At 39.7% G+C, this 132002-nt stretch overlaps 3 protein-coding genes across 4 annotated transcripts; 2 read left to right on the top strand and 1 right to left on the bottom strand.

The window, feature by feature from the left end:
- Positions 1-1052: 1052 nt before the first annotated feature.
- Positions 1053-9419, top strand: tamm41 (TAM41 mitochondrial translocator assembly and maintenance homolog). Its single transcript, XM_022207557.2, has 8 exons — positions 1053-1447; positions 3302-3484; positions 3916-4008; positions 4144-4294; positions 4859-5004; positions 7481-7646; positions 7969-8031; positions 8590-9419. The coding sequence occupies exons 1-8, from the start codon at positions 1310-1312 to the stop codon at positions 8679-8681; spliced, it is 1032 nt and encodes a 343-aa protein (XP_022063249.1). The 5' UTR covers positions 1053-1309; the 3' UTR covers positions 8682-9419.
- A 2008-nt stretch (positions 9420-11427) lies between these two features.
- vgll4b (vestigial-like family member 4b) lies at positions 11428-54722 on the top strand. 2 transcript variants are annotated; one of them, XM_022207556.2, is made up of 6 exons: positions 11428-11680; positions 14605-14678; positions 37356-37587; positions 47944-48205; positions 48597-48714; positions 49434-54722. In XM_022207556.2, exons 2-6 carry the CDS (start codon positions 14615-14617, stop codon positions 49688-49690), a joined length of 933 nt encoding a protein of 310 aa, XP_022063248.1. In that variant the 5' UTR covers positions 11428-11680; positions 14605-14614; the 3' UTR covers positions 49691-54722. The 2 variants fall into 2 exon arrangements, with proteins under 2 accessions (XP_022063248.1, XP_022063247.1); XM_022207555.2 differs by lacking the exons at positions 11428-11680; positions 14605-14678 and adding an exon at positions 30873-31348.
- A 1880-nt stretch (positions 54723-56602) lies between these two features.
- On the bottom strand, positions 56603-128009 carry atg7 (ATG7 autophagy related 7 homolog (S. cerevisiae)). Its single transcript, XM_051948185.1, is given in 24 exon segments — positions 56603-57782; positions 89870-89992; positions 99989-100069; positions 103899-103974; positions 107658-107773; positions 109072-109170; positions 109172-109318; positions 110955-111004; positions 111007-111145; positions 115773-115913; positions 117451-117542; positions 117545-117591; positions 117853-117943; positions 118814-118828; positions 118831-118909; positions 118911-118935; positions 122588-122676; positions 122911-123057; positions 124151-124267; positions 124391-124468; positions 124626-124743; positions 125584-125638; positions 125753-125954; positions 127506-128009. Coding segments are annotated over 24 exon segments (2163 nt in total). The 5' UTR covers positions 127509-128009; the 3' UTR covers positions 56603-57749.
- Between the last annotated feature and the right edge of the window lie 3993 nt (positions 128010-132002).

Here is a 132002-nt window from a genome sequence, read left to right as displayed (position 1 = left end):
ATTTTGTCTCCTACTGCTGCAGATGAACTTGCAGGTCTTTAGTTGAAAAGATTGTCAAAACCTAGTAAATGCAGCCCCACGTTAAAGATTAAATCACAATATGTGCTTTGACTTGCTCACATATATGATTGAAGTTCTGCTCCATTTCACTCCGATGCCAAATTTGGTAGCATGGAAGTTGCTAGAAGCACTCATTACCGTCCTGTCAGTATGACTGCATTCCCTGATTTTGATTTTTTTTTTTTAATTTTTACAAGACATGTCATGTAATATTACATTTAAATACCACTCAAACTTGAAGGTAGCCAAAAACTAGCTAGATGATGAGTCCTGATATTTACCAAGTCTATTCAGGTCTTACATGACAGAGCTTTACTTCTTCTAGATAAAAACATTACATCAGAAGACACAAGGATTTATGCAGTCTAGTCAGAGTCCTGCAATAAAACCCTCATAAGGGTTCAAATTAAGGAGATATATATTGACAGGTGTTTCTGTCTACTTCATTTGTATGAACGCACAATACCAGAGACACCTCTTCAAAGCAGTACCAACAAAAGTTGAACATGAGAATCTCCATGTTGCAGATTTTTAAGAGAACTGTGGTATTGGGCGTCATTAGTTTTAGCTAGGTGTACCTAAGAAATTGGCAGCTAAGTTCACAAATACTACTTTTAAATTAATTCAAAGGACCGTGTGGCCCTCGTGAACTTTTTGTTTCCCCTTTAATACAGCTTCCACGCTGCATTAAGGCTGCTGAGCAGATACTTGGTGCCGCTGTTGCACAGATTAATAAATCTAAATTAGCATGACATCATTGCTCCTAGCTAAACTTGATGGAAAACCGCCCTCTGCTGGCTAAATTCGGAGCAGTTCAGAATTCCCCTAACTATTTTCCAAGTATTAAACGACAGGAATGTGTATATGTTTAAATATTACGTTAAATGTGCCCCCAAATTCATATTTAGTATGTTTGACTGCAGTTTAAGGGTTTCCGATTCTTACCAGCCATCCGAGACTTCATTTCCCGTCAGCCAACAGGCCGCGGCGCAATCTGTGACGCATTTTGTAGTCGACTGTAAACCACACAGCCGACCCAAACTGACCTGATGGACGGGGTTTTACGATAAAACAAGTCATTTTAGTCCTGTACAGTGGTCGTATTCGTCCTCAATGGTAGTGAAACCCTCCCTCTGAAATGTATCTTTTACTTTATACGGCCGATAGTTTGTTTTACGGCTTATGTAGTTGGTTATTCTGTCGCTAACCGGCTTGTGTTGTTGCTGGATAGTATCGTAGCTAGTTTAAAATGACTCTTCCAGCTTTGCACAACACCGGCGTGCTTTACAGGAGGATACTGTCACAGTTTCCGCAGGACATCAGTTTAGCTTTTGCCTACGGATCTGGCGTATTTAAACAGCATGGGACCAGCCAAGGTCAAATGGAGGTAAGACACACCTGTCCCTGTCCCAGTCCCAGTCGTTAAACTTTCGCGACCTTAAACATGAACTGCACGTCAAATGTACAACTTACATAGTTACAGAGAAGTCATTAACACCGAAGCAGTTCTGCTGGTTAGAGTGATGGCTTATTTTCCATTTAGGAACATTTAACCTGTTGTCTTTCCTGTACTTTATATCATGTTTTTATTTTTGCTGTGCCTAGCGTTGTATAGATTTTTATGTTTTTAGATTCAGACACAAACAGTGAAAAGTATGCAGAGTAGTTAGTCTCAAAGGTGTGTACAGTGAGCTTGAAATCAACATCACTATACTAATGCAACTATTTGAAATTGATCTTGCTGTGTCAATCTGAACATTTTTGTCAGATATACAGTCATGAACCAAAGTTTAGAAACACTTGTACAGGCTCGGTATGCAGTAGAAGTCTTTTTTAACCTAATGACTCATATCTGTTCTATGATGGAATCATTAAACATGTCTCTGTCGCACAAAACAATCATTCATTTAGTTTTATCATAAATTTATTATAGGTCTTCTGGAAAAATGACAAAAACTTTTGAGTCAAAATATACATAACAGTTCTAGTATTTGGCTGAATGTCCTTTTGCCATTTTCACCTCCATTAGGTGCTTTCTGTAGTGCCAGCCACAAACTTCTGGCTGTAACTTCTCTTGACAAATTTAGCGCAGTTCAACTAGATTTGTTGGCTTTTTCACAGAGACCTATCATAGACAGTTCTATGCTACTTTCTATACTTTTGATGTGTGTTTGGGGTCATTGTCTTGGCAGAACACTCAGCTGCATCCAAGATTAAACCTTCTGGCTGATGGGTTTAGCTTTTCATGAAGAATGTGGAGGCTGTTCCTTCATTATTCCGTTAACTTAAAGCACCAAACAAAGCACCAAGACAGCTTCAGAGCATATTACTGCTACCACCATGCGTAATGGTAGGTTTGGTGTTCCTGGGGTTAAGAGTCAAATTCTGTCCTCGTAACATATTTCTGTCATTGAGGCCAAACAATTCCATTTTTGTTTCATCTGACAGCAAGGACATTTCTAGGTGCATGTAATTTAGTTGGGCCTTGAGGTGCTGCTTCTGGAGGAAGAGCTTCCTCCTTGCATGGCAGGCTCTCAGCCCATGGTGATCTAAAACACACTTGACTGTGGACAGTGACACCAGCAGCTTCTCTTTACACGTGTGTAACAACTGCTCATTCAATAACTCTTTGTAGTATATTTTGTATTACAAACTATTTATTTGACCAAAAATAATAGAGGAATTACTCTTAATTCCTTTCAACAGAGATTTGCTAGTGTTTTTCTACCCTCCCTAGCCCTTCTCAAACACACCCATGCTGCTCACATGAACACGCCCACAGCTCTCTGAACTGAACTCATTCTACAGGACTGCAGACTGTTTACCTCACCTGAACACATTCCTTTCATGCCAGTCTCATTTATCATTTGTAGAACCACAATTATCTGAGGGCTTTCTCTTACGTGGTTAATTTATATCTGTATTTATAATGTACTGATTGGTGTGGGGTGTTTTTTTTCTTTGAACTTATGATTCTAATTTGTGTATGAAAGTATGTCACAGTGTTTGGATTTGAAGCAGTGATAGGTGGGGGATTTCCTTAATCCCCTTGTTTGGCACCCGACTCCTTTTTGCATGTTAGGGATACCCACTACGCTACACTGTAATCACATAATCCCATTATGGCTATTATAATTAACAATATTGAATATTTCCTCAATCACTGGATGTTAGAATTCGAAGTTGTGTCCAAATTTATTGTCTAAAATATGATGTTTTGTGTTGCTTTTATCTCATGTAGAAAAACATGCTGGACTTTGTGTTTGCGGTGGACGACCCAGTGACGTGGCACACCATGAACCTGCTGCAGAATCGCAAACACTACTCTATCCTGAAGCTGCTGGGTCCCACGATGATCAGCTCCATACAGAATGAACACGGGGCTTCTGTTTACTACAACACACTGGTGCCTGTGGATGGCAGGGTAAATCACTAGATTCTCATTAGTCTGAATATGTCTGGAACGGTTTTTCTTTTTTCTCTAAAGGTGCATACCAGCCCACTCAGTAATACAAATACTTTTAACTCACAAATAACAAAAGATAAATGTTTGCACTCAAATCTTCTTATATGACTTAAAATTTCTCATTTGTGTTCGAGGTTTTCACAGCAAGCCACCCACTTGTGTGTTCGATATATTTTTTGTCCTGGATTGATGTTTTGACTTACACTAAGTATGAAGAATCAGTGTCTTTAGCTATCATCAGCTGTACAAATCACTCACTCTGTTTGTTAATTTCTGTATCCAAGCTTATTGATTTTTCAGAGGTACTGCCAGCAATTTGATATTTCCACTTGTTTTAAGGGCTTTTCATGGCTTAATTATTAACTGCACATTTCTTCTCCTTTTCTCAGATAATCAAATACGGTGTGATCAGCACAGAGTCTCTGATTGACGACCTGACGCACTGGAAGACCATGTATGTTGCTGGACGCCTTCACAAACCAGTCAGTATCCTGATCAGACTGTAGCAGAAGCTGCCAGACAAACACAACTGAAGAAAACGTTTATTTTATTCTGCAGTTCTTTATTGGACTAACTATTGTCAGAGCACTCAGACATTTTTCCTGCATGCATTCCAGGTGAAAATGCTGGTGCAGGGTGAGAATGGGAAGCTCCGTGCCGCCCTGGTCGCCAATCTGAAGAGTGCTGTGACGGCTTCTTTCCTCATGCTGCCAGAGAGCTTCACTGAAGAAGATCTTTTCCTGCAGATAGCTGGTCTTTCTTATGCTGGTAAGAAGATTGTGAATCTGTACAAACCGGAAAGTTACACGCATTAATGTTTACACGGTTAATGCATTCATAACAGCTGTATGAATTGCAAACATAGCATTGGAAATTTAGATATTTTTGTAGTAACACTTTATCTTACGTGGTTCAGTGACTTTGAATACTTTATGGCCTACTCCCTGAATTGCAGTGGATGGCAGGACTGACAGAAGTTAGTTTATTTTTTTCGAAAGTAATTCAGTGAAATAGAAAGAGACAAATAACAGTTTTCTGTTGTTGACTTTATAAATGTTTAAATGCTGATAACAAGAGTAATGTTGTCAGATAATACACTGATGAGCAACATAGTGAATATTTGAACACTTCTGGGAATTTAGGACAAGAAACTGAACATGGAAAAGGGTTTAATAGCCGATCAATTTGCTTTGGGACTGCAAAGTGCAAGAAAACATGAAGTTAATATAAGAGCATAGAAACTACATTTGGCTTGGAAAGGATTTTGTGGACTTCGTTTTTTTTTTTTTTACTTTTGGAGTTTATGTATGCGTTTTGTCTGCTCCTCTGAAGGGGATTTCAGGATGGTGATTGGAGAGGATAAATCCAAGGTGGCCAACATCGTCCAGGACAACATTCAGCACTTCAGGATTCTGTACAGTAACATCCTGCGGGACTGTCCTCAAGTGGTCTACAAACCTCAGCAAGGCAAACTTGAGGTATGACATGGTAAAGAGACAACAAAAGGCATGCACAGAACACACAAATACTTTTTATCTCACTTGATATTAGAGTAACACTTAGACTTCAGTGCTGTGTGCTGTCTCTACAGTTTTGCCTTTTTTGCCCTGAGACCCTTGTTACATTAAAATGTGTAAGACGTAAATTGCAAAAGAATGTAAAAAAAATGTCAAGAAACGAGCTTCATTTCCCAGAAAGAGAGTTTGTGGTTCATATTGCTGCATAAACAGAGGCTCTGTTGTCTTGACCTAAATAGTCCTTTTTTGGCTTTACTGTCAAACAGGTACATAGATTTTCAATCTGTTAAAAAAGTGACGTAGCTTTGTCTGATTGAACTTGGCCCTGTTACTTTCTATACCGTCTGGACTAGCACACTGTGTCTTAAGTCAAAATTTATTTGTATAGCAAACTGAAAGTGACTACAGTTGATAGAAGTGCTGCATGGGCTTAAAATATCAATGCAAAACTAAATAAACAACAGAAAATAATAACAGATATCCATATAATTATAATGAGAGTGACAGTACAGCGTGTACCCCGCTAGCTCTGATGAATATATGTCATTGTTAATACGATATTAACGTACCATACACCCATCTCAAAAGACCGCCTAAAATGCGATCAGTGAGTAAAATCATTTGTTTACACGTGCCATGCTTTCACACTCAACATGCAAACATTCGATCTATCAGATGGAGCCCGTGAATCATGCTTTTGCATCGTTTGGCCAGTCAGATGAAGCTTAACTAGCGGTCAGTGACTCCTAGATAACTGGCAGGGTTTGTGAGGTTAGCTACCACAGTGGCTGACGAAAGAGATGTCTTTGTTGAGTTCAGATTTTTTTTTTTTTAAAGAAACAAGGGGAAAAATGAAGCTTAAATTTCTGTTTTTTTTCTGTTCTATTTAAAATAATCTTCTGCTTCCTGGAGTATCGCAGCACTTTCAAAATTGTTCATTTAAGTTCTGTATTCAGTGAGCACAGACTCCAGGCTAGGATGAAGCGGCTGTAGCTAATGGATGATGGATGGAGTTACTGTGTAATTAAAAGATATCAGGGTCTATTTGAGTCAAATGCCAATGAGACGATGTGTGTTTACAAATGGAATGACAAGAAGACACGTTCTTCTCCATTTTTCCCCGGTGTATTATTTAACCGCTGTCCGCACCCTCCGGTATAGTAAGGGATTACTCATCACCTCATTCTTCACATTGCGGTGGAATAACATGTTTAGTAGGTGAACAGCAGGTGCAGGTAAGAACAGAACACCTTGTATCCTTTTGTGCATGCGTTTGCAACACTCACATGAGCAGTGCCTCGGGGAATCGTGCTTGGCTTCAGAGAAATACAAGTACATTTAGACACACAAGTCAAGAATGCATGAGCTGTGTTTACTTTCTGGCAGTCTTCTGGTTACGTTGGCACATTTCTGCATTTCTTGGTGTGTTACTGCCACCTGGAGCTCAATGCCACGGTGAAGCCATTGGCAGGAATGTTGATCGTGTTGCCCATGTGTGCATGCAGAAGTTATATGTATTGCAGTCAAAACAGAAAACACATTTCAATCAAAAATGTCCAGAATATAAACATTAAATATGCTATTATTTTTAAACTGAAGCGTAAAAGACATTTAAGGATAGTGAGATATACTCGCATCAGTGCTTTGTTCCTCAGTACAGTAGGCAGCTGAGGATAAGCTGATACATTGGCTGATGCATTTCAAAAACACAAAAACTGTGTCACATGTCTGTTTGAGGTACTACAGTTTGCCCAGCAGAGAGCACAGACAAATAGACTTTTTTTCTTAGCTATAAAAGAAAGTTATTAAAAAAGAAAGATTTAAATGGATTTTACTGAGAAAATTTTAGAAATGAGTATTGCACAATTTATTGTTGTCAGATGTACTGCAATCAGACACAGTGTCAATGTTTGAGATATTACAATATGATAGTTGTTTGGATATTATAGTACTGTAGTTGTACTGGAAATGTAGCATCCAAAGGACCAACATTTGAATCCAGTTTGACATTTAGGTTTTGTCTGATAAGAGGACATCAGAAACAGCCCCTACATGGAATTAATATTGGCCACTTTTAATAAATATGTCTACAGGTAAGAGTAGATTTACATTTAATCTGGGTTCAAAAAGTTCAAAGTTCTTGTTGAGATTTTTTTTTTAAATTGTGCAAATTCCTGCTGTGTTTAAAATATTCCACATAATTTATTTAAATATTTGAAATTCTGGGTTGTGTGTTAGATTAGAAGGGTCAACACAAGCACATGCTAATCTGACAAAAATAGTGTTACAGTGCTACTATCTTTGTACAATTCATTCTGAAGACCAATCAATGCTTATTGGTCTACATTTGTGTCTGACTATATGAGCTGTCAGTGGGACCGTTATTCAGTTGTCTGGATGCATCTCAGTTCATTTATTCGTGTTTGTGTTCCTGCAGGTTGACAAAAGCCCAGAAGGCCAGTTCACCCAGCTGATGGCGTTACCTCGGACTCTTCAGCAGAGGATCACAAAACTGGTCGACCCTCCGGGGAAAAACCGGGACGTGGAGGAGATTCTGCTGCAGGTGGCTCAGGACCCCGACTGTGGAGCAGTTGTGCAACAAGGTGCGGAGGGAAAGATGACGAAGAGAAGAGAAGAGAATCTACTGTAGGAGCTGTTGTTTTTGATGCAAATAAACATTTGCATAAACACAGAAGTGGGGGGAAGGAGAGATGGATGATGATGGGGGGGGGGGGGCACCTAATGTTTTCAAGGTTCATTATTACTTCAGTTTTCTCTGAAATAATAACAAAGTCTCGGTCTTGCCAAGTTTCATTGTCCACAGTAAAATGCCCTTGATGCTCGGTTGTGCGGGCTCTAGCCAGTGGTGAGATAATGTTTGTGTGTTATAACTGAAGGTTTGACCATGTTTTTGTTACTCCTCAGGTATCTCATCTATTGTGAAATCCTCCAGTATAACCCAGAGTATTAAGGGCATTGCTACAGCTGGTAAGAACTCATTCATATATATGGGTTGATTGAGCGCTTCAGGTTCCATAAAGGAATAGTATAACACTTTGGGAAATGCCATTATCCACTTTTAAGTTGGGTGAGAAGATTATTACCACACCACTGATTGTATGCTGACTTAAAGCTAACTTTTAGAAGGCACCTTAGTTTAACTAAGCCTAAAGCTGGGAAATGGGGAAATGGTGAACCCAACTCTTTCCAGTGATAACAAAGTCTGTCTATAGCACCTCAGATGCTCACGAATGAACATATAATATATTGTGTGTTCAATCAGTACAAAAAGTTTAGTTTGAAAGGAATAATTAAGCAGATAGTCGAGTGCTACAGTATCTTTTCTCTCATCTCCCAGCAAGAACGTGACTAAGCTGATTTCCCAAAATGTCCGACTGTGTCTTTTATTATGGCCTTTCGGCACTTACTTTGATGGGAAATTAGTTTTTAAACCTTCCACTGTGTATTAGTGACTCTTTCAGTAAAAGGGTTTTTTGTAATGTGGTTGTTCATATTGTTAACTCTTTGCGTCCCTGTCCCTCTCAGGTTTGTGGAAGACAGTGTCGTACAGCTCTAAAAAAATGATGAAGATGTGGAAGGGCTGGAGGAGGAAGCCGTCTGTCTCACAGATGTCCTGATCCTCTTCGTTTACCAGGAACCTGTCTGTCCGACAATCCAACAATGTCCATCCTTTGATTTTTTTTCCCCTTGCCTCGTCAAACTGGCCAGAGCTATCGCTCTCTAACCTCTGGTTATATAACTCCACAGTGTCTGTGAATGCTGCCAATTACCAGGTGTAGGACTGTGTGTGAATAGCCTAGAACCATGTCTGCAGCTGCCCTTTCTCACTAAATTAATAAAAGTCATAGAATAAAAGGTGACATTTCCTGAGTTGGACTGAATACCGGCTGACATTTACTGTTACTACAGATCTGGGCCTTTCTGAATGATGACTCATGAGGAACTGTTGAATGGACTCACGTTTAATGAAGAAGTGAATTTGGTTTCATGTGTTAGGATGCCATCTTTTGAGTCATGTGAGTGCTACATATGTGCATATTTCTCTGTGAATGTTGCTGCTCAGTGATGAATGGTGGGCCACTGAGACGCATGAAATGGAGAATAGTATTTCTGTGTGGAGTTACGCTCAAATACAAACATTTCTTATTCCTCTACTCACCCTGCCAAAGATCTCTAAACTTTTATTGTCCTCCTCTTCCTGTTTTTTCAGTGTTATTTCACTTCAGCTCATTTTGGTTCACCTTGTTAATATGAGCTGATCATTCTGCCGTTCTTTGATGAGAAGATCCACTGACTGGCTGTTTAATTCAGCGCTAAAAAATGGGTTAAATAAACTTTTATTAACACACCATCAATTACTTTGGCTTCAGTGGCATGATTTTGTTTTAAATTATTTTGTAAATAGTTCTCCAAAAAAGTCCAAAATAATTTATTCCCAGATGTAGTTCTCTTCTTTCATCTGTTTCCATTGTTCTGTAGTCAGAGTACTTTAGTTTTTTTTATTTTATTTTTATGTTTATTAGCTGGCAAATTATGGTGTATTACTGCACACTGAAGGGAAGTAATGAGGAGTAAGCATCACTGTGACACAGTTAAGTGAAATGTATATTAGAAATATACAATACATTGCTCTTAGTATAGTGATTTTACTTGAGAAGAGTCGATGTTTTTATTAAAATGTATGACAGGACATTTTTACTGTTGGGATTTTGACATGCATGTAGAGTCTACATTGTCATTAATGGATGTCCATTTCAAAATAAAAAGATAAATCTTCTAATTTATAATCAAAACACCCATTAGAACATCTGTAAGGCAAAAAAAAGCATCAGATTTCATTGAGGTCCTTTGATCTATCATAGTAGTTGGCAGTGCAGTCCCAGTAAAAAGACCAGTTCCAGTAAATACCTGATACTGTCACTACTTTATTCACTGCATCGTGAGTCATACTTAAGGACACATGAATCATCTAAAACACACGTGTCAAACTCAAGGCTCACGGGCCATATCCGGCCCGTGAGATCATTTTACATTGACTTATTAGGGTCCAAGCACCGCGGTCTGCATTTTCGGAGGCCTTGACATACCCCAAAACTAATGAAATTTGGCATGCACATCAGGACTGCCGAAAAATGTAATATTTTATGAGAGTTGTGCATGTGTGTGCCATAATGGCTCCATAGCGCCCCCTGCAAAATTGAAAAAGTGGTCATTAGGCCAACTGCCACAACGTTTCATCTGCAGCAATAATATTTGGTGGGCATATGCAGCACATCAGGACACATGAAAAAGTCAATCACAGCCACACACAGTCAATCACAACCCAACAGAAAGTCGGCCATCATGCATTAACATGAATGAAAATGAAAATTTTTTTAATGAAAAATGTGTGATGAACTCCTCCTAGTGGGTAAGTCTGAGAGACCTGAAATTTGGCCAGTATATGCAGCAGACCTTCTTGATGAAAAGTCATCAAAATGTTGCACAGAAGCCAAAAGGTGTGGCCATGGCGGCCCCTCAAAATACTGATCCTTCGCCATGAAAAAGGAAGTGGTGTCTAATTCTTTTGAACATGCTCCAATCTGCCTGAAACTTTTGAAATGCAGTGGAGTTGATGTGCAAAGTGGCTTTAAATGGAAATACAAAAGTACAAGTACCTCTAAATTGTACTTATGCACAGTAATTGAGAAAATGTTATTAGTTACATTCCTACAGTGGTAAACACTTACAAAAACTTAGTGTCTTGTTTGGGCCCTTCGTCATGTGATGACTGTTTGCAGTTTCACCAAAGATATATTTTTCCTGTAAGCTTCTCAGGTGAAAACTGAAGTAAGAGGGAAGGGCAAAAAAAGGGAAAATTAAAAAAATCTTATTTGTTTATGGATTTATCCAGATGCTTTTGTTAAGTGACTTATGCCCTTTTAATTATCTCTATAATTATTTATTTGTAAATACATATCACACCATATTCTATAGATTAATCCACTATGTAAAGTAGGTCATACTTTTACCAGCTTGAACAGATACAACAGTAAAATCCTGCTCACAATATTAGCAGTAGGCAACAATGACTCAGTGTATTTTCGCATTAGACACTGCTCCTTCACTGTGCCAGTAAAGGTCTAAGTCCTTGTTCCAGCTCTGCCTGCTGCTCAGGTGAAGGTAAACTGCTTTGCTGAAAGGCACTTCACTGCTGCTGTTAAAGGACGGAGATCTCCTCGGTCCCACGCTGAGCTCAGAGTCCCTGCACGGTGACAGCAGACTAACCTTCAGAGGATGTGATGCAATGCGCCATTATCATAATGTATGCTGATATCACTGCTTCACAGCTCCGCCAATCAGTGCGCTTCACTTTCACCACCTGCTAGGAACTTAATTCCATCATTCCAGGCATTCCTGCTCCCTCCTCCTCCTCCCTCCCCCTCCTCCCCTTCTTCCTCGTTTACAACCAAGTTTGTCCCGACAGCTCTGCTACTATTGTCTCTCCTCTTACAGGAACCGCTCGGTTTTTCTACTTGTATCTCTCTGGGAATATATATTTTGTTTTAATTAATTAATTTTTCCCCTCCGTGTGTGGACGTTACACTGGAAGATACCAAAGTGGCGCTTGAAGGAGGTAAGCGCAGCAAAACATGAAGTTGTGACATCGTTTCGGGGTTTCACTCGGGTTAGGTTTTTTGTGTTTAATTTGAGAGTCACAGAACAAATTCGTTGCTGTTTTCTGAAATGCTCAACTTGTAAATGAAAACTGTGTGGCGGAAAACAGACGTTGGAAAAAGTATCCGCCTTCTTTACACGAATGTGAAATTTCATTCACGCTATGAAACAGGACTGGCGGGTTCCCAAACTTTCTCATGTCAAGAAACCCCCCCCGCCTCCAGCCACATGCTCTGCTCCACAGACTCCACTTGTTTCTCTGTTGTCACTTTTAAATGTGGAGAAAATATATACAGGAAAGTTTCACAAATCAAACTGCGGTGCGTTTCCACCTCAGCGCCAGTTTCAGTTCAGTGCAGGACCAGTCGTTTTTGCCCTAATCCTTCCTGGATCGGCCGCATTTTAAGGAAGCACTGAGTCAGACGGTTATAAATAATGCTTCTGGTGGGAATAAAAGTGGACGCACTTGCTACGAACGTAATCGCTTTCATTTGTTCCCGCACCCGTTTGGTTCTTTACTCGCACCACTGCTGTGCGTTGCTGTGACGCGCAAACGCAATAATCCTGGAATAATCGCATCGTGTAGTATGAAGTTACACGACTAGTTGTCAATGATATTGCTGCTCAAAACGCTTTTTCCCCAAGAAATGAGGGAAAGGTATCTTAGGAATGCAGAAAGAGGGAAGAGAGGCGCGCTGGAGACTTTTTTTTAATCCACAAATACCTTTCATAGCTCAGCAAACCGAAAGGCTCAACATTGTGGGAGAAACATCCTAAAAATCCCAAAATAAATTTTCCAAAGAATGTCACAGGAAGGTCACAAAATGTCACAAACTGTAGGTCCAATAACAGTCATACGACAGGGCAGTGTTTGCATGTAAAAATGTGAAAACTTGCAATAAAAGTAAAAGTTTTGCACTCTAAGCTTACAGAAATATTATAAGTTCAGCCTACTTTAGATAATAAAAGTACTTGAACCAGCCCCTGTTAGTCATATGATGCTACTGAATTAGATTGATGATGCATTCAAGTGCAAGCTATTTTATACTCAGACTGAACAATATAACAACAATTAATGGACAGCAAGAAGTATTTTTGAAATAAACCACAGCCTTTTCTTCATTTGCTTACTTTTGTTTTTCTATGTCTGCCTCACCCCAGCCTAAACTTTTAGTTGGTTGAACTCTTTGTGCACACACAACAAAATTATCCAGACTAGAATCCAGACAATATGATATGGATTTGTTTTGCTTCTTCTGAGTTGTTTTCAAATCCACCTGGAGCAACAAATCATTGACATTTAAAGTTGTGAGCTCATATTTTAGGGCTAAAATTAAATAATGTTGCTATAATTCAGATTTTGGATTGGAGTATGCAAGTTATTTAGAAATTATTATAGCCTTGTATGTAATTACATACCATTTAATCACATATACACAATAAAATATCACATAAATGAGTGCATGCTATAAAACATCAATCTTCACATGCTGTGGGCCAAAAGACATTAACCTGAGCTGAGAGACGTTGTTGTACGATCAGTGGTGCCAGAGCATACGGCATTTAATCTGTCATCTGAACATTAAATCTTATTAAATGGTTGCCTGCAAGAGCCACTATGTGGAAACTTGTTTATTCATTTAGAATATTTCAGGAATGTTTCCCTTTCAAAACAGACATATGCTTATGTCTGAAAGGTCTCCTGCATGTTTACTGGGGAAAACCTCGCTAGTAACGCATCAGCATCACTCCTGGTTGAAACATACTCACTGGGAATATCTCATTTCAGTGATGAGAGTCTGGAAACAGTGGAAATATTGTGCAGGAAAATGTAGAACAAAAATAACGGCAGTAAAATACTAAGTTCAATCACATAATCAGTCCTGCAGCTCTCTGCTCACTTTGTGTTTTTAATCAAATAAAATCAAAAAATCACTCCTTTCTGTCAAAGAACCACATTATTATTATTATTATTATTTTTTGGTCTGGCTCTATGTTATATAATGTTGGGGTAGTAATCTGCAGAAAGCATAATATTTGAGCATATAGAGAGTGTTGTGTTTTGTTATCAAATCCATTTCTGGAAAGTAACTATATGAAGTAAAAGATGCTGAAAGGTTTTTATTGGGGCAGGGTGTCAAACCTCGTAACTTGTTGAGTGACGACTGAATTGTTCCAGGCGGGTAGTAAAAGTTGACTTTGAATGTTTGGCTTCATGTTTAGTCTTTTGCGCTTGTTTTTTTCTGTCTAGTGTCATTGTTTGTTACCTTTCCAGCAATCTGTTTTACAACTAGTTGACGCTGTCTGCTCGGCTGTGATCTTACTCTGTTACATGTACTGCAGAAGGTGCCGAAAATGTCACAAACAATGAAGCGGTCGCTGCTCTTCAGGACAAACTAAATGATGACACCGTTTTTTGAATTACCCAATGAACCATTTTTCTTAATCATGATCTGCAAAGAAAATAAACAAATGTAAAGCTAATTTCAGTGCATATTGAACAGCATATACACAGACGCTGATATGTCTGTGATAGGTTGATAGAATGGACTGACTGACTCAGATAAAACTGTATTCCAATACAAAGGCAAAGTCTTAGACAGCTGCATATTTTAAGACAACACTTGAAGCAGTGAGTAGTCAAACTGTATTAAATGTGAAAAGTGTGATCTCGAAGCTAATTCATCCAGTTACCTCAGTTACTATATTCTCATTTCTGATCCCACTTGGTCTTGAATATTAATGACTTGTTTTGTAGACCCTGTGAAATGGTTTTGAAGCTCTTAAATAACTTGACAGCCATCAAATATTGACTTAGCTGTTGCATAAAATGGAACATAGAGACAAAAGCATTGACATTATGCCCTCCATTCTGTCCTGCAGGCATCCAAGCATGGAGACGCCACTGGATGTTCTGTCAAGAGCGGCATCATTTGTTCATGCGAACGAGGAGGAGAGTAAGTGTTGTCGGGTTCCCAGTTCCTCTTGTGTTTTTTTTTTTTTTGTGTCTGCAGAGGTGAAGTTTAGACACGTTTTATTGCTCCCTCTCTTTTTGTTTGCTGTTGAAAGGTTCACTGTGGTCAAACGTTTTGTATGATGAGCCTTGTGTTACATATAGATGAAGTGCAACATTATGTTCGGTCATAACCCCCGGCCTTGTTTTCTGCCAAAATACAATAGACGTCTTTGTGCCGTACACGCTTGCATTTGCAGATGCACATTCAAATAAGACCAACCGCCCTCAACTGCCATCACTGCTGCTTTTTACCCAGCTGCCTGCTTGTGTTAACCTGCTTTCATTGGAATCAGGGTGGGGTTTCTGTCTCTCTGTGTTACTGTTTGTCTCTGACTTTCTGTGTCAGTGCCTTGTTGATCTCCGTCCATTATCTTCACTCTTCCTGCCTCTGTCTTAATTTATCTTGCGTCTTCTGTCTAGACTTCTTCTGTCCTCCTTTCCTTTCTCTTCTCCTAATCATGTCTGAGGACTTCTGGCGTTGTTGAAAAAAATTCCTTCCGAGATTAAGGAGAAATGGCCAATCCTTCTCAGCAGGCCTCTGTGCAGCCAGCAGGCCCCAGAGCTGAGTGAAACCTACAAGGACACTTAACATTCAGTGGATACCACTGATAATTGATGTGCGCTGCTCAGAGGAGGCAGTTCAGTTTGGTATTTTTGGTATTCTGGACAGCAGCTTTGTATATTTGTTAGTTTGTTATGCTTAGTAATTGCTCTCTGGCAGAGACACATTTGAAATCAATCCACTGTTTTAGAGAGAAAAAAAAGCTTGGAGCAGAATTTAGTAATTTTGGGGAATTTATTTATTTTGAGGAGGAATTTAAAGCTCCTTAATCATCGGGGGACATTATGATTTGAATTTTTACAAGGAGCCAAGTGATAAATGGAATTCCATTAAAAACAAAAAGCATTTTAAATTGGAATGTGTGCAAGTTACCTGTAATGTCAGTTTCAGCACTGAGGGAAAACAGAGCTGCAACATATACTCTAGCAGATTATTTCAAGACCCTGATTTAGAGTTCACTGTCTGGAAATTGCATAATACTTGGAAAATAAATAAGCAGTAAAATATACTAAAAGTTAAAGAGAACAGGGAATATTGAGAAAGAGCTTCAGCTGTAACATCTCCCGTGCCACCAGCGACTTCTTGTAATGCTTCGGCTTAAATGAGCTGAATATCAGCTTCCTTGCACTTCTGAGTAGAATGGCCTGGGAGCTCTCCTCCCCTCCTCCTCTGCTCCCTCGCTCCCCTGCAGTGTTTTTGTTTTTTTCCTCTGCACTGATGTCACTTTATGTTGTGGGCTGTGCATGACCTCTTTGTCCAAATACAATGCACTCGACCTGTTTCCACAATAGCGCAGAGCGAAAAAGAAAAAAAAAGTCCAGCCAGCGAGCCAGTCAGCAAACTAAACTAGTCTACCAACCAGCTAGTCTGTCAAACTAGCTACAAGTTTTCCAGCCAACCAGGCCAACAAGTGGTTGAGTCAACAACGTCTGCCGACTTGTTTGCATTTATGACAAGCCTGTGTAACGACTGTGCAGCACCTGACACCGGAGCCTTCACAGCAGCCACTTTAACTCACAGGGACTTGTGGGGCTTCACGGGACTGCAGTTCAGAACATTTAAACCTCAAAATCAAAATTGTTCATTTTTTTTAAACCGCACTCCTACATTTGCAGATATCCAATCTCTGTTGATTTTTTTTTTCAAATAAATGCACAAATGCTATCTCAGGAGTTATTTGGTATTTGGCTTAGGTCACTCCAGTTGCCTCTAAACTGAAAAAGAGTCATGCCCATTTAAAGAATTGTTGTCTTGTGCCCAGGTACTGAGGCTGTTTAAATATGAATGCTTTTATAAAATAAAAATTACAATTAGGTCAGCCTTTACTGAGGACTTTGTTTAACCTTTTGCATTTTTTTCTGCTTGTAAATTTGACACTTTTGTACTTTGCACACATTATTTTAACACATGCAATATTTGCAATGGGTTGACAGTAGTCCTAGGTTTTACTGAGCCAAAAGGCATCAGACTACAGTTAGTAGTTTGAAATATCTTAACCACAGATCTGCATTTAATGCATCGCAGCTTTATGTTCAAGCAAAACTGGTTTTCTGCTAAATTGTAATTGTGTTTTTATTGAACAAATCCATTAAACATTCACATTGTTATTGATAAACATAAATTAACCCTTAAATAACCTAAAACAAGCATTTCTGGTTGCTCTGATCAGACCTAGACATACTTTTGGACCATTTTACCTTACACAACTGCTTCAGCTCAACCAAAGCCTCAGGCTGTCTTATGGCAGGTTGGTAGGTTTAGGATCATTGCTCTACTGCATTACCAAACTTCTGCAGAGCTTCAGCCGGACAGGCACAGTGACGTTATTCTCTACAATATCTTAGGAATTCCTTTTCTCTCAGTGATGGGGAGCTGTCCAGCCTCGGAAGCAGCAAAGCCCCAAATCATGATAGTCCCTTCACATCTTTGGAATGGTATTTTCATGCTTGGAGGCACTAGAGGACAGTCTGCATGCAGCACTAATCACAGGTCTCAAGTCAGATGCTCCTGACCTTGGATACACAGTAATTACACACTTGCTAAAAAAGCAGTGAAGTAAAGTATGCCTTATATTTAATGGTGAATGTGGGGAAATGCTTAATACTTGTCATCACCCCTCCATAGCAATTTTGGTGGCTACTTGGAAGATCTCGCAGCGTGCTCCACCCTTCCTGGAAGCAAACCTGTACTTGAAGTCAGTCTGTATTGCACTAGAGGCCCCGGTCCAAGGGAGATCCAAATATTTTTGTTTATAGCTCAGTGTTTTCTAGAATGTACCATATTTAACAAATTTTTCTGAGCATTTGTCCACTGTTATTGTGAATTTAGTGACACAGGATGTTAGTTAGAAGCCAGTCATTCCGAATGAGAGCCAGCGGTTTAGAGCCCCATTGAAGCGGTGGAATACGGACCTTTTGTTTTTGACAGGAACCACAACAAAAGGGAGACTGATGCCAAGAGAAGGTGGTTGGCTGCGATCTGTGCAGCGCCCTCTGTTCTACTTCAGTGCACTGAAATCCTGCTCATTTGTTTAGAGAATACACACGCAAAAACAGGCACACACGCTGACAGAATCTCCCCTTCATTGTTGTAGTTTCCATGGTTTGTTCCAGCAGTGACAGTCTATTCCTAAGTCTTCGTGAATGTTGGTTGTAAGGAAAACCATCCATTCAAACAGAACCTTGACTGTCTTGAGTGATTATTTGGTCTGTTGTTTTAAATGTGCCATACAAAAATGGCAACTAGACTTGACTTTATTCTTTCACCCAAATTATAATAGATGGATTGATAAAATAATAGAAAAATCCTTCCAGTAGAACATTCTGATATAACAACAGCCAGCCACAGTACTGTTGGATTTCATGACTTTGCCAGTTGTTTCTGTTGGTGTCTTCTTCACATGCTGTTGAGATTGTTTACTATAAATTTACCTAAAAAAAGTTTTCATTTTTACTGTAATTGCGTATTTTTTGTGATTACTTTCTGATTCAACTGCATACCTCCACACATATTGACAATTTATTCAACCTTATCTCAATGTTGTGTTTAGTGCTAATTAGCAACTGCTGTCTTCCTAACATATTTACCTAACATGAGAAACCTTTCCTGCTAATAGCGTTGTCACTGTAAACCTGTTAGCATGCTGATCTTAGCATTTAGCTCAAAGCACTACTTTACCTGACTAGAGAGTTACAGAGCTGCTAGCATGGCTGTGTAAACTCTTAATCTAGTTTTAACAGAAATACATAATCTTTTTAAGCATGTGACACATTTATAAAGTTGTTATCGGTAAGATCGAGCAACTTGGCAACATCACAGGATTACATTTTAGCTGAACTATGCTGGATTTTATTCCCTTTCATCTAAATTTTGTTGAACATGCACGTTAAGCTTGACTTCAGTGCTGTAGTGTATTTATAGTTTTTTTATATTCCTAAAATGGATATTATTTAAGCTGACCTGAGGTTAGTATTGAGGTGTATCACAATGGCAGAGGTAAGTATGTCATCCTATTCTCGTGTCTTCTCACTTAAGGTTACATATTTAAAGGAACTCGCTTCTAGATTGATTAATCAGACTCGGCACATTTGTCATCATTTAAAGTTTGGTGTGGTGTGGTAGTCCTCTCAGCAAATGAGTTTCAAAGACTAGTCCGAGCTTGTCGACTCTCATTTGTGTATTCTTGGATCAACGCTGAAAGTGAAATAGAAGATCTTGCATCACGGCGCTTTGTCTAAACCTATCCGGAGGTAAACAGTATTGTAGGTGGGTGGTAATTTGAGCAAAGAGTGGTGCCCTTGGGTGGGATGGGTTTGGTTTTTGGGTGTGTGTCGAGCTTCTTCAGCAATGACCAGACTTACCCTCCAGCTTGTCCAGATTTCTGACACTCTTTCCATGCAGCCTGTGTACCATGACACAGACATAAAACAACTGAGCATAATAGTTGAAGCATACAGATGATGATCAGTGTAGCTCCATTTTATAACCCATCTTTTGTGCAAGTTAAGAGTTCAGCACACAGTGTGTTTTTGGATGTATTAGTAACCCAGCTGGTCACACCATAAAGCAGGCAGGCTTTGATTCAGTTTTGGCAGCCAGGGATATCTTTTTGCAGGATCATAAAGCCAGTGTGACACTCGTTTTATACGATCAAAAATTGAACGCATGCAGCATTAATGTGTCTGTGTATCATTTAGGCCCCGTCCACACGAAGACGAAACGAAGTCTAAACGCATAAGTTTCTTGCCGAATCTGCGTATCATCCACACGAAGACGGCGTTTTGGGGGTCTGTAAACGATCATTTTTGAAAACGGGTTCCAGAGTGGAAAGATTTCGAAACGTTGTTTACGCAGCTCCGTGTGTATAGGCGATCCGCTGCTTTTCAGAAACGCTTGCGTCATAGTTTCGTATCTTCATTGACACACATGCGCAGTTTCATAACTTCACTGACACACATGCGCCACACGCGGCCACGACAACAACAATGGCGGCGTACAGTGTAGCAAATGTGCTGATGAAGCTGGTGACCCTATAATCCCTGTTGCAGCAAAATCTCCTTCTTCTCAATCACCACCGAGTTGAACAAACAATTATGGATACACCCCGGAAAAGGACCCGCAGTTGTCCACTCATGCTTCCTGGCTTTCTCTCTATTTACAACTTTTGCCGCAAGTGCGCATGCCCACAGTTTTTTTTTCTTCTGTTTGCGCGTTTGTCATATCGTTACAGCGCCCCTAGAGGTCTGGCATGTGTTTTACAGCGTTTCCATGCGTATCGAGTGCATTCGTATAGACGCACACAATTTCTGAGACGCCTTCGTCTTTATGGCGTTCGTCTTTGAAACTGTTCAGCGTTTTGTCTTCGTGTGGACGGGGCCTTAGCCTACCATCTGTGAAATGGTATTACAGGAATGCTCTGATATTTTCTGGAGGTTGTGGTTGGTTGACAAACTCAAAGTAACTAAAGGAAGCAAGTGGTGGGCAAAAGGTGTTATTCATGAGGTCAAGAGGTGTCAGTAGGTACTTTTTTTTTTAAACCGTTAAACAGAGCCAGCACCCTAAGCTAAGGAAATTATCACCTGCATGCAGTTTCATATCCTACAGACATGAGAGCAGTTTCAGTGTTCTCATCTAACCGTCTTCAGCACATCGAAGTCTCCTAAAATGTCAAGCAGCTCCTATTAACGAACATAATACCTTTTATCACCACAAATCATGAGCACTACCTAAATATTCAAATGTCATTTGACCTAATTTGACTTCTCTACCTAAGAAAGGCATCATTAGACACTCCTTCTCATTTAATGGTTTTTCTTGATTTTCATGACTACTTGACTATTTACATTGTAAATTCTCACTAAAGGCATCAAATCTATGAATGAACATATTTGACATTATGTAGTAAATATGTCAAAACATGTTTTATGTTTTAGTTTCTTCAAAATAGCCACCCTTTGCAAACTCTTGGCATTCTCTGGATGAGCTTCATGAGGTAGACTGATAGTGTAAATCTGTCCACAGAGTGTTTGAATAACCGCCTGGCTTTTAATTTATGACTAAAGGTTTATGGCACAAGGCTACAGCAAACAAATCTGTCATAAACACAACTGGACAATGTCGAGCATTCTGGCACATACCACAGTTGTGTGCGTTCATGTAGTAAAAATCCAAAAAATGACCTGTATTCATTGAAGACTGTATGCTCTTTTGTGTCTGACACCATGATTACTTTATTGCCCGTTGTCCTATATCAGTTCCCTAGCCGGTGTCTCTTGTCTTATATAAATGAGGCACTAAGATAACTGTTAGCACTGTTGGGTTATCAGTTATTGTTTATCAGTGCTTTAAAGATTTCATAGATGACTAGACCAAAGTAATGCACACACTATGTTGAGCACAAGTGTAACATTTTATAGTTATACTTGTGCTCTTGTTCTCTTGTACCTGTTTTATCTCTGCTTTTTCTCATTATAAAAGTCATTTCTAGCTTGTGAGATTTTAGGAATCCTGTCACTGCTCTTGGCCGAGGCATAACAACAGGTGGAGGTGAGCTGTGGGTCTGGTTGCTGCTGATACGTGGTTAGAATCAGGCAAAAGATAAAGTAGAACTGAGGTTGCGCTGTAATTAAATATAATCTTGCACTGCGATAGAGGTAACAAAAGTCTGTCAAAGTGTAATAAAAACAAAGGAGGACGCAGTATCAGGCTCTGACAGCCATTAAACACAAAGCATGAACTGATAATGTGCTGGAAGGTATTATAAAGGGATATGTTCCAGACCTCATTCAAAATCTCGCTGACATCTATCAACAAAAATCCACCGTTGGAACAAACATTATCTCAACAATACGCTGTGTGCTTATGGGTTTAGATAAGCATGGTAGCGCTGATGAGTGAATGCTGTTTATTCAATATTTACACTTTCAGCATCCTTGAACAAACCCCACTTCAACAAGTTCTTGTTTTTTGTCGTCTAAATGTCACTACCCAACAGAGGAGGTGAGGCAGTGAGCCAGTTGGAAGGTTACTGAATGCTGTAGTTGGTTTTCTAAACCCAAAATTACAGCTAGAAAGTAGCTAAAACATTATTCAACTGCTGTAATTTTCTTTCATTGTGATATTTTTCTCATGCATAGTAAGGAGATGTCATTTAAGTTGACAACAAATGTAGTAAAGGGAAATTTGTCTGAGAATTTGGGAAGTAAATCCTAGAATTACATTTAACAGTTTCACAAAATCACTAGGAAAAGATTGAAGAATATATAAAATGACAAATTGCACTGAGTTGCAGAAGCTGGGACAACTGAGGATAGCCTGAATGTGACATCATGGCTTCTTTGGTACACAAGAACTGAAACAGGTTTCCTCCGAAATCAAGGAATACTATTAAGAAGTGCAAAACCCTTTTTGTATTATGGCAGCATCAGTAAATGCAAGATTAGTATGTATCGACTAATCTTCCGTAGGGTCAAACTTTAACACCTAAAATATGTGCTGTATTTTTGATTTACTTTGGGACATCCTAGTCCTGTTCTTGTATTCTGTCACAGAGGCCTTTTCAACAGCAGCTTTCCAACCCTTAGCTGACACTGCAGTTGTCCTTTCAGTGCTTAATTGACAGCTCCCCGATAATTCCCCCTGACCATCCGTCAGTCTGTTGCTGTTGTCCCTTTGACCTGCATTCCTCTTTCTGCACCCTTACATACACTTCCTTGGGCGGTTCTACTTACTTATCTGTTTAGCGCTGCACATGGACTCATACGCACATGCCAGCGCGTAGGGATTACATCGCTGTCAGGCCTTTGTTAGTGTCACAGTTCAGCAGGCGGCCATTAAGACCAGAGGGGCAAGAGGCCGTCATGGTCTAAGGGTCAAAGGTCAAGTGTCACGGGGTCACGGGTGCAAGCCAAGGGGTTAAATACAATGTCCTCTTGTTTTGTCTCTACATGCAGAATTTCTTTGACTGAAACGTAAGATGTTTATTCTTGATTATTTTCCAAACTGCATGCTAGTAATCATGTTGCATTGCTCACTGTGAGAAAGCGTGTTTTCGACAGACAGGCTGGAAAACATTGTGTTTTTTCACTTGTAGAAGGACAGTTGTCTCATTTGTAAAATAACGATGCACAGTTAAGTTAGAAAAGATGTAATTTGAATGATTTAGGTTGACCAGGTGTTTATTGTTTCATTCATGTGTAGACATTTTTTTCACCCAAATTTGATATGTCACAATGTCTTGCAATATGATTTTGTCTCAGCAAACTCCTGTACTCATCTGGAGAGGTTGTGTACATAGTCACATGGATGTCTGGTACACATTTTACCACCTGGTGATGCAGCTCACCTGCCAGCAAGATGTTTGGCATTGAGGTGAATGTCTGGTTTCATAGACCAAAGCTGAGTGAAGGATGGAGAAGAATGAAAAGTTGTGAGTCCTTGTTTGTAGCCTCCGCACTTCAAACAAAGCTCCTCACTCTTTCCTGTACATCAAAATTTCATGAACAATGAGCTGAGTCAAACAGTCAGATGTTCAGTTTTTTGTGGGTGCTCACATGACTAGAGGGGCGCCTGGTCAAAGCAGCTTTTTCTTAACATTGCCAAACAGATTGAAACTGTTAAAGAATCCATGTCTTGCATTCGCTCTCAGTAAATGTCACGCTTGCTGGTCCCATACCAGCTCTGCTGTCTTAGCGAGCGAACCTTTTCTCAGAGCCATGCTGACCACACATACTTTACATTCCTCTCTTTTTGATAGCACTCGCCATAGTTACCCGGAATGAAATGAAACAGGATTGCAATGCCTGTCACAGAGAAAATGTTAACCTTTACAGTGCACAAAAAGTGTTTTGCTTGAGACGTACTGAATGTTGTTCTTAGTGAAGCCAGATGATTTAGTATGTGCAAGTATTTAAAAAGAAAAGTGCTCTCATCTTTAAGACGCAACAGATTTAGAGAGTTCATTAGCATATTATTTGGGGTCACCTAGACATGCGTTAAAAAGTAATAATCATCATCTCATTACTGCTTTTTAGCTTTGCACTAAATATTAACATTTAAAAGGGATTTTTAAAAGTTATTCTAAGATTATTATTGCATTTGAAGAGGATAGGAAGTGTCGTATATAGTAATGACAGTCTGTGAATTGAGGATCGACCAGTACGTTTGTTTTTTCTGGCTGATACCTGTTATTAGTGGTCAAACCAAAATATAAGAATTTAGCATGAAAACAAAAAATCCTGATGTCAGAATTTCAAATACACAGATTCCCCACAAAATTGTAAATTATTTTACTATATATGTTTATTTAAAAGACAACTTTTTCTTCAGTGTTGATAGGCTATTACACATGATGGGACATTGCTTGAAAGATGGTAACTGCAGATAGAAAGAGCCAGCTGCAAGTGCCAGTGTAGCACATTTTTAAATGAAGCTATTCAGTCGGAAATGCCAATGCCAATAATCAGAAAACTGCTCAATATCAAGTCCAATAATCAGCTAAGTCAATAATCCCTTCATCCCATCTGCATCCTGCCATCAGGTTCTGCAGCACATTGAGGCTGTGATCCAGGCACAGACCTGAGTGGAAGTAGTACAGAGCCTCCTGTCCCACATGGGAACTGTCTTGGCCAATAAATGATAAGCCCCCTGGGGTCAGTTTGCTACCAGCTAATTGTTAGCACGTCAGGAATGTTGTCATAGTTCCGACGGGCCGATGGGAGTAGCGATCATTTTCCATTACCAGAAATAGGACCTGTTTGGTGTGATGTATTTGAAATGCTTGATCGTTCTGTTATGAGCAACAAAACAGACACTGACCAACTTCAGAATCTGTATATCAGGACAGATCCTTTTTGTTTGTTTGTTTTTTTGTCTTAATCAGTAGATATCCTGTTGAAAATACTGCACACAATTTATAATTTATGCCCATTCTATTACTATTTGAGAGAGATGTGAACATACTAGTCAGAGAAAATATCAGATTTGAGTTGTGTTACCGTAGGACACTTGACAGTGACAGTCAGTATTTGCCACATTTTGGTTTTGTTAATCTTGTAAACGAAACATTATGCAGGCAAGCTGCAGGACAGGAGTGGAAGAGAGTACATATGATTACAGACAAAGGGTGGAGGAAGATTTGGAAGAAAGAAGAACTTTGCTAATTCAGTTGAGAGAAAGTGTGGGCAGCATGACAGGAAAAAACTCGAACAGAAGAAGGAAAAGAGCAGACTGACTGCAGGTCACTTTGACAGAGGAGTGAGACAGTTTCTGAAATGGTAAAAGCAAAGCAGGACAGATGGGCCATACGGAAGAGTAGGTCACAGATGACTTGGATGTCTTGGCTGTGAGAGAACACTTTGTACAGGACATAGCTGGCTTATCTTGATTTTGCACAGATCATATAACGCTACTCAGAAACACCATGATTGTTGATAATAGCACACAGCTGATGTGGGTCCCATTAACCAGCACTAATATGTGATATGAGAGGGCAAAAACTATCTTCCATACATAAACCATACACAAACTCTTGTACAATGCAAAAGGAGAATGAAATGACACAGGTGCTTTCACTTTCTATGAGACATGACGTGTAAGAAATACAAGTTCCCTGAAAGGTCTCCACATTACAGGACAGTGAATCCCTAATCTGAACGGTGTTCAGCCTCTTAATCAGAAATGCCAGTGTCCTCGTGGTCCACATTCCTGTTGTGGCTGAAAGCTACTGTGCATCGATCATAAAAAACTGGGACATGAGAGCTCAGAGGTTGTCATCAACACTAATCATTCTTTTGTGATGTTACAACAAGATATGACCTTAAGCTATTTCCTAAATAAAATTAAACCCTAATTCAGATCAAACTCTCACATAAAGAAAAAACGTCTCCGTGACCTATTGGTGAGGACATGGAACTCACCAAACTCAGTTTTTTTTTTTTTATCCCAACCAAGGATTTGTCTTTACTCCCTCTCATATCTCACTGTAAAAATATCCTGTTAAGATATACACAAGAATTGATTTTGAATATCTCCTGTTTAACAGAACTTGCACACAGGCTAAAAAGCGGTAGTGTTTCTAATGTTTAACAATGGGATACAACATAAAAATGTTCATATTTTGCACTCTGCAAATTGTCCATAAGTATTTTTGTAACGGATTGAACATGATGGGTTTAAATGGTCAGAAACTGATCATTCTTGTGTTTAACAGGTAAAAATCGGCACCTAGTTCCACAAGAAAGAAACCTTCTAGTGACCTAGTAGTTGAAGTTTGACCCTCCCACCTCAAGTGAGCTTAACCGAGTAGATTTGTTGGCCAGTCACAGGGTGTCTACTTATCCACACAAACACAAATGGAGAACACAAAGGTGGGAAATGACAGCAAAGCTGCGCTTCCACACAGTAACCTGTTGTTACCATTGTTTCAGAGCAGTAACCTGATATTTCCTCCTGTGTGTATTGAGGATCTGTTCATCCATGTACTCCCAGAAACCCTCTGTAAAAGTGTCTCGTTGCCCCAAATGCATTGTAACAGGATTCACAGAAAGCTGAACTTGTGTTTGTTTGCTAGTGTCCTCTTGAAAGCAGAGGTTTCATTTAAAAAAATTTGGAATAATTATCTAGAATAGACGGTTAATAACTGTGGCGTACCAACATACTGTATAACTGGTATAATAAGTTGAAAAACCGGTCTGTCAAGTGTTTGTAGACATTATACTTGTAATCCAACCCTTTATGGCCTTAAGGTTTGTAGAAAAGAGGCAGTAGGGAAACCACCCTGATACTAAAAGCTGAGTCAACAAATTTCAGAGGGGATCAATGTCTTCGAGCCATTATGTCACCGTGTAAACAAAGCCGGTAATCGTGTGGTGGTATTTCAACAGAGGCGCTGTAAAGCACTCAAAGATTCGACCTTTGATCCCTGCCGATGTGAGAGTTATTCCTCCTCTGTAGCCTATTAAGATCATATTTTCACTTTTGTTATGGAGACCTGTTTGGAAAGATCTCCAAGAAATCCATTTTAAACAAGGCATAAAAATGACTCTATAACGTGGGCAATTAAATACTCTGAAATTAGGAAAAGAACCAGGAAAGATTAGAAACGCAGAACCAGGTCAGTCTTTTTTTTAAAAGAAAAAAACACTTCCATCATCTCACTGTCTTTTATTCTGCCGGGTGTTTGTGTCACAACAGCAGAGTGTGTTAATGAAGCATTGGGATGAATCACCACCTGGGCTGTGCAGTGTTGTTATCCAGACACACCCTCTCCCCGGAGAAGCCCGAACCTGTTCAGAGACACCCAACACTGCAGGAGATTAAGTAGGTCTGGTAGTACCTTGTCTTCATAGATTAGATAAGTAAATAAGCAGCCAGGAAATAAAGGGGGAAAATGACACGAAAGCGGGAAAGGCTGTCTGTGTACTTGCATGATGAAATGAAAGATGGGTGTACTAATGGATCCTCTACCCACTTAAACTGCACACCTTTGTTAGTTATTACCAAGCATAATTCAGACCTGATTGCTGGAGTCTAACTCAAAGGGGAACGTAGAAGGACAGAGACTAATCTGTAAACCGGCTCACGTCTAGTAGTAGCTTGTTATTCATTGGTGAAATTATGCTGTCAGGCAATGCCTCACAGCGAGCTCCTGACACTTCTGACTCAAGCTGTGGAAATAGTGAGGAGAAAAGGTTATTTCCACAGTAGGCTAAGCTGTGTGTAACAACTTGTCCCTATGGAAGAAAGAGGTGGAATTTCACCAACTTGTTGTGTAACCATTAATCTCCTTAGTATACTTATTCATCGTACAGCGCGCCAGGCTGGAACAAAGACACTGTGTTCGAAAGGGTGTTTGTCTTAATAAGTAAATTCAATGTCAGACTTCTGTGATAACCGCAAGACAGGTGTGTATGTAAATGTAAACGGAGCAGCCACAGAGAAATAAAGCCAGCAGTAGCTACAGTTAGTGTAATAACCAGCAGCAATGAGATAGATTCATGAGCACAGGATGTACAGGCATTTCTCATATGTGGTTACTGTTAAAAATAAAATTAGTGTTTGCCCTCTAATTTAATTTTGTGGTAGCTTTGTTTGTATTTTGTCGGAGCGCGAGTACAACACAGAGTAAAACGTTGGCATAATCCTTGTTACAATACTGTGTTGTCTAATTCACTATAGTTGATACACAAATTCTGTGCAAAACTGAGACAGACAGTCAGCACCCAGAGCACTTGATGTGGCATTTTAGCAATCTTTGACAGTCTTAATAGTCCAAGAAGATTTTGGAGAGTTAGTAAGTCCTTTTCTGCCAGTGAATAGCTTCATTGAGCTGCCTCAGCACATTGTCAAGGACTCATTATAGTGTCTGATAGAGCTGCTGTATTGAATAGTTTAAATATTGCATCCTTTTGTTCTCTGTCTGACTCACCAGCTCCACCACCTGTGAGAGTTAATCAGGGATTTAAAGGCTGCTTTTACTTAATAATGTACATGTAGTCTAGATACAGGCAAATATACCTCTCCTCCTATTTGGCTGCTGCAGATTTTTTTATTTTTTCGTTTTATGTCTCAAAAAATATTTGAACCCTACAAATTAATTTACTAATTAAATCCTCAGTTGAAAGGTGAAGAGGTCACCTTTCTAAATAATTTAGATTCTTTTAATGTATGTGCGTGAAGAATCCAGAGTTTTAGCTGCTTGGTTGGTCCGCCACTTTGGTTCAGACTGAAGTATCTCAGGACTTTTAGTTAAATTGGTACAGACATAGACAGTCTCTGGAGGGTGAAGCCTACCTGAGTTTTCCTCCAATACGCCACATATTTGACTGTTCTGTTTTATAGTGAAATGCTGTGGAAATTGCTGGATAGGGTCATAAAAGCCCAGCAGCAGGCCACTGTTCTCAATTATTCAGTGAAATATTACCTTCATCTACTAGATGCAGATTCTCTTGTCTGAAATCTGTTGTTTCAATGAATCCAATATATACACTATCTCTTGGCCAAGGGGTCTCAAAGCCACAAGGGAGCACTAGCCTGTTACTGTCTGAGAGTTTGTATGCACAGATGCAACATTCCTAACTTTCCTATTCCAGCTTGGTAGCTTAAAACAGTGTGGTATTTTCTGAAAGGATCATGACATGGAAAAATCTTGAACTTACAGCCTTTGCCAGTTGAATTTTAAATTCATGCTACAACTTTTTGTACGTTGTCACACACTAGTGTGAGCTGACAGCAAAGCTCAACTCTAGGCCTCATACTTTCTGCCTTGAGTTGAAGCCTTTGAGTGAGATGTAACCTGCAGCAGCAGCTGTAGCACTGAATGGACTCTGTCTGAACTCAGCCTTTTTGTGTGTGAAGCTGGAAACAATGGCCGTCCGATGAGACAAGGACTGTGTTCCTTAGTCCTGAGCCACTGTTTTTTTTTTTTTTTTTTTTTTTTGGGGGGGGGGTGCTCAGAGGGAGGAGAGGAGATGTCTTTGTGTGCATGTGTGTGTACAAGAAACAATGGGGGTGGTGTTGGGACTGATGTGGGTTTGTGAAGCAGGATGGAGTGGGTGAATGAGTATGTTTATGTGGATGCACACAGTGTTTTTTGCAATTAGCTACGCATGTTTGAGAGCCGAGGGGTGGTGTATAGTTTTTCTGCTCGGTTAACCTAGTTCTGATCAGTGTTGCTAGAAGTTAGGAGAGACCTTTTTTTTTTTTTTTTTTTTTTTTAAGCAAGTTGGAGATTAGTGAACAAGCCATCATTTCCATGTTGAATAGTGTATTATAAATGTATATACTGGTGCTTTTCAACTGCACAAAGACATAGATGTAAAGCCAAATCCACTAGCATTAAAGATGTATTTCTTTCTTTGTTTATTTCTGCTTGACACTAAACTATGTCTTATTTGTTCTCTCTTATGCGCATTGCTTGTTTCTTTTTACACATTTTGTATTTCATTATCAATAGAAAACACTGTAAATTTCATTTTGACTTCTACGTGGCACCTTTTGAATTCACAATGACGTCTCACAGTTGCTCAGTATTTCGACTGAGCTCTAAATGAAGCATCTTTTTTTTTCCTGGCCAGTGTGTTTGCAGGTATGTGTCGCTCGAAAACACACACATGGCAAGTGTGTGCGTTTGTGTGTAAACTCATACCACCACACCCTGCCCATTGTGTTCCCCCTCAAATCCCCCCGAGGAAGTTGCTCTCTACTCTTTCCACACAAGCTGTATATTGTGTTGACAAGCATATTCATGTTCTATTCATCTATCACGACGAAATCTATTTTGTCTTTTCATCCTATTTGCCTCCTGCTTTTTTTCACGTTGATTTATTCACGAGGAGAAAAATAATGTGGGTGCAGCCCATGTCAGGCACCAGGGGGCAGGAGAGGACCTCTGTCAAAGTTAGGAGATTCTACTAGACCACAGTGAAGTTTGTTTTTCCTTCTCTTTGTAAAGCAGCCACAGAAAAACGACAAGCAGTTCACATATTGCATGTAGAATATGCTGACTATTGAATCTGTTCTAATAATATAATCCAAGTGTTCATTTTTCTTGTCTGTGTACCCTCTTGAAGGAAAAAAAGAAAAGTCTAAAAATTGGGATAGTATATTGTTACTAATACATTATAAATAGTTGTTAAAAACCATTTTAGATTGGTTGGAGACCACCATATTTGCTCATCGATAGAGGTTCACAAGCAGAATAACTTATTGTTTTACCCTTTCATTTTATGATTTTCTCCGAGTATTTCAGCAATTGTTTTTCCTTACAGACAGTTTATAAAGACCTATCGAATTTTATAGGTGACGATGATAAGGTTATAGCTATTTTTATGTACTTTTATAGCAACTTTCATTTCCTCAGTTATCACCTTTATGTTCCTTTTGGGACGTGATGTGAGTCGGCTGTGAGAAATCTTTGGCACGTTTAATATCCTTTGGCAAAACTGCAGCAAGGGGACTGGATATACTCTACTAACTGTATTGTGTCCTCCCTGCAGATTTAGTGAGGCATTGCTGCAGCTTATTGGGGTTTCTCTCTGCCCTCTCGTTCTCTCTGGACTCGTTTGTAGAGGCTGATCTTGCGCGTAAAACATCCCTGATATTTGAGGCGCTCCAGGGATTTAGCGAGCATGCCCAGTGCGCCCCTCTCAGCAGCAGAGGAAACCACTGGTGCAGCATAGGAGTCATACCAAGCATAGCCTGCGTGTCAGTGCAGTCGACTTACAGCTGGCTGTGAGGAGAACTGACGCTACTCTTTTTTTGTTTGCTCTTTATCACGGCTATACCCATATTTCAAAAAAAGTATCCAAACTAATTGTTAATAACCGAAAACTCTTTCCGGGATTGTTTAATTACCGGGGTTTTCTAGAAAACTAAAAGTTGGAGGCTGGGCCTTTAGCTTTTTGACCGTCGCTTGAGAGGAGAAGAAAAAAAAGCTGGTCTTTTTTGGGTGAAAATAAAAGCTCGATAAATGCTACTAACGAAAATGGACCTGTTGAACTACCAGTACCTGGACAAAATGAACAACAACATTGGCATCCTCTGCTACGAAGGTAACCGGGAGGGTTTGTGGGCGTTATTACGGTTGTTTTTAAAACTTCGAAGCGGCCGTGACCGTTACGCTGCCAGTCAACGTTAACGGCGTAGTTCGGTCTAAGTTTGCTCTTGAGTTAACGTTACATAGCTAGTTAGCTGCTGCTTCACAACAGCCCATCAGGCGAAAGTTGTGTATTTTAATTAATTTTCCATAGTTTCATGAACACACGACGCATGAGTGTCGACTTTAACATTTTTATGCTTTTTAGCGGATTAAACTGGATGCCAACGTACTTTACGTACCAACGTAGTTAGCGTTAGCGCTAGCTGTTTCTATGTGCTTGTTATCTGAAAGACTGGAAATGTATTTATTAGCATGTCTTATTATTTTCTATGCTATTGACAGCTACTCTTACAGAAAAAGTGACTTAAAAAGCTGTAATTACAGTCTGTGAGCCATGTGTTAATGTAATGTCTCTCCTATGGCTGACTCATTGTATTACTAGTTAGACAGCCATTCTGACTCTTCTCTCCATTATTTTGCATTCCTAACTTTGATATTTCTGAGTAAATGTCAGCTTTTTAGATGAGTCACATTATAATGGAGTCTTCAGCATTTGCAGCTGTCTTTTTGGTAAGGGTTGAGATTTGTCTTATGTTTTTCTTTTTGTGGACTATAAGTTACATCTGGCATTAGCAGTTTCAGATTTTAAAGTTGTGTCATGAAAGCAGAGTGTTAGTCTTCCATATCTTTGCACAGTGGCTGACTTTGTGGGCAGTGTTGCTCCCCTGCTCTGCTCGGCTGTTGTCCGGATTTGTAATATCACCCAGTCTGTCTGGGGGCTATATGCAAGTTCTTTCTCTGTCACTGGCCTCTTCTGCAAAATACAGGATCAACTCCAGCATGAGAAAAAGCAAATAATTTCACCAGCATGTTTCCAACCATCCAGTTATATTTTTCAGATTTTGACATGAACATCAACTAGTGATATCATTCACTAATATAGAACTGTGACACATGGCCTGGGAGAAAAAGTGTGGGATTGTAAGTAGTAGTCTAGGGCGGTAACTGTTTAGTAATCTTCATCTGATTTTGACTAATGCAAAATACTAACACTGCAGCAGCACAAAGACAAAGCATTTTCATAGAAACTGGTCAGCAGGCTCTTCTTCTTGAGGTTTTTGTCCCTCTTTGCTGTAAATTAGCCTATTTTTTTCTACTGTTACTGTACCACAGTCAGCAGCTCCCAACTTCATGTAGCATGTTATCAACTTGTAATAGTACTCCTATTAAAGCTGAGACTGAAAACCACTTTGAAGACTTGAAAAGAGGCACATGATTAAAACTGAAATTAGTTTCTGTGTTAAGGTTGTCTTTTACTCAAACTACCGGCAGCACAAAGAAAACATGTTTTTTGTGCGTGCTTTGGCATGTGATTAGGCCTCTGTCCACACAGTTGTATTTTTGTCTGTTTCTAATGCTTTGCTGGAAAAAGTTTGGGATTGCAAAAATTCTCTTTTGCCAAACTGCAGGCAATTGTGAAATTTTTGGGACAGGTTTTTCACTGTTCTGTGCAGTAAAGGTGTAGCAGATAAGTCTGCCACTGGCCTGGGACTGATGCCAGGCAGAATGGGGGTTGTCTTGTGTGACCACGGAGCTTCATCTTTCTCAGGTTTCATCTTGTCTATGTCTGTGAAGAAAATTACAGGAGTGAGGAGGGGAGGGAACAGCCTGTTAGTGGTATTTTTATAGTTGTATATCCACTGGCCATCCCTTTTACATGATGAATTTGGTTAAAAAAAATAAAATAAAATGCCTTTTTTTTCTGTCTCTGGAAACATCTCTCTGCAGGGTTGGTCAATCTATTTGTTTTTGCTGTGTTTTTTTTTTGTGTCTGTTGTTTTAGCTGACTGGGCTTAAATCTGACTCCATCATGTGCCTCATGATAAGAAGGCAAAGATAAAAGAACAGAAAAAAATAGCCTAACAGTAAAAAGAGTCAAAGAAAAGCCCCTCATGTTCAAACACGTTGAGACAAGAAAAGGGCTGGAAGAGCTTTGTGAAATTGTGGGTGTCCTGACTTGTTATTATATGCATGAGCACACCTCCTCGAATACACTTCCCGACAAACACACACACACACAAGCTCATGCTGGTATGCTTTTCTGAGAGATTTTGCACTGTTCAGACACTACTGTCATCATTGACATTTAATAGTAAGTGCATGTAAAATGGTAGGTCTGTTCATACGTAACTTATTGGGAAATGTCATGACATAATTGAACAAACATGCAGTTGGATGCTTTTGAATAATTATATCAATGTAATAATGGATTGAAGTGTTTGGATAGTGTGCATTATCCCAACTTCCCCAGTATCTGAGGTTTAATGATTTGCTTAGTAGATATTTTGAAGGGCACGAGGTAGCGGACAAGCATTTCATTGTTCCTGTTTAAAAAAAAAAAAAAAAAAAAAAAGCAAGTGGAAAAAACAATTTCTTTGATTTGACTTTGGTGTTTATGGACTTTAGTAAATTGAAAGATTGACATTATTCCAAATATTTTAATAAGGTTATGGAAAGGCAGATTCTGACCTTCACTTAATTTATTAGTCTGGTTCAAGTCCTTGTGAATGGAAGAGTTTTGAATTCCATGCAAAGTGATAAATTGAACTAAACTAAATGTATAATGACAGTTTTCAGTTCCTTACCAGCACTCATAAAATCATATATTGCAGTTGGCCTTGAAGTGATGGCAATTGGTGCTTAGAGTGCCAGGTGCCATAGCAACACAGGGTGATTGGAGTCAAACCATATTGTCATGCAAGGCTTTGAATCAGTTCCTATCAGGTCATTGAGGACATGTATATCATGACATGTGACATTATCAACAGATAATACTAAATTTCCTTGCAGCATTGTAAATGACTGCTAACTTTGGGCTGCAATTTGCAGTACTATTAAAGCCTAGTTGCTCCCATTTAATTTCACATCATTTTGTTTCCCAAAAATATTATTCTGTGCCATTGGTTGTGCCATTTAGGAGATGATTGTTTTTTTGGTTAGCTGTGTGAGTGATTTGCTTTCAGACTTCGTGGCAGGATGTGCATTATTAGACTGCCCTTTTAATGTTTTCGGGCTCCGTCCCTCTCTTTCCTGTTGGTTCATCTGTCTCTCTCTCTCCTGCTCTCGGTTGTAAGCCAGGCAGTGAGGGGTGCATGGGAATGCTGACCTTCTCTTTTTGCTGCTGAGCAGGAGAGAATAAACAAGGCTGAAAACCTCCTCAAAGCCATGTACTTTTGTCAACCTCTTTCTCTTTTTCTCTGTCTGTCTTGATCTCCCTTCAGAGATCAAACTACTCTAACATCGAGTTTAAAAGTTCAGCTCATACAGACAAGAACTTCTGTGGAGGAACTTTTCTGGTGCGTGTCCTTTTGAAAATATAAAATCTCTATGGACTTAGATAATAAAGGCGACCCAGAAGGCCAAGTTCAGGTTACCAGGAAACTCAGCCAAAAATAACTACTTTGCTGTTTTGCAGAGAGAGAAGACATGCTAGGGCTCATCTTTTTTAAGTATCAGAAGGGGGTAAGAGTGAAATGGAAATGGAGAGAGAGAGAGAGTGAAGTTCACCTCGGTTTGTAATCCAATCTCATCCTGATTCCAAGCTGTTTGAAGTTCTATCAAGAGAAATAGGCTTTGATCTGTGGACCTAATGAACTGAGAGAGCAGAGAGGGGAAAAGACAGCAGAGTTTTACCTCTGTAATACTGCACTCTTTCCACTGATTGTCTGCTGGTTTATTGGAAAACAAACTTATATTAATACAGTCGCTTTTTGCCTATAAACTTCTGTAGTCATTATTTTCTTAGATGTAGCATATAGGCTGCAACAAATTTCCTCATATAGCAGAGCATGCTGTCTTGTCAATGATCATGTCAGTACTTGCTTTGTTCTTATGTCTTTTGATTTGGGAGTAAATTGGAGAAAATTGCACAAATTGGCACTTTTTTAAAGCTTTGTTCTTCTGTCATTCTATCCATTTCTGGATTTTTATTTTGCCTGATGCTTTGCAAAAGTCCTGATAAGTAACATTTATATGACTTTAAAAAAATAAACACACCTTTAACATTTTTACTATTAAAAGTCTGTCATGGGGAAAGTGCCATGGCATGCTTAACACATGTTAGTTTCAGAAATAAAGCTGCACATTCAGTTGGCGGTTTATATGGTATTACTAATTAAGAAATAATAAAGTCTCACTGAATGTTTACTTTTCCTTGACACTGTGGTGCAAGTTGCTTTCTGCCAAATTAGTGTGGTTGAATGATGTATGACTGTTACATTTTAACCTTCTGAATTTAGAATTTTGCCCAGGGCCACATTTTCTTCTTCTTCTTTTTTTTTTAGATCACCGCATTTAACTGACAACTGAGTATAGTGTTGCTCAGGTTCAGTATTGAGTAGGGGTTAGGTCAACAGTGTTTGACTCCACACGGTCAAATGTCTTACTTGTTTGCAGGGGAAACACTCACAGATTCACCCTTTGCAGAGCGCTCCACTCACTGATAAGCTATTATGTGTCCTGGATCCTGATTGGACAGTGTAGTGTCACAGTCTCTCTTCTTTTATTGCCATCCCTCTGCCCTGCCAAAAACAATGATGTCACCCTTGTTACCATGGTACACGGTAGGGCGAGCAGGAACATGCCAGAGAGAGAGAGAGAGAGAGAGAGGGAGGAGGAGCTGCTGTTGTATTTCAGAAGCCCTACTAAAACTAAATATGCATAGAGGAATAGATATTTTGTTACACTACAAAGTCTTTTCACTGTGTGTGCGTGTGAGGTGCTACTTTTTGCATGACTTGAATGACATGCTTTTCAGATGAGTTTATACTAGTTTGCACTCAGATTTTTTTGACCTCATGCTACCAATAGTTGCACAGAATAAGAATAAACATTTCTAACATTTGTTTAAATGATATAATCTTTCATGCACTGCTGCTCAGCACTTGTGTTGGGTTCTGTTTGGTTCAACAACACAAATGCAGGCAAAATATAATTCTCCAAACTATAATCAATGCTTATTTTTAATATTGTTTGTAGCAGAGAATGATTTGAAATGAAGCAGCATCAATCAGTTAGTTCAGGGGTTTAGTGCCTAGTGTTGGTAACTAATTAGTTTTTTTTTTTTTTTTTAAATATTTGAGTAGTTATGGAGAAAGCTGCAAGTTAGAATGAGAGTTTTAGTCTAGGCTCCATGTTTTGTTTGGGAGAAGTCAGACAGATGCATGGGGCTAAAGCAGTGGAAAGTCCCCGTACTGAGACAGAGCCAACGGTAGTTTTCCTGATTCTCTCTTGCTTTCACTCCCACTCACTGACAACTCTGTAGGCCCTCTGTATATCAGGACAAGGCAGCAGAGAGAGAAATAGTTCACACCACACACACGTTTGCGGAATCCATCCCCAACTATTTCTTCCAAAACATTCCTAACCAGATACTCCCCTTCTTATGCCAGAGGTTTGTGCCTCTCTCAGCAAACTGTATAAGTCAACAAAATCCAAAGTTTGAGCTGAAACACAACCTGTACAGTAAAACACTGGCATAAAGTAGTTTTTGTGGTCAGCTTGTTTAAAGTGGCAATACAGTTCCCTTCTTAAAAGTGCTATAATTTTGACTAATCATCATAATTTATGTTTATTTTAAGGTAAGGCTAGAAGTGTATGCATGTGAGTGGACAGCAGCTGCACAACTGGTAGTTCATTCCCAGTGATTTCAGAAACTTCCAGAAGGATAGTCATTTAGCGACTTAGTTTGTATATTCCAGTTGTTTGATAACAGTTTCTTTTTTGTTGTGCTGGTGCTTAATGTAATCTTCTTTTACTCTGTCAGTTTCTGTAAAGGTGGAGTTCACCTGATTTCTGACTTGGATTGACTTCTTAATTCTCATGCTCTGCACTAGAGGTTCAACCTTGTTAATATCTCTGTCTCTTTGTTTTTTGTCTCCCTTCTTGTCTTTCCTCTTCAGGTGAAGCAGCTTTGAGAGGGGACCCCAGACTCCAGTCCCTGTCCCTATCCTCCTCCTCCTCCTCTTCCTCTTCATCGTCATCCTCCTCATCTTCCTCCTCCATTTCCAGCCACAGGACAGGTCCTCCTCCCATCAGCCCTACCAAGAGGAAGCTAAGTGGGGATCAGGGGGACAGCGACATGGACGAAAACGAGCATGTGGCAAAGATGAGTCGCCTGTTTGCTGCACAGCTGTGAGTAAAAGTAGAGTGACACGCTCATTTGGAGTTGTAGGAGTGACAAGCTTTTTCCACACGTCCTTATTAAAGACCATTATGGTTTACGTTGACATTGAATCAATTTTCAGACAACACATGCCTAATTTCCTCAGATGATCATAGAAAAGTATGAACTTCCAGTTTTCTTTCCTGTTCATCTGTCTTTCTCAGTCTGTTGGGCTTTCTTTCTCACATGAACATATATCAAATACATATTAATAAAACTCAGAATGTTTAAAAGAAGCAATTTTTTACATGTATTTCTGTTGGCCATGTGTGCAGCTGTGCACAGGCAGGCCTTCTCAGAAGTCCCAGTTTGGAGTTTTGCGGTTATACAGAGTGTGTAACTCCAGATCTTTGGAAGCTGAGAAACAGCGACTGTGCAACAGAGAGATTACTGACGTCGTTCCCACATTCCCACTTCCAGAGATTCCAGAGATTCTGGAGTGCTGGTTGGTGGTGAAAGACTGCTGAGGCTGGGGGCAGTGGAGTCAGACTCAGTCATGACTGAGTCAGTCATGGGACTAAAGCCATTGCTATTTATTGCAGACAGGGTCAGTGAGGTGTTAGGTAGGACTGTGCAGTTCTATGTACATGGCAATCCTTGCCAGTATGTTCAGATAGAGACATTACAAGTAATGTGAAATACTTTTATCCCACTTGATGCTTTGAGGTGACACAGTGTAACACTGTAGATGATACACTGGAGATATTGGAAGCTTGAAGAGTGGCCTAACTATGAGCAGTATTTATTTATTTATTTTGCAAAGCATGTACAAACACAAATCAATGTACACAGTCATGTATAGACACGAGCAGGGATACTCCACAAGCTTCTGCTGAGTGTTGAACACTTAACAGGGACTGACAAATCTGCAGCGGTAGTCTCCATTTTTTCATGTAAATTGCAGTGGATTGCAATGGTCAACCAGAACTGAAAGGTCTACATGTCCATGGGGGATTCTCAAATCCTTCCTATAGAATAATCCACTGCCCTGCCAATTATCAGCATGTTTCAGTTTACTTTGGTACTCTACATTGTGTCTAAACAGACTTCTCTGCAGTCACACTACTACCATCTTCACTGTTATGTGTTTAGTGATCTTCAGGGTAGTGACTGAGCAGCATACTGAAAATGTGAGAGGTTTTTCCAGAATGGGTCAAATGCTTTTACTCAGTTAGTCTCCACAAAATAAAAGTAATTTCAAATGCTGTATAATGTTCATGCGCCTCTGTGGCGCATGGCAGGGATGTCCTGGGTTACAGGTAGGCGTCTTTTGAATCAAGTTGTTCTGGGGCACCGGGGGAAGGGTCTTTGTTCCTTCATCTTGTGACCATCTGGGCTCACATAACAAAGGATTAGTTTGTGTGCCTTGACATTTATGTGGAGTCATCTTGTTTTTTGTTATGGATGTGTCAGTAGTGGGAGAATTAACATTATACTCTGCGGTGAAACCAGGCAGTAAATCCATCTTCCACTTGGAATATTATTCTGTTGTCTCAGTTGTTTTTCGCTGTCTGAGCCATTATATATGCACCATGCGGTTAACTTCTGCATGCACCGATAAGCAAATGCTCCCACTTGTGTATCACAAGTTGAATTTTATTTTGTAAGTTGTGTCTGCCAGAGTACAATAGGACTTATTGTCATATCAGCTTTCAGTTGATGTCGCAACTCCTTGCCACAGCTCCTACGCACAACCATTTAGTTTAGAGTTACATTCTAAAACTGATACAAAAGTCTGTGATGTTTAAGGCTTTTCAGCCTACTCATTGAACCGTGATTATTTCCTAGACATAAGCCATAATCCCTTTATTTAATCTTCATTAGAATTATGACCTTGAAGTCATTTGACTCTTGATGTTGTAGGTTAAACTTTACCCAACATAAGTCAATTGCTAGTTGACTGGCTACAACTTAAAGACAAATGCAGAGCTTACTAATTCACAAAAATATATTTTTTATCCTGGAAACCTAGTTATCTTACAGGCTGTCTAAAGTGTCTTTTTTTAGTAATTTAATTTGAGACTTCTCTGGGGGCATTCTCTTCCTGGCGAAGGTAACTGCTGAGCAACTTGTAGAAACCTGTAGTCAGTCAGCCTCTGAAGAGTTTACTCCTAGTTTTAGCTGTTCTGCCTGTTCAAACAACAGTGTTTACACTAAAATGGAGAATGATGGGTTGTTGTTACAGAAGAGGTTAAACTAAAAATAGCATGTAAGAACACCCTCCACTGAAAACAATGTAGAACACTTCAGTCATTAAATCTTTCTGTTTCTTTTAGCTCATTTGTCAATTTTAGGGACAACGATAAGGCTTGATTTTAAAGAGTTGGACTTGGTTCTTGGGAAACAGCTTGACAGAAAACCAGAAAATGGACCCATGCCACCCCCACTACATAAACACGCAGTTCAGATGTCCAGAGATGGTTATCAATCCATTCTAGCCGTGGCTTTTACTGGCTGCTTCTATCTGTGTAGCTTTGTCTGCACTGATTGCTCTGCTGAATGTGACTGTTCCTGCATGTGTAGAAGCCTTTGTGCTCATTCTCCCCTTTTCTAATTTTTTTTTCTTTTTTGCTCAAACTGCATTTTCCCTGTGTGTGTGTGTGTGTGTGTGCTGACTATATCAGTTGCCAAATATTGTTTGTTTTTGTCAAGCTGCTTGTATTTTGAGTTCTTTTGTCTTTAAGTTCAGTCATATTTTCTCTGAGTTTAGACACAGAAAGACACCTGACACCCCAGATTCTGGGCAGGGCTACGAAAGAGGACGCTCAGGTTTCCTCTGTTGTCCAATCACAACAAGCTACGTTTAGAGGGAGGGACAGGCTGGTGTCGGAGAAAGAAAGTTCTCTAAACCAACTCAACCTTTTCTGTGTCAGGATTTTGCTATTGTTAATAGCCTGTGTATTTAAGAATGCAGCTGTGTGCATATTTTCTCATTTAGTGTAAGGATGTCTTTTTCATTTTTTGCTCTGAAGTCAATTAAGATTCGTCTCTAATGCAGCACAGCAGAGTTTCTGGCATGGGGAATTCTGTTTAATACAACTCTGATTAAAACTGTTGGCAGGCTCATATGTGGATGTAGTCTGTATGCTTGAGCTGTGCCTGCATCTGTTTGTGCAGGTATGCACATGTGTCGTTCATACATACATGTGTGCTCTCCCATCTGTGATGGTCTGTGTGTGTGCCTTATGTGTCTGTGTGGGGTGAGGTCAGGCAGCAGGGGCTACTTTCTCATTTTCTCTGAGGAGTAGGAGGAGTCTTGAACAAAGAAGCCTTATCCCGTCCACTGGAGCCTGCGGGCTGGAAGCTTGCTGCTGCTTGCTCGCCTGCCTGCCACTCTACAGTTGCAGACCCGCCAGGATAAGAGTCCTCTTGCTCAGCTGTTTCATTCCTCCTTAAAAATAAGAGCCACAGACATAACAAGGAGAATTCAACTGCAGAAAAGCATATGTTGCATTTGACTCAATAGGTACTAGTTTTGTTAGTCTCCTTACATGTAAACCTGACAAATATCAACTCATATTAGGCGTTTCCCAAAATACTATTAATACTTTTGTTTTGTATATCGCCAGTAAAACATGATTATGAAGTCAGACTGTGATGAGATGAAGCTTACAAGTTCATTTGATGTAAGATTTACAGCAAATGATCAAACATCAAATGTTCCTTTCTTGTGTCTTTCTGATTCTTAGTCATGCTTTTTAGCCTGACAAAATTGTAACTTCTCATTATGACACATTATTTGAACCTCTGAAAACAATCAGACATTCGGACAATGAGGTCTGAGATCAGGATGCATTTAATCTGCAATAGCATTTATGCAGCGGGACTAAAAGAAAAAATAAAATGAGCAAAGTCGCTACACTAAGTACTGTAGCATGCAGAAACTGCAGCTGCTTTCTACTGGGAACTTCATCAGTAAGTTGTTCTCATGGAAGTTTCTCTAGAGGCCAAATGGGGAGAAAATAAGAGAGGAAGAGTCAGTGTGTGTGTGAATGTGGCCAAGGCTGGTGAAGTCATTGTTACCCTCTTGTTTTACATGAGACTATTTATGTAGTGAGCATGTGAGGAAAGGAGGGAGACATGTGGGTGCTTTTTTTCGATGTGTGTGTCTGTGTTTTTTAACATGTTGTTTTCTTTGCGTTCTTGTTGTGGTTGCTCCCATATCCGATCTGCCCCAGCTTTGATAACAAAGGATTTTCTTCAGTTCTCTTTCTCTACTGTCAGTTCACTGGCAAAAATGTGCCTGGTTTCTATCAGTATTTCTGCATGATTGAAAATCTAAAAGATTTAACACAACCGTGTCCAGAGTTGTGTTAAAGTTTCTTATTAGCTTTTGGTTTTATGCATAATATGTCATTTGATATGATATAGTTCATAGTGTTTATTTGTTGTTGTTTTGAATAACAGTCATAGTCATTTGCAAGAGACATCTGATGAGTTTTGATTTTTCTTCAAGGATGCAAATATTTCTGCTACTTTCTGCTTACAGAAGCTACTATACTGTGCTGAGAAACTTGCATGCTTCTTATAAATGGTCCAAATAAGCCCTGTGGCTCATTTTATGTGAGTATGTATGTGTATAAATTTATATACATACTATATATCTACTTTGTGGTTTTCTGTAGACCTTGCAGAGCTCGGTTCTGGTTGTAACCTGTGGTTGAGCCTTCATCCTCCTTCTCTGCTATTTTTTTTCTTTTTTGTCATCTTCTCTCTACGCCCTGATTCTTCCCAGATGTTTCCTGTGTGTATCTCTCTCTCTCTCTCTCTCTCTCTCTCTCTCTCTCTCTCTCTCTCTCTCTCTCTCTCTCTCTCTCTCTCTCTCTCTCTCTCTCTCTCTCTCTCTCTCTCTCTCTCTCTCTCTCTCTCTCTCTCTCTCTCTCCTTTCTCTCCTTTCTCTTTTAAAATGTATTTCTTAAAGGAGTAGGATATGAGCCCCAGCCCAACCAACGATTTGTAATGGAGGTCTGTCTCAAGGCTCTGGAGCACAATTGTGAGAAAAAGGCTCGACCTTTTATAGCTCTTTCGCATTTGCCTCAGAGCAAAATATAGCAAACTTACTTAACTTGCAGTCTCCTACAGAACAAACTCTGGCACTCTTTGAAAACTAACCCATATTTTAAAAATTCTTGGTTCACACATTTATATTTGTTTTATTTATTTTTCCATTGTATCAATTAGGGAAGTTGGCTCATACAAAGTTGCTTGTTAAACCCCTTCTCAGATTTTGTAAGAATGCAGGCCTACAACTGTTTTGTTCTCCCTTTAAAGTCATTCAAACTCATGATCACTGTAATGATCTTTAACTTGAGGTTAACTTGAAGACATGGTATCATGTGAATGGTTGCTTAAAAGGCTATACTTAATGACAGATCTGAGTAGTATAATATTGTTCAAGATATATGACTATATCATTTATGCATTGAGGGTTGGACTCTCTGGGTTTTAAATTAAGGGATCCTTCAGTCACTGCCTACCACAATGTGTACCACTAATGCCAGGCTGTACATAACCCAAACTCTAGTAAATAGATTCAAATCGATATCTGCCCTCTATTTCAGTGTGTCGAGCACTCACACGGTTCCCATTACCAGAGCAAAAAAAAAAAAAAAAAGAGATACAGTGCCACCCATCTTCTCTTACTACCAGAAATCACACACAACAGAGGAGCTCCACAATGTGTCTAAAATGTAAATAATCTCAGACAGTTTTTCTTAGTTGTAGTCATTTTAAGATGCAGTTGTTTGAATTTTCTTTCTCATTTTGACAGAAATCAGGCCAAAACTTGAGTGATTAAAAGAACTGCACTGAAAAGACCGCATCATGATCAGATACTTACTCAAATAAAATATATATTTGACTTCTCAGTTTTAATCATCTGTAGTTGAATATTGCACATTGCAGTACGCTTGCAAATTCTAACATTGAATTTATCTTAGACGCACACAATTATGGCTAAAATGATAATCAAAATTTTAAAATCACAGTTGAGATCACAATTGATTGTTAGGGACTAAATGATGCCCGTCCACTTTGCACTTTCACTTTGCTTAAAAATAAAACTTAAAATAGGGTTCTTATTCACTTGAATTAATTCTATTTTATTAGGGGCAAAATAGAGATTACACTCAGAATGCATCACTTGGTGAACATCTACTTATCAATAATAGTTTACTGAAGAATTTACCAATGCTGCCCAAACGCTTTGCCTACTGCAGTACTACAGTACACAACAACAGGTGTGTGATGGAAAATTGCTTTATTCGGAAGGCAAAAGAAATAGGTTTTGTAGTTTGGCTAATTTATGGAAGAAACATTATTTATTGGACAGTCATTTCAGCAGGCAGTTGCTGACTATGAAAGATAATCCTATAGTCAAAATGCTGCTAATAAGAACTCACTTTGAATGTATGTAATTGACTGTGTTCTCACATCTATGTATATGTTATTGAGTCTGAGCTTCTCTTTCTCTCTCTGCCCCACATCAGTGCAAGCCTGTGCACTGTCATCTGATGAAATAAGTTTAAACCTATCTCTTTCCCACAATCTTAAGTCCTTTTGACTTTTTTTTTAATGCCGTTAGTCTACCCATGACCACTGTAGGGAGCGAGTTACTGAGTTCTTTAATTTTCAAAGGCCATCTCCCCCTCTCTCCCACTTTTAGCTCTCATCCTCTCCTCTGTTCCCAGACCTGGCAGCCCTTCTCTCTCAGCTCTAGCCCTTGTTACCACCCCCATGCCCATGTTTCATGTGTAGCCCTCGCTGTTCGCCCTTTCCATCCTCTCCCTCTCTCCCCAGCTGCGACCTTAACTATAATTGAGAGGTGAGTAAGAGAGACAAAGACACAGGGTGGGTTTTGAATGCCTGATCCCTGGCATGAAATGTGGTCCGGGGTTTGGTGGGCAATCAGGCGAGGAGAAGGCGGGGGTGGCGGTGGATTCGACAGCTACACCATTCATTGGTCGGATTTGTTGATCCCATTCACTGGCTCCTGCGACGGCCCCTCTTGTATGAGGATGTGGGCATGCCTGCTCTTTGGCAATGATTAAAGTTTGGAACAACTTCTACAACCTAACTCAAGACCCAGCTGCTGGGAAGGGATGAAAGAGCTTTGTTATCTGCTTGCCTCTTAGCTAATCAAGGGATTGTTTATATTTGAAGATAATGTAAAAGTTACACTGGAGCACTTTTGTTTGTAGCATTTGATTAAACGATGTTTTCTGTGTTTGAAATAATTTAGACAATTCATTCACTTGAGCGAGCTTTTGTCATTAATTATTATAACCCAATGTGAAGGTGATTAAGCCCACAGTGCATTTAGTATTTTGACTATTTGATAAAGAATTAGACAGAAAATTGGTGCTACTATGGGAAAACATAAAAGCTTGCTGGTGAGCTCTCGGCCAGGGTTTATGCTCGTGCTGCCAAGTCTCTCTGTGTTTCACCCTCAGGAAGTTTGCTGCTGTTTGTAAGAGAAAGAGGGGAAAAAAGAAAGACAAAGAAAGAAAAAGGAGAGGGGGTCTCTGTTAATGTAAGCTCTCGGCACAAACGAAGGAAACTACCGACCTCACTCTTTCTTAAAGTAGAACTCCGGACCATTCACACACAGCTCCCCCTCCCTACTTCTCTGCAGCTCTTCCTCTCTCCCTTTCTGTATTCTGTGGAGACTGTTTATTTGTGTAGGACGGTGCTGTGGACTCCAGATGCTTGACCCGGCAGTCAGGTTGCCTGGTCACATGGATCTACAACTGTTTGCCTGAACTTGTTGTTTTGCATCCAAACAAACCTTAAAGGACTCCTGCAGCGTTTTCACTCCAAAGTCTGTTGCATATTCTCATTCACACTTTTTCACTTGGGTAAAGAAATGGCTCCACATGGTATCTAGTGAAGAATTAAAAAGTTATATTGTATCAGCTAGTGTGTGAGTACAGTTCATGTGAAGGAAAATGTAATTGTGCTTTTCCAATTGAATCTTCATTGTCTATATATTGTAAATGTCAGTGAAAAAATGAGACCATCAGTGTGTTTGTCTTGATTTGCGAATTGATAAATGTACTGATGTGATTACTGTGGTTGCAAGACAAGAAGAGATAGAGGCAAGTACAATATGTCTTGCTCCCTGCAACTGGGCCTCATTTTGCAAGGGAGTTGAGCTGCATGAATACACATGAAAACACACAGAAACAAAGAACCCACACCACATTTGATGCACTGACTGAAATAATTGCTACCTGTTAGAAGCAAGTGCGTAGTGTCAGGCACAAACACTTAAGTGCATATCAAACATATCAAAGTCACCATCATCAGAGCTGGAAGCTGGAAAAAAAAGGCCACATCTGTTCTGTGTTAAACTGTTGTTACTTTGATCCCTTCTCCTTATCTCTGCCTTTTTAAAGGGTGTTAGTAAGTATGTGTGGGTAAGTGAGTGGATGGATGGGGGTAGGCACATCATGGTTCGCTGTGAACAGTGTTTTTAATAGTCTGCCTGGGAGAAAAAGCTGTTTTGTAACCTTGTGCTTCCTAGTGCTGCCGATCATCCTGTAATTTTTTCCAGACTGGATTGGGGAGAAAAGAGACAGTAGGCTGGGTGGGAGGGATGTCTGGTAATGCTGGAGGCTCCATGAACACAGCAAAGATACAAGAGGGGCACGAGGAATCTTTTTTGTTTTTTTAGCTGTCCTCGCTACCGTGTTTAGTTGGTTGCATTCCTCCCTTCCGCTTTTACCAACTATACAGTAAAATGGTGCCTCTGTACAATGTGATTAAGGCAAGAGTAGGGGATGGTTACTCTCTTTAATCTGCTGAGGAGGTGGAGCTGCCTTTGGGCCGTTTTGATGATTGCTGTGGTGTTGCTGCTAGACATCACATTTTCTGTCAGAAATGCCTCCCGGAACTTGATGCCCTTTGCCCTCTTCATGACATAACCATCACTGGCCAATGAAGCATGATGGTGTGTGCTGGCCTTCCTGAACTTGACAGTCATCTCTTTGGTTTTGAGAGTGTTTGAGAGAAGGATTATGAATTTTGCATTAGGCTACTAATTGCTCCACCCCCATTCTGTACATTCATCACTATTGATGTTGAGAGCTTACACTGTGGTGTCACCGGCAAACTCTATGATGTAGCTGTTACTAAATCTGACAGAGCAGTAATGAGTTAGCAAAGTGATCAATGCATGACTTTGTACATCACCTTGATGCATTCCTTTGCTCATGAAGGTGCCTTTTGATGTGTTGCTGCCAGTTCTTCACTATCTGCCATCTCTGTGTCAAGAAATCCAAGATGAAGTTGCAAATGCCAGTTTCCACAGCTAACAGCCTCGGCTTTTCCACCGGCATAGGTGTTTAGGTTCACAGAGTGAGGTGCAATGTGGAGCATATCCCATCCTCTGTTGTAAACTATTTTCTGTATGCAAATGGTAATGCATATAGGTTGGAAGTGTGGTGGGTCATGATGATGTGATTCATAGCAAGCCACCCAAAACATTTCATTGCAATTATAGTGAGAGCAACAGCAGTCATTAATGCACTGGTGTGACATTGGTGCTCTTGGTGTAGATGGGTAGCATACCTTAACAAAATGCTAATAATATCTGCAAAGACATTGTCTGACAGCAGTAAGTACAACTGGTTTGATGGTCTGGACTGGAGAGATAAAGTTGATTCGCTGTACTGAGGAAACTACTTTAGAGTTTTGACCTTCATGCCCATTTGTCCCCTTTGTGAAGTGAGAAGTTTGGAGTTTATCCATATTAGATAAAGTTGGGAGTGTTCCTTCCTCCTTCCTAGCACAAAGAGTATTTGTGAGTATTTGTGGCAAATGGTCCATTGGGTCATTTGGTGGACCCTATTTACAGTTGCGCCTTTATTTATCTTTCCTTTCCCCCCTCACCTTATTCTCTCTCTATCTGAGCCACTTCTTACCTCTGTGTACTAATTTGTCTCTCCACTGCTCATCTTTTTTTCTGCTCATTTTTATTTCGACACTCCACTGGCCCCAGCTTTTCCTTACTTTATTTTTTTTTTTTCAAGCTCATCCCTTGTACCTGTTGTTGGGTTTTTAATAATCTTGGATCAGGTGCCATGTTTGTAAAATACAAAGATTTTAAACCTCCAGATTTCTTTCAAAATCTCAGCTTTTTTAGTAATGAAAAAGAAATGTGTTTTTACCATGCAAATCTTGAATGATACATTTATAAAAAATAGTTTTAAATTTGGCCTTGTTACTGTGTTCAGAGTCGGTGTAGAGCTAACAGACACATAAAATACAGACGCCACAAGATGTGCAGGGTAACTAACATGGCTTTGTTTCTGGTTATTCCTCAGAAAACCTAATGGAGACTATCGTAGCTCTGCCATCTCCAAGGACAGGAGCCGGAGCCCCATTGAGCGTGTGGTGGTGCCCAGTGCTATGGGCAACCACCTGTACAGTCACACCCATCACCATCACCACCACCACCTGGCCAGCTTAGCTGGCATGGACCAGCCACTGGCACTTACCAAAAACAGCATGGTGGAGTCGGCACGCAGTACCACAGCAACTATGGCCACAGTGCCGCACACAGTCAGTGCAGTGGAACGGCAGCAGGTAACGTGCACATCCTGTTTCTTTGACTTTAATATTGACCACATTTTTCTTAAATTATTGAGTAAAACCTCCACTCTGGTAGGCCCCCCCACATGATGCGACTAATTTGGTTTTTATTAGCCTAGCTTCTTGGTTGGTGAAGAGTAAAAAATTCCTGTTTGGCTTGTTAGGAAAATTTGTTAAAAAAACGTAGTAGTCTCTGAATCATTCTCTTTCTCTCAGACTTGAAACCACCCTTTGGTCTCTGGTCTTTCCGTATATAATGCCTGCTCTGTTCTGTTCTGTTTTTTTTTTTTGTATTTACACTTCTCAAGATGTCTTGTTAAATTGTGAAGTAATCACAAGACTGGAAAATGACATTTAATGTAGAATTTCTGTTGTTTCGTTTCAGAATCGTCCTTCAGTGATCACATGTGCCCCAGCCAACAACCGCAACTGCAACTTGTCTCACTGTCCAGTGTCCCACAATGGCTGCTCCAACCTCACTAACAACTACAGGAGAATCAATAGTGAGTGCACTATATCCAACACATTACATCCTAGTTGTTTTTTAAGGAGCAGTGGAGGATGAATGCCCAGTAATTAATTACTACTGGTTACTACTAAGTGACCTGTAGTGGATGCATACGTACCTAAAAATTGCTAAAGTTTTGGAAACAAGGTAATTTCCCATTTTGTGCAATATTTGGGAAAACTCTCTGCAGTTGAGTCCCTCCAGAGAAAACACAACGGCTCATTCTCTCCACATTTAGAGGAACTTGCTAAAAAATCAACCCAGTTTTCTGCCAGTGAGTCTCGTATTTTCGTCTTTATAGCACATCAGTTGTTATGATGGAGCCGCTACACAGTTAATTTACAACCATGTCTGTTATCTCTGTACTTAAAAAGTTACTTAAAGCCTCAGTCAAACACATGTCTGTTTTGTTCCGCCTGTCTGTGAATGCCATGTTTTCTGTGGGTTGATAACTTTACTGTGGCTGTTTTTATGATCCCAGTGAAATCTCTGTGATCTCATTGAGGTTAACAATGAAATTTAAAACGGTGATTTAATATAAGAAAAAACTGCAATGAAAAGTGAAGTCGATGTTGGAGTTAGTATTTTTCCATTGACTTAAAATGCACATTTGACCAATAAATTGCCCACTAACCATTATACTAGGGAGCTTGTGGGATGATTCTTTTTTCATTAACAAAATGGTAACTGAAAACTCTTTCTTTCTTGCATTAGCCAACACAGCCTGTGATCCTGTGATTGAGGAACATTTCCGCCGCAGCCTTGGGAAGAACTACAAGGAGCCAGAGCCCACTGCCACCAACTCGGTGTCCATCACAGGCTCGGTGGACGACCACTTCGCCAAGGCGCTAGGCGAAACCTGGCTGCAGATCAAAAACAAGGGGAGTCCCTCGTCGTCCGGCAGCAGCCCAAACTCCTCTCCCGACAGTCACATGGTCAATCACAACCACTCCCCTTCTGTCGTCTCCTGAAGGAGGAGGGAATTGCGCCCCGTTTCCCCAACCCCTCCAATCATCCCGGCTCCAACATCCATGGCTCCGTCACTTTGGTCTGTCACCAGCTTCCCAGAGGGAATGCCTGCCTGCTGGTCTGCTAAAAACATCCAAAACCCTCAAGCCTGTTCTCTCACTGTGCGCTCACAGAGGATCAATCAAGCAATAACGACATGGTCATTTTCCCCTTCTGTCCTCTGGTATGTTAATGCCAGACAATAATCAGCGATGAGTGATGAGGGTTCGACTTGGGACTTGACTGGAGCGTCAGCTTGCTCCTTCCAGTCATTCATCATCCCTGCATGTCAAGCTTGGAGCTGAGAGTCTGTAGTTTTATGTACATAAAGAGAGAGAGGAAAGGCGGTGTTTTAATTATTAATTTTCTTTTCTTTGTTTTTTGTGTATTTCTTTCTTTAACAGTAGTTTTGTGTACTGCTTTTGCATTATGAGATGCCTGACATTTGAAAGAACAGATAAATGAGAAACACTTAGGAGAAAATGATCACAAACCACCTGACTGTGCTACCAAAGAAACCTCAGACACTGATGTTTATCAATGCCCACCTTGAAAACAAAACAACTAAAAGCCATCTTGTAATCATGTCCTTCTGTTTTATCCTCTTCCACTCTCACCCTCCTCCTGTCTCATGTATGTGTTCTGGTGGTTTTGTTACTGTATGTTTATCTTTAGGCGATCGACTTAGTCTGATTTGCACTACTGCCGTAGAGGGTAAAGGGTGGCATGTCAATTTTGTAATCTGGCACTGAACTTAGAAAGCTGATTTTGACACAGTTAAATATTATTATCTACTTAATCTCCTATTAACTCCAAAGGTTTCACCTACATCGTTATGCATTATTTACTGAAGGCATTTCGGAAAAATGGGAAACACCCACCAGTGGAGTTGGGCAGTAAACACATTCTGCAAAATCTGTGTTTGGTTACCTTAAATCCTGCTACAAAATTACTATTAATTGTCACATCACTGCAACTTCATTAGTGCAGCTGTTATCTAAAAACAAATGCTTCCATGATATGAGACCATGAGTGAAAAATCGAGAAGTTCTTGCTATAGCGCTGTTGCCCAAACAGCTATTTCCAGCAAGTGGATGCAGGACAGTTTGTTTGGTTGCTATTAACCAAACTGATCCATCCCCAAGAGCACTTCAATATAGAGCATCAACCCATGTAGAGAGCTCTCTGTGTGAAGAGCATGGGTATAAATAAACAAATCAATGGCAGGAGGGACTGGCCATTCTTCAACTTCCATCACAGAAACATTTATCTCAATGGATACTGATAGAAGCATTAATCATTCAAGTGCTATGTTGTTCTGCTTTCTCAAAACAAATTGTACAAGTGAGGTGAATTAAGGATAAGCTTATGTTTCACCTTTTATTCTAACTTGTTTATTTGGTCTAGGTAAAGCAGGAGAAACAAGATGGAAGATCAGTTCACTCATTGTACTCGGAAAACATGGCCACCTTCGTCATTCATTTGCAGAGGAAATAAAATAGATAACACGACAACTATCGGAAGTACTCAGATTGTACTGGGATTGCAAATGCATCGTACTGCCCTCCATAGCAGCTCATGTTTAAATTAGCATTGTTGATTGGAATCAAACCAACAAAACTACTGCTCGTAAAATCGCTGCCGTTGGGTTTACAAGCACAGTCAGGTTATCACACGCGCTAACTGTGGTGCTGGTGGACTTCACAGAGAGGAGAGTAGGGCTGAAAACACAGCCGAACAACCTGCAGTGTGTTGAGGGTTGGGCTTTGCTGAACAATGTGCTTTGATGTGTTTCACAGGCTTAACTGCTGACAGAGTTGAGGGGATAGATGACGCTGCATGTCACTTTGTGGTTGGGGGAAAAAAAAAAAAGAGAGAGAAGTCTGGTTTCTCGACCGGGGGAGAGAAGATTATTCAGATCTCTTCAAACATGCCTTTGTTTTTGTAACTCTTTGAACACGGGTGTTGTAATTATATTTGGCTTACACCCTGGTATCCTTCCCTCCCTCTCCTACACACTGTGGTTTGGTAGAGTTCTACAAGGTTTTAAGGGTAAATTAATGCTTTTACAGATGCATGTGTTTTTTTTTTGTTTTGTTTTGTTTTTAATAGCTGGTATCTATTAGTGTTTTTAGCATTTCAAACTTACCTACCATTAGCCTTTTCATTCAGACGTTAGTTGTTACTTCTATCGTTGTCAGTAACAGACATAGACACTATACACTCACTGCTGGGTCAGTTGTACTCCATATTATTATTGTTATTGTTATTATTACAATTTTGTATTTTTGTTTTCCATTAATATCAGTATGGTAACAAACATCTGTAGTGGGGCAGCCTCCGGACAGGCTCTGTTAAATGATGCGAGCTGCGTTTCTCAAATCCATCTCAGCACAGTAAGCGGTTAGCTCATTCCTGCAGCAGAGCGATCGTTCTAGTGGTTAGTTGGCTTTGGGATGCGCAGCTCATGAAGGGTTTCTTAAGATGTTGATCCATCGGTGGTACAGGATGCTACAGCCTTCAGCGTGACTGAGCTGAGACACCAAATCGACACAATAGTCAGCTGTTTGTTTTCTCGAAAACGTCCTAGCCTGAAGCTGATTAGCCTATTTGTCTACCCTCTTAAAATCAGCGCTCTCACACCAGCCTTTATCCACGGGCTGTAACACAGTCATCTATCCTGAAATTGTTCCATTCAAGAGCAAAAAAATCACATCACAGAAATAATTTGTTCATCTAGCAGAGAGATGCTAGCTACAAAGAAACACTTAGCTGAAAAATGAGTTGATCTGAATTTACGGTGTGATTTTGCAGCTTTTTCAGCCTTCACCAGCTGACTTTTTGTGTTCTGATTGGTGTCCAGGTCTTTTTTGTATTTCAATGCTATCTTTTCTGAAGAACATTGTTTTATTTCTGCCGTTACACTAGACTATTACAGTCTAAGAAAATTAATTTCACTCCTGCACCAAGGTGGCATACATTCCTCCTGTAGGGAACTTTTTACAGGCCTCATACACACTCAGTATCTCCATATCAGCAGACAGAGCTAACACCCAGCCAGGGCCGCTAGTCCCAGAGTGCCAAGAGTCCCTTGTGTTTTTATCAGAATTTTGCATTATGTGAATTGGCCATCTTTTACAATAATGTGAACAGAACTTTGACGTCATAACATTTTCAGGACATTTAGAACATCGACATTAGAGGACCGGAGCTGTAATTGTAATAACGAGCAGCACAAAAAAAGTTTATCAAAATCATTTCAAATCTGTGAGCTGAAGTGAGCATGTGAGTATAGGTTTATATTTTCTTTGGGTAATTATGAGGAAGTATGGTGAGGACATCCTTACAGAGTTCTACATGTGGAACGTGTTCCACAATGTCCACACATTCCATCCTCAGCTACCAAAACAGATGTGACAGAATCAGGATTGATTACGTTCAAGAATTTCAGATACCCCAGATTTTCTAAATCCATTGTATCAAATAAGAACACTATAATCTACATGAGCTTTCTGTGAGGAGTTCAGAAGTGAGTGGCTTGGAAGGAGAGTTTTAGAAGACAGGTTTGTTCGGGGGGGGGGTGTCTGAGCTTCAGGAGCTGAGCTTTTGTAAGCCTGTGAGCCAGGAGACTTACACCTGCAACTGAAAGTCTTTTCGGGCATCACAGCGACGCCTTCCTCTCCTCTCTGATTCACTTGGCCCTGGTTAAGATCAGATGTAGTTAGCGCCACGCTAGAAAACACGAGGGAAAAAGGCTTGGTGTCTAGAAGATTTAGTTTTTCTATTATTATGCTTTCTCATTATCATTTCACTACCACCCTGTAGGTAGGAGGCTCTCTTTATGCTTCGGCACACACTCCCTACACACTGTAGGAAAATCACTTAATAAGAAATACTTTTTTATAATAGGTAACTATAAGACCATCATTACGCTGTGCGTAACGAATGTACAGAGAAAAAATCGTAGGTATTTTTTGAGGAACAATTAATTTGTTAATGATATGTAGCTATTTAATTGTTGTTTTTCCCTGTCCTCCTATTGTAATCATTGCATTTTTCTTTTTGTGAAAAAAGTTGATCTTTTTTGTTTATAGAGTTTGTCTTGTTAGAGTAAAGGTTCAAGTGCAGGAACACAGGAAACGTATGAAACCACAAAAAGCCACAGGTGTGTCGGTGACAATCGCTACTTCCATCAGTCCCATTTGTTCTGTAATCACTTAGCTTGTGTTCGATCATGTAACTTGTGAGACATTTGGACAAAATTTTTACTGATGAGCAAGAAGAGATTGTTTTTTTTTTTTTTTTTAGAGGCCTATTGAGCAACATGCATGTTTTACATTGATGGAACATAATGATTTTCCACTAGCCCAGTGCATCTTGCTGGCCATTTCCAAATCATTTCCATTAAAAAAATATGTATAGAAATATAAATACATTAAAAAAAAACATTAGTCATGGGCTAGTAGGTAGGTCAGATGTCCACCACTGATTAGTGGAAACTGGGATTTTGAAAGTGCTGGTGACTGTTTTTGGCCTACAGATGGGAACTGAGCCACAAGTAAAACCATGAGTCTGTTTGAGTTTGTTGTTGGAAAACATTGACCCTTCACCGATGAATATTTTGTGCTTAAAAGTTCATCTGGTGTCAGTCAGTGAGGCTGAGATGAGCTTTGGGGACGTTGCACCCCTAATCTGTTGTCACAGTTCCCATTTGTGGCGGCCGTTTTCTCATCTGTAATCAAGTTAACGTGAAAATTGAGCAGATAAATCAAAGAGGAGTTGGTCTTTACTGACTGTACCACATTTCCCAGGTCCTTTTTTGAAGTGGAAGTAGCATGTACTTAGTGGTAGTAATACTCTGAACTGTAAGAAAATTTCTATCAAGAAAACAGTCAATTTGTGGCTCTGTGTCTCCTCCTACTAAAAAGGTTTTGGCAGGCCACCTTTTTTGTACGTAAAGTAGCCTTGATGAACAATAAAGAGCTTTTAAACCACTGTCTGACTGTGTGGGCCTCTGTCTGGTTACTGTGCTAGCTGTGTAACAGTTAATGGCGATGCTAGAAAAAGGGGTGAATAAGTTTAGGAAAGATAGAGCCAAAATGAGTGTAATGTAATAAAAAGGCAGAGAAAAGTGCAAACATCTAAATTCCACATCAGTATTTCTCTTTTCCACTCAGTGGCAGATCTTCCGTGGGAGCAGTGGCCGCCCCTGTGATCTGATTCGCCACCCCTTGTGCCCCCCAAAAAAAATTCCATTGGAAATTTACATTACTGAAACTCCGATTTCCGACGCTCCTGAATTCAACTTCGCTGTCTGACTGCACCTGAATGCACCAATGACGTTAGTTTGATCTTCTGATTGTATTTAGTTTGGATTTGAAGAAGACGAAGTTTCCTGATGCCGGAGAAGGAGACTAGCAGCTTTGTACCTTTGCGGTAAGAAGACTGTGGCCGTTTCTCAGTACCTAACTGTCCGTACTTGTGTTCTCACGTACTCATGAAACGTCATCATGGAGACCAGACTAGTGTGCACAGATATGAATCAGTAGACAGATCTATATCCATGGTTGCAGTGAACAGGAGGATATTATTTGAGGAAGTCAGACAGAGTCACACAGAAAAACATTAGATCTCACTGAAACGGGGCTACAGCTCTGTGTCTTGGACAGGATTCATTTTAAAAGCTACATGTGTGACGGTAATAATTCCTGCCAGAGCAGACCTCATTAGCACTTCCGCTAGATCGGCTAACTTCCGGTCACTCCATGGATGCTGTTGTCCGTAATGTAGCCAGAATATGGATTAATTTTTCATTTGGACTTGACAGAAACGAGAACAAAAATATTCAGAGCAAGTGGAGCAGAATTGTAGTAATTGTGGGCTGACTGATTTACTGATTATCAGTATTTTAGTTTTTACCGTTTTATGTTAATAAATCAATTTAAAAATGGCGCTACTTTGGCTCTGAACCTTTTATCTACCTGTGGTCTCACTGTCTTATGAAATGATTTGAGTAAAACTCCTTTAACTTAACATCTGTAAACAAAACACAAATATATGAACAAAGTTTTCTGTTAGAGTTTGTGTTCTTCTAAGTTTAACTCCAAGATTTTAAATACTTTCATTTACTGCAAATGAATATCTCCTCTAAATGTCTCACTAATAATCATTATCAGCCTTAAAAACCCACAAAACGCCCCTCTATACTCGACCACACTTAGTACAGTCCGGTTCCCCCTTCTATAAATCTGATTAGAATCTTTCACCTTCCTGTTTGTCAAAGTGGCCTTCTACCTGGACAGGTTTTGTTGGAGCTCGTGCAGCAAACATTTTGGGTAACTGCACTTTAATGTGGATGGATGACAATGAATTAGAGTCTTTTTAAATGAGATTGAGTTCAGATGTGTAGCCCTGTCATTAAATAGGAAATTATTTCTCAGAATTCACAGAGAAAAGTCTGAAATGTTTGCTAGGTTAGCGTCCCACATGTTCTTTGGCTCACAAAAGCTAACTCTGCAACTTCTGGATCTTTTGAGTTGCTTGTTGTTCAAATATCTTGCTAGAGGTGCTGAAGCTCAGAAAGTCTGAGATGTTTGTTCAAAATAAGCTCATTCTCAAGTCTTTTCTGAACTGTCCTCTTTTGTTCGAACTTTCCCTAAACTTAGGAGTTAATCACAAAACTTAGACAAAGACAAGAAAGAAAAATGCCAGTGGTGGTGTTTCCACTGCAGACATTTTGACATCAGAAAGGAGAAAGCACAGAAGTATTGTCTTGCTTCTGTAGCTGCTGGTTCACTGCCATGACTAACTGCAACTGGAACTACATTACCCATAATTCCACCTGCTGAGAAAAGTGATAAAATGCTCCCAACATGTAAACAGAGAAATAATTGAATTTTATTCCAGTTTCTGGTTTCAGACATATAGAAGAGGATTAACTCAACAGTGTAAATTATGACAATAAAATCTGATTAATAGGGTTTAAGATTTTGCACTTTTATATTTTAGCTTTTATCTCAAATTGTGGAGAAAATCTCCAATCTATTTCCACATTGCAGTTAATTCTCTTCCATTAACATCCAAGTGATTGTTGAACTTTACACTGAAAATGTGGAACACGTTGTCAGATCAGACACACTGGAGTAAGAAAAGGAACACACATTGCACAAACACATGCATGCGTCAACACAAACCAGCCAACCGAGATGTGCAGTTTCTCGTTCAGCTCTTTTGGTTCATTTCCAGGTTGTCTCCAGAACCTGGGAGTCATTTCAGGAACGGTACAGGAACATCTGTGCAGGTTTCCGAAGCAACGAACCTGCTTTTAGCATCAGCTGTACTGTATGTATCGCAGTCTCCAGTAAACACACAAGAAGATGGATGGATTTGCTGAGTTTTCAACAGTGTTTTTTGTGTTTTCGTAACTTATCTGAAGCTCTTTTCCAAACTGAATATGCGAGCAGATGTTGTCCACATCTTGCCAAAGGACTCTTCAGTGACCACATTAAATGTGTTGATGGAGAGACTGTGGGGGGGCATTAAACCTGTGACCACTGAGTGAGGCTTCTTCAAGGTTTTTGGACCTAAAAAATAAAAGCCTGTTTGGACAAACATAGACAGTTTGGTTGTGATTTAAGGGATTACAGTGCGACTAGTTACACATCATCAGGTAATACAAGGTACATTCTCCTGTAAACACTTTTTATACACGTAATAAAAAAAATACTCGTTCGAGCTCTGCTCCTGTAACAATGAGAAACATTCACAGAATATTTTAGCGGTAAAAGAAATTTCATTTTTTCACTGTTTCATTTTATTTAATTACTGCTCATTTCTTAAAGGTCTATTAGGATCTCTACTGCTCCTTTTCTAAAGAGTTTTTGCAATGTGTTTAATCTTGTTTATGTGAACAAACACTCTTTTGTAAATGTGACATTCATTTAAAAAAACAAAAGAAACCAAGAGAGAACCGTGGATCGGAGTGTTGAGTCCTTTGGTGGCTCAGTTTGCTACTGCACTCCTTCAGATGCTCTCATCGTCACTCATGTCCCAAATCTGATGAGAAAAACACAGAAAGAGACAAAAATTGAAATACTTTAAGAATTCAAACTGTAGTCATGATTAAGTCTCCAAAACAACAGCAATGTCGGTTTGACCAAAGAGTGTTTGAGGGCTTCAGAACAGGCTTCAGCTGAGTTTGCTCAAGTAGGTGGATAAAAACATCTGACATAACAGACTTCACAGCGGCCCAGAGGACTTTTCTTGTTAACATACCAAAGTTACGGATATTTTCAGTGCTCTCACCACAAGATATTGTACCTATAGGGTCTTCAGGGCTTCCTGACAAAACAACAATAGCAAGATATATTCAGTCGCGTTTTGCTGACAACCACATTTGGCATTTTCTTCATTCCATCTGAAAGCACACTACAGAACTTCTCTGTACTTTACAACTCTACAGAAAGCCTTGAAAGTGAACTTATTCCACGATCGAGCTGCAGTTTCACATTTTTCACAACTTTTTCCCCTTGTTGCAAAACTCTGACATGACAGCTGGTTAGTGACAATCATGGTCGGAACACCAGATTGATCATATCATGTCAGATACACCATCTGATTGATCCCAAATTGATTCTGCATCTTGATCCCAAACATACAGTCCTGTTAGCTGCTAGAGATGGTCTGGCTTCCATAAAGTCCTGATTTGAACATCATGGAATCAGTCAGAGTGTGTTTGTTTGTGAGACAAAAGGCATCAACAGACTGAAATCTTTGTGCGGTACTGTGTGTAGTTTTTGCATTTCTCTGCACAATGCACCGAGCCATGGAGACAATAAGAGCTCTGTTTAAAGTTGTTTTGACACAGTTGGCTTTACTTAAAGATCTATGCAGACAGACATTGAAAGGAGGCAAGAATTATCCAGTATAAAACCCAAAGCACCGAATATTACAGAGCAACAGGACTGTGACTGTGTTCTAGCTGAACTACACTACACAGACTGAAGAGACTTTACCAATGTTTGATATAGTTTAAAACACCAATGGAGACAAAAGGCCTGCAGCTCTCTGCCACATGCACCAAGTGTATAACAGCTTTGAAAACAATCACTCACGATCACTGCTACACACACGCATGCACGCACGAACCTCCTTTGCGACAGTGTGTCAGTAAACAAGGGCAGTCTTTTCATGGCAGCAGATTCTTCACATTCTCCCTCCGTAAGACGTAATTCACATACCTCTAACGCTGTCTGGAATGTGACACACACACATGGCTCTGCACGCACACACACACAATTTTGACACATACACGCTGCATTCCTCTGAATGAACTGCTTCACAACTCAAAGAGCAGAAATGTGACGTTCAGAGCAGCAACTAGAAACCAAATACGCTGCCAGAGGTTTGGGCTAAAAGTCTATGGAGAGGTAGAGAGTGAATGCACAACCCAACAAAACAAACATCCAAAGTTGTGTTTATTTTAATTATGGATTAATATGCACTTGTTTTCTCAGGTGTTGTTTTTCTTTTTTGGACTATGAAATATCAAAAAATAGGGACATTTCCCTCCTTTTTTTGAAAGGCCCAAGGTGAAGGTTTCAAGTGTTTTGTTTTTCCCAGCCTTCCAAAAACAAGATATTCAATTAACAATGATAAATAGAGAGAAAATTCAGCCAGCTGTCATATTTGGGGACCTTGTGCCAGACAGTGTTTGGCATTTATACTCAATAATTGACTTGCATGAGCAATTATCAGCAATTATCAGAACAGTTTCATATTAAAACAGTCTTGTTTGGATGATCAACTTATGAAATAACAGAATCAGCCCTGAACCAAAGTGACCATTAAGTATAAAACTGCTAATCCAATTATCAAGTTTACAAGGTTGAACTTGTAAGTGTGCATACAAAAGCAATTTAACAGTTATAGAGGATGACAAATGATATTTTTCCAGGAAACTCACTGAGAAAACAATCGCCAAATAACAGATCTACAAAATATCTGATTTTTCTTCCTAAATATTGAAATATTTTGTTTACATTTGCTTTAAGAAGCTTTAATTACACACATTGTTGTAGTAAGTGCTGTATGCTGAGGGTAAATGACTCCAAAGGAACAGAACATGGAGCAGGGTTAAGGCAGTAATGTTTCTGTCACTTGGGTTCAAAATATGTCCTCGACTGCACACACAGAAACTCTGAGGTAAATATACTGCAGATCCACATTTGGCAGGTTCATGTGAAACAATCAGTGGAACACATTAATCAAACGCAAACAGGAACTAACCTCACTGCACGTCAGCCTCATTAAAACAGAGACTGACAGAGATTGTGCTCTGGGATGATCATGGGAAAACATCTTTCACAGAAACGGGAACAAAACTGTGGACCAAAATCTTCACCGATGCATTTTGACTAAACACCTGAACTGAAATTTGAAAAAAGGTGCCTGAGAAGTGCAGCTGAAGGACTTCTACTTTGGTAGTATGACGTCTGAAAACGAACAAGGCTATTTCTGCACAAAAAAATTAAAAAATAAATGAAAAATATCATAAGGAAGTTGGACAATGGTACATTTAATTATCGATTAAAACAATACAGTACTATTTAACTGTTGTTGTTGAAGGACAAGCTAGAAATGAAAAATAAATTTGCTAAGTAAAGTGAAATAAGAATGTTAGTTCACTGAGTAAAGGCCAGCGTCCGCAAGGGCTTTTGGGATGTCTGCATACAGCTCACAAAGTGTTCGCACTGCAGACATGCTGACTCCAGGAAAACAAATGATGCCTAAAACAAATGCTCGTTATGGAAAAACTGGACGAGGAGATGCTCCATCTCTAAGAGCTGTAATTGAAGTAGTTCCTTCCAGACTTTTGAGGTGCTTTGATTTGCACAAGCCTTCCATCAATGGAGCCCAAACACAGTGGGAAGTTCTAAGTTCTCCAGAAATCCTGTGCTGTCCGTCCAATCTGTACTTAGATGCTATCTCCCATGTATAAAAGTCATACCCAGCCTTCCAGAACTATCTATGGCAGCCCCGTGTTTTCCTGTGTTTAATATGACGGGCAATGTGGTCATATGTCAGCCTTGAATTGGCCTGAAGTAAAGAGGCATAGCCTAGCATAGCATTTGGAACTGGGGAAACAGACGGCCTCAGTCAGGCTCTAAAAGATATCTCTAAAGGTTCATTGTAACATTCCATCTTATTTGTTTAACCTGTAAAGAAACAGAAAAGGAAAAAATAAACTGCAGCTTGTGGTTTCAGGAGAACTTCTGTGCTGAAAATATATCTGGAAGTGTTTATCCTTCAGGCCTCTGAACTAAAAGACTCTTTGACGGTAGAAGTGTACAGCCTGATCATCTTCTACGAGAGACAACCCAAATTTAGCATATGATCTGCATCGTTACATAAATAAATAACAGGCCTGCCCAAACTTCCTTTCTCAACATCAACTATGTCACGACGCCTGGGACACTTCATATGCTGGAGATGAAACTTCTTTTGTAAACAAAAGCTTGGCCGCATGAAGAACAGAGCAAACCAACATCCTGTAGGAAGCATCAAAGCAGCAGAGATAGGGTTCACCTCTACCCAGCCAGTCAGAATTTTTGGAATAAAACAAGAAAACAGGATGAAGCAATTTGTGAGTTGACAGGTTTTGTATTCAGGCAGCCATATGCACAACTCATCACATGATCATCTGAGTTCAACTTAATCTGTGGGGAGAACTTGTGAATCTTGATTCTGCCCCAGGAGATCGGCCACCCTGATAACTGTTATTCACCGAGGAATTAATACAGAATGCAACTGCCATCAAATGCGAATTTTGACTTTCTGTTTAAGGATAAACCAAACCAGACACAACATGTTACGTAATGAGGTATGAAGGCACTGGTAGAAATGTTTCTTTTGTACTTCGGACGGAGTCAAGCCAGTGGTTTCCTCCTGTTTCCTACAAGTTAAGCTCGGCTTACCACATTTTGTCTCCAGCTCTTAACACACAAACATGAGATTAGCTCTGATTTGCTCACTTTACCCTCAGACAAAGAGACACATATAATAAAGAACTGTACTTACAGTGGTATTTAATACTAATTCCAAAATGTCCATGTCAATGTTCTATCCTTAAGCTCCTTAAGGCCTAAAGGATGCAATTCCTAAGGAGAATATTCCGATCTTAAATAAGCATAATAAACCAGTTGTAAATATGCAGAACATCATAACCCAATCCAAAATGACACCATGTATCAGAGGCAGAACTACTCACAAATCTAAGCTTAAAATTGTGATATTTAATTTAAAAAACCCATTTATTCTAGGTGTCTCAATTAAAAACCTGATAAATAATAACCATTCGCTGTAGCCAGATTCTGTAAAAAAAGAAAAATTCAAGTCATTCCAGACTCAGATGCAAGTCATGAATAGAATTATTTTACTGTAATTCTTGTCACTTAAATAAACCATTCATCCATTAAGTATAGAAACAAAATGTAGGTGGTAAAATATCTATAGTATGTAGAGCCGGCTTTTTTTCCAGTACTGCTTTGGAAAAATGCAAATAATCAAGAAATTCACCTCTCAATTTCTTTTTCTTTGTTCGTTTTTTTTTTTTTTAATCTCGGACACTAATATTGTGAAACTGCACCAAAGATATTTCTCAGTTTGCTCCACTTCTAGTCATGATGGTGCTGTTTCCATAAAAGGTGCAGGACTTCAAACTGCAGTGCTAACACAACAACAGCGAAAAATGGGACACTGCGATCAACGGTTAAAAATGAAAACATTGAATTAAAGTTTCCTCTGAGCCACATTCTTCCATTTGATTTTTTCCACCGTCCAACTGAATCTATTTCAGCGGGGACATTTCAGTGCTGCTTTTGCTTTTTGACATACCTGCGTCAACAGGGAGGTAGCGGTTCAGAGGAAGAGGGTTGGGGGCTCGAGTGGCCAAAAGTGATTCGTGCCAGTAAAAGAAGTGGTCTAAGTTGTTCTGCAGCAGGCTAAGCTTTATAACAGTCTACTGTGTACACACTCAAACTTCAGCCTTGTTCTGGTGCTGCGTCTCTCGTCTTCAGGAGGCTTTTTTTTTTTCTTCAATAACTGAGAGTAGTTTCAGGGCAGTGTGGAGAATCAGGGACAAATTCATATCAAAGCTGGACGTTCTGCATTTCTGCTCCACTGCTGTTGGGGAGCAGCCATCAAAAGGACAGCAAGCAAAGAGGCCTTTGAAACGGAGCGACACTGGAGCCCCTTTCTGGACAGCTGCCATGCTGCACTGATGGCGTGTGTGTGTGTGTGTGTCTGTGTGAAATCTTTTGTGCAAAATGGAAAGGGGGTGGATGTGGGGGGTGAACGGGGGGGAGATGTGAAGGAGGGGAGAAACCTTATGTAACATGAATGGTTCCAGCGCACTGAGGCCAACAACTTTACTACACTCTTTCAGGAACGGCTGAATACTTGGGATGTTTCTCAACCGTTTGCCTCTGTTGCTGCAACGCATAAGCAGATTTCTGAGAAGCCAAGATCAAAATAAATCAGCTCTGTCCAATTAGGGAGCTTATTGATTTCACTAAGTCCTTTTATTCCAAGGCAATGAATAAAATGGGTCTGCATGCCAATGAAAATCAACAAATCTAAATGAGTGCAGAAACAATACGTCATTGAGAACTTTCCTATTCTTTAGAGTTTAAGGATTTGCTGCTTTTATATGTCATTGTTTATCTGTTGTTGACATTTACTGTTCCTCGAAACAGTCATTGTCCAATCACAGCTTAACAACCTGTCAACCTTTGGATGTTTGGAACATTAGCATTGGAGCATAAACCAAACTTTTGTCTTGTTTGTACCGAATATATCAGCAAAGTTGTTGCACAGGGTGACCCTAAAATGAACTTAGATTTCCTGAAGTCTTCCACATCAATCACCAGTGGGTGAGCGTGCTATTTTTTTTAAATTTTCATTTTATCTATTGCAAGAGACATGCAGCTTTGTCTTCTGTGTGACCATCCAGTGTTCCTCTTTTGAAATGGAAACATTAAGAAGTCAGCTGAAGATGGTGTTTTCAATAAATCCATGGAGGTTATGCTGGTTTAATTGATAGACAACATCTGATGGTGTCTATTCATGAAAAAACAAAACTCAATGGCAGCTAAAAAAAGAGGCCTACTAATGGTCAGCTACCTCTGTCTGAAATATAGGACACAGTGCTAAGTCTGTTACTGTTATCACTGTAAACGGCATTGCTGTGTGAGAACAGAAATCTTGTACGTCATAGCAACAGTAACTATGGGCAGCAGGACTTAGCAGTCAATGTGAATGTGACCTTGGCTTTTGGGAAACTGAATTCAGAGACTAAATGAATCAGAAAAATCACAAAGCTAATCAACAGTGAAACTACTGGTAGATGCAGCTCTAGCTTGCATTATATATTTTCTGACTCGCTGACCTCCCCACGACACACACCAACACACCATGACAGCACCTCAAAGGGATTGGCAGGAACACAATCGACGACGCATCTTTAACTTTGAAGCAGCCTTATCACTTCAAGACCTTGAGTCAGTGCAGGTTGAAAAAAACGGGTTTGTTGGATGTTTCATAAAGTCCAGCAGTAAGCTGCATGTAATCATTGTGTGAATGTGTTTGTAATCAGTTGGACTCCGGCTGATATGACAAGTATAATCCAGGCTAGTTGTTGAAACAAGGCTGGGATCTGATCTGATAGAGGAGGTTTTAGCTGGAGGCCAACGTTGGCAGAACCAAAGCCAACTCTCTGCTGCTGCTGATTACTGCTCCCCCACAAATACAACAACCAGCCTCAGCATGGGGGTCTTTAGCACTATTTACCACTCCGCAGGCTCGGGTCAAAGCAATGCTTATAGAAATGCAATGCCAGAAGCACAGTATTTGCAGTTTATGAAGAAGCAACTCTTCAGATCACCGATTTCATGGGCATGACTATTTTCAAGCAGATGGCTCAGGATTAGGACTCTGAATAGCGGACCTACTTACAGGAATACATCCTAAGTGCGGGTGGCCCCAGTGGGACTCCAGCATCTAAAGCCATTCAGCCAGGCAATACTACACAGCCACTGATGGGCTTTGCTATTAAACACACATCTGCTTTACATATTAGAACTGACACCAAAGCACAAAGCGCAAAGTCAAGCTTTCATCATGGAGACTGGCTCCATCTGATATGCAATTAGAGGACCACACAGAGTGATGTGGTTTATGGCTGCTGGATACAACAGGGACTGTGTGTTCCTGGTGGAGGAGGAAAAGTTAGGAAATCCAGTCGAACTGAACTTCTGTTTCATCCTTGTAATCTTGGGAGGTTTGTGAGTTTTTAAGAAGCTAAAGAAAGTGATTTGTGTCATTCCACAGAGTGTAGAGTGTAGTTTAATGAAGAAATGATGCAACTTAAAGCAATTTTGTCAGACATGGAAATGTTTACTTTCCTGTTTATTAGCTTAATGGCTTTAAGTAAATGCTTGATAAAGTCCCTCTCTGTTCAGGTTGATCAAACTCCTAAAAACTAATCTCTGTGTATCAAAGCTATATATTACAAAGTTTTTTTCTATAACAAAGTCCTCACCTCTCTGTCCTTGCTGCAGTTGGAGCACACCAGCTCACCCATGACTCGGCTCACACACTGTTAAATTTCTGTGCTACATAACGCTGTAATATGGGATCAGCCCAAATATTATATAATCTGGACAAAATAAACTAATGTGGACAGCTGGAAATGGTTTCTTAGGTTTGCTATGTATGAAACTCTGTGATCTGAGTCTGTGTTTTTGAGACGCTGCAGTTTCAAAGTGGAAATGCTTGGCTGTGGCTATGACTGCTTTTTTGTTTACTAATGATGTGTCTTTCAGCATACAAAAAACACCAGATGGACATTGTAACAAAGAGTTTGAATAGCCACAATACTCAGGGACAATTTTGCACTTAATGCCAGGTAGTGAGTTGAAAACTGCTTTCGTGTACAAATTTATAAAATTAGTAGGAACTCAATCTCCACATTCTTTGACATTGATGACATATTGGTGTTGAGATGTTATTCACTCCTGGGGCATTTAATTTTTGCCCACTGGAGAAAAAATGATGTCTATCTATATTTTAATTGGCCTCAATATTTTCCTCCTACGACCTGTCCAGGGTGTCCCCTGCCTTCGCCCGAGTCAGCTGAGATAGGCTACAGCACCCCCCGCGACCCTAGTGAGGATAAAGCGGTGTATAGAGGATGGATGGATGGATGGATTTTCCTCCTATCTGCTCTGTGTAAACACAACCTGCAGTTCAGTCAAAAAGTCACAGAATTTTTGTCACATGAATGTTGGTCACAGCTGAGTCACTTATGACTTCACGGTGGCACTCAAGAGAATATATATATTTTTTTGTTTTTACAGGCTCTGGTTAGAGAGTTTCCTGACCTGACAGATGAGTAGTTCAACAATCGTTGAAAAGTTCAAAATCCGAACATTCTCTCTGTGTGTTTACAGTATCTGGCTGATAAATGATGTAAGTTTGGTTACAACATGTCTTTCAAACTCCCTGATGTGTTTTGTGGTTCAGAGAATTAAAGAATGAAAATCTGGCTCCAGCCAGTGTTTTTTTTTTTTAAACTTATTTTGCAGTTGTAGTCCTAATTGAAGATGACTGAAGCCAGGAGAGGCTTGACATTTTCTCATCATTATTTATGGGAGAATTCTGCTGCCTCTTTATAAAGCAACCAATGACCAAAGTTGAAGTTGGGGCATTTAATTTCTATTGGTTTTTATGCCGGTATCTAAAGTGTGTTTAGTTGCTTATTCATTAGATCAATGGGCACATTTGTAATCACATTTACAGTACATATACTAATAAATGTCTTACAGGGGATTGATTCAACACTTTACTGAATTAAAAGATCGAAACTGTGCATTCTTAATATCACAAATTGCAGGTTGAGAGTTGTTTCTTTAGTTACTCAGGATTAATAATTTCCAAGAAACAATGCAGATGCTAATTGTTGTTGTTAAACATAGATGCATGATGATGTGTTAGACTAATACAGCAGGGATTTCATCTAAGGAACACTTAAGATTTGCCGTCTTAGCCTTGGAAGCTGCAGAAGCCCCAAGCTTTGTTAATTGATCTGACCAATCCACCAGCCCAGGGCAGACAGTTCAAACATCAAAAAGGGGTGGCAGCCATGAAAATTCTTGTTTCCCCTAACAAATGATTTAATATGTGTGTGCTGGGGAGGGGGTGGAATAGGATAGTAGAGGGAGCATTTGATGATTTATGGTAATGAGTGGGGGTGATTCTTCTTTAATCCCTCTCATAAGCCCCCCTGAGGCCATGCTTCACATCCAGGCGGGGGGAGAAAAGACCCACACAGTGATTTCTATGGTCAGAGGACATATGAACTTGTTGGAAAACCAATAAGAGATGAATATACGAGTGCGGAAACTTTACTGCTCACACAAAACAAGATCCTTTCTCCACTTTTCCCCACAAAGCTTCCATATTTCTTTTTCCTCTCTCCTCCTCGTCATTGCTGTCCCCTCTGCCGGCTGACCACAACCCACTCACCATGGAAACAATCACAATACCTAGAAAACACACTGGAAATTACCTAAACATGGACAACAATAGCAGGTGTCTGTTTGTGCTGACTTCATAATGCTAAAATGGTTTTCATGTCCACTCAACCATATGTGCAAAACCACTCACACAATGACAAGACACACAAACACGCCTACTGATAATAACACACACTCACAAACAAATGAGCTGTGGGCTGAGGCCGGTTGGCGTAAATAAATAATGCAGTTTGGGCGTAGCCTCTCTGAGGATTCAGTTTCCGGTATGGAGGAGAAGTCAGCTGTGAAATGGCAGCACTTTGAAGTACAAAAGACATGATAAGGTTCACAGTCACCTGAGGGGAGGCTGAGGGAATTATCTGGTTTTATCTGGAACCTGAGCTTTCAACTGGAAAAAAGAAAGAGAAAAACTTTTTTCCATGGCCTTTATAGTGTGTGCTTTGATTGTGAACCACTACGGCTGTGCTGCTGGGGATGCAGTGTCCGTTGTTTTAACAACCTGGATGATTCATCGACTTTTCACCGCGTTCTTATGGGTTAGCATTCGTGTGTTCTTGTGAATTTTCATTATCCTCAGAGTTTTTTTTTTCTAGCACCATTATCAGGTGAACATTTTCACACGTCTAATATTTATTACGTATAATGCTTCTTACTAAGCTGCTGTAAATCCACTGACATTCCCATCTGCCTCGGCTGCCCAGCGCGTTAGGTGCTAATTAGTAAATGCTAGCATGCCGACACGCTAATTAAGAAGTCAGACATGGTTGAACGCTAAACCTCAGCATGCTAGCATCGCCATTATTATTCTGAGCACATAAACATGCTGATATTTGCTTTTATTCCAAGACTTATGTACAATACCGTTGCAAGTAAAGATGGACAAGGAGCACTTTTTGGCTTTGTCCTGCTAATAAGACTTCATGTTCATGGCTCACTGGTGTGAAACTGAAAGGTGAAGCAGGCATACGGTCTGCATTAGGTACCAAACTGTCTTCCATTTCCTTTGACTGCGCTAGAAGGGCAGCACTGACATTTTGAGAGCGAAACATACATATATTTTATGGTGTTCTGCTAATTACCAAGACTAACAGTGACAGGCAGCAGGACAGAGCTGCCCGAGATGTCACCCATCTTGTGACACCCTGTCCAGCTGAGGCAGCACCTGTCACCGGGGAAGGAAGTGCTGCCTGCTAGGTGGAGAAATGCGGGAGGCTCGTCAGGGAAACTGCATGTGGCTCCGCAAGACAGCTAATCTCAGTGGTCCATTTGTGTCCCAGTATGTGTGCAGATGCTAGCTGTGTTAGGCGTCAAAGCTCAGCAGATTTACCCAATTACATAAGGTCTTGGCATCCTCTGTGTGCCCTTGCACTGCCATCTCTAGTGAGGCCTTAAAATACCACATCGTGTCTCAGACGTCTTCTCGGTTATTATTAAAATGTCTACTTTTATATTCCATCACCTGAAGCATAAGCGTTGAGGTTGTATGCTGAAAGAGAGGGTTCTGTGCAAAAGCGTGTGCACATATGGACAAGATCGTACATTTTGGTTATTTCTGAGGGAATAGGAAACAAAAATTACCCCCTACAGTGAACAGATGTTAACCCTTGCGTTGTCCTGTGGGTCAAACTGACCCGTTTTAAAGTTTGAAAATGTGAAAACAAAATATATTTTCAAAGTGAAAATTCTGATGTCCACATTTTCAGCCTTTTTAGGAAAGCTTTGAACATTTTTTGGGCGGAAAAAAAGAAATTTTAAAAATGTTTCTTTAGAACATTCACAAAAAAAATCCAGCAGATTTCGCTGGATTTTGTTGATATTTGAAGATACATATAATAATTTTGTATGTTTTTAGGATTTTTTGGGAAGATTTTTACACATTTTTTTGAAAATATTTACAAGAATTTTCTTGCCACATTTGGGGGATTTTTTTTTTTAAATAATTTTTTTTAAGGGAAACTTTTAAGGAATTATTGAAATTTTCTTTCTGAAGGTTTTGGCAAATTTTCAGAAATTTGGGGAATTTTTTTGCTGAATTTTTGGATTTTTTTTCAGACAAGGAAACAATATTTTTTGGTGCCCGTAAATGAGGACTACAGGAGGGTTAAGACACGATCTTTCAAGTCTTAGAACTTCCTTCGCTCATCAGACCTTAATTGACTCCACAAGTCTCGTAAGGCAGGTCAAGAATTTCCATTATAATTGTCAGCTGATGATAATTGCAGTGCTGATAAATTTTCTGACTCTTCAAACTTTTATTTGGAGAGGGCTCATCTAAGCCACCGACTGAGGATCTGAAAATGAAGCTAATTGATGCCTACAAAACACGGGGAGGCTATAAAAAGATATCAAAGCGTTTCAAGCTTGCAATTTCCACTGTCTGAAATGTCATTAAGAAATGTCAGTTAGGGAACCGTAGAAGTCAAGAAAACATCTGGAAGACTGAGAAAACTTTAATATAAAACTGAACCCCTGCTGGGCAGAAGTGCAGGCTGAAGCTTTTGAAACGGCCTTTGCAGTCCATTGACTTTCACATCACTGACAATCTGTGGGTACATCTTAAGTAGCTGTGCATGAAAGACAGCCAAAAGAATGTCAGAACTCAAAATGATGTAGATGGGGTGAAAATTCATTAATCAAGAACTGAGGGACTGGCTGATGGAAAACAAAGAATCATAACAATCTGGGTCCTAAAAATAGAGAATAATCTTTGTGTGCACAACAGGCTGGCAACAAGTCTATTAAAGGCCTCTATTTATTCTGTACCCCATCTATTCTGATGTATTATGACTTTGGCACAATTTATAGGAAAACAAGGCTGGAAATATAATTTGCTTAAATAAATACTCAGACTTAATCTTGGTCTGAGGACACAATGTGTCATGTTCCAGTAAAAAAGATCAACTAGGATTAAGAGTGTTAAACCTTGTTTTGTCTGAGTCTCTTCTTCCAGTAACACACTTAAATGATCTCTCTCAAACACACACACACACGTGTGCACATGCAACAAATCTGTGCAGACACTGGCTGATGAATGCATGAGCATTCCCACTTTCAGCAGAGAAAATGACCTCATGCGGCCCAACGTAACACCAACTGTTGCTGCAGCATGCTGCATTCCCAGCTACATTCCTGAATTCCCCTCAGACATTCCTGCGCAATGTGGCGGGAATCTGCAATGTGGTGGTTTCACCGGTTGAGAGACAGTTTAAAGTGGAGGGTAAAAGGTCAGGGAGATTCAGGGAAATAGAAGAGGCCATGACCTAAGTCTCAAAATCCTTAATCTCTCTTTATTTCCCCTCAAAGGTGAGATAGAACCAAGTAGGACACAGCAGAATGAGAGCAAAAATAGAGTATTTAGCTGTGATTTACAGATAACTCAAACATTAAATGAAAAATGAAGAAAGTAGTGCTGCCTACCACAAGCCACTAGGATAACTTCAGTGCAACCATAACTGCAGCTGTACGCATTTTCTGTTTTTCCAATAATATATTCAGATTTTTCCTTTAATTGGTCACTTGTTTGCATCCAAGTTTAAAATAAAGGAACAGTATATAAAACATAATAGCTCCTGTACATTTACAACGTTTAAGTCAAAATATTGGTGGGAAAGTTTACCACCTTCACACTTGTCCTGTGCAGACATTTAACTCTAGGTTTCTGGCTGGCACATTCAAACAACTGAAATCTGCCGAATCCAGTCTGCGCCTCTGAGAGTGGGTAAGGCTGCCTTGAGTTAAGCTCTTTGAAATTTAAGTTGTAAATGTGTTCTCGAAAAAGAAAATGAGCCTTTAATCCAAAACAAATCAGGCGATGGAGAAGACAGATAGATAAAAGCAGCTAATCTCATGTAAAATAGTATTTCAAAAAGTATACAACAGGGCATGATGGAGTAAAATAAGCAAAGTATAAAAAAAGCACAGACTTTAAAATGTAAATCAGAGCTCAACAAAGCATATCAATGATAACATAAACTAGATTTATAAATACTGGCAGTTAGAACACTGCAACCCTTTGCTATGTGAGAACTTATGTTGCAATAACGTCAAAGTCACATTAAGAAACAGTAAGCTTTGTTCTACAACCAAAAAAAAAATCAACTTTACTGAGAGTACAATCTTCCCATCGTGACTCTCTGTGGTTGTTCTTTGTACACTGCCTTCTCAGTCTTTATTTTCTACTCATTACCACTTGAGGCTACCCACAGCCACAGTGAAAACACACTACTGGAGGACTCTAAAGCTCCTAATGCCTTCTGTTTAATAAAGCGATGTCTCCAGGCAGCATATACAAGTCCACACAATAACCAGAGCTTTGGCTAATATTGCTTGGCAGTAAAAACACTCATTTGATAAAGTAGTTCCAGATGCCTTGGTGGATATAAGATGTTGGGGCGGCTGTCTGATCCAGATTTGAGGCTGTAGGTGTGTCCGATTTGGAAGTAGATGTAGTTTCTTAAAACTGGGAAGAGACGTTAGGATTGTTCAAACCTAAAAAACGGAGACATCCCACACAAAACAGCTCTTTCCACAGAGACTTTTTATATGTCTGGCCATTTAGAATGGGGCAGATACTGAAGACAGACACAGAAAATGATTATCACAACTGAATTCTCATGTTCATGGACTAATATGGAAATCAAAAGCTTGAAATTTTGCGAAATACTCAAAATTTGCCCCAGACAGGAGAAAACTTTGAGCATCTCAAAGTGCAGCTACTATATAATGGGTTATTAATGTGTGTTATCCTTGAGGAACAGTGCATGGGGGTCCTCGATTTGCGTCAGAGTTCCATTCCTACAGATCTATGCAAGTCGATTTCCACTCTAAGTCAGACCTCCGACGAAAAGCCGTTACGTGCATCACGATATCAATCAGTTCTTCGGAAAAGCCATGAATACCAATGAGTTTCATGCATGTATCTGTCGTTTTACAATCAGACAACAGAATATTGTTATGGACTGATGTTGGGGTTTCAATGTTTATCATTCAGTTCAACATTTAGCTAATGCCAGTGAACATGTCGTGTTTAGTCACCTCTAATTGACTCAGAGTCAGCAGTAGTGTGTGTCGAGCGAGAGAGAGCTGGGAACAACGGCCAATTCTGCAGCTAAGTTATAGGGGTTTTGTAGTTATTTTGGCGTTGGCTATGGTCCACAGCAGCCTAGGTGAAGGTCAATAAACGACCAGAGAAGGAGATAAAGTCTCACTCATTCATCATAAAGGGTCGCTACAATATGTTGCACTGTTTCTACAACGTGACTGATGCTTGTCAGGGTTTCGCCCTGTTCCGAGTATTTTATTATATCTAATTTCACTTCCATGGAGACGGTTTTCCTTTTCTTGTAAGCACTGTATCAGAAGACTCTGACTTACGCTTGGGAAGTACAATGAAGGGCAAAAAGTTAGCAAATGTCATCTGCTCCACTCGCCAACTAGTTCCTTGTAACCAGTTCTGACGTATCGATAAAACACCACAGGTCAATGGTAAACCGAGAACCCCTTGTGCTTATTTTAGACACTATTAGTTTTATGCTCCTCTTCCTGCCTCTGATTTTTGGAGTGAACAAGTGAAAGCCTCGATATATTACAAACTCCACGTAATGCAGCAGCCACATGGCACCTCACTGTCCTCTCTACGTCGACTAAAACTAACGCCAGAAAACTTCCTTCACTTTTTATGCCTCCCTCTGCTGCCGAATGTCTGGACTGAGATCACTCAGTTTTAGGTAGCTTCCCCCCTTCCCTGAATTTGAAATGATCATTTTGTGCTCTTCCATTTCCTGCAGCTATCCTCTGTGTTCTCTCTGGTGTCCTCATTGTTCCAGGCCTGCAGCTCTCAAGGGGGAACACAGTGAGCACCGTGTGTTATTGTGTGTGCATTAGTACACGTTCTATTCTGTGAGACTGGAGGCAGGAAGAGGAAAAAGGGACGGGTGGAGACAGGAAAAGGAGCGGAACCTGCTAACTTAACTTGCCCTCTCTGTAACACATGTCCGGAGCAATGGGTTAGATAAAAAACCGACCCACACACCCACATATTGTGCTAAAGCCAAAAGCAATGACGTTATGTGAATCATGAAGTGAGCCTGATTCTACATTGACTCTACAACCTGTACTTGTGGGAGTAGTGTAGCAGCTTCCACATAAACCTTGACAGTCTGAATTGAAATAAAAACAAAAAATACTGAATTTCTTCCTCCTTTAAACCCAATCCAGTACCAGAGTACAGGTAATTAATTTGGTATTTCATAAAGCAGTATTAATGTAGTTGGGAAGTCAGACTACACTCATTTAGTGCTAATAAAAATGCTAATACAATTCTGACCCAAGACTCTGAAAAACAGCATCATCGTTTGGAACACAGCTGCTGTTATTATTTTTTACAATTGTCCAAAAACAATCCCATGGGAAGTCCAAAACAACTTATGCAATAGCAAATCTCTCAATATTTTTGAAATTTTCTACCCTGTGTGTGGCTCTAAAACCTGAGCACATGGGAAAAACGGGTCTAAAAATACACTTTCATTAAAAAGTCATTAGTTTAACAGATGGCCATTGTATTTTTTAGCAAATGGTACTCAAACTGGAGTAAACAGTTGCTGGAGACTGTTTTCCAGCAGTGGATTAATACATATTTTGTGCTCTGTGAGTATTCACAGCAGTGGGATGGCGTGCGTTTGGACTTACTCCAAATATATGAGAATGAATGGACATTGTAATGAGAGAAGGTGTCATCTGGTCACTGGATGACCTTTTTTCACCTGCCAAATGTTGTCCAAATCAGGAACATCCTATCTGACAGTGACACTGAAAAACCAGCCTTTGCATTTGTCACTTCTGGGCGGGACTACTATAATTCCTGATTATCAGGATGTCCCAATAGCTCTCTGAAAAACTTCAAATGCTGTAGCCAGAGAGGTCACAGGAACTGGCATGAGAGAGATTATTATATTTTCCCATATTGTTGTCTCTCCATTGGATGCACAATAACTTTGTGTCTTCTCTCTCCTGATGTTTGGGTTTTGTCCTCTCTGCAGGCATCCGTGGCTCCGAAGCTACACATTTCTGATTTGCAGCTACTGGCCTTACCAGCTTTCCAGTGTTTATTGTTCACTTATTCGTTGTTTGTCTGACTCTAATCCACCTTTTACACTTTCTCCAACTGGTTGAAGCAGATGACTGCCCCCTGTGAGCTGAATATACACAAGGTGAAAGGGGAGTTTTTTTCTTCCCACTATTGCAAAAGAGCTTGCCTAAAAGGGAATCTATGGATTTGCTGGGTTTCTCTATTATATAATATAGTCAGGTCTGCTCGTTTTACTATGTGAAATGCCTTGAGCTGTGAATTGACACTATATAAATAAATCATTTGGGTATTTTTAATAGCATTTAGCCATCCATGGAGTTCTATGGCACAGACAAGTAATCTGTATCAAGCGTTAGCAGACAATACTGGTTCCTAGATTGAGGTTACTGTTGACTTTTGTCTTCTTGACAGTAAGAAAACAATCAAACTTATTGGCCAGCAGATTTAAAGGATAATTCCACCAATTTAGCACTGCACCTTAACACTGTCAGACATGTTTCCAACAGATCATCACTGACTGTTTATTTTCCTACATTCGTTTTCATTGCCAAAGCTCGGCCCCCACATTACCCATGAAGCAACTTGACTGAGATGGGCAACAGCACCCTGTTATCTTCACTTCTCACTTCTAACTCTTTTGTTCTAACACCTTCAGACCCACCTGACGCTGACTCATGTGCCACTGCTTGAGGCAGTTTTCCAGACTTCACACAGCTTTCTCTTCATCCCCGAAGGCTCTTCTCAGTACTGCAGTCGCCCTCCCCAACACTGGTAATCACACTTTGATGTGTAAAGTTGGTGGAGTTCCCCTTTAACTCGCACTGCTGCACATACCTGTATGGCAGGTTGTACATAACACGCATGTTGTATCCGCTTACGTCTGAACTCGACAAAATAGTTCATCATGATTCTTCGTTAAACATAATTACCAAGCACATACTTGGTATTTATTGTACTATAAATTAAAACGCTATCAGCTTGGCTAAGCCGTCGCGATGGGCAAATGTGATTCATCAGCTGAGAAAGGGTTGAACTTGAGCTTTTAATTTTGTGACATGACAGCAGTGTCTTCTATGATAGATACAAGCGACAGAGACACAAGTTGACAGACTAAAAAGGCCATTAAAAAAAGCAACTTTTACATTTTGTAGGCAGAAGGAAGGCAAGCGCGTGACACAAGGGAAAGGGTGAACGGCATAGGAAAGGGAAGATGACGCCTGAGAAGGGCAAAAGGTTGAAGATGGGAAAAGAACATCAGAGGGAAAGTGCAGCGCAACATGGCTGGAAGTGAAACTGGTCTGAAACTGGTTAAAAAGGGAAAAGAGGTGGCTTAGAGGAGCTCTCGGTGGGAACTGAGTTAGTGTCCAGGTCCCAGCTGAGGTCACGTCCTCTGGCTATGTTTTCGTAAACTCCTGAGTCGTAGGGTAATCAAACAAAGCACTGGCATTCTCAACACTCAGCCTAGATAAATTTTGGACCCAAATCTCACAACAGAGAAATGGCAAAAACCAGGAAATGATGCAGCATCCTCTTGTCTTTTTCCCTATTTATATCATTAGCTAATGAATGCTGGACATTTACTCCTCTTCCCTGCTTTTTATAGTCATTGCTTTAAGTCGGTCAGACACCACTGCCACCACCCCCACCTCCCCTTTCTCTCTCTTTTCTCTCACTCGTAAAGGCCAGCTACAACAACAAACGAGAGTCTCTCTCGGCTGGGTGTGGTGGCCTGTGGAGCAGCAGCTGGGTCCTGTTGTTTCTCCTGAGACACTGACAGACTGCTCGCCCTCGTTTTCAGGACAACTTCTCGTCCATGTCCTTAAATTTTCACAGAAAGTTTGCCATTTTGATTTCACATTACCAGAATTTTCTAGGCTTTCTAGGAACCGTGTTTATCTGTCTTTCCTTTAACTGTTCACCTATTTTCTTCAAATCAAACTCTTTTGTCTTTTAAGTGCAGCACTTAAACTTCTTTAAAAAAAAAAAAAATCAAACAACTGACATGTTCTTTCTCCCGAATCCTCTTTGCTGTAAAACTTTTGACTATTCTCTTTTTTTCCATTTGCCTTGGTCTACTTTTCTGTTTATTCTCTCACTTAATCTGTCACTCCCCATCTCCCACTTCCCTTCCCTCTTCCACTCTCCCTGTGAATCTCCCCCTCCCTGGTCCCCATTTCCCTCTGACACATTTCCTGTACAACAGAGGCTATCAACACATTAGTGAGTCATAGAAGCGTTTCATAATATCACAGCTTTATCATTCTTTTAAAAAAAACACATCAAAATGAGACAAAATTAGTTACATACTGAAACCTATGGCAGGCATGTACTTCTGAAACAAAACTTTTGCGAGTTATATACAAATGGTAATAGATGTAAATGTTTTTTCTCAGTTTAGCTAGGGCCGTAATAAGGGTGACACTATGTTTTGTGTCACAATTGCAGTAAAATATTAAATAATCCTTAACTAGTTTGAAAGCGCCGTTTAGTTTAGTTGTTCTGACAAGGCATTAGCATGTGCGTGTGGGTGCACAACCACTATATGCTCTAACCCTACCTAATGAACCGTTCTGAGCCTGCAACTAACCAAATGGCAATAACAGATCAACTTCAGAGGCAGAGTGTATGTTTGTGTGCAGCCAGTCCAGACCTGCCCTAGGTTTAATTAGAACTATGAGTCAAAGCCAACTGACGTGTGGTCAGAGCAGCAATCACACACTAGCAGGGCCCCACGGGCACATGCACAGACACAGGCACGCACATAGGCATGCAAACACATTCAGACAGCCTCGCACACATCCATACGCATCAAACAGCCTTTAGAATAATAATAATGATGAAATCAGAGCAGCTTTTTTTTCTGCCTCCGTTATTTTTAAAAGATGTCAGTTTTCAAAGGGAGATCAAACATGCTTCGAGATAACCAATCTTTAGGAAGCAACAAGCCCTAACACACACACACACACACACACACACACACACACACACACACACACACACACACACACACACACACACACACACACACACACACACACACACACACACACACACACACACACACACACACACACACACACACACACACACACACACACACACACACACACACACACACACACACACACACACAGTTCACAAGAGAAAAGAAGGCAAAGTGCCTAGCAAACCACACTCAAGGCAATCTTTTGATGTGATGCTAAGCACACTAGACAGTCAGAGTCTTTCATTACAGAGACTTCTTCATTCTGTGAATCAATCACTGACAACTTCTTTTTGTACAGAATGAGCCAAGCTTGATATTTTTAAAACTCCACAGATAACTATGCCAAAAAGATTTGAAAATCAAAAGAAATTACTGTCTATAGATTGATCAAAAGTGCCTTGGATGGGGAATAGCATGCATCTCTGAGCTTTTGGGCTGCATATTGACCATACCGGGAACAATGAGGCTTTATTGGCTACAGACAAAGGTTCAATCTTTACACATTCACTATGGGATGACTTACTGAATTCAGAGCTGTTTTTTTTCTTTTTCAACTTAACTGAAGTGTATTTTGCAAACACTTTTTCACTGGCGATTTAGGTCAGAGAAAATGCTGCCAGTCAAGCATTAGCTGGAGTGTTTCTGTGAGTGTGAAACAAAGAAAGAGGGGCACGAACACACACTTCAAACATAAACACAAACCTACATATACATACACATACAGTATCTACGTTGTGCATTATTTATTAGGCATTATTTCTGTTTGTGTGCATGTGTGTAATTATCTGAACCAGAGGCTCGATGTTATCAGTCCTTTCCATGTGCTGGACAGAACAGCATCGGGAGAAAAGATAAGAACTAGCATTGTGGCCAGATGTATTTGTGTGTGTCTGTGTGTCTGTGTGTGTGTGTTTCCTTTTCAAACCAGAGCTCCAGGGCAGATTACCTGGGACCAGCAAGGCAGGCCAGAATCAGGCTCTACAAGAATCAGACATGCACATGCAGCCCACACACACTGAGAGGCAGGGCCAGCTCTTATCTCTGTTTCCGATGCTGCTGGGGAGGTTTTCTATATTCCCCAATCCAGAACAAAGGAATAAACAGTCCTGCACTTCAGATTTGAGTTGCTACGCACAAGCAGGAGCTGGGCATGCCTTTACAAATGCAATGATAATACTTTTCAATAATTTAACCATGATTAACTCAACCTTTACTAAAAGATGAGATGTAAGAGTTGAGATAAGCTACCTTAGAAAGATAAAAAAAAAACCTTTAAGACTGTCACAAATGTGTTAGAAAGACTTCATATTTAGGCTGCTGAGTTTGGTTCTTTAGTCATCTTTTATTGCATGCATCTGCTCAGCAGAAAGGCGTAAATACATCAAGTGAATGTGAGCTTGTGGAGTCTTAAACAGCAGAGCATTATCCAACACAATGTGTGCTTCATCTACTGGTAACATTCACTTCCCGAGGTTTCAGTGGAATGATTCATTACTTCCCCAGCAGTTTATAGAAGGATACAGGTGCCACACTTGACCTCTGAAAGAAAGTCCATCAGGTGACCGTCTATCAAATTCAGCACTGATCCCTATAAAGTTATAATTCTGGGAAAAGGCATTTTAATTTGTTTAAAATCTTCTTAACCACTCACCCTAAAAGACTAAATTGTCTAACAATGTTGTCTATTACCAGATGTAGCTGCCAGGAAGATGAGATTATTGTTTACTATGCTACCTTCAATACAATACTCTCTTCACTCGCAGTGCAACGCAGTGGTTTGTCCAAAAAAGCAGTTACATGGCAAAGAGTTGAAACAGACTTAACTTTTGCTGCGATGAGACATCATCGAGCCAAGATTGCAGCATTATAACTTTCTAGAGTTGTAAAACCCTACCTCATTGTAATCTGAACTCTTGCCCAGTGTTTTGGTGTCTGATCAGCAACACTTCTACAATTTCATTCAGCAGACATTTTATCCAAAGCGATGTACGTCTGAGAGTAGAAACAACACAAGCAAGGATCTAGTCAGGAGAAACATCCTGGATAAGAGCCACAAAACAAGTTCAAGTGTGAGCCTTTAAGCCTTGAAAATCACCTGTTTATCTAGCTACCAGTAGCTGTACCTGAAACAACACACCCCATCATCTAAGGTCTGGCCTGTTTTCTAACACAAAACTGTGCAGAACACACATGGTGAAAATTTCATCACTCGTAAATATACTACAAAAATAAGCGTCGTCTACCATGTTGTTTGCTCAATAAAAAACTAAAGACAGAATTCAGTTTTTCTTAATTCAAAAGGACTGTTTTTAGCAAGGTAAATATGAATTAATTTCAATGCATCACTTAAACAGGAAAATACTGGCAATAAAAATATTTGTAAAACTCAGTAAAATTAATTCAATCTACATTAAAGAAGGCATTTTAAAATCTGCATGCTTTACATATACTTAAAAGGACAGATATGAGTAGACCGTTGTGGAACATCACCTAAAACCCAGATGATTAAATCAAGTTACAGTAATTTCATTATTTGAACTGCAAGGTGAACCGTAGGGTATTTGCTTTTATGTAAAATTAGAAACTGTTGAGGGTTATGAGCCCCACAACAGAAACTCAATGCAACAAATGTCACATGTTTAATTTTAATGACAGACTCAATCCTCTTCAGCATGGAGGATGGAGGGATGTTCTGTCATTCCTTAGAGACATTATTCTTTAGCTGTTCTTTGTTGTAGGGGTCGTGTTGTTCTACCTTTCTCTTTCAAATACCTCAAATGCGCTATACTGGATTCAAGTCAGACGACTTACTTGGCCAGGTCCTAGTTTTACCTTTTTCTAATTTAGAAACTCTTGTGTGGTTTTGGCTTTGGATCATTGTCTGGCTCAAATATTCCCGCTTCTGCTTCCAGAGACTAGAATTCATCTTGTCAGCCAGTATTTAGGTAAATGAACAGGGATTCATTTATAAATGTCACCTCCCCAACTTCTTTTGCACTCTTGCAGCCCAATATCATCACACTCCCACTGCTATGCTTCACTGTCAGGATGATGCATTCACTGTAGTTCCGTTCACGCTCACAACAAGCATGCTAGACCCTGTTTGAACAGAAAAAACTGAACTCATTTGATCAAAGAATGAGCTCTTAACATTCATCAGGCTTCTTTTCATGTTTTTTTGTTGTGCAAAAGTTTAATCTGGCAGTTTTGTCCTAGAGAGCAAGCAAGGGTGTATTTCATGGTTACAAAGGGTGACATTATGAAATGTCTTTCACAGCTGTCACAGAAGCATCAGTTTCCACTGATAAAACCAAGTCTGAAGCATTTGCTGCTGCTTCACACTGTTTTCAGACCTACATTATGCATGTTTACAAATCCTCTGGCATTTCTTTTTGAGCTGTGCTCCAGACAAGCAGATAGACTCCGCCCATAGGTCCAAAACTAAGAAAGTTCTGATGTTTACAGGTCACTGTATAAACACAGTGGAAGTGTATATGGAATATGAAAAATATGGAAAATGGCAAGTGTACTCAGTTTTCTTTCAGTGATCACTTTTTCCATCTTGTGTGCAAGTGATCACAGGGTAATTCAGTCTCAATATACACCACTGTTCAAAAGTTTGGTGTCACCCAGACAATGTTTTGTTTTCCATGAAAACTCCCACTTTTATTCATGTGCTAACATAAATGCACAAGGGTTTTCTAATTATCAATGAGCCTTTCAACACCATTAGCTAACACAATGTAGCATTAGAACACAGGAGTGATGGTTTCTGGAAATGTTCCTCTGTACCCCTATGGAGATATTCCTTTAAAAATGAACTGCTTTCAGCTAGAACAGTCATTTACCACATTTATAATGTCTAGATTATTTTTCTGATTCATTTAATGCTACCTTCATTGAAAAACAAGTTTTTCTTTTAAAAATAAGGGCTCTTCTTTGTGAATAGATTTTCAAATTGTTGGTGATGCAACATACTTGTCAGTTTGGAAACAATTATTTGGAGGTCATTTCAGATTTAAGTAATATGGCATGACAGCGTACTCACTACTGTACACCATGCATCTCTGTAGCTCTGCAGCAAACTGATCCCCATGAAGTGTGAGTGAATGGGGATGCAGTGCTTTCAGAAGTGCGAGTCCATTCTAAAAGTGCAATGCTGACATAAATACAGAAATAGTTGTTTAAAGCTACCGAACAGGAAGAAGAGTAGGAGCTAAAGAGGGACGACTAGACTGCTGCTCAGTCTGCTGCAACCTAGTCATCCGTCAGTCTGTCTGTCCATGCATGCAGCCAGCTGTCAGGGTCTAAGAAGGCATCGCTCTGGACTGAGTGGCGCCGAAGAGGAGAAGCCATGTATAGGAGCGGGGTTGCTGTACGATTTCCCATGTAGTTAGGGAAAAGTTGGCATCATGGGTCCTATTTATGACTTATGAAAATATGTCTGCTATGATTGATGATTGGTAATTCTGTATGAGCTCTTTTGGGCTCTTGACATAGGACAGTTGTCCTAGGTGCCATGCATCCTCTACCCTCCACACAAAGTAAGCCTTTTCACCAGCTCCAGCCCTGTGCACAAGTGTATTAATACAGGCCACCAAAGAAGCATCCCAGCAGTGGAGTTTTGTCCTTGTCAAGGAAGCTGAGATCTTATCACCTGCTATTCTTCACAACATCCTCTTCATCTTTTAAATTCGCATATAACGCGGCAAAGCTTGTAAAAATATATATAAATATTAATAGTGCAAAAAAGTACAAGTAGCAAGTACTCGTGGACTACAAATCAGGACAGAAGTAAAAATTAAAATTACTTTTTTTTTCTCTTGTGTTTACAAACCGAGACAAATTAATCACTGACTGGGCATTTGTTCTTTTTAATACATACTGCACGCATCCTGGGTATTTATATTTGACTGGCATATTTGCTGAAGATAGCACCCTGTAATAAGGGAAACATTGAGCGGCTATGCAAAGAGTCAGATTACCTCAGCTACAGAGACAGAAGAGGAGCGGAGGCTGACTATTTGCTCTGACACAGAATGTGAGATATTAAATGCTGACAGAGTGGAGTGAAATAGACTGACTGTGAATATTGAGGCAACACATCTGGTCTCTGTTGTATTCATTAGTGATGCCAAAATGTAGGCTAATTACAACTTTTAGCATATTTTAAATTAGATTTTAATACAGCTAAACTCTATTTGGACTCTCCACTGCTGATGAAACAGCTTTTAGTCAATACTTGTCATGCTAATCGTTTTATAGTACTGTTTATTTTACAAGCTTACAACACACCAGTTCATCTGTACTTTCTTTGCGATAGCAATATTTGTCAAACATATTTTGTCTTTACTGTAGTACGTTTCTCCCCTGTTTGTATATGTTTGCCAGCGCCGTCATCAGAGCACTAGAATCAGTTATGCAGTTTGAGTACACAAACTGAAAAACAGGACTCTGGCCAGGAGATGTGTGGTAGTAACACAGAGTTAAAATAAAGAAATGTGTTCTAGAAAGACAGAAATGAGTAAAACACAAAAGCTATTTTTAAAAAAATGAAGAAAAATATATACACAGAGGAGGTTAACCTTCAAAAACTGAGGCAGGCGTTAGGAAGGTAAGTCAGTGAGGTCATAAGTCAAGCCACCGACTGACACAAAGCTTCTGAATTTAGCCTGTAAAGAACCAGGGAGATTTCGACTATGTATAGTACAGAGTGTCTATGTGAGTCTATGTGTGAGACAGAAACTATGTAAAGAAAGAAAGGATAGGAGGTGTGATGTGTCTGTACATAGCTGACATGCATCCAAGCAAGTAAAGCACACGTTTATAATTAGCAGTGCAATAGATGTCGAGCAGGCATAGCTGGCATACACGAGACATAAATACGCATGTGCTATGATGGCACTGGTGCATCTGTGCATCTATGTGTGCATGGAAATACAAAATCATGTGCAAAGAATGTGAGAAGGGGCAAGCATATGATAATATTAGGCATTTTACAAATCACATATTTTCCTAAAATTTTCCTAGAAGCTGCCTGGAATGAATAACGTAATTTAATACTATATTAGAGGAATATTTAGACATTGTTGTAAAATGATATAATGGAATTATACTGTTACAGGAAGTTACAAAGTATTTTAGTCATTGCAAGCAGAAAAGTTCACAAGGCAGCATATGATAAAAATATATATACTGAAACAACTTTCTAAGAATTTTGCCTCTATTTTAACTACAACTGCTACAAAATTACATGTTTTTTTTATCCCAAGAAATTGCAACATGTAAGCTGCCAGTTCATGTGCACTGAGCTGAATTTAAAATGCTTTATCGTCTTGCTGCGTCTTTATGACTCCAACATTGTAACTTGTGTGGTTTGACATTTTTCTGCTTGGAATGAGATGTTGAACCAAAACAGAGTACTGAGAGTGAGATCACTTGAGAATCAAGTTCAATTAAATTTCAATCACTGCAGCCCAAGATGACATGACACTGCTTGTGTAGCTGGGAATACATTTTTTTTTTTTACATCATTTGATAGGTAAAATAATCAAACATCTGATATATCTGTGACCCAGGAACCAGGGGAAATTAGGAATTTGGTTTTAATAAATGGCATCAATCTACTAACTCAATATTTAAATGACTATTATCACATAATCGACAATCATACTTCACTGCATGGATAACAAAAAGAAAAAGGCTGGACTTTGTGATAAACAGACATGCAACTGGATGTTTTGATAACCTAGCAACACACAAAAAAAAAATCCTTTTTGTTTCATGGGACCTTAAAAATTGGAAATGAATTGGAACTAGGCAGCAATTCAATTTGAAATTCTAAATCAATTAGACTTTTTAAAAACATCTCTCTCGCTCCCCATTTTATCTTTCTCTCCATCGCTCTGTCTCACAGGAGGGTGTGCAGTGTGCTAATGAAAAAGCAGACTTAATATGTTTTCCCCAAGTCCATCTGGTAATAATTGTAGTATGTAGCAACCGTAGTTGTGTTTGGATAAAGCTCTGACATACATGGGGCCCTCTGACGCTCACACAGCAAATGTGTGTGCGCGTGTGTGCGGCTGTGTGAGAGTGTGTTTTTGTGGGGGTGAGTAAAGGAGGAGAGTGCATGTGACTGGTGAGAGGAGAAAGTCTGCGTTACTGGGAGTTGATGTGTGTCCGTGCTCGCGCTTGTGCGTCTTCCAAGCTGCTGGGTGATGGGCCAACATAACTAAATCAACTTTATCGTCAGCGCACTGTTTTACGTAGAGAGGCACAGTCCAGAGCGGGGCCCAGCCTGGGTGGTTGAGTAACCAATGGTCCTTCGGTGCATTAGTATGACTCAAGGTGATGATTAGTGGCATCTGATGGCGTAAAGATTGTTATCAAAAAAAAAAAAAAAAAACCCACTTCGGGGCAAACACAGGTGTATATATAATACTGAATGCTGCCTGTGTGTACTACAGTCAGGACAAAAGGATTTTCATCAAGATTCAAGTTACTTCTTACTTGGAAGATGAGCATAGTTTAAACTCTGGTCATCATATAGAAAAACAAAAATAACTTAGCTAGCGATTGGCTGAGGGATTGTGCAGAAACTAAATTACAGTGTATGTGGCTGTCCTAAAAGTAGATGCATTTTGCTCTTGAGCAAGACACTGACGCACGATGAGTAACCCTGGATATCTAGAGCACTAGTGAAAACACAAATACCCCTTAAATCAGAGGCCCCAAACCCCAAGGACTCCTCCAACTTCCAGGATGGTCCGTTTTATTAAGAAGGGACTGAGGTCATTTCACGCTGATTTCATTTCAAAACACAACAATAAGATGACAATATTATGCAAACACAGGTTACACCCTCTGGAGTGTTTTTGCATAACTAAATCCACACAAACTGTACGTTGCCCAGCTCTGGACTAAAACCCCTGAGAGAAAAGCCTATCAAGTGCAGATTTGTTGCCTCATCTTTTCATAAAATTGTTACGAAGGCTCCTTTACTAAGATCAAGCAGCTGTCAGTGCGTTCGCTTGAGACTAATAAAAATTCATATCCTAAAATGAAACCAAAAAAGGAGAGACGTGCGACAAATGACACATTATTCTCTCGGCTCGATGCGGACGAGGCTGTCTTGTGACTTACTGGCATGGCCGGCTGTAGTAGGTGGGAGAGAGTGGGACGTAAGCTGCAGAAAGACCCTTTGTGCTGAGAGGGTCACATCCTCTGTTTGGGGCATTCATACTTCTGACAGATTAATATGTGCGGGAACAAACACACATGCTTGCTTACTGAAAATGACGATAGGAATATATATTGTATAAAGAATGACCAATGATAACGTGCTTCCTCGTCATAAAGTGCGGGGGCATTAGAATAAACATGAGTGACGCATCGTCCTTCAGTTTCACTATTAAGTTATATAACCCAAGTTACTTAATAGCATCATAGCAATTTAAGTCCTAAACAAAACTGGTGGGGCACTTCTGATATTTCACAGATGGATTCGGATTCCTTCCCCCTTGTTCGTAAAAGAACTGGGAAAAACAAATACAAAAACCGACAAAAGAGCATTCCACCACAGAAATTAGCAAATTTTACGAGAAATAATGCATAATTTCTATTATTATGAACAATTCTACAGGAAACAACTTTAAAGCAGAACATTCAAACTAAGCATAGACAGCACATGATCATTATATGTAGGACTCCAGCTTTATGTTGTTATGGCAACATAAAGCTGGAGAATATTCATCTCCTTTGTCCTCTTACATAATAAGGATTAGCCTGATCCTTGTATGCGGCTAAAGGATGGATGTACATACAGTATTTTATGTAACTTAATCTGTGAAGCCAAAGACAGTTGGTGGGAATCAGAGGAGAGGTACAGCATCCTGTACAGACACTCATTTCCTCTCCGGCTCTCTGAGTGTTTGTCTGATCAGCCCTCTACAGCCAGGCGACTCTCAGGAGGTCCAGTCAGCTAAGACACCACCTTCTGCTCCGGTTTAATGAGTTCAAACACTGAGGAAATTATTCTGAATTGAGAAGTAGCATGATTGGAATTCAGGTAACCTGGCCAAGATGGCTTCTATGGTAGATAAGCACAGTGGCACAGACTCAACATTTGCTGGTTTCAATTTGAGTACGTTGACCGACTCAGCTCTACTTTATCCGTTCTAGTTTAGATGATCACACACTGGTCACATCTCGAAGCTTTTGGCAAACATATTTCTGTCAGCAAAATTGGTATTTACCCCCATTTACCTTAACATTTGACATGTAAAAAGCGCAGGAAGCTACAGAAAACAAGTGTATCCATCAAAACTTGTGGCAGTGACAAGTGCTCGGTTTAAGTAGGCCATGTGATGTTATATCCCTGGTAAAAGAGTATTCTAAATGGCAACACTGCCCTTTCCTTTTTGTTTTCCCTTCTATATCACTTTGTTTTTCACTTTTGATTTAATCACATGTATAAGACACATGATAATCAAACAGATGATGCCCATATATTAGAACAAAACACATAACATCATGGCATCTGTGGCAGCCGTAATAACTGTCAGCTGTAGCACCCAATTATAAGAATACTAACTAAAAAATACTGCAGTAAAGATATCAATATCAAATAGCAATGTCAGTATGATTGATTGTGTTGATTAATAACTGATCTCTTCTGCAAATCTAACACTATGAATATAAGAATAGATTACAGCAGTGGCTCATTCTTTCGGATGGCCTTTTTCTAAATGCATCATTCATGATGCTCTGAGGAAAACTCATTAAAATGGACAAAGCGGTAACAAAGAACTGAAGTTTGAACTCTGGAACATGTGCACAATCACTGCATAAAAGCGGTGTGAGTGCTCAGAAAAGCATTCTGCTGCTAGACCATTTCAAACACCAAGTTAGACATGATGGACTTTGTATGAAAGCATACTGAAGCCTTCTATTCTGAGGAGTGACAATGGAGGTAACATTTGACTGCAGTACAGAAGGGAAACCGGCCATACAGACCGTGGAGGAACAGGGGGAGGGGTACAGTAAAAGTACAGATCAAGTCATAAAAATTAAAAATGGGTCAGGTTACATTTTCCTTGCCACATACGTGAGTGATCCCGTGAGGATATAGATACAGAGGGCTGCATACAGATGTTTCAAATACATGTAGCTAAATTGTCAGACGCCAGATTCATAGTAGATTTTCCACCCTGCCACGCTTGTACCACAGTTTGAAACCTCTGCAGGGCTGATCTCACAAAGAAGCCATTCACACTGATCTGTGCACGCACAAACTCACGCACTCGCATGCATGTACACACACAGCTTTCAGTCAGTCTAAACTTTTACCGAACTTGAACTCCCCCAAAACCCTGCAGTGACCGCATAAAAAGTAGTTCTCAGGTTACAAACTCACCCAAAATAGGCCTTAAGTACATAGTAGTGATATCTGGTGACGTAGATTATAGTTTAGAATGGTTACACACAGTTAAGTGTGCAACAACCCACACAGGCACACACTGGCTGTAATGAATTCAGTACCGTGCTTAAGGGAAAGATGAGAAGACGGCAAAAACTGCTTTTTATGCAGATAGAAGTCCTTTAGGTGCACTTCAGTGCTCGGCCCCAACCATCATAATATCATAATATATGAGTCACACAGCTATAGTGTGTATAATTTCCAAACAAGGATACAGGAAAAAACCCAAATACTGCTCGTGATGACCACGAGCTCTCTTCTCAAAGTTTAGGTAATTTAGGTTTTATAAAGAATTGAGTCGTTAAATAAGTCACTGGAAGTGATAATCGTCAACCTACGATGACTCATACGTGTATACGACTGCAAAACTTTCACAAAAAAAGGGATCCCATAAGGACCCTTTAAACCCCTAATTTTTACATTTAGATTTATCATTATTTCAGACCAGCACTTCTGAAAATACGGGTCAAGACCCAAAATGAACCACAACCCTGTTTCTAGTGGGTTTCCACATGAAATAAGTAATAATATGCTTTCACGATCAAGAAAAGAACTACTGTCCCTTCCTGGAATCGGGAAGAAAAAAAAAGAAACCCCAAAGGGACGTCCTCCAAGCACAGTAGTTTTCAGAATAAGTAATCTGTGTACAGGAAACAGGCGCTAAGACTTCTGGCGCTAGTGGGCTGAGCAATCAAAACAATCTCTCCATGTTCTGATTGAAGAGAAAGGGATCTACGCCAGACACTTCAACACACTTCATCAGGGAGAGGGGGGGATGGACAGAGAGGGAAGGAACAAACGTAAGAGATGGACAGAATGATAGGGGAGAATGTGGAGATTGATAGCAGAGATGTGAAAAAGACAGAAGCAGTATCTGGGGAATAGAGAAGAGATAAAACGCAAAGTATTTCTTCTTCACAAGTTTCTACTTCATATGACAATTTGCCTCTTTAATCTTCCATTCTTTCTTCCTGCTCTTTCTCTGTCCAGTGTTTCTTATCTTCACTCAGTTTTTTCCTCATTTCAGTCTTCATGCTTCTCTCTTCTCCCCTCCTCCATCTCTGTGTTATGAGTAGGAGCTGGGGTGAAAATACGTGGGATTTTCCCACAGCTCGGCAGGACCAGACCCAACCCCCACCACCCACGCACGCTCATTTTGTGTGTCTCTCCCTCGACTCCCTGTGTCTCATGTCAGAGGGGAGTCTTGAGGAAAACCACCCATATTCCACCACAAAGTATTCTGGATGTTTGCTGGAACCTTCATGCCGCTCGTTGTTCCATGGACATCAACTGTGAGCTGCTATGGCAACAGAATATTTAGAAGGTTAAAAACATGCCCACTTTTGAATTAAAACTGTATCTCCTCTTGAATATCATTTTGAGAAACCCATCTAGTGAAAATTTTAATTCCCAGAAGAGGAAAAACTGTTTTGAAGCTTGTATGAAAAACATTTGTAGGGATACACCAGGGTCATAAAACATACTCGGTTCTCGAGGGGCTGTGGTTAGCTCTATCTGGCCAGCAATTTTCTGTCCCTTTATTTGGGTTTTAGTCATGGTTCCAGCAGGCTAAGCAAGAATGCCCAGAAGTCTGACCAATCTTATCCTCAATGGCAAACAAGGCCTTAAAATACTTGAAGTCATTGACTTGAGGTGAAATTGAAGCAATCCACTCTTTTCGAGTAGAGTACGATTGTCTAATCCTTAAAAAAAACTGAGCAAATATCCCTGTATGCTCTAGAGGTCACAGTCCAGTGAGTCCAACAGAATCACATCATTAGGAAGAAGAAGAGATCCTGAGATCAGCTAACTCTTACCTCCTCAGTTCTCCCTAAAGATTCAGTCAGATTCCGACTGATGATGTGATGTGCAAATGTTTGTAGTTATGGAATCAGCACCTAAAGTTTTTACCGGAACCATCGCAAGAGGCATCAGAGCAGCAGGCTGGTGTGCGAGTCTCTACCTGTTAGTGTGGGTGTATCTGAGGGAGTGATTTACCTCTGCAGCCTGTGTCTCCTGGTGCAGCAGAGTCAGCCCTGTCAGGTCCTCCAGGAACGAGTGGGAAGAGTTAAAAACCTTGGACAGGAAACTGAAACCTTCCCTCTCGTAGTGATCCAGGACCTGGACAAAAGAAAAAAAAAAAAAACACGATCGAAAAACAATATCGAGTAAAACAACATGAAATGTGATGTCTGTTGCTGGGTTAATAAAACAGTAACATTTCAGGCTGGGTTGGTTCAAGATGTATATTAAGTATGTCAGGAGTCTCAACCCCAAAACCTGCCAGCAGGTTTGAAAGGCAAGTTTTTTTGCTGTTGTTTTTTGGCCCTTTGTGCCTTTATTATATAGGACAGCGGTGAGTGGAGTGGAGAGACAGGAAACATGGGGAGAAGAGTTGTGGAATGACATACTTTAAATGGTCATGGGCTAGAGACAATTGAAGACTCAATTGTTCAGAGAACACCTAGGCACTTAATCTGACTCCACCTTAGGAGTAGAATAAGTCAGGTGGTCCAAAACCCAGCATTTATTTAGCACTGACAAAGTATTTAAAAAAAAAAAAAAAGGGGTGGGGGGGTGGGGTGGTTGGCAATTCTTCTGCCACTTGATGGCAACACCTTTGACCAATCACACCTGAAGCACTTTTTGCACTTACTACAGGTTTTTCCTTATGTCTGAATTCTTGCTTGTGTTGTACGTCGCTTTGGACAAAAGCGTCTGCTAAATGAAATTGTAGAATTGTAGAATTGTAGAATTTGAACCCATGGCCGCTGCGTTGAGGACTGTAGCCCCTGTTTATGGGTCGCCCTCTCAACCTGTTAAGATACCATGACGGTCCTTGAAAGACATGTTTAAAAAAAATAATAATTTACACTACTTATCAGAGAATTGTCAGAACTTCCCAACAATTCTTGGACTACTCATCTGTGACACGCTGTTCCATCAGAAAACGCCACCAAATCTAAGCTTAAAATTGAGATATTTTACCAAAATCCCTTCATTCTGTGCTTCATTTACAAAATTTGCCAAAAATAAGCAGTTTGCACAAAACAGACTCTGTAAAAGCAAAAATACTCTACATTCCTGTCACAAGACAAGCACTGAGGAACTTCTAGGTTGTTTACACTGAGACAAGCTCTGTGGCTTCAGAATTCCCATACGTGCACATGTTTATATGCATCAACAATAACGCAAAACATTTCCACACACAAAGATTTACATTTAAATCAAAACTATTTCTAGATATTTCAGAGCAGCCCTATGATTAATAATAACTTGACAGATCATTCATAAACTGTAAGGAGGCTTGATGTGCGCTGACCGCAATCGGAAATAACAATGAAGCCTTTAGGTTGTAAATGCACTCTTCTGTGTATGCAGAAATCCAGCTGCTCAGAGAGAAGAGAATATTAACATTGATGAATGAATATGTATGGCCCAGTATTTTTAATAATCACATTAACCCTTAGATGCATGAGTGACTGGACCATACACACTTTCATAATTATACGAATCAATGCGTTTTATGTCATTTTGATTAAGAATAATCATTTGTATTATTGTTTTTATTCCATTTTGGTCCACACAAGAATTATTAGAATGGTTTGAAATATGTTTATTTTTCACTTTATAATAGATTTTGAACGTTTTCATAATTGAAAATGAATATTACACAGAACAGCAACAGAAGACTGTCAACATCCATTTCGTTGACATGTTTCCACTTTTTTCCTCCAGCTGTTGCTACTCTCCATATATAATAATCTTCCTGATTGATGACACTTCTGACATAGTGTGTGTGGTCCACAGTAAATATATTCCTGACAGCCACAATTGATAAGAATCGCAGGTTTCCGTGAGATTCTATGGGAAATTTTTGACTCACTTGTGGAAGCTTGGGGCAGTAATACAAATGTTCTAATTTCTTAAAAAATATAAAAGGTGCTTAAAAATTTAAATGGAATGATATCAAAAACATGTTTTAGGGAATACCTGGAATATGAAATGATAAAAGCTTTTCATTACAAAGATATTGCAAACAAGACGACATGGTCATCAATATTCCCCGCCACATGTGATGTCTATGAGTCTATATCCAAAATAGTGATCAAGGGCCATAAGTCTGTTAAATATTATCGCACAGGTCTCATTTTCAAACTTGATCAAGGTGTCCATGGTGTGAAGCTACACTCTAAATTTCATAATCCTCGGTGTAACAGTTTCCGAGAAAAGCTGTCCCCTTCATCTCGGACGGACGCACGGACGGACAGACGGACGGAGGCCAAACCTATATCCCCCTTTTCCACTTCGTGGAGGCGGGGGATAAAAAGCGACCTCACCGGGTCATTTTTGACCCACTTCTGCATCTAAGGGTTACAGTACCTAGCCATGGTGTAATTTGAGTTTCTCTAGCATTCTGCTCAAACCATGCTAGCTAGCTTAACAGTTTATTGTGAACTCGCCAACCATTTTAATGTAACAGTGATCTGGCTTATCTCAGGTGGGCCTACATCGTGTTAACTGTATTTAGTAAGAATCAACACGGATGTTGTTTATCAACCCTCACGCTACCAACTGAGGTACCCGCAGACCCTGATCTGTACTCTTTGTCATATCTTACAGGTTCTATCATTCCAGTTTTCCATGACTTTATCAGTCATTTAGTTTCAAATGACTCCATATCATTATTTTCTGTTTCAATGCATTGGAATCCCAAGAAAACCCAATCAAAAGCACCCAGCTGTAACCATGCAGGTCTAATAGATGGAAATATTTCCAGAGGTTCCTAATTTTAAGTATCACCCGCTACAAAGGAGGAAGGGACACTGTCAGTTAGTCTGAAGAGAGACAGATTTCCTCATGTGCTCTGTCAAAGGCAAACGTTGCTCATCCTAAAATAAGATTATGTCAGAAAAACAAAACATCATCAAAGCATCATAGTTTGTCATACATTTGAATGGCATGCAGTCAGAGCATGATCAGGGCATGGTGTGAGTGTGGACAAAGCACAAACAGAACTGTTTTTGAGGATGCAAAGGAGGCAAGAAGGAAGAGTGTGCCAGGAGAGAGATTTGAGGTCACATCAGTTTCTCAGGGTTCCAGGATGTATTATGCTGGAAAAAAACTTTACAATAAATACGTCTTTAAAGCATATTTTTGGGCAACATTAGTGTTCTTGTTCCTGTGCTGTCAAAACTATTTTCTCAGGTACAAGACCTGAAATTGCAGAGACTGGTTTTGGCTCACAAGGGCAAAAAAAAAAAAAAAAAAAAAAGAAGAAGAAAGAAAAAAGATCCTTACATAAATGCACTGGTTCACCTTTTACTGCACTTGTAAGTAAAATATTACATCTTGTACAAGACATTTGAGTGTTTTCACCACTGAACATTGCATTCAAGGTAAAAGTCCTGATTGAATCTGATGTGCATAGTTGAAGTGGAGGCCAGAGTTGTGCTAATGCATCGCAACTTCAGAAAAGGTATCCACTTGAGATAAAAGCATTATTACATAAAATCAGATAATTAAAGTCTTTGAAGAGGATAAAACAATAAAATCAAATCTCTGTTGCAGTAGCCGTTAGGCACAACCTCTTTACACCACAACTCGGCGCCTCTGCAGTCGCACTGCAGTGTTTTCCTTGATCTCCTACCAGTGCAGACTTCAAAAACCCACACCTTCACTCCAAAACACCTATGCACACACACATGAATCCTCTGCCCTCTCGACTACCTTCCTAAGCTTGGCCAAGCCTTTCATGGACGCCCACTGACCCTCCTCTGCAGGTGTAGAGTTACCTCTGCCTCAGACATCAACACGCTGTGTGCATCACTGCCTGTGTGTGTGTGTTCGCAGACTGACCTGGCGTCTCGTCTCGGAGCCAGACACACCGCACACAATACACACTGATGTGTCCCTCATTCATCTTTTCATCCTCTCTTTTCTTTCCTTCCTTCTCTTTTATTTCTTTGATTCTCCACTTCCATCCACAGCTTCTGTTACATGCGACGCCAACGGGCAAAACCCACTGTGCTGAAATATACCTGTTCATGACACAGAAAGCAACCTGATAACTGTGCTGAGATTGTGATAAAGTTAATAAAAGTCACTACACAGACACACACACAGACACACACACACACAGACACAGACACACACACACACAGACACACACACACACAGACACACACACACACACACACACACACACACACACACACACACACACACACACACACACACAATGGCAATGCCAATAGGAAAGATTCACAACTCTGAAAAGACAGAGAAATCTCAAAATATCATCCAATATAGTTCAGATTGGGTATTTCATTTTTTGTCAAATGTTGCAACTATGTTAAAAATGTAATTACATTTCTTTGATAAGAAGTCTAACAGCCTTTTTCTTAGGGAAAGCCAGAAAACTTTATAGCAAATGAGTAAACATGGTAATGTGTGACTAATTGAAACTGTACTGTGACAAATGTCTCAACATGGCAAAAGCATTATGGGAAATATGCAGTAAAAGATACAAGCATATGTAGACACAAGGAATACAAGAGACAAATAGGGAAAAAGTTTCAAAGCATTTAGCTGCCATTGATGGGATGATGCTGTTGCAAAAACTCACCAACAACCCAACATCTGGATTAGATTGTGTGCTACATATATGCATATAAACACACACACACACACACACACACACACATGAGGGAAACACATGTGCACATATGCACTTGTCCTAGAATTTCCTTCCGTGTGGAGCCACATATATCCTGAGGCTTTATTTGAGAGTTGTGATGTCTCCTTTTTTAAGTTGTTGGACATGAGCTGAAAGTATCACACATCATAGGTTGTGTATGTGACTGTGCTCGCATGTGTGTGTAGCATCTCTAAACATATCAAACACTGGGTGGTCCTGGTGGCTTTTAACTTTGCTTGTAAACATACAGAATATGGAGGAAGGATTACTTTTTAAAGTGTATACAGTAGATGTTTAGGACATTACTATTAGGACAAACTATCGCTGGTAATTATCTTGTAATTATCTGAGTGTACAGAATCTGTAGATTTATTGGTAGCAGAAGTGATCTAAAGGGGAAAAAATGCAATATAACATGTAATGGTTAATGCTATAGACAACTAGCTGAATAACTGATTTGTCCATCAGTGGACATTTTTTGTACAACAATCCTAACAATGCATTTTTCATTCATTACTGACTTTCTGAGCAAGGATTTCCCCAAAACTTTGGTTTCAACTTCTCATTTTTCAACATTTGCCAACTTCTGTGACAGCAAAGTGAACATATTTGAGTTTTTGTTTCAGTCAAAACTAGCTATCTGAATATGTCAACTTTGGTTCTGGAAATTATGGTTGGATATTTTTTCACTATCATTTTATACACAAAATATCCAACACATCAATTGATAATGAAAATAATGAGTAGCTGTAGCTCCTGTAAATACCAGTGAATCGCTGAATGTGTAACTGACGCACGGCTATGAATAAAATGTTTCCTTGAAACGACTCCCAGTTTGTGGTGTTCCCATTATGTGACACTTGGCGTATTCTGAGTAATATGAGTAAACAATTCCAGGTGACTCAGTGGCTTTGACTTCCTCTGTTAACATATACGGTCATCACGTCAGGTTAGAAACTTGCCTTCGAAATTCACCAACCCAATACTGACTCATGAGTGTCGCGCCTGAGGCCTTTTGGTATTTCAGAGAAACAGCACAATTCACAGAAGCACAGCCCACAAGGTATGTGTAGTTAATGTTCTGTGGTAGCTGTATAACACTTGCATGTCTACAGCATGCGTAAAAACAGAACAAAGGTGTTTTAACCCTTTAACGCTGATTGTCAGGAATTCCCATCACACCGCTTGCATTCAGACTGCAGCCGAGATAGCGTATGCATTCCCCCAATTCCAGTTTGTGCATACTCAATATGTATCTCGGAACCTTTTGCAAGTACTGGTTTCTTGTGGGACCGGTCCGAGTGATACCTACATTATTATATATCTGTTATTATTATTATTATTGTTACACCTCTATTCTATGTGCTGTAGACAAATGAACAATATCTACTTAATTTAGCATAAGCTTGAAATCAAAAACACAAATTATAATTTTTTTTTAGATAATTGTAAATAAATTCAGGCATCAAGGGGTTAATGTAAAAGTACAGCATACAACAGCCACTTAAAAATAATATGTTTCAGAATGGTATCACCTTTGAGTCAGTGCATTAAATCTGAGTTGATCCTCAGTCATTGCTCTTTTGTTAAATAAAAACTAATGGTTTGGATAAGCAAGGGCTGCACAGTGGATCGGTGGCTAGCACCGTTGACTTGTAGCTAGAAGATCACCAGTTCTCGGATCTCTGAATTGAGTTTGCATGTTCCCCCTGTGTCTGCATGGGTCTTCTCTGGGTAACTACATGTAACTATTTAAATCAGCATAAGGCTGACAGTTACATATGAAATATGGTAAAAAAAAAAAAAAAAACTGGATTTCAAGTATATATTATATATACACTACCAGTCAAAAGTTTGGACACACCTTCTCATTGTGTTTTTTTTTTTTATTTTTACTGTTTTCTACACTGTAGATACATACTGAGACATCATGATTATGACACAAATATATGGAATTATGTAGCAAACAAACAATTGTGAAAAAAACTCTTCGTCTTCTCTCAGTGAGCTTCATGAGGTAGTCACCTGAAATGGTTTTCTCTTGACAGGTGTGAATGTCAAGGTTCATTAGTGGAATTTCTTACGTTCTTAATGGGGTTGGGACCATCAGTTGTGTTGTGCAGAAGTCAGGTTGGTATACAGTTGAAAGCCCGATTTGACAACTGTTAGAATGTACATTATGGCAAGAACCAATCAGTTAAGTAAAGAGAAACGACATCATCATTACTTTAAGAACTGAAGGTCAGTCAATCCAGAAAACTGCAAAAACTGAATGCACCCTCAAGTGCAGTCTCCAAAACCATCAAGCACTACGGCAAAACTGGCTCACATGAGAACAGCCCCAGGAAAAGAAGACCAAGAGTCACCTCTGCTGCTGAGGATAAGTTCATCCAAGTCACCAGCCTCAGAAATCGCAGGTTAACAGGACCTCAGATTAGTCACTGTGGCTTCATGCCATCCCATCCGGTTTGTGTTTAGTTGGACCACCATTTATTTTTCAAAAGAACAATGACCCCAAACACACCTCCAGGCTGTGAAAGAGCTATTTAACCAGGAAGGAGAGTGATGGAGCGCTGCATCAGATGACCTGGGATCCACAGCCACTGACCTAAACCCAGTCCAGATGGTTTGGGATGAGATGGACCGCAGAGTGAAGGCAAAACAGCCGTGCTCAGCATCTCTGGGAACTCCTTCAAGACTGTCGGAAAACCATTTCAGGTGACTACCTCATGAAGATCATGGAGAGAATGCCAAGAATGTCCATCCATCCATTCTCTATACACCGCTTTATCCTCACTAGGGTCGCGGGGGGTGCTGGAGCCTATCCCAGCTGACTCGGGTGAAGGCAGGGGACACCCTGGACAGGTCGCCAGTCTGTCTCAGGGCTACATATACAGATAAACAATCACACTCACATTCACACCTACGGGCAATTTAGAGTTATCAATCAACCTCAGCATATTTTTGGACTGTGGGAGGAAGCCGGAGTACCCGGAGAAAACCCACGCATGCACAGGGAGAACATGCAAACTCCATGCAGAAAGATCCCAGGGCCACCCCGGGATTTGAACCAGGGATCTTCTGGCTGCAAGGCAAAAGTGCTAACCACTACAACCACTGTGCAACCCTGTCAAGAATGTGCAAAGCAGTATTCAAAGCAAAGGGTGGCTATTTTGAAGAATCTGAAATACACTACACTACATAATTCCACATGTGTTCATTCATAGTGTTGATGTCTCCAGTGAGAAGGCAAGGAAACTGCAGTTGTAATATTGAAGTAATTCATCCACACGTTTGATTCAGAAACCGATTCTGAAGAAGAATAATGACACTAAAAGCTGCACCCTGCGGATTGAAGGGGCTGGTTCCTTCAATTCATTATATATGAAACCCTAGAAGTCTGAATGTGTGTTTATAAAATGGATGGGTTCTCTGCAACTTTAAGATGGAAATACTCTGGCATTGAACTAACTGCTTGTGTCATTCATAACATGTATTTCAGGATATAAAAGAACACCATATGGACATGTTAACAAGGTAAAAACTTGATCTTGGTCTTCAAGTATAAACTAGTACAAGCTACTGAATGTTAGAAAGTAAGGAGCACCTTAATAGGGAAACATGGTGAGCTATGCAAGTGATCATTTCAATGTCTTTTCAAGAATTTGCACTGCAAATGTAGAAAAAAAAAGTTTGCTATTAATAGTGGTAGCATATTTGGTAGTGTGTACAAGTAGCTGTAGTAAGAGGTGTCTGGCACCGTTTTAGACAAAGCCACGTCAGCTGTGATTTACTCTTTGGCGTGCAGTTTTATTGGATTGTAGCCCCAAAAAGAGTTAGGAAACACACACACATACACACAGTGAAAAGCTCCAACTCTACAGGAACTGCTCCAGCCCAGACAGGGGCTGAATTGTTTTGTTTCCATAGTGACCTGGCAGCACACAGCTGACTGCGGCAGGAATACACACAGACAGACATGCACTTGCTCACACACACACACACACACACACACACACACACACACACACACACACACACACACACACACAGAAGACAAAGACAGACACACACATATTAAAGTGAACGCACATAGATGGACGGAGAGACTCACAAAAGGGGGAGAGATGTGGGGGAGGAAGAGCAGGAAGGAAGGGAGAGGAGGTAAGACAGAGGAGAGGAGTAGCGGGAGAAGTGAAATAGGAGTAGGCTGGAAAGAAAGGAGTAGAAGGCAGATAAGTAAATGCAAAACAGAGAAGGGAAAAGATGTGTGGGTGGGATTAAAACATATTCACCAGTTTCACTACATGACCTTTATCCTTGCCTCAGCGAAGAATCATCTTTCTCAACTCATGTTGTTCATTGTCCAACTACACAGCCTTTATACAATCCCTATCAAACCCTATGAAACCTCTGCGCAGACCGAATAATCTCATCAGTCACACAGACAGAAACATGACACCTTAAGATGGGGTGGAACGCCATACTTTTTTTTTTCTGTCAGAGCGTAGGTGGAGAAAACTTTTAGTGCACAAGCTAGCCAACTCCCTCCCTCCCCCCGCTGCCTTGGTCTCTCCCTCTGTCTTCACATGAAAGTGATAGATCTGGGGCTTTATGACCTCTTTATAGACACAAAGACTGCATTGAGATCAGGGGAGAATGAGAGAGCGAACCAGCCCTCCACTCATCACAACACCCTTTCTTCAGTGCTGCATTTCCTCTACTTATAACCCCCCTGACTACCACCCCCCAAACTCTCTCTTTAAAAAAAAAACAAAAAAAAAACTTTCTCTCTGTCTAAATTGTGGTTTTCTCTCCTTTCTCCCCCGGTCTTACACCAGTGTACACCAACCAATCACATCACCGGACGCTGCTAACCACATTGGCCAGTTGGCTAGGCACCAATGACAACGCAGTAAAAAAAAACAACACGAAGGGCAATTTCTCCCATCCCACTTGGCTGATTTAGGATTTGTGGACCCTTCAACAACCCATCTACACACACGCACAGACACACACATACAGCAGTGGTGGGAGCTAATTCCACTCATACGACAGTTACTGACATCAATGAGCAACTGCTGCCTGATTGTTACCATATGGTTTTTACCAGCTTTTCTGTGTGTGTGTGTCTCTTCAGTATTCCTCGAGGAACAACATTTCAACACAGCTCCACTGACTTAACAATGTGGAAAAGGGAGCGATGGGAATCCCCCTATTTCTGCTAAGGCTGCAATTTGTGTTTCAAAACAATGTTGTCACATAGTAACCAAGTATAATCTGACAAGTAATTCAGAACCTCCTTATCTGTGTTTGCATTTCCATTTTTCTAGCAAGCTGGAGTTTAACATTAAAACACCATTTTGGACTTGCCAATACATAATTTGAAGTAGACAGTTACAGTCTGAGCCACTTACAATGGGGGAGCAGGCGGTGCATTTGTCGAAGGCCAGGCTGGCAGGCAGGACGTTGTCGAACCTCGACAGAAAGCCTCGTATCTGTGGAGGAGAAATCAGCCCTATTGAAAAAACCACATCATTTATAGATACTTCATGTTTAAACAATGTAAAGACAAATAACTTCAACCACAATGACACATGTTGACAGAAACAGAAAACAACAAAGAACAAAAATCAGTATTTGGTGAGATGTGCTGTGTTAAGCAAGAGATCTCAAACAAACAGTCTTTAATATGTGAGAAATAGTACCAAAAGTAACTCTAGTACAGTAGTAAACATGGGAATGAAAAAGCAGCAAGACTTTCTGTGTTTTCTGTGTTTCAAAGTAAAGCACAGAGCGCCCTCTGGTGTCACAGAGGAAACAACCACCTCAGATAAACCTTTTCATCACCGCTGAAAACCTTCACTTCTAATTATAGCTAATTACCTTCATTACTGTCTAAAGAGCGCCTTCCAAACACACACATGTACACACACACACCAGCAACTCTTCAGTGACACGTGTTGAAACACCACTCATCACCAATATATTCCTTTCATCGCTTCCCTCCTCCCACATCCTCCTGTCTTTTAATAAAAGCTTCAGCATATTATGCTTTCTGGTGACGTACATAGACCAGAGCCTGAAATGACTTCCTGGCTGTAATTAACTGGTGGTGAAACCGTCAAATAAATCGAACATTTATGACCAATTATTGCACATGCACAGCAAGTGAACAAGGTGAAAATTAAAAGCTTCTGGGCTCTCAGCTGAGATAGTTGGATACAAACGCCATGACTTCTTCACGCACCCTGATGTCGCTGCTTGCTCGAGGGACAAACTGAAGCTATCGGGTTAAGATGTGCATCCCAAACTAAGTGCCTGATAATGAAGTATAATTGGTACAGTGCTTCAAAAGAAAAAAATCAGTTCATCACAGCTGCACAACTCATTTTATTTCGCAAATGTTTTCTTCATTCACTTCTTGTCTTTTATATCTTTTTAGCAGTTTGCTCATGATTTCAATTAAAATGGTGTAGTCAAGGACATGCAAAAAAACAATTAAACAGGAAATCCAACCACAAAAAAGAGACTTCGGATATAACATTAATGTGAGAAGAAAGCTGGGAGAGTAAATACGTCCAGTGAATGAAGTAACAAATGAACGGGTGAGTGGAAGAGTACTCCAAAGGGTGAGCGTGGGCAAGTGAGATGGACTTCAACAGACTCGCAGCTCCACATAAAACCCATGGCCTTTACAGAGAGCAGAGTAAAGGAGTCCAGATTTCCCTTTCAGCTAGCAATAGCATCGTTCTCATTTGTTGATCGTAAAAAACATGGAGCGTTAAGCACTGCTCATTAGACTGACTGTATGGCATCTAAGACAGTCTTGATTTTAAAATCATCCTACTGTTGCTTTTTATTTACGTCACAGGGATAAAGATGCATTATTTCCACTAATAATGATCATTTATAGCTTTGAAAGAAGAATATGAATATCTTTTTCTTATTCTTTTTTTTTTGATAAGCTGTTCCTTAAAACTCTGATATACAAACGCACCCAAAAACAAGCAGAGCAGATTTCCATAACTGACAATGGCAGCAACCATATATTTACAAGCCAAAAAAAATGTTTTAGTTGTAATATCACTTGCACTTCCTTTGCCAGTAATTTGGACATGAATAAGACATTGTGCAGTTTTTGCAAATCACCACCAGATGTCACTGTGGCACCACAGAAATAAGAACCTCTCTGACTGCAGTGTGCTGTAAAGGCATAGACTGCTGGGCCAACATGCATTCCAGGCATGATATACACAAGCTCACAGGACAAATAGATTCCCTCCCTCGAGCAATTTATTTACTTTGCATCTGTCTCTCCCTCTCTCTGCAGTCATCATTATCCCACCATCTCTCTGTGTGTGACTGCACATATAAGACGCCATTTTTGCGTGCCATTTTTCCAAGAGCTATTTGGCTGAAATGCCACGAGCAGCGGAGGTGTCAAGCAAATTACAGGAATTCAGATTCCCAGGATGATGAATACCGATGATGATGCAAATAGGGGTGGCGTGATGCAGCAGTCAGTCAGCCGAGAGCACAGTTCAAATGTACGCAAATGAATCTAGTTTCTGTATTTTTAATAACCCTCCCCAATACAATATACAATCATCATTTCAGTTACGTCTATTATGTTTTGAAAATGTTATGCATTGTCTGACTGTAAAATATTCTGTGGAAAAGTAAGGCTGTGTTATTTACTTGCATTTTCAGCAGAACCGCCTTCAGGTTTTGGATTAATAACGTTTTTGTTGATTTTTCATACACTGTTTATTTTGACTTTTTCTCTGTTTTTGGTTGTCATTGAAAAATCATTCACATCTCTGGCCTAGTATCAATACTACTTTTAGTAATTGATCTTAAAAGGCGACCGATCCAATCTCACCCCTTGCAGGGTTTTGGGGAAAGGATCCATAAAAACACATCCACACAATAGCCACTCCACAAAATTGTCTGTGTATTTGCAAGAAAATCTCGCAAATGCACAAAAACGATGATTCAGAGAAGCACACGTACACATGCACCCATTTCTACTTCTGAGCATTCAAATTTATAAAGGGCTGAATGGGATTCACTACTACAGCTAAAGAGCAAAGACATGCATATCTGCAACTACAGTTTGCATGTCATAAAATCTCTTTTTCTCGCAGTTAATGGGATGCATACGCTTAGTCAGAGTAAGATCTCTAATTATGATGGTTTAAAGGCATGAAGAGTCTCCTCATTAGGAACCATGAGTCATGTTTGATCTTTTAAATCAAAAACATTCACCGACCATTAAAGTGATCAATCAAAAAACCTATGTGCAGGTAATATATATATATATAAAAACACTTCTGTTCAAATGACGAGATATTCATTTTCAAATTTAACAATAATGAATCACTAAAAACAGCTTCAAACCATGCCACAGAGTTGCCACATAAACTACTAGAGTAGAAGTCTCATTTTAAATAATTTAGTATTAAAGTAAGCTGTTGTATTGCAGAACACTACATTATAATGATTTCTCTTTCTAGTTATTCAGCACATAATGAGAGATGGCAAAAAATGCCCCTTTTCACTTGCAGAATATAATTAACACATAAGCCTTTCTCGATGTGCTGAATGCTGAGACACTCATGAATACAGCTGCCTCTCTCGCCTTTTCAAAACTGCACTTACAGTGAAATGCAGCTTGTTCAGAACGTTAAAGTAACATCTCAGGCTCCTTCACCGAGATCTGGTTAAATCATTCAACACGTACCTTGTTGCCACTTGTTACCTTGTAAATATCACTGAGGGTTTTGCACTCTCAGGATGTAGACTCTTGGTTACTTTAAAGATTAATAAAAAAAAAAAGAAGAAGAAGGAAAAAAAGAAACAAGCACCAGTGTTTTCTTCACCATCTCTGTGCAACACTGCTTCCCCTGAAATTACCTTAGAAAGCAAGTGAAGAAAAATAACTCATTTTCTACTACAAAATGTAATTATGAGCTTGTTGATATATTCTCTGGGGATAAATTTCACCCTGTTTCAGACATTACTAGGGCATTTCCAAAAATTAGCACATGGTACAAACTTTTTTTTCCCCCTAATTTGATTCAAAAAAGTAACCTTTCATATATTCGACATCCATTACAAATGAAGCGTCATACTTCAAGCGTTTTTTGTTTTCATTCTGATAATTATCGCTCATAGCTCATGATTACGATTTTTTTTTTGTTTAGATGCACTGGTACTGTCATCATTTCATTCTTTTGGTAGTTCGCCTATTCACCACCACCCAGCTGTAGGTGAATAGGTGAACAGCAAACTAAAACACGTGAGACGGCCTGTGTGTGTTACCTGATGTGGCACAAGACCCAGAGAGGTGGGAGGTTCATTCATTCTGTCTTCACTGCTACTGGCAACCGCATAGCCTCTGTAGGTGGAGAGAAAGAGGGAAATATTCATATCCTTTTTGACAAAAATGGAACTGGAATTTGGGCAATTTTGGCAACATTTCTTCTTGTCATGGAAAATATAACCATTTAAAATTTCTGATTAAATTTGAGAGAAACAGAGAAGAAAAAGGCAGGAAACTTCCCTAAACAACATCCAGAATTTTTGCATATCAAATACGAATGTGAATTTTGCAACCTATAATGAGACCTGAGAGACTCTGTTCACTTCAACAGTAAGAGGTTTTGCATTTTACATGAGATCTGGAAGCTCCTGCTAAAGATTTTTACTCTCTGTGGACAATAATAATAATAACGAAACATCACATCTCACACCGAGCAGGCAGTGGTTTTGCAAAGTCAGAAAAGTCTGTCAAACTGCCGCAACATTAATCCCTATGTGCCGATTTTCTAAAGCTCATGATGGTTACAATGCAAGATTCCACGGGAAAGCTGATGTATGGGACTTAAGGGGATAAAGAGATGGAGGAGGAGGGTATAAAGAAAGGGGGAAAACACAGCTATGATGCGAAAACAAGGACACACAGAGGACCAATGCAAGACAGGGAGATCTTAGAGTATTGGAAGGAGCTACGCAACCACAGAAGTAAAGGGAACACATGAAAACTCTCCTTTGCTTTCTAAGCTTTTTATCCAGGACGGAAAGACCAGCTCTGTACAGCTCAGAATGTCTGCAAACATTCTGAAAAGAAATTGCTGTCTTATCAGGCCCAGCAAGCGGCCACTTCACTATGATTTTCCACAGTAAAAGACACACAGTTCCATTTCCACAAAGACACACCCATACACACAGAAACACACTTAACAGGTACTAAAACATCCACATCAGTGAAACACACATCTGAAGAGTCGGAATTAAGGAGCGAGCACAGGTGGTAAAGAGAACTTCAGAGCTGACTAAAACATAATGTTTGAGCTTTTGAAGCATGAAAACAAGAAAAGCCTGGCAGAGCTGCGCTACGGCCATTTTACCAACAATACCTGCAGCACCACGGGACCTCAGCTGTGGTGCTGCGACATCAAAAAACACAACATCTCTCTTAGTTTAAAGCCGGGAGTGAGGTTGAGTGAAGCTCCTGTGCGAGTACTTCAGACAGCTGCTGGTGATCTGTGTTGCTTACTGTGGTAGATGAGCACCTGACCCCTAAAAGTACTTGCAAGGATGTTTTTTTGCACTCAAGTTTTGAATGTGGAGTCGCAATATGAAGGAGTGGGCTTGTTTTTTTAACCCCAGGCAAGATGTACTAGTGAAGTAAACGTGTTACGCTGCACAAATAAACTCAAGCAGCTATCAGGGATTATCCAGAAGTACAGGTCAGAGACTTGAGTATGTGCTACCTTAGAATATTCGGGCATGAAGTCCGGGCAAAGACGGCACCGGTGGAGCTGCAGTCTGTTTTGTACAGCTGTGCTTATATCTATAAATTTGTGTTTCTTTCTGAGTCTTAAGCAGTTTATAATATTCCGTGAATAGTTTTTATGCCAGAAAAGTTAAAAGTTCAGTGTTACATGTGTTTCCCTGACTCTGATTCTACAATCAGTCAGGGATTCAGCAGCTGGAACAAAGTAATTTCCTGCAAAGACTCAAAGTATCTACACACGTGGACAAAATTGTTGGTACCCCTCAGTTAAAGAAGGAAAAACCCACAATTCTCACTGAAATAACTTGAAACTCACAAAAGTAACAATAAATAAAAATTTATTGAAAATTAAATAATCAAAATCAGCCATCACTTTTGAATTGTTGATTAACATAATTATTTAAAAAAACAAACTAATGAAATAGGGCTGGACAAAAATGATGGTACCCATAACTTAATATTTTGTTGCACAACCTTTTGAGGCAATCACTGCAATTAAACGATTTCTGTATTTGTCAATGAGCGTTCTGCAGCTGTCAACAGGTATTTTGGCCCACTCCTCATGAGCAAACAGCTCCAGTTGTCTCAGGTTTGATGGGTGTCTTCTCCAAATGGCATGTTTCAGCTCCTTCCACATATGTTCAATGGGATTCAGATCTGGGCTCATAGAAGGCCACTTTAGAATAGTCCAACGCTTTTCTCTCAGCCATTCTTGGGTGTTTTTGGCTGTGTGTTTTGGATCGTTGTCCTGTTGGAAGACCCATGACCTGCGACTGAGACCAAGCTTTCTGACACTAGGCAGCACATTTCTCTCCAGAATGCCTTCATAGTCTTCAGATTTCATCGTACCTTGCACACTTTCAAGACACCCTGTGCCAGATGCAGCAAAGCAGCCCCAAAACATTACTGAGCCTCCTCCATGTTTCACCGTAGGGACAGTGTTCTTTTCTTCGTATGCTTGCTTTTTGAGTCTATGAACATAGAGTTGATGTGCCTTACCAAAAAGCTCCAGTTTGGTCTCATCTGTCCAAAGGACATTCTCCCAGAAGCTTTGTGGCTTGTCAACATGCATTTTTGCAAATTCCAGTCTGGCTTTTTTATGAGTTTTTTTCAGCAGTGGTGTCCTCCTTGGTCGTCTCCCATGAAGTCCACTTTGGCTCAAACAACGACGAATGGTGCGATCTGACACTGATGTACCTTGGCCTTGGAGTTCACCTTTAATTTCTTTGGAGGTTGCTCTGGGCTCTTTGGATACAATTCCAACGATCCGTCTCTTCAATTTGTCATCAATTTTCCTCTTGCGGCCACGTCCAGGGAGGTTGGCTACTGTCCCGTGGGTCTTGAACTTCTGAATAATATGAGCCACTGTTGTCACAGGAACTTCAAGCTGTTTAGAGATGGTCTTATAGCCTTTACCTTTAAGATGTTTGTCTATATTTTTTTTCGGATGTCCTGGGACAATTCTCTCCTTCGCTTTCTCTTGTCCATGTTCAGTGTGGTACACACCTTTTCACCAAACAGCAGGGTGACTACTTGTCTCCCTTTAAATAGGCAGACTGACTGATTATGAGTTTGGAAACACCTGTGATGTCAATTAAATGACACACCTGAGTTAATCATGTCACTCTGGTCAAATAGTTTTCAATCTTTTATAGAGGTACCATCATTTTTGTCCAGGCCTGTTTCATTAGTTTGTTTTTTTTAAATAATTATGTTATCAACAATTCAAAAGTAATGGCTGTTTTTGATTATTTCATTTTCAATAAATTTTTATTTATTGTTACTTTTGTGAGTTTCAAGTGATTTCAGTGAGAATTGTGGGTTTTTCCTTCTTTAACTGAGGGGTACCAACAATTTTGTCCACGTGTGTATCTGCTAACCTATCTTTCTTGTTATCTAGTTAGCAATTTTCTCAGCACTGGGAAAAGTCAGATTGAGGCTCACTATGAACAATCAGGACTATTTTCATGCTTTCTTAATGGTAGAAAAATGAATATGTGCTTCTTAGCAAAGATTTTAAAAAGGTGGACCTTCAATTAGTTCAGTGCACCTTCTACTGCTCCTTCAGATCTTAGTAAAGCCTTGAGTCATCTCTAGCACTCATTTTAAATAGCCTGCATTCCCAATTCTTGCCTTGCCTTTGGTATTAATTGCTAGCAAGCACACACACTCTGTGGAACATCTCTGTGCTCAAGACTCTCTCCTCTAAATGCTTGGCCACATCAGTATTACTACTACAACAGTTCCTTTTATCTAGCCAGCATAACTTTGACCATGCTTACCCTTCACTGTGCTGTAGAATGGACACCATCATCTCAACAGCCAGGGCTCCAGCAATCATGGCAAGGCCCGGTCGGCTGACTGTGCACTGCTGATCCAGGGTCCGGTCTCTAGTTGACTGTTTACGACCAAATACAACAGCGGAGTAAACAAGGGGCAAAAGAAAAACAGCAGTGGCATCGATGAACGGAATCATTTCCAGACAACATTCTACAAACACAGATTTCATCCACTCAAACCTGAGCGGTTTTCCTCAAGAACGACAAGAAGAGTGGAGATGAGAAATCATGGCACATTGACTAATACGGGTACTTTCAGCTTGTGCCCACCCGTGACCCTGTAAAAGGACAAGCAGCGATAGCTAATGAGTAGACGGACCATTAGTGTCCGTACCAAACTGCATGGCACTTCATGTAATATTACACAGAGACCGAAGAACTGGATCAACAGCCAGCAGAAGGAACGGTGAACTTATGAGCTCCATACGACGAGCATGGCCTTTAAAAATTTTAAGTGTAATCGCTACAGTAAGTAGCAACCTTGTTCAAAGACTACACTGCAGCTAAACTTGACATTTTCAACATGTTTCACTGAGTATAAGAGTTGGTCAAACAGTATGTGCTTGACAATTAACTAACGCCACTTGTGCCCTCATTCCATCATTTATATCTATTTATTCATTCACCAATCTCAAACTCATATCTCCATTTAAAACTTAGCACACAGTGAGCTGGAGCCGCATGGCAATTATAGGAGAGGTTCTAGCTGAACAGAGCAAGGTTCCAACAACTGTCTGTGGTCTCAAATCACCGATTAACAGTCTTCATACATTACACTGATCATAAGGTCACAAGAGAGGAGAAGATGAAAATGATGAAAAGTGTCAGGGGATGCAGTCAGAATGTGGGTGGTGAGAAAAGTGTGATTTTCACAAGTGGAAAGGTCGTGGCGGTCATTTCTCCCTTCTTCTTAACAACATGATTACACATGGGATTTTAGAAAGCTATAGATTTCAGCATAGGAAAATGTTCACAAGGAAATCCAGACCGTCTTCCTAGAAAATGTGAAAATAATCAATGATTCAGCTGAAACCTGCAATCTAAACCTTGATCAACAGATATTTTGATGACTTGGTGGAAGAAGACGAAGTTTTAAACATAATATTTATACCATGTTTGCAGCTGTCGCACAGACCAACACATATTTAGAGTAATTTTATGAGCTACACAAGTTTAAGCCCAATATTGGCTCTCTTCAGTCTCCAAAAACTATTAAATGCTGGAGAAACATCTCAACAAATCCTATCTGCCGTCTACTAATTCCTAAATGTTTCCATTATCATGTATATCTGTACTGTAATGCAATGAGTGAGTTCACGAGTTAAGTGTTAGTTTGTTATCAGTGCGTTTTCCTCACATCTCCTGGTGCAACGACATCGTTGCAGAAGTAGCATCCCAGCTTGTGTCCTGGGATGTTGGAGAACAGAGAGGATCCTGGGGCCGAGGGTTGCAGAGCCGGCCGGTGTGGAGGACGAAGAGGAAGCAGAGGAACAAGAAGGAGAGGAGTCGGCCCCTGAGGAAACACTCTGACTGACGGGAGGTTTCTTCAGGCCGTGGCGCATCACAACAAACGTGTCAAAGCCCAGGGCAGCATTTACCACTAGCTGACAAGAGACAGATTGCAATTATGGTGAGTTGTCGTAATAAAAGGGCTTCACAAAGCAGTGGTAATGACAGATTTTAGTAGCTTTGGTTTGATTAGGGACAATTTCTGTTTTCTCCTGAATACACACAGCACGTTTCAACCAAATCAAATCAGCTAAATGGCTCGTCCACAGACAATGTGTTCAATCATTTCGAAAAGCAATGACAGAAAACATTAATAAGCTCTTCAAAATTTTGAAAGCCTCCAGACTTCTGGAGATAAAATGGATTCTGAAGGCAATTAGCACCACAGTCTAAAACAGCCTCACGGCATAAATGGCCAACTAACCTCTCAGCTCTGCTGGCCATAAAGAAAACCTAATTAGCAGCCCCAAAAAACACCCCTAACTGCATGAAGCAATATTGGAGTTGGATCAGAGTTACCACTGGAGGCATTACAAGTTCCTGACACCTAATGTTGCCTGGCAACTAATAAAATAAGAAACTGGTAAACACAAAGCGTTGCCAATGCTATCAAGCAGTTTCAGCTTCCTGGAAGTGAAGTGAAAGAGGCTTCCCAATTTCTTAGATTACAGCTTAGAGTAAGTAAAACAAGAATAATTGAAGAAGTTCCTGACATCTCCTGCCCAGGTGATGTACCTAACAGCTTGGGGTGCAATGCAACCTTTAGACCAAAGAGACCTGCAGAAACCCACTATCTTGATTTTCCTTTGACTTATCTAGCGCCACAAACAAAATAATGTACTTAAAAAAACTTACTGACCAAACCCTGTGGTAAAACAAGTTTGCTAAATCAGTCTGTCATGTAGAATGTAAAGTAAAAAAATACTCAATAATGTAATTAAATGCATTGCTGATATTTGACTTTTTGAATCATGTGGCAATCTTATTATCAGCTTTTTTCCAAAAACAGTCTCTGAATATGTCATTTGAGGTCAAAAGAACTCCACAAGCCTACAACCCTCAGGCCCAGACAAATCACCACCTTATAGGGATGTTACAGCTAGTAGTATGAAAGAATCCCCTACATAAATATCCAGTAAACATGAAAGGACAACAGCTTTCATTTGTAGTTTGTTGCTGGTCATTTTGATGAGTGTAAGTGAATATTCATCTTTGTTTAGGTCTCCCCCAGCTCCAAAAAAAACCATCTAGTCTTTGTGGTATTTTATTCCACCAGCTAGTTGCTGAAAACTTGAATGTTAACTGTGGCTAGAAAGAAGGCTAATACAGTAGACCACAAAGCTCCACAGAGCTGCAGAATTGAAAGATAATTCTCCATTTACACATCACTATAGGGGTCTACTTTCACATTGTGTGTGATTATGGCATTCTACATTATATTGAGTTATTAATTGATTGATTTATTTTGTGTCATGCACACAAGCGTGCCAGCTGTTATGAGTTTCACGAGACACCAACATACTAACATTTCAGCAACACATCCAAAGCACACATTATCACGCTGCTCAGTTCTCAAACAAAACGTGCTGCCTTTTATCCCAGGCCTGGCAAAGAAATTTGCCATGAAAAGACTTATATTTAACATGTAAATAATATAAATGAAGCTGTAATTATCCACCTCTGAACCTGATTGTTCTGTTAATTGTACAGACTGTATTGTTTCCTTCCTACCTTCCTCCTGCTGGCAGCGATCACTGTAGGAAGCCATCGGCTCTCTCTGTATCCATCAGTAAAACACCACGTCATGCTCGGAAATAAGTTCTCAGCTGCTCCACATCCTTCTGGGCCTGTGAAAGAGTAGCCTGGGAGAAATTCACAGGGTGGCCAGGCATAGGGATGCTCATATTGTAACCCTCTGCATTCTGCAAAAAAATAAGTGAAAAAGAAAGAAGAGTGACAAAGAGGAAGAGAAAAAGTGTCCACTGCTTACACATTCAGTCCAAATGCAGAGTACCTGAGTACTCCATGGAAATTATTAATGCAAAGTCTATTCAATATCCATCTTCACAATGAGGTTTAAAAAATGTCAAATGTCTTGATTTCAATTTAGCAGCCATTTCTAGACATTCAAATTAGAAAGCCGTAGTTGCAAAAGACAAATATTCAAACATTTTGAAAGCTTTTCATTTAGAAACACATTCTGAGTCAGACAATAAGTTGGATATTGTCCAAAGCATCAGAATAAAAAGGCTTTTTCAGAGACTCTACTGCAGCACTGTCTAAATTCAAAAATATCATTCAAATATTCTTTAGTGAATGCATGTAATTAGACACAATGTTCTAAGGCTGTATAATATGAGCTAATCAGTATCAGTATGCAGATGTAATTACAGTTATCTGCACTACTTCCAGATTTTATGAAGGTGCTTTGAACAGAAAAAGTTTTAGGCGATGGAAAACGTCCAATAAAAATGCTAATTTCTAACATTGTTAGCCAAATACATATTTTGTTTGTTTATCACTGACTGATAACATAAAAATGACTCTCTAGATAGTGCAGTCAGCAGTAGTGTACAAAACTGTGGCTTGAAACATCATTTTAATTCCACAAAAAGTCATGTAAAAAAAACATGACAAGCAAAATGAAATGGGTGCAGCTTTGCCTGTGATAGTTCAATGACTTAATGCCCTTTATTGTCCACCTCCACCTTGCATTACTGTGTCTGTCTCCAGGGACTGGATACTCAAAAATGAGGCAATGGAAATGCCAAGAGTAATTCCTACTCAAGGAGGGACAGAAAAGGGCATGAAAAAAAAGAGATGATGGTGAGATTTTAACAAGAAAGGCCACTTTTCCTGAATCAGTGGATCTTCTGCTTTCACTCCCCACATTTCAGAAGTGGGAGCTGTTAGCCAAGTCTTGAATTTACATTTCACTTTGACGTAAGTGTTGCTAAGCAGTCAGAGGGTGCGATCAGGCTGCAGAGACTGTAATCATACAATATATTTCCACAACAACATCCATAATCTGCAGCCAAAGAAGACAAAAAATATTTCTAATCATGGAAAATTTCTCATGACAATCCACCAATGCTACTGTTGATACCTTCAATGAGCTCTTACCTGAATGTTGACAAAATGTATAAAGAGAGAGCAAAAGAAGCTGGTGCCAAAACTGCAGACTACCCTGTAAATGTCAGATGACAGTATTTGTCCGCAGACAAAATATGAAATCTGTTTTTGACATTTTAAACAGTGACCTTGTTTGAACCACAGTCTCTTTTTACAATTCATGCATGTGTGCACTTTCAGTTCACTGCGCTCACATCTCCTTCTATCTTCACGTAACACTGATCACGCTGTGGTTTTGTGGGAAACAGCAGCACAGAAGAGAGGGCAGGACCAAACCAAAACAGATAAAATAGGAGCAGGTATGGGCAGACAGTTAAGGTGCACAGACTAAGTTTCTAGACATGTCACAGCAGCACAGGGACTCATCAAAGGGCTGAACTGATTCTTACTTCGAGTTGATTCCCAGAGGAAAGGGGAGGAAATAGAGAACGGACAGACGACGTGAGAGACTTGGTATATTAAGTTGATAGCATGACAGTTTTGGTGCTGTTATGTGCAAATGTGCATCTCAAAAGGACATCACAGGTTACTCGTCTCTGACGTCATTATCCCGGCTCGTGTAATCTGTTTTAGGAGCAACTCTTCAAACTTCATGTGCAAACGTGCAAGGGTCTTACCTCACATGAGGTTTAAATCTTACAGAATTCAAGATAAATGCATCACGACCTCAGTGAGTGAATCAGATTATTAGATGTGATGGATGAGGAAAGGCAAGCTGAGGACAGGAGAGCTCAGAAATGGCTCAAAATTAGAGAAGAACCTACAGTTTTCTAAATGCCATGGTTACTGCATAGTCCTCTTTGAAATGATCTAAACAGGAGTAAAAGAGCAATATTTTAAGCATATTTCACGAGTATTCTGAAGTACAGTATAATAAGCTTTAATAAGACATCAGAAAAAGAACACTAATCAAAATAGAGAACACTTTCAGATACCTTCTAGTTATTGGTGTTCATCTGGCACCTGGTGCTAATTTCCTTAATTATCTGACGAACAATATTTAACTAGCAGCCTAACTTTCCAGTTTTCCAGTGACTGACTATGCAAGATGGTGAGCTGTTCTAAAGTGAGTAAAACCCTCTGGCGGCTGGTTGTCCAGATGAAGGCCAAAGGGATGACCTCATCAGCCATAGCAGAAGTTGGCCATTCCAACCTGTGATTTTGGAATACTGTATCTTTACATCACAAACTCATTCAAGTCCTTGAAGAAGGCTGTCGTCCAAGAGACGACAGAATGAAGTGGAGGATCTCAATGGGCAGTCAGTTCAACTCTGCAGCAGCAATTACTTGGCCAGGTTGCTGCATCAACAGGGTACAGATCTGTCTCGTTATACAGCGTCTTAACATCTAACAGCATTTGAACTGAAAGCCCCACTCTGCAGTGACAAACCTCTCATTAGCAGAAAGAATCAAAAGACTAATGTAACCTTTGCTGAGGAGCACGTTGTGTCGACAGAGGAGAGCTGCTCCAAAGTTCACTTTTTTGATGAAAGCAAGTATCATTTATTTTCGATGGAAACATTATGTGTGCTATGAAAGACTGAACACCAAACTATGTTAAGAAGCAAGTGAATGGTGGAGGAGGAAGTGTCATGGTTGAGGAATGGTTTCTGCAGCAGGAGTTGGGCCTGTTATATAGATACATGGTAGAGTGAATGCAAATGTGGATCAAAACTTTTTCGACACCATGTGGTTCCTTCCCTGTGTTCATCAACAAATCAGTCAGCAATTTCGTGCAGTAGAATGCCCCCTATCACAAAATGGGTAAATCCGTTTCTTGAAACTGAAAACATAATGAATGCCAGACCTAAGTCCTTCTAAACCCAATCGAGAACCTCTGGAAAATCCTTGGCAACAAACTTATGGCCAAGGAACCCAATACAGTCACCAAACTGTGGAACAGACTGGAGGAAGAGTGGACCAAAATCACACCAGAGCAGTGTGAGGGACTAGTGATGTCCTGTGGCCTCAGACATACTGAAGTCATTCAAAGCAACGGCCTGTACACTTCCTACTAATTGCTGACTGTTGCAATGTTTAGAAAATGTAGTGTATTCTTTCTCTGTGCTGCAATCATTGTTGTACCCTAACTTTGGTCATTTTGTTTTCTGCAAAATAGCATTTTTTTGTTGAAGTAATTCAACAGCAAAAAAAATCTTTCAACTGTTGAGCAATGACAATAAAATTATTTCTGAAGAAATCAAGTGTTCATGAATTGTTCTCCAATTCAGATCTCTAGTTGTATTTTGTTGTATTCCAAAAATGTCATTACATTCTGTACTCTGCTTTCATAATTTAGCAGTCTTAGGTTGTAAATATTTCAAAAAGAGTTTATTTTACTTCGAGGTGATGCTTTATAAAAAAAAAATTAAAAAAACCTGCAGAAAACTGTAGTGGTAGACTTCGCATAAGAAAGAGGTCTAGACCAATGAAAGAATCCCAAAATATATCTAAAAGGGCAACCTGATGAATAAAGGAAGAGTTGGATATACTGTGAGTTATCTCTGGGGTACCAGTTCCATAAATGACTGCTAGTTCTCTCATTTTTTTACAATTTGGTTTTGGAAGAGATTCAACAATGAGATACAGGTTTAAATTATGATGATGTGTTGCTGTTACTTTTGGAGAACCAGACAAGTTGCAGAATATTTACCATGAATATTGATTGTCTCATCTCGCACTCCCAGAGTTACTTTATATGTCACACACTCAGATTTTCAGTACTCTAAAATCTTCAAATGAAACACAGAGGAGAAGAAAAACATTTTCTAAGTGAACTGTTAATATCTTAGGTGAACACAGACACTGTAATCTACCATGAGGGATCACAAGAAGACAATGATTAATTTTAAGTGGCACCCAAGTCACGACAGCTTACAAACACTGAACAGGATGTTACAGCTAACTGCATAAATAGGATGTACCTTAGACAAACAGGAACTGAATTTAACTTTTTAACTTGGATGATTTCCACACCCCATCAGTACAAGACAGTGGAGGTAGACAATAGGAAAACAATTATGAATGCAAATGGCACACGCTGGACACATGACTCCATTATAAATATGCATTCAGTCTTCAGTGTTCTAAGTGGCTTAATAACGACTGTCCTATTTCACACTAAACAGAGCCTTGCTGTGAGTGTTTGTCTGCATTTTAATTTGCTAATATAGAAGTATCTCCCCAGAGAAGACGGTAATAAACACCAGCATCAATATTCAAATTATATCACAATTCAAATTCATTTCTTCAATCTAAGACACAGGATGCAGTTTGATTAGTTAATAAATAGCCCAAACTCCTGCTGAAAGAAAAAGAAAGAAAATTCAACATAATTAATTCACAGATTCCTACATGAAGCAAATTCAGGTTTCAGTGAAAGCAATGACTTAACCTTCATGTATAAGGAGAGACAACGACATCATCTTCCAGCATTTGACTCACACTCCGATGACTTCCCTCCCCCGGACAGTCCTCAAACTCATACAGAGGCTGCCGAACTGGGTTGGAGTACGAGATCTTTGCATTGTCGACAAATGTGATGTGCCTCACCCATCCCTGGAGAACAAAGACAAACATCATTGTTTTATTTATTATTTTATAATAGCGGCATTTATTGACATCAGCACTGGACCGAGCACAGCTTCAGTGACAAGCTACTGTTCCCTGTGTGCATTTCAAAATCAATACTTAGTGCAATTCAAATTTATCTAAAAAATAAATGAAGCATCAGCGCACAGGTTTTACAGCCTTATTTCTAGTCCAAGTCTAGATATTTCTCATTAACAGCACTCTCTGTTAACAAAAGGTCTTACTGTACTATTAATTTCATTACAGCAGGGTTTTCTTTTTCTTAAACACTGACTGACAGACCATCTGGAAAGGTCCCTATGATCAGTAACTGCATGTAAAAAGATAGACGTGAATTCAAATGAGAACGACACCTGCAGGCAGAGAATTACTAACAATGACATGGTTCAGGGCAGTAATTTCACTATAGTTGTTACATTTCACATTACAGTCAAGTTAAACGTTCAAATGATTACATTTCTGAGTCCAAAATAAGATGAAATTGCAAATCGATACAATGTTTTTATCTACATGGTGAATAGTTTAATCCAGTATTGGCAAAATAAGAACATAAAAAACACTGACTCTAAAATAGCAGGTTGTGGCATAGGAAAAATATTAAAACCTAATGCCAACCAGAGTTATAAAACCCTTTGGCAAGGCAAGACAAATTGTTTACAGTAAACAGTAACATGTCATGCCACACTTGTGTCTTGTTTAGTTAGTGAAAGACGAGTTGGAGGCAGACGATTTGTCAGGTTAGAGGGCAGCCAAGGAAAGACGAGACTGAAGCAAATAATTGGTTGTTTAATTGCAGATCAGTTCGGGTGAAGGCTATGTGCCATGAAAATGTGTTTCTCATTTTGCAGAACAGAAAGCAGCTATGAATCATGCATCACCTGATGATGTGACAGAGATCATGAGGGCAGCAATAAGTGTTAATTGTCTTACTATTTTTAAATAATGGAGTCAATAATACTGACGGGTTAAACTGAACTCACATTTATTCAAAACCCTCTGCTGCTTGAATTTTGTTAGTGTAAAGAAAACAAGTGTTACATTGAGTTTGCTATCCATTTGAATTCTGTTGAAGTACCTCACTTTGTACGGATATTTGAGAATTTTATGAGTAACAGGATACTCTTTTCTTCCGTGCTAATATCTTTGTTTCATAACGCTAATTGTCTGTCCCAAATCTGTCAATCCGAGCATAATTGACCCAAATGAATATGGAGGCATAGCACTGTGCTAGAAACATTCCTGCTGGGAGTCAAATAAGGTTTCTGAGTGCGTCACACTATTGTAATGAGCTACAATGCAGACCGTCTGTGCATCCTGCTTAGCAGAGCAGACACAAAACATTTCCTCATAATAATACAAGCGGTGAAAAAAAACTTACAACCCTTGTAAACACAACATAACATTACGATCGATGACATTTTATGTTTTTTCCCTCTCAAAACAGTGTCAATTTCCACTTCTTTCATTACTCTGTCTGCCCATCCGTTCGTGTTTCCATTCTTACCATTAGAGTCCTGGCCACATTGCAACCCAGCGTCCCAGCGCCCAGAAGAAGACACTTTGTGCTGACCACTGTCCAGGTCCAAGGAGGAACCGCCTCCATCTCATAAGCTTCAGGTTTCAGATCCCTGATGACGCAGCAGTCTGCAGACGGCCAACCGAGACAACTGAAGACCTGCACTTTCCTCAACTAAATACTTCAGAATAGTGTAATATGTTCATTTTGTTGTTTCTTACTGTAAATTAGCGCTACTTTATTATTTAGTTGTCCGTTTTAAAGTAATGCTCCTTTCTTTAATTCAGAAGATGCACAATCTAAAGTCTACAGCAACACATCTTAAAGTTACACAACAGCTAGGTACAATAACATTCCTACAATTCACCACATTTGTAGTATGTATTTCACCTTTTGGGGTCCATGCATTCACTGAGGTTGACCATCCTGGGTCCCATGGCTCCCTTCTTATTCTTCTCCCAGCCTACGCTCTTAGGACAAACTATTATGAGAGCAATGATTGTAAAATGAGATGAGAAGAAAGAAGGATTTTGTTTGTGAAGCTCATAGAAGGACATATACATTTAAATTAATAATGGGTTTTTTCTGCAGAAAAAATACTATGAAAACTATTGACAACATGCCAACCACATGGTTGATCTGATGCACATGAGAATATACAGCAACTTTTCACATGACAAAAAAAAAAAAAAACATAAGACAGAAGTACCAAAAAGTCATACCTTCACTGACACTGTCTCATTCATACATTTTATTTCGGCTATCTAAATTAGGTAATAATGCACACCCATCAGCTACAACAACAAAATCGCTGACGGACAAAGTGAATAACAACTTCTCATTACAATCAGTGCTCTGCAGGCAGGCCCCAGCATTCACGTGTCCATGCAAAACCAGACAAGCTAAATCAGTTTTTGATGCATGAGTACATCCCCTGCTAGCTAATTAAAGCTACAATGTGATAAAACACACTGCAAAGTAAACAAGATACCTCATCTGAACTCCAAAAAAAAAAAAAAAAATTCACAGATCACAGACCTACCAACTTTCCCATTCTGCTATTTCCATTTAAATGACTTCAATCCCTTATTCAGCAGACAAAGGAATAATGGAGACACTTTGCAAGATTAGGTAGCTTGAAAATGAAGCAGATAGTCTCAGCGGAGAACAAACGGAGACTGTGGGTTCATATCAGTTACCATTTGCGCATAATTCACACGTCATTTACATCAGTAACTACAACGAATGGACATACAGATGCACACCAGCACACACCTACATATACATAATGTTAAGAGCACTACCGCACTACCACACACGGTTAAAAAAAAAAAAAAAAAACAGAGGTTACCCGAGTTGTTGGGAGTTCAGGCAGTTTGACCTGGAAGATGATACTTATGCTGAATGGAGCGATTCCCTGGAGAGTCCTGTCTCTAAAACACAGCACCTTCCACCGTGTCGACCTTAGAGCCCCTGATACAAACACACAAACACATCCACATGAGGAAATGAAAAGGCTGACAATGAAAATGACATCATGCACGGATAAAGAGCACTAGAAAGAACACTAAAGTGTGCACAGAAATAGAAATCATCAATATGACACACAGTGACAGAAATATATAACTTAACATGCACTGATGCATCTCCTTTTTCAATTAAAGAAACAACACATTATCATCAACACATGTCCACAAACCAGCACATTTCCCCTAATATGGTACTGAATGACTCTGCCAAGATTACACAATTGAACTCTAGTGAAATGACTGAATGAGCGGAGACATCGCGGCCGTGTTGTAATTCTATCTTCACCCATCTAAGCCAGTATCAACATATTATGGTTTCACACAGAGAAAGTGCAGTCAAACACAAGATTGATGAGGTCTCTACTAGATAAAAAGCTGCCTCTAACTGCAAAGCATAAAAGGCTAAACTCTCTATTTGCTACTGATAAGACACCGGTATCATAGGACACTGCTGCTAAATCAGCCTCGATAGAAGTTCCTTTTTTACACAATAAAAATAGTGTTTTGAAATAACAGAACACGTACTAGAATTAGCTCTGTAGGGAAATGTGTGGAAGAAAGAGAATGATTTTGGAATTGAACTCTGAGGATCACTCAGCTCTTCCAAAGTAGCGCTGCACCCTAAATAAACTATAATTATAGCAGTGAAGCGTGCCGTGGTAATTTCACTGACACTCTCAAATGACTGGTGGTATAATGATAGGATTTACCAGCATGTATTCAGCATCAGACATTATTATGATCAATTTGGAAATCGTGTTTGTTGCTTGTTTCTCGCTTAAGATTTATTCATAATAGTTATCGGTCGGTGTTGGGTTTCTGTCCTAATCAAAATCAAGATATTGCTTCGAGATTCATTCCTGCTGATTTGTTGTTGCACATTCTTTATATTTTCATTCTTTAAAAATAAGCTCAAAACAAATTTGTATGGGTAAGCTTGTTTTTACCTTTTAGCTTTGTCCTTGCTACATGTAATTACGTGTGTTGTCTCTCTGTGCAGGCAACAAATTACCTTCTTCACTGTGTAAACCACACAGTGAGTTTGGGTTCATTAGTCTTAATGAACCCAAAGTTCTTCATTGATTAAACTCCTAAAACTTGTCTCCATGTATCAAAATGACATATTCAGAAGTTTCTTTCCAATAAAAGAATCTTAATCAATCATCTAACTATCCTGTCTTGATTTATAACGGCCTTGATGTAAGTTTATTCTACATTGTTGCCTTCCTATAGAATCAAGCACCCGTCTCTTTTGAAACCTACTCCCCTGCCACTTGCTGCAGTTTTAAACACACCAGCTCACCAATGGCTCCGCTCAAACAACAACTACGACAAAACACGCTGTAAAGTTGTATAATCAGAAGAATTCCGCCATATGCGTTCGAAGCATAAAACGATTATGAAGAATTCAGAAAACTGCTGGGATTTTCACACACAGCCATGCCTAAGATTTACAGAGAACGGTCCATAAAAAGACAAATATCCAGTGAGCAGCAGTTGTGTGGACGACGATGTCTGGTCGAGATGACAGAAAGGAAACAGTAACTCAAATAACCGCTCGTTACAACCATTGGAATGCAAGATACCATTTCTGAATGCACAACATGTCCAACCCTGAAGAAGGTGGGCTACAGCAGCAGAGGACCACACCAGATGCCACTCCTGTTAGCTGAGAACAGGAACTCAGGCTTGCAATTCACACAGGATCAAAATTAGACAGCAAAGATTGGAAAAACGTTGCCTGATCTGATGGAGTCTCGATTTCGGCTGCGGCATTCAGATGGTCAGAATTTGGGGTAAACACGAAAGCATAGATCCATCTTGACTTGTATCAACGGTTCAGGCTGGTAGTGTTGGTTGTAATGGTGCGGGGGATATTTTCTTGGCACACTTTCAGTCCCTTAGCACAATTGAGCATCATGTAAAAGCCACAGCTGCCTGAGTCCCATGTGTGTTAACTGGGAACACAAGTATTCTTTTGTTATTCTACTGGAATACTTCAAGCCATGAAAATTAAAAACAGTTTCGTTAACTTCATTAAAGCAACAAAGCTCCTGCATGTGATAGAATAACAACACCAGCTGAGATGAGGTTAAAATGTCTCAAATGACACTTGTAGCATCTGCAGTAAGCTTTTCATTCCAGACATAATATTGAATACATTTACATCAGAATTCTTGGACAAATATAAAGTAATAAATCTAACAACTTGAACCTACTCCCCACAGATGTACTAAATATTTCTTCTGTAATATTTAAGTAAACATTTATCCCCCTAAAAAAGCACACACACGCTTCCAGACACCACTATTATATCTAGAACAACTTGAGGTGGTTAGTTAGCAGTTTATGAGCCGCCACGTCTTAATGCATTTAAAAAACAAGAAGCTCAGTGATGTATTTGTATGCCACACCTTAAAGTCAACACCAGAGACATTTAAAACTGGGATGATATATTGTTTTTCCTACTATCCTGCTTTCAAACTCCTCTGTCATTGTCCATATATCATAATAAACCAGTTCAGATAACAAAAGCATAGTGGCTAAGACAGAAAGACACACATTTTAAGATCATGAAAGTATTTTAAAATATTGTTATTGAATATCTACAATGAGTTGAGAAATACAGGATTCAGTGGCTGGTTAAGAATTCTGGAGTTTCAAGATGCTGCCAATACACGCCATGCCATGTGTGTGTTTACACAATATAGCCTGCGTTGTCCATAGACAACACCTATTGTCTGTTGTGTGCTACACAGATGGGTTTGGCATGGATTCACTCAGACTGAGCAACTGCATGCACGGTCCATTTCACCAAAAATAACATGTGACCACTTGGAAGGAGAGTGAGGATCTGAAGCAAAGTGTCCTGTTAACTTACAGAGATTCACACGTCAGAGTACAGATAAGAACTGTGATGTTTCCTGGAGAAATGTTGGAAATATTTAATACTGGACGTTTTTAGGTGGATGAAGTTAGCTAGTAATGATGCCACTATTGCACACCCTCACAAATTTCTAAAATATTTTGAAAATACATTATTTAGGAAATCTTACAGCTTCATAAACAAACAAATAATCCTAACAGCAGTATCCATGCCTCCGTAAGCAAAGGCTGTTGTCTAAGAACAAGTGTAATTAATCAAGTTTGTCTCATCCTTGCTAAACTCTTGTGACACCACTGGAAGAAAGCAGCAGCCAAATTATTTTCAGTCTGAGTGTGTCTGAAAGCATTGAGTTTAGATATTTCATAATGATGTTTCATAATGATATACAGCTATTCATGTAATGCCATCATTAGTTGGCAGTTAACATCAGCATGCATAATAACACAAAGGCTTGTGACCTGGAACCGCAGGGTCAGGAAATTAGTTAAGCAGAGATTTCCTGTTTTTCCATTGTGTGCCGAAATACTCAGCTTGAGCTGAAAAAATGACAGTCATAGTGAAGTTTACCACATAGCATGGGTTTGTGAAATTCACAATCTCACAGTGACGACCTACAGTGCCTCCACAGAACTTCCTCATTATTTCCAAGAACGGACACAGACATAAACACGTACACACCTATGTCCACAAACACGGAAGGATGGCTTACCATTGGTTTGCTAAGAGGACCAATAAATTCCTCAGAGGCCAGCCCGGATGTTGAGACAGAGTACACGGATCATAGACACCCACAGTGACCTAGAAAAACCAAACAAGGTGTGTTTACATTGTCAAACTGTGAGTGCGTGTATGGGATAAGACCAGCCAATAAATCTACAGTAGCGATCTGATTTGAACATAAGAAAGTGGGTCTTCCACGTAAGAAAAAAAGATCTGTAAATAGTTTTAAAAATTTTCACACAGATTTTGTAACTAATTAATTAATTAATGGAAGTAACATAAACAATCATATAACTACATAAATTTGACTACCTTCTTAGTATCAGTGAAAAATGTCTCCCCATCCCCAAGTGAAGCCAACTGAACGGTGTCATCTGTGTATTTCATGAGGAAGTAAGGAACTGCAGTGGTCCCCTTCTTCATGCACAGGCTGTCATAGGCCTCCTGCAGGGCCGCAATCTGAAACAGAAGCAATTAGTGAGCGATATTCATAGAACAGGCTGTACTGAGTCAGATAACCTCTTGGACATAAGTATTAATACACACAAGATATTGTTCCTCTAATTGTCTGAATATGACTAACTCACAGTGTATAGTAATTTCAGCTACATTATCAGTCATCTGGCTGGGGAAATGCTTAAGGGATAAAACAGAAAAACTGTGTTCAAATCTTCTTTGTTGTAAGGCAATATTATTTTTTTAAAGCACAGTACTACATCTTCAAGTAAAGACAGACTTAATTGTAACTTAACTTTCCCTAACTAGATATAGTCGATCAATCAACACCACATCAAAATCTAAACCATAGTCTTTTATAGAGACAGTTGCCTCAAAGGGAAAAATCAGTTCTATTCTAACAACAGGCAGATTTAAAGAAAATGGTTTTCGGTCTTGGAAAAGAAGAAACCCAAATGGAATTCAGAATAATCTTTTAGCTTAATTCTTGAGCAAATATACAACATCTCATAGAAAACAGCGATAAGTATTTAGCAAGTTTGAAAGTGAATTTGAAGTCTTGAATTTGTCCTGAGCATCAACACTCGATAAATTCACTGGTACTTTGCTAACTCTCGACTAAAACCAATCAGTTCAGAAGAGGAAGAAGTGACACAATGTAGGAGAAAACGTGTATTACAAAATATTTATTCTGCTTGTTGTACAACATAACAACCTTTAAAAAGCCAAAATTTTAAGGCATAGATACAGTGCAATGCTTTATTATGTAAATCATATCCTAGTGTATTCATATCCTTTATTCTGCTAGTATGTCTATGTCTTGCACTGAAACCTTTGCCTTGCTTCTTGTTCTTAATCTTACATATTCTTGTTTTTTGCTTCTTTATTTCTATTCTCTTTTATTGCCACTCTATTATGTACATTATGGAGGATGGAGGGAGGAATCGATGCTTGTATTGATTACACCATACCTGTTCTTTCTTTCTTTCTTTTGTCTTTTGGCTTGGCTGGTTATGTTCTGTTGGCTTTTACTGTTTGTCGCTTTTTGGTGTAAAATGAAAAACCAAATCAATAAGTAAAATTTTAAAACGCCGACCTGTTTTGCTGAGAAAGTCTGTTCTAGGAGAGACGGCGGTTGGACGATCTTTATTCCCTCTGGGAAACAAAGTGCAGGGAAGCAGAACCAGTAGTAGAAATGGTACTTCTTCAAATCCTGCAACAAATAAAAAAAAACTAAATCAATGAAAACACTTCAAACAAAAAACAGAAAGATAATCACACAGAATTTCATTAAGATATAAAAACGACGCATTTGCTTGGTGCTATTTATACGCACTGCAAAGGTCAGTAGAATGAATCTGCAGAGGGTTGATGGGTCCTTCCACGCAGCCCCAGACTGTATAGAATCCCATATCTATACAAAAGGAGATGGAAAATTGCAGTCATTCAGTTATCTAATATTTGGTTGCACAATTTAGTGACTAATGTCTATTTAACAGACATTCTTCAATAGGTGTTTGTATACGAGTGAGCATTTGTGCCTAAGAAAATTCCTTTTTGATGTCTCTCACCTCCCTGGCCTCTTTTTCCAGCAGAGCCTTCTTATCTATGGTCTTGAAGGAATCAAGAGTGTTGGTGTTGTACAGCGTTCCAACAGCTGGAGAGCAACGGGCTGGAGTTGGACCATCACTAACAACAAAAATCATTAAACTGCACGTTAACAATGCATTAAGTTAACACAGTGGTCATCAGAAAACTGTCTATGCATAAAGGTTAGTTCCTGTCCTTATACAGCAGGAAATAAACTATCTCTGTGACAGCCTGTGTTATCTCTCATGAGAGGCCAAAAGATAACAACTATGGAAAAAAACAAACTAAGAATGGGAACCTTGTGATAAGAATATTTTGGCAAAGCAGAAATGTGTCCATTTACTTTTATCCAGACTTCCAAATGGTTTTATGCTTGAGTGGATCCACATTTAGTTGAACCCTGAAGTGACCTGGCTGAAACTATAAATTCATTTTCCCATAACAATGAAAACTTCTCTCTGTGTGTAGAAGATCTGTCCAAAAACTGAAAAAGCAAACAAACATCATAACTGTCTGTACGTCTCTATAATGTGTTCCTTTAAGTGGTTTAGACACTTGCCACACTAATGTTATTGTCTAGTGTTATTTTAAAACACACAGGTTACTGATCATTGTGGAGATTCGTTTAATCTAAGATAAGATAAGATAGACTTTATTAATCTCACAAAGGAGAAATTTACCGTTACAGGGCTCTTAAAAACAAAAAACAGAGGAGTGCAAAAGTCACGAAAGTGCAAGAACAAGATAATAAATATTGCACATGATAACAACTACACAGTAGTGTTGTATAGTCACCCTAATCTGTGTTTTCTGACCTATTAATGTAAATGTCTAACTTGACCTTAGATTTAGTTGGCATGTAGCGTGAGAAAAGATGCTCTAAAAATGACTTAAGATCAGGGTAATGTTTGTTTATCCAACATACTGCATCATACTTACACATCAAATGCACTGAACTCCAAATTTAGGCGCGTAGGCAAACCAACCGGGTCACCTATCAGACACAAATGTGAAAAAAAAATTGACAACATTTCTACTCGATAAAGTCTTGGTTTGTCAGTAAAAACTGCACTACATAGTGATCACACCATCTGACCACACATCTCACCATTGTAGTAGTATCCTTTGATACATTTGGGGCTCTCATCCAATCTGTAGTCATTGAGTTTTTTCTGAGTCAGTTGATGCCAGAAGCCTGCCTCCAGAGCACTGCTGAAGGGAGCAAACTGCAGCTTGAGGTCGGCAGACGACGACGCTTCACTGGTGTCAGACGCCATCACAACTTCACTGACAGGCTGCACGACCAAGTTCTGTGGTTGAACACAAACAAACAGGAATAACACTGTAAATGGATTAAAAATATCTGGATAGCTCAGAGACAAACACCCTTGACTTTGGCACAGGAGATCGGTGGGTCAAATCCTGGTCAGGGGGCAGTTGTCCAGTAAGGACCCATAGGCAGCTCTTAGTGCTGCCACACTTACCTGCCTCTTGTTGTATCGACTCACACATGTATGTCGCTTTGGGAAAAAAAAGGGTCTGTGAAATGAAACTGAAAATGTACTGATATAGTGATTTTGACCTTAGCAGAGCATTTTACAGTTGTGCCACACACAGCCACACCAATGGTGGCAGCAGCCATGTAAGGTGCAAGGCTACCCATTGGGAACCACTTAGGACACTTTCACATGTTGACAGGAGCCCTGTATTGGTGGACGATCCCAAATCACCTCCACACATGTAGTAATTAATTTTGCTGCGCTTACAGAGTCGAGCTGATCAATGTTATATTTCAATCATGAATTCCATGTTTTTTTCCTTTGCATCCCTTTCTTCTTCTATGTTTAAATGACACAAACTGTTTATCCTGAGATGTTTAACCTCTAATACGGTACCTGAATGACTGCATTTTGTTGAGCATCAGTTGACATTAATGTCACGGATTTAGTTGCAAATCAAACACCGCACAGTACTACCATGGGCACATTTTGGAGAAGAGTAAGAAAGAAGACTCCGATAAGGAGGCAATGTGTCAGGTTTACAGTAAAAAGGTAGCAGTCAACTGTGCTAATACCACTAATCTAAAACTAACAGGGACACAAAATGAACAGAAAAAGACAACTAAATCATCACTTGCCATTATTTGTATCACAAATAAAATTTAAGATCCTACCAGCCCTAGTGACTATCTGCAACAAAAGTAACTGAGTTAAAGTCGACTTAATCCTTGATGGACTAAGCATAGATATTCCTATATTCATGGTGGTGATATGAGATAAATTTGGACAAAATTTTTCTTGACATACAAATATGTTTATTCATTTTTCTACTATTTCAGACTAAATATTAGCTAAAGCCTGAAGAGATGTTTCATTGGGCTATGGGTTGACTTGTAATGAGCAGCTGTTGTTGCCTGTCACATATCACAAACTAAATCAGTTCATCTCAGTCGTTATTTCTAGATGAAGCTACAATCATACTACCTGCTCCTCTAGTTCTCATCTTCTAGATACCTAACAGACAACTAGTTTGGATCATTTTGGCCAGTTTAGCTCTTTATATAAACCCAAAAAGCTAACTGAAACTAAATTTTAGAATTTCAGGAGGATCAGCACATTTAAGTTCATGTTTGCTCAAATTCGATATTTACTGTTTAAGTAGGTAAAGTTCCATCAACACAGACACCATAATGCAAAACAGCTGCTTCATCCGTTTTAACGTTTTAAACACGGCGAAAATCTCGAAAGGAATTAACTTAAAAATGAGACACAAACCTATCACAAGCCAGATAATTCCTGTTAGCTTTTCACAGCGCAAACACGAGTTTACATGCCAAACTGTCACAGGATCTGTGCACTCACCATAAATTCTTACTTCCTGGTGAAGTTGATCATGTGATCGCGGAACTTGTAAATAGAGCAAAGCACTCCGGGTAAGTAGCTTTAGCTTAGCTGCTACAGTTTCTGCGCTTTATGGCGCAAGCACCATTGAGTAAAATATAAAGAACCAAAACAAAAACAAGAACACGCAAACGACGAAGCAGGAGAATACTGACAAAAACCTGTAGGCGCCGTTTCTTTTCATTTCGGGGGAGAACCGACGGCGACAAAGATGTGAGGCTGCAGCAGCCACCGGGAAGTAACGTATGTTAGCGAGTTGAGCGCTTAGCACCAGTTTCAGCAGGCGAAGTCACAAACGAAACAAAAGAGTGGTGAAACGGGTAAAGCTACACACTGTATAAGCGTAAGAAAGGCACTACGAGCTAATTTTCCCTAAACGGATAACCGGAAAGTCTGGAATTGGCTCCATCTGGGCACAGTACCATGCGACAATAAGTTAGGGGCCGTCTCTAAATTATACTACCGGGGAAAAGCGTCTTCAATTCAAGTGAAGAAATACAAGTTGGATGTTGGATTTTAGCTAGGCTCTTCTAAGCAGGCAATTTAGTTTTTGCAACTAGGTGGGGGACTAGAGTAATATGTCCACGGGCACCAAAAAAATAGTGATTTAAAAAAGGAGTTTATTAAGGCTCTACTATATCTGTTTTTTATTAGTTCTATTCCTAATAACTGTACCGAAATAAATAACACGTAAGTAAATGCACAATGTTAAAGTGCTGGAAACAGTTTCTGTAATGGCTGGCTTCTTGATAAAAATCCAAATTTCTAGAGAGATTTTCTGAGGACATGCTAGTGGAGAGCACTCAACGGTCTGCCCTGCCATGACAGCCTGCAGTCATAGGCCTTTTCTGTGATTTTGCTTGTATTCAGCATAATCACTAATAATAATCATTTAGCTGGCTAGAGTGAACTTACTTGAACTCTGAATAGCAGCAGCAGTAGCATAATTATTCCAAAGGGAGAACAAGTCCTCATACTACCCTGCAACTTGTACTTTAGACACTTTCAAGTAGCATAGGCAATAATGGACTGTTCCATGGAAAGGACAAAATGAAATGCTTTGAAACTGATCTACTATTCAGTTTTGCCTAATGGATTCTGGATGCACCTGCATAGTGAATTTACTGTACCCAATCTCAGCTGGGCCATTTTCAGGTCAGGCACATTCTGTGAGTAAGTGGTTGTATGAGGCAAGACAATGAATCTGTTCAACTGTCATTTCGACACAGAGGAAGGGGTCTAGAAAATGTGAGTTGCTCACATTCATTATTCATTCCTCAAAGCCATGTAAATAAAACAAATAGACATTAGGGGTTAACTGACATGGTGTTTTCTTTGCTGATAGTGATTATTGGTAATCAGGAAGACCAATATTTGGACAGGATAAACATTTGCAGTAAAGATAGAAATCGTGGTATCAGAATTTAAAATAACACAAACGCCAACATAAAACTTTGTTCAGATGCCTTTGTTTATTTGTTTTGCGCATATTTAACTAAAAGGCAACATTTCAACATCATCCTTCAGTGTGTATATACTGTTATTTGTGACGTAATCAATTAGATGCTGGCCACAATAAGTCTGACAGAGCCAAGCAGCTGAACATCAGCCGGATGACCGTCCACAGAGTCGCGGAGAGGCTCAAGAATGGTGAAGATCTTTCAGTGATCTTTCAAGAATGGTGAAGACCTGAAAGATCTTCACCGTTCTTGAGCCTCTCCGCAACTCTGTGGACGGTCATCCGGCTGATGTTCAGCACAAAGGAGAGCAGATATCTCAACTCTTTTGACTTCCATCTTGATACAACTTCACCGGAGAAAAAAATTTGTATTAAGGACATCTGCCTATAAGGTAGAACTTTCAGTTTATTTAATGGAATTTTTCACTCCAACATGTAAACTTCTCTAAAGATCACGAAATCGAGTGTAACAGAACTTTTGCAAAGCCCGGTATGTATATATATATCTGATTCAGGTTTACCATTGCCCTGCCTTAACTTTTTTTTTTTTTTTTTTTTTTTTTTTTTTTACTGCCAGTCAAATAACACTGCTTTATTCTATGTGATCAAATTAAGGTGTGCTCTTCAACACATACCAGGTGTCACAGTAGACACATACTTTCCAACATTGCTTTGATGCAGTTTTGAGGCTAAATTCACTGCCAGAGCATGGTGTACATTTATCATGCCCTGGCAGTGAACCTTGCACCATGCAGTCCACTCCAGTTTTTACATTATCACAGGAAAAATGAATTTGACAATCTTCAAAAAAGTGCAGTTATCCTTCGGGCTGAATCTCATAAATCCATGAAATATACCACTTTCACGCAGGAATGTAAAGAGACAGCTTGTAGTGCACTGAATGCATCACACTGCACAGTTGTCTAATTGATTAGCACCTCGGCTATCGGCAAACATGGAAAATAATGTATCCGGTTCATCCATAAAGTAAGAAAGAGGTCCTCCCTTAGTCACTTGCTAAAACTGACTAAATACTAGCATTGAAGATATATACTGCGTTGCAACTTCTCTTAATACAGAAATAGCAGTTTAAATTGTAAGATAAGTTTTGCTTTATTTGGGTGAGGGGTGTCTCAGGACAAGAGCTGGAACCCTTATGTGCACTTTGTTCTACATGTCTAAGCTGCAGCATGTAGTGAAAGTAACAGGGGTTGATGTAAAAGCAATATTCATATCAGTACTTGGTGTCTTTGCTATAAAATATAAAGTATAAAAAAATCATTCACCAAGTCCTGTACTAAACTGACTGTCAGTGATGTTAATCAGTTGTTGACTTTGACACTTTTAGCACATTGAGTAAGATTTTTTTTTTCTCAATGAATTTTATTGTTTTTCCCGGGTATATAGGTCATCCTTCCGCTTTTTTTTCTTATGTTACCGTGGATTGTGGCTTTGACAGATCGTCTGAAAGCTATATTTGTACAGCTAACAGAATGCTTACCTTCCTTTCACTCCACAGTTAAGTATCTGTCAACTGTCAGCGGACTCGTAATGTTTTTGCTCTTTCCGAGGTAACGACCACCATAGAACTTTTTCCTGTCTGTGTTTCTACTATGAAAACACAGAATTGTGCCACTTTTCTCACTGATGTCATCTAATGGCAGCTCAGACATGTAACATCAAGGTTGTAAGGATGGAGGATGACGGCTTTTAAAGCTTAGCGTAGCATATTGACGGGGCCTGGCAATGTTAACCTACTTCATAACAAATATAAAGGTATATACTTCCAATGTGAGATCACTAATTGGGCAAAGTGAACAAGAAATACATGTTGACAGCATGCCACTTGATTTATTGTCATTTCATTACATTCATTTTTTTTGGGCAACTTTGTGCCCCTAAAGTAAAACAGTCACTGTGACAGTCATAGTGTTATAATGTTAATTAATAATACTGTGCTTAGATTTTGCACATTTGTAAGTGAAATAAAACTCGACAAATTAATCAAATTAACACAGCTAACCACTATGATCCAGGTATTTAAGAGGAGTTTTCTTCATTCAGCACAAAAGACCAAGATGTTGCTTTATTTTCAGCATCGTGCTTTTGGCCTTGGGCTGCCACACAGCAATGTATGTAGCATGCAGTGTAAGTGCATACATTCAGTCACATGTTGATTGGCTAAAATGTATTCAGCATCATTTGACTTTTATCAAGAGATTCGTTATTACACAATAAGACACCGTGTATATGCCAATTTAGTATTCTGTGAGCACTGTTCCTTAGACAGTGCTTAGTCATTGGTAGTCTTCATCTTAAGGAGCATTGTTATTATAAGACTGTCAGTCGATCATTAGAGGCCAAGACTTTTCCTTTCTGTTGCCAGTAATAAAACTTTGAGGGACTCGCTGCTGCAAAACGTAAATTATAAAACATGCACACAACACCACAGCATTCAGTGGCATAGAATATTCAGTAAAGATACCCCGGTGTAAGACATAGCAGTTTTTCTTTGCAGAACCTTTCTCAAGTAAAAGGAAATACAAAAATATTTCTTAAATGTCACTGTTTTTTCAGAATGCCAGCGTAACAGTGGTTCCATTACTTTGAGCAATCACACAATTGATTTTTCACACAATCACCTCTTCCTGGTCGGTTCCAGCCCCCTCTGATTTGTTTGATTTGGCTGAGTCCTTGTGCAGTGTGAAAAAGTATGGAAATTGATTTTGAGCAATTTCTAGCGCTGGAGCAGGCACTCAGTAAAATGTTTGCCGCTGCTGGAGTGAGCTCGAAGTATGAAGTATGATGTGCGACTATACGCACCTATGTTTCAGTCTGCAAAACAGCTCTGCTCCATGTGCCTCTACTGTCAAACCCATAACCAAATTAGTTTGAAGGAAAATGCAGGAATATCTTTTAATTGCATGTATACTTTTAAACATCTATTAAGCTTGTCTACATGTTAATGAGTGGAGTGATGTAGCTATCAAAAAAGTAGA

This window comes from Acanthochromis polyacanthus, chromosome 5 (assembly GCF_021347895.1).
Source record: "Acanthochromis polyacanthus isolate Apoly-LR-REF ecotype Palm Island chromosome 5, KAUST_Apoly_ChrSc, whole genome shotgun sequence".
NCBI lineage: Eukaryota > Metazoa > Chordata > Actinopteri > Pomacentridae > Acanthochromis > Acanthochromis polyacanthus.
The sequence above is the reverse complement of the archived record's forward strand: the minus strand, read 5'-3'. Positions and strand labels throughout refer to the sequence as shown.

Coding starts and splice junctions, on each gene's coding strand:
- vgll4b (XM_022207555.2), top strand. CDS start 31,267: ATGCTACTAACGAAAATGGACCTGTTGAACTACCAGTACCTGGACAAA. Junction 31,349..37,355: donor TGGCATCCTCTGCTACGAAG/GTAACCGGGAGG, acceptor TTTCCTCTTCAG/GTGAAGCAGCTTTGAGAGGG. Junction 48,715..49,433: donor CAACTACAGGAGAATCAATA/GTGAGTGCACTA, acceptor TTCTTGCATTAG/CCAACACAGCCTGTGATCCT.
- tamm41 (XM_022207557.2), top strand. CDS start 1,310: ATGACTCTTCCAGCTTTGCACAACACCGGCGTGCTTTACAGGAGGATA. Junction 1,448..3,301: donor CCAGCCAAGGTCAAATGGAG/GTAAGACACACC, acceptor TATCTCATGTAG/AAAAACATGCTGGACTTTGT. Junction 8,032..8,589: donor TAAGGGCATTGCTACAGCTG/GTAAGAACTCAT, acceptor TGTCCCTCTCAG/GTTTGTGGAAGACAGTGTCG.